This window comes from Poecilia mexicana, unplaced genomic scaffold (genome assembly GCF_051168715.1).
Source record: "Poecilia mexicana isolate PSO_F unplaced genomic scaffold, ASM5116871v1 scaffold_13, whole genome shotgun sequence".
NCBI lineage: Eukaryota > Metazoa > Chordata > Actinopteri > Cyprinodontiformes > Poeciliidae > Poecilia > Poecilia mexicana.
In genome coordinates this window covers 22,522,759-22,639,872 of record NW_028263382.1, presented here as the reverse complement: position 1 = coordinate 22,639,872, position 117,114 = coordinate 22,522,759, and the positions used below count along the sequence as shown (strand labels likewise).

The 117,114-nt window shown below is 38.8% G+C and overlaps 3 protein-coding genes across 5 annotated transcripts; 2 read left to right on the top strand and 1 right to left on the bottom strand.

Annotated features, from left to right (window-relative positions):
* The first annotated feature begins 1,355 nt into the window (after positions 1-1,355).
* cwf19l2 (CWF19 like cell cycle control factor 2) lies at positions 1,356-23,480 on the top strand. 2 transcript variants are annotated; one of them, XM_014992988.2, is made up of 19 exons: positions 1,356-1,687; positions 3,026-3,136; positions 3,675-3,797; positions 4,074-4,184; positions 4,340-4,459; positions 4,701-4,794; positions 5,933-6,048; positions 6,278-6,767; positions 6,986-7,196; positions 8,742-8,859; positions 10,806-10,907; positions 14,994-15,122; positions 15,862-15,999; positions 20,608-20,820; positions 21,679-21,795; positions 21,909-22,064; positions 22,152-22,232; positions 22,360-22,461; positions 23,247-23,480. In XM_014992988.2, exons 1-19 carry the CDS (start codon positions 1,595-1,597, stop codon positions 23,385-23,387), a joined length of 2,766 nt encoding a protein of 921 aa, XP_014848474.2. In that variant the 5' UTR covers positions 1,356-1,594; the 3' UTR covers positions 23,388-23,480. The 2 variants fall into 2 exon arrangements, with proteins under 2 accessions (XP_014848474.2, XP_014848472.2); XM_014992986.2 differs by having other exon boundaries at positions 1,358-1,687; positions 5,930-6,048.
* Positions 23,481-25,455: 1,975 nt separating this feature from the next.
* Positions 25,456-76,051, top strand: gucy1a2 (guanylate cyclase 1, soluble, alpha 2). Its single transcript, XM_014992984.2, has 9 exons — positions 25,456-28,613; positions 37,038-37,099; positions 38,193-38,317; positions 40,105-41,015; positions 54,279-54,491; positions 55,268-55,540; positions 59,906-60,049; positions 66,859-67,013; positions 69,994-76,051. The coding sequence occupies exons 1-9, from the start codon at positions 28,299-28,301 to the stop codon at positions 70,211-70,213; spliced, it is 2,418 nt and encodes an 805-aa protein (XP_014848470.1). The 5' UTR covers positions 25,456-28,298; the 3' UTR covers positions 70,214-76,051.
* Positions 76,052-87,625: 11,574 nt separating this feature from the next.
* aasdhppt (aminoadipate-semialdehyde dehydrogenase-phosphopantetheinyl transferase) lies at positions 87,626-95,771 on the bottom strand. Of its 2 annotated transcripts, none has more exons than XM_088011886.1 (7): positions 95,367-95,771; positions 94,818-94,931; positions 94,191-94,311; positions 93,665-93,786; positions 92,817-92,978; positions 91,803-91,918; positions 87,626-88,991 (listed from the first exon to the last, which is right to left on the bottom strand). In XM_088011886.1, the coding sequence occupies exons 1-7, from the start codon at positions 95,508-95,510 to the stop codon at positions 88,922-88,924; spliced, it is 849 nt and encodes a 282-aa protein (XP_087868012.1). In that variant the 5' UTR covers positions 95,511-95,771; the 3' UTR covers positions 87,626-88,921. The 2 variants fall into 2 exon arrangements, with proteins under 2 accessions (XP_087868012.1, XP_087868011.1); XM_088011885.1 differs by having other exon boundaries at positions 91,803-91,871; positions 95,367-95,767.
* Between the last annotated feature and the right edge of the window lie 21,343 nt (positions 95,772-117,114).

Here is a 117,114-nt window from a genome sequence, read left to right as displayed (position 1 = left end):
TTGGGTTGTTTGGTGCTGTAATTTAGTTATTTATTACTAATTGGTAATTTTCAGTAAAATGTTAGTTACTTTTGTTTTCAAGTTATTTCAGTTATCGTTGCGAGCTTTTTGGTCATTGACAAAGAGGTACTAACATATTTGTCCATGTATGTATTAAGTAATAATGTTTCTAAAGCTGAAATGAAATCAATCCTCTTGCAGTGTCAAGAGGGTAAACTGTTTTTCATTCTTATTTATCAACATACCAATGATTATTATAAAAGTCATATTTCAAATCATGATCTAAAGAAACAATGTCATGTAGGATTGCTTTCGTCTCATAAATTAATCATAATACATATAATTGTGAGTACAAAATGTAAAACATGCATTATTTATGTGGGTATTCACAAATATGATGCGATGTGTGTCTCAGCTTTGCCTTTTCAGGAGCAAGAGGGTATTTTGTCATCAGGCTCAGGTCAAATCACCCATGAAGCTCGTCGTTCCTCTGGGATCAACAGACACAAACTAATCCTGGGTCTGAATTATACATGGTCCAGTTGCTTATATTGATTGGGATGAAGGAGAGTATGTAAGAAAATGTTGACAAATACGAGACTGTTGTCAAATTTACCTTCCATTATCTAACCAGAAATCTAACTTTAGAGCTGTTTTTGGAAAATTGTCATCTTCCTACAAAAAATATCTTTTTGCTCTTGTTTCTTTGCCAGAAGATGATTAGGCAATAATCACTTTTGGCAAAAAATGACTTAGGCCATTATTTTAGGAAGGTGTTGAAATGTAGAGGATTGTATTACACAACAGCTTGCCATCAATTTTTTAAGAGATTGGCAAAGATTCAACAGTAATTTTCATTTTCTTTTATCATTATGAAGTGCAATATAAGCCAGGATTCAGGGCTGTGGGCGTAAGCACAGAGTGTAGCTTACTGATCCTTGTCTAGTTCAAGTTAATGTGTATTTTTTAAATGGGACAATACTATTGATAACAATTTACATATAAATATAGAAGGCTATCTCCAAGTGGCTAATTTACATCTCTAATCTCATTGGAAGGTTGATGTTAAAACACATTATAAAAGCAACAATGGAAACCACAAAACAACACTACTAAATAAGAAAATGCATGAAATGACCATAAAATTCATACATATTTACATATAAATAATGTTGAAATTTTAGGCTTGACAAGAGCTCATTTTTAAGATGTTTTCTAAATGAAATCGAAATTGAAAGATTTCTGATGTTACTTGGAATCGGATTCCAAGTATGAGATGCATGATATAGGACAAAGTAGCTTCACCCACAGCAGTTTTCCTAAGAATCTCTAGAACCCGCCCTTGTTTGCTCACTGATAATATTTTGAATAAATTATTGTAATAGAAGTGGAGCATATCATTTACAATATTTTACAAACAAAGACAGAATCGTGATATTTTACCAATCTCTTATCAAGCATACCTGTTTTTTTTTTTTGTTTTTTTTTTTTGAGGCTCTCAAACTGTCTTTCTCAACTACAACAACCACAGGTCAATAGTTAACGTAAACCGTGACGCGTCACGACGTTTGACAAAAGCATTTACGACAGTGTCATGGCGACGCACGGGGTCAGTTTTGAGAGTTCCAGCAACATCAACGAAAGGAAAGAAAAGAAGCGTCAGGCACGACAAGAGGCCATAGAGAAGGTACTAGCTATGAGAGCAGAGAAAAACAATATACGTTAAAGTAAAGTTATATCATGCACATGTGTACTGTTTAAACCATACCGGTATTGTCCGAATAAACGCTAACCAGCTAGCACGGTTAATAGCTACGGCTACGCCATAACGTTAATGTGCTGTGGTCTATTTTATGACATTTTTCGTTGTCCTGTAAAGCTAACAGTTTTTGTGTGACTTAACCATTTCTACGTGTCTGGATCTGTAGATAGCTCCAGACTAAAGGAAGGAACTTGCTAGCTAAACACTGAATGAGGCAGATAGCAGAGCTGTTCCTATATCTTAACGTTTGTTTTATGCCTCAGCCACATTCATCCATCGTGCCCGGTTTGATGTTGAGGCCAGTGTCGGTGCTGTAATCACATATGCACACAGCTTCACAGCTGAAGGCTATCTGTGTGCAGTGCAGCTTTGTTTACACTCCTCTCAGACCAGTGTCTGCTTCCTGTAGATGCACATTATAGGGCTGTAAACGCTTTAATCTGTTCAGCTCAGGTGTGCCTGATCTGACACAGGGATGGTATTATGTCAGCTAAGGCTAAAGTGTGATTAGCTCAAAACGTGTTAAGACTTTGTTGATGTTAACTGTTTGATTTCTAAACATTAAGCTTGGAACTGTAAAGCTCAGTTTTCATCTGGATGGGCTACAGATGAAAATTAGCCTCCGTGGCTAACTCTGGTAGATGATGTGATGCGCATTTTCCCGTTTGAAATAAATAAGCAACAACAATAACAACAACAACTCACAAATCACAATATAATGTCATTTAGACGTAGAGTGCGCCACTCAGCGTTTTTCTGACTAATACCTTTTTCTTCAAGGTTTGATTTGCTAATGGTGATTTTGGTGATTCCAATTATTTTCCATTGTTACATGAAAAGAAAAATATACTACAGGTTCTCTGATACAGGTAGTTTTAAATCTGCCATAATGTGAATTAATTATATCATCCTGATTTATGCACCAAAGCAGAAACCTTTATCTGATGTTCCTAAAAGTAAAAAAAAAAAGTGCATCAAACTACATGCTGAAGGTTGATGTTTACTATGAAATGTATGTATTATGAATTCGGTGAAAGTTATTGGTTTTAATACAGAAAAAATGTGATTTTTTTTTGCCATCTTAATGGTGCATCTCTATTTAATAGTGATTCTTCTATCCAGCTTCTCTTTGTACAATCTGGTCTATCAGACTTTCCACAAAGAATGTGTAGCTGAATTCTTGGTTGCAACTACTGTTTAGATATTGACATAAATATTTAGTGTGGGCTATAATCTCTCCTCTCACCCTCCAATTTAATTCAGGCAAAGCAGCAGTATGAGAGAGAAGAGAGAAGAAAGGAGCTGAAGCGGCAGAGAGGGGAGGACACTTGGATTCTTCCTGAGGTGGACCAGAGGCTGCAGCAGATGGAGGAAGTAAGGATAACCACTTGGTCAATTGTTCGATGAGTTTGTCTTGCCAGATATGTAGATGACTAGAAATGATTTGTGCTTGTATTCTCATTTTGTTCCAATAAACAGTCAGCCAGTGAAGACCTGCTGTGTTTTCATCTTTTGCAATGATATCCAGTGCTGAGAGAACGAGCTGAAGAGTTGGAAGTGTTTACCCTGAATCCAGTCTGACTTGGTCTGATAGGATCTCTGGGTAGAAAATAAAAGCCAGAAAATATCATGAAGCTACACTTCAATCCAGCTCCTGTTTTTTTTTTTTTTTTTTTTTTTGCCCACACCTTCATTTGTCAGAAATCGTTGTTGGGTAGCCAGTGTTATTAATGTGTCCTGCTTTGTGATGTTGCACTGCACAATGTATGAAAAAAATACATCTTTATTGCATTATTGGTGTGCAGTATTAGTATGAAAAGGACTGCTTGTTGCATTTGCTTTTGTGTCTCTATCTCTATAAATGTAAATTTACAAAAAATGGGAATTAAAACAAAATGTGAACATCCAACAGGAGGGTTCTGTCAAGAGCAAAAAGAAGAAAGAGAAAAAATCCAAGAAGAAGAAAGAGAAAAAGAAAAAAGTCAAGAAGGAGAAGAAAGCAGAAGAAGGAAATGGCTCCAGTGAAAGTTCACAGGTATTTTTATTTTTCATTTTTTTTTACTGCTGCATGAAAAATATGAACAACATTTGCTCCTGAAAGAGAGATGGGAATTCAGCTTTTCTGGACTGAAGTTATGCCGCAGTTGAAATATTTTAGGCTCTTCCAGACTTTGTTGTGATTGATGACAGTGGCAATTTATTTTATTTAGATTTAAAACCTGTGTTTTTAGCTGTTCTAAGACACTTGTTTATGTGGTTTCTTGGTTTGATCTTGCTTCATATTGTAAACCCCATCCTGCCGTCGTTTCAGGACTCAGAGGAGGAGTGGGTCGAGGCTCAGCCTCAGCCTGTGAAAGCATGGAAGCTTCCAGCGCAGCCCAAGGCTTCAGAGGGCAGCCTCAGCCCAGCAGAGGATGTCCAGGTGTGTTTACGACAAACTCCATAGCAGCTTACACACTGTCATGGAGTCATTTCTGCAATTATTACCTTTTCAATTTAGATTTTTTTTTGTCTCTTTCTGCTGATAGCAGTAATTCATTCTGCTTCTTTTTCTCTGATTGTGTCTCCATGTCAAAGAGAGACGAATGGATGACTTTTGATTTCCTGGCTATGAAGACGACGTCCACTGCGGAGAGAAAAGCAGAGAAAGACCGACAGAAAGAAGAAGAGAGAGCCAAGGCTCAGGCCATTGAACAGGTGCATTTTTCTTCTACTAATGGGTTGGCTTCACTTTCTGTGAGTAAAAAGTTAAGATGTACCAAAAGTATTTGAGACTGAGGAGTGTTGATTTGTGTTTGTTAAAGAGAATTAAGGAAAACACCATATTGTCATTTGTGTTGTTCATGCTGTTGTTTTTGCTTCCTTTTGAATAGATTATTTACATAAGCATGTTCCAGTTCTTGTAAATTTGGTATTTACATAGTATTGATTGTTCCAGGCCGGTTTACACAAACTGGAGCTAAACCCATACTGGAAAGATGGAGGAACTGGTTTGCCTCCAGAGGACATCGCTCATACTGCAGCAACGAAAGGTAGCAGAGTGCACTCATTTTGTTGTAGTGTTCTTTTACGCTCATTATTCTCAAAAATTATACATGAGAAAAAAATATAGTTTTATTTTTGCTTCGAGTCTTTGTTCTGGTTCTCAGTGCTTTGCATAAAAACGATGAGACACGTTTATTTAATCCCTGGATTAAATAAACCCCCTGGATCTTGTTTTCCTTTCCATCACTTTTTTCAGTTTTCCTGTAACCCTGCTGTTTTAGAATCATCTTCTCTGTTTTGAATTTGTTAAATTTTTATTCAAAAGTGATGTTTTTACTTTTCGAAATACTTGTACATTTTCAAATCAGATTTGTCCATAAAAATGCCATGTTGTGCAATTTTTATATTCTCCTCGCTTTTTCATTCTCAAGATAAATTTATCCTAATTTGATAAAATTTGCAAAAAAAAGTTTATTTAGAATCTATTGTCTTTTATTTATTGCATATGATTTTTATTTTTATATTTTTAACACTCACAATGTTTACTATGTTGTATTTTCATAAACCAGATAAAACCAGACAATTTCACATTGCTTGTTTAAAATACATATATATATATATATATATATATATATATATATATATATATATAGAGAGAGAGAGAGAGAGAGAGAGAGAGAGAGAGAGAGAGAGACCTGCAGTATACATTTCGCCAATCCCAGGGAATCCTAAAATTTGCCTGATTTTAGTTGCTTTTTACTTGAAATGTTTGTCAGCGCAAGTGAGTCAGAGCGGCCAAGATTTTTCTTACTTCACTCTTTACCATAACGCAGCAAACACTTCTGTTCTCTCCCCCTATTTATAAATACACAAATATGGGTATGCAACCTAAATTTTCGAAACTACAGAATATGAGGTAATGCAATTTTCAGGATTATTTTGGATCGCTCCATGCATAATCTCCTATAATCCATTTTAAGGTGCTACTTTGGTGGGATAGCTGATAAATCCTCTCCTGAAGTGGCATCTAATTAACCTCCTTCGAATCTATTTTACATAAAATCGAGTGGCCTTAGTGTGGTATGGTGGGAAATGGGGGGAAAAAAACAATATTACACAAATAGTAGCGGGTATGAAAAAGGTTTCCTGTGAATATTCATGTTTCTGCTCTGTTTACTCCAGCAGGCCCTGTAGTGAATGATGGTGGCCTGAGCTGGCTGAGGAAGAGCTACCAGAGGATGAAGGAGCAAGCAGAGCGGGAGCAGCGTAGCCTCAGCGAAATTGTAGCTCAGAGATATGGGGTGAGGATCGACTTCTGCGCGCTCTCACACATTCACAGGCGCAAATTAGTCGGCACTTTGGAAAGTATAAAGTTTTAAAGCGAGCTAAAAACCAGCCTACCAGGAGCAAATCTGCATTCAATCTGCAGACGGTTTTATAGCTGATGTGAAAGATTTGAAAGTCGTATGAAGAGCTTTTTGTTGTCCACCAAAAATATTTAAAGTCTTTATTGTGTTACTTCTTTATCAGTCAATGGAGGAATTTCAGAAGAGACTCGCCGACGCTGAGAAAGCTGTGCATGGTGAGAGTCGAGGCAACAGAGAGCGATCAGCGAGGGAAGGATGGAGGAGAGGAGAGGAGGATGACAGGGAGAGGTGGAGAGCAAGAGAGGATGACAGGCAAGATCGAGATCGGTGGAGAAGAAGTGAAAGAGACCTGTCACCCCGGGAAAAAGGGAGTAACAGGAGGGGAGATACGAAGGAGAGGGATCGAGGAAGAGAGGATGACAGAGGCCGAGACGGAGAGAGGGATAGAGGGAGTGCACGAGACAGAGATGGCGAAAAAGACAAAAATAGGGTCAGAGAGCGAGAAAGGGATAGGCATAGAGATAAAGAAAAAGACTTCAGCACACGAGCATCTTCATCATCATCTGGAGAGAGTTGGAATCAGCGCTCTTCCTCTCTTGGCTCACTAAAAGGTCGTTTCCTCAGACCATCAGAGGATGATGATAGTGTTGAAGGTGAGGGGTTTTTTTTGTTTGTTTTTTATTCAGATGTCTGATAGAATCCTGTTCAAAATCGATTCATTAAAGTTGAATAAAGTTATTGCATCGTAAATGTTTTAACGAGATGCAATGGTGACGCCAGAAATAAAGAGGAAAACGTAACATTTCATTCCAGTTTAATCATGCCAAGTGTCTTTGTCTGTGAGATCAACCTCTTTTATACTTTTCTGCAGCACATCAGCGTCCTCCTCCAACCCGGCCGCCCGCTGGCTTTTTGAAACCGAGCCCTGATGATGAAGACTCTCCCCAGAAGCAGAGCAGTATTCAAGCCTGGAAAAAACGCGGCGCATCTGGCCAGGAACCCGATAGGACCGAGACTCCTCAGGAAAACAAAACCCAGCCAGAGGCGACCGGAGACACTCCTCATGTTGCTTCATCAGCAAGGTCTGAGGTTTTCTGCTTGTTGAACTGAAATCTTTACTAATTTGTTTTTGCAGAATAACTAAAGTTCAGCCAGATTGGATGGAGAGCAGTTTAATATCGATTTCTAAGTCCTGCCACAGATATTTAAGTGGGTTTTGGTCAGGACTGCAGCTGGGTCATTCTAACACCTCAATAGGCAAATCAAGGCACATTTAGTTGTACGGCAGCATTCATACATATAATCCAATGTGCTCTAGAGGAAATCGAAGGAAATGTAGTGAAAATAACAAAAACTTTTAAACTTTGCTTCAAAAGAGAGCTCGATATTTAACACTTAGAAGATTTCCTTAATTTAAAATTTTACCTCAGGCTTCACTCTCTCATCAGCGATAAAGAAAGCAGCTCCTTAGCGAGAGTCTTGGATCGAAAGCTGCTGGAAACAATGCTTCCCTCATGATTTAAAGGAGGAAAATAATTTCTCTTTCAACTTATCTATTATTGCCTCTGTAGGCCAGATGTTTATGGCCTGTTCAACGTTGAACCCCCAGATTCAAGACTTATGTGGCTCTAATAAGTTTTCTTCCATCCATCTGTCTTCTCAATAACTCTGAACATCTTCTCTATTTCTGCTGAAGAAATACATTCCCACAGCATGACGCTGCCACTACCATGTTTCAGCATGGGCCTAGTGTTTCAGGTGGCATTTTGTATGCATCTAGCAAAGTCTGTTTTGCTCTGATCTGACCGAAGTGAGTTCTTCCACACATTTACTGTCTCTCTTTCAAGAACGGCTTTTTTTTTTTTGCTTCTTTTCCTTAAAAGGCTAGATTCATGGCATGAGCTGAGATAGTAATCACACACCTATTTATTCTTATGTACCAATTTAGTGACTTTTCGTGATAAACTCATCCATTTCATTGAGTTCTTTTGCAAAGGTAAATGGTCATATATTCCCCCAACGTAAAAATGCTCTGCTACTCACAGATTCCAGCTCTCTTAGATGACCACAGTGCTAGCTTACAGACCTTTTAAAGGTAACAATAAGAATGAAAATAACATTTCAAAGAAAAAAAAACCCCAAAAAAACACCCAACCTAAAAATAAAAAGTAATGATTCAGGTTTTCATGGTGTGCTGGTCTTACATGTGGGCCAGATGTCAGAGTATCGCTGCTTTGTGACACCTTCTATGTTTCGCCTCATTAGACTAAGTTGTTTTGGTAAACGGGCAGTCAGAACCCCCTGCAGCGTGAAATGAGCCTATATGGTGGGAGCAGACGGGAATGATCCTGTGAGGGGTGTAATAGCGTAGAACGACGCTTCCCAGGCAAGGCTCTTATTATCGCTGGAGGGGCCCCGACAACTCAAAATGGATCAGATCAGATAAACAGTGGGGGAAGAAGCAAACAACTAAATGGTTAAATTAAAAAGTTCAGAACAACAATTTTGAGAATGGAAGACTTTTGGGGGGGGGTAAATGTTTCTGAGTCAGCAAGGCAGATGTGTAATCCAATGTTATTTTTAATCTCTTTTTGCCCTTTGGCCTCCTTTTAAATCGGTTTCCATAGGACTGAGAACGATAGTGAGGAGGAGGAGGAGGCAAAAGAAGAGATTCCACTGCTGTCAGAGGAAGAGATGAACAAACTGGGGTCAAAGCTGATAAAGGCAGAGATCATGGGCAATACGGTGAGTTTTAAAATGTTTTATTGATGTTCTGTTGGTCACTGCAACATTAGAAGAGCTTTAATGGAGAACAAGCTGTGCCACAGTTGTTTCAAGTGTTCTGTTTTATCTGCATTCTCTACTTGTTTTCTCTCCTAGTTAAAAAGAATCAGACGAAGCTTTTTTGGCTGAGATTGCGAGTACAAACAAGGAATTTGACTTTGATTTTCAAGCTCTCAGACAGTGCAGACATAAAGCATAAAATATATAAACTACAAATGAATAAAATAAGAATAAGAATAGTACGTAAAGCTATTTGTTTTGTCGAAATAAAAAATGGGGAAAGAGGCAAGCCAAATGTGATATTGCAAATACCCCTTTTTTTGTTAACAGCTGACTATTCTGTCAGTAAGGTGTTCATCAGAGAGACGGTGTGGGGAAAGAAACTGTCTCTGTGGCAGCTGGTTTAAGCAAATTGTTCTCTGTAGCAGGTAAAAGTCTAAACAGGTTGTGTCCAGGATGTGGGTGGTCTGCAGAGATGTTAGCTGCCTTTTTCCTGACCCTAGATCTGTACAAGTCCTGGATGAAAGGAAGGTTAGCTGTTTAATTGTTTTTTAAAGTGCAGTAAAGTATATGGAAAAACTTGCAAAAACCTGGTCTGAGGATGCTCTATGGATAATTCTTACTGTTCTGTTGAGACATTTTGGACCCTACCTTCTATATTGATCTTTGGTGCCTACATCCGCTGATGGTAGTCGCCTCTTTTAGTCTGATAATTAGGGATGCACCGGTTGCAGTTCTCTGGCTGATCGCCGATTACCAACCTTTAAAAAGCCTGACATTCTGATTTTGAGCAATACTATTTTTTTTTTTTGTCTGAAATGTTGCTAAATAAAGCAAGAAAATCAATGACTAGCAACATTGGAGTGACCGTTGTTAACCGAGAACAGGGAGATATTGTCTGGTGGGCAGATCTATCAGTCAAACCTCTCTCACTTAACAGCAGAACAGGACAGTGTTTGAGTTTTAGACCTTTACTGAGGTTGATAAGATTAGTGGAAAAGGGAGTATTGACCAATCACTGACCTCCTGGCCAAATTAAGGATACCAGAGACAATTTGTCAGCTGGCTGATTTATCGGTGCACATCTAATTTCCCCCTCTTTATTTCTAGCATCACTGTTGCTTCTTGTTAGACAAACGATTCAAGGAGCACAACAGTGATCTTCAGGTGACCCAGTTCAGTCAGCCTTCACATTGAGGGAGGGACAACTGCACCATGTCCAGGATTCCCATGACTGCTTGAAGACATGTGTGTTTGGTATGACATGCCATATTCCAAACTATTATCACTGAGCCAGCTTGTCATGTGTTGGCTTCAAGGACTGGGTTGAGCAGCGACTATCAAAAAGTTATTTTATAAACCTTATCAGAGTTTCTTCCTCATCACTCTGTTTTGGACAGAGTAGCAAATGCAAGAACAACAGTCTTTGAAAAAAGCTTCCCTCGGTCTCCCAGCAACCAGCCTATATGTATTATTTGGAGATGTGTGCAGATGGGATCTGTTATGTTTGGAGATTGCAGCAGACCTTTGTGCTATGTCTGCCTCAGAGGCCCAAACGTTGTGTCTTTAGGATTCATTTTTCTCTTTTGCTTGAGTATGTGGATTGTTTCTTACAGAGGCCTGTTACACCCAATGCGCAAGCCGGAATGCAATTGTTGCAATGCCAAAAGCTTCAAGGATGTTTTATGGATGCTCAAAACAGTCGGGATTCTCACACGACTCATCACATGAGTTGTTCTGTGTTGCTTTCGATGTCAATATGTGGTTCTAGCCCAATATGAAGAGGGCTGAACCGGACTGATGCCACCGCAGCCCTCTAGTAGTTTACTTCTTGATACAGTGACCTGCTCACTATTTGGTATGCAGTCACATTGTTATGTTTGATGTGTGTGTGTGTGTGTTTTCAGGCAATGGTTGAGAAACTGAAGTCACAGCTGGAAGCAGCTCAAAAAGCAAAGGAGATTCATGCTGTCAGAAAGAAGGAACATGAAGCAGCTAAGTTGAAGCAGGTTGGTAAATCTCCCTTAGCGACTCCTTCTACTCACTTCGGCTGGAAGTCTTTATGGGTCTGCTGTGAACTGGAAAACACGATAAGCAAAACTTTCCACCAATAAAGACGATGACTGAATATGCAGAAAGGGTAAAATGAAAGACAGGACATATTTCTTTTGAACGTGTTCTATTCTTTCTTATTATTTCTGGATGCAAGCTGTTCCCGAGAGCTTTTGCTTCTTGTGCTGATAACGATACTCTGTTTCCAGCAGAGTGCGGTTATCAGCCAACACTCACGTACACGCAGACACTTCGAAAGACCGACTCCTATCCGACCACGTAGACAGACACGCAGGCAACAAATAAGCTTTCTCATCACTCACAGATTTATCTTTTACTACCGCTAAAAGTCTGAGTGCGAATCTGAAAGCCTTAAACCTATATTTGTTTTAAACCTCACAGATCCGAAGAGAGCTACAAAACTGCTGCATCAATCACACTCAGCATGCTGTTAAAATACGAGCCTGACACACAAGCTTTGCTTCAAACATAACTAAACTCTCCACTCTCATGTCTGTCTGCTTCTAAAAGGGAGTTCGTTTGAAGTGAGTTTGTTTTCCTGTCTGGGTTGAAACTGCTGTTGTTGAGCACGTCAGGAAACGCCTACTGATCGACAAATGCCCTTTATTTTTCACCAGGACCTTCCTAATGTTGAGTGTCCTCATTTTAATGTGTTTTTTTTTTAAGGAAGAATTGAGAAGCTGTAGCATGACATCTTTTTAGGCAGATATCAATTAGACCGTTTCTGACATAATTATTGAGACGTCATGTTTTAAAAATAAAATAAAATACTCTCATTGCCGTAGCATATTCCCAACCCAGAAAACAATAAAGATGATTAAATAAATCTATTGTTTCATATGAAGTACATCTAGATAGGTTTTGTAAATACTACTTTAAGAATTATAGTATTTTAAGAGTTTCTTTAGCTTGTGGATTGATACCCAAACAGTGTTTACCAAAGTCCTGTGCTTTGAAGGGCCGTTACTAATGAAATGTATGTAAACTTCTGACTTTGAAAAGTAAACAGAAAATAATCTCTTTACATTTTTCTTGGAATTTAGCAAATAAAAATAATTTTGGTAATCCTAACTGGCCTAAAAATGTTAATTGTCATTTAATGTCACAGAGGGAGGACCAAAAAAGCAGATTTCTTCAAATTTCTGGATTTGACTGAAAACTTTCCCAAATCCACCGTCTCAGCGAGAGCTAAACATAAATAAGTAGTAAGATACATTTTTAAAAAAGTTTAAAGCAACTGGAACTGTTACAAACAAGGCTGGATGAGGCCTTGTAGGGTCACTGGTTTCTATAACAACCATCAGACAATGGGTCATTCTCAATATTCAAGTACGCAAATATCTTCTTGTGTACATGGCTGCAGTTGAAGGTCCGATCTTACCGAGCCCAAGGACACAGGGCTGTAAGTTCTGCAGTTGGAGCGGAGCGTACTCGATGATGTCGCCGCTCAGCTAAGATCTGTGACAAAGTTTCATTAAATGATCCAGTTTTACTGTCTCATGGGATTATTTTCACATTTATAATAGAAAGTCAATTATGGTTATCTACTAAAAAATGAAAAGAAATATAAGACTATTTCCTTAGAAATAATTTTTTTCCTCAACAAATAATATTAGATGATGAGCACTCAGGACACCATTAATGACATTTCACAAGTACAGGGAAAGGGCTCATATTGAGAAACAGCCAGTATCTACATTGAGTTATTTTGGAGTTGAGAGGAAACATCAACTTCTTTATCACCATCATGAACATAAGCTTTTGATTGTTGCTACTATTGAGGCTTTTACTGGGAATGTATGCTTTGCTCAGATTAGTCCAAGTGTTTTCAGAAGCTTTCCAATGTTTAGGGTGAAAAAAGGATGAATATCTCTTAAACCACATGGCCTCTCTGAAGAACTTTGGGTGATCTGTGATGCTGTGTTTGTCTTCCAAAACCTCAGGGAACATTACAAGACTAAATGCTACCATAAGCACCATGGCAATTAAAAATGGAGATGTAGTGCCCTCTGATAGAAAACGTTAATTGGAACTCCTAAAAACCTTTGATAATGTTCTAAAAGATCCGGCCAAATCAACACAAGCCGATCACATGATACAATCTCTACCTTTTCCCTCCCAGCCTATTAAAAACCCTATTTAAAAACATGTACATGTGTGTGTGTGTGTGTGTGTGTGTGTGGGAGAGATCCCTCTCCGTCTTCTCCGGCTACGTGAAATGTTGCAGGGAAGGACTCAGTTCTGTTCTGTTGCCACAGTTGGTAGAAGGGTGATAAAAATTTCAGTGTGAGATCTTTGCTAATAAAATCTAAATTTGTTTCTAAGGCTTCTTGGACATGTCTTCACCAGGGGTGCCAATAAGTGTGGTGGGCTCTTTAAAAGAGCAGAGAAAATGGAGCACTTTTCCAGGAGGCTCGAGAAATGTTTCTAAACACACAGAAAAATCGTAATAATGTTGTTGGAGCTTTATATTTAAAGTAAGAATCTCATTTACAGCTGGAGGGCAATAGTTTTCCTCTCCCAGTCAAAAGGTCTAATGTAGAAATCTTTTTCACTTGACATGTCATAATTCTTTGGCTTTGGTTCCCCTATAAGCTGAGAGGTATTTGTTCAGTCCAGCCTGGAGGTCTATTGATTTGTGTTCATTTTAAAATTTAACACTTGCGTCTTATTTTGGAGGCCTGTTGGCTCATCTTCAGTCCTCCATGTCTAACTCTTTTTTTTCCTGCTCTCTTTTATATTTATTGTTTTTCCTGAAAACTTTTATCCTTGAAAGGTCTGACTGAAGTACAAAAAATGTTCTTTTGTTCCTTTTTTATGACACTACAGCTTTATTTTTATGAGACAACCTCCCATACTTTGCAACTCTCACCTCCCTTTTACGCATCTATCTGTTTGCTCCATGCACTTTTTACCCGACCAACTGCTGTTACATAAGGCCGTTTTTCTTCTGATTTGCAGCTTCCATCAAAGGGAAGAATGTTTGAGGGGCTGAGAAAGGCTGCAAATGTGTTTCTTTTGCAAATCAAGCATAAATCATTTCACGCTTTTGAACCAGATTTCCTTAAAGCTTGAAATTGTTTATTTTTGTTTCAGAGTTATGTTCATAGTGAAGCTTAAATTAGATCAGAATGTGAACATCTTGACTAAGGAGGGTAAGTTAGGCTCACGTTCCTTCACAAGTTGCATTTTGTTCCGAATTAAATAAACGGAAAACATTTATAGAAGATTAATTGCAGTTATGTTGTAACAATTTTAGACTACTTTGACCCTGGTTGAATGTGTTTTAAAAGTTTAGTAATGTGTGTTTTTCTGGGGGTGTGCATGTTCTTAAAGTCATTCAAACTTCACACATCCTGAAATCATGGCAGATATCCATTGTCCATGAGGGTGAAAATGAAAATGAAAATGCATGTGTTTTAAGACTTTGGTCTGACAAGTCGACAAAAAAGCATGTATTTTCAAATTTTTACTTAACCATTTTCTAAGGCTGTAAAAGTTCAGAAAGGACTGAAAAATGTTTGATTTTCCCTTTTTCTTGTCTTTAACATTAATGGCTAGCACTGTACAAATATTTAGCAGTAATCAATATTTACGTAGTTATTTACCTTCAATTTGCCACATCACACCTTAACTTTAACATTTTGCTCACCGATTCCTCAGCTCTTGACCTGCCTTTTTTTTTTTTTTTTCTCTTGTGTCCTGCTTCATCATTCTAGACATACCGTTTTGAAGAAGCTGGTTGCCAGGGCATTATTTGTCAGGAAGCATGTTTGTTTTTCTTTTAATTGTTCTACTTTTGTGGGGAAAATTCTTGTGTGGGTTTAACAGTGTCTGTATGTGGGGTGTTGCCAATAAAAACCTGCCAAATCCTTCTCAAACTTTGATGAAGCTGCCTTTTCAAAAATAACATTTGAAGTTCTGATCTCTGTCTCCTTTTTGTTCTTTTGAAATGCTTAAAGACAAGTTAATAAACAGACACGTTGTTGTAACCTGGTGCGTTTTGATTTTTCTTTCTTTAGGTTGGCAGTCAGTCAAGGGAAGACCAGGAAGTTTTGCTGTTCAGAACGGATGAGTCCGGTCGGGCCTGGCCCGTGAAGGGTCCGTCTGGACCCCAGGAGCCACATGGTGGACGCCGGAAGAAGAAACCGGTAAAGATGACCGATTGGTATTTTTAGTCAGACTTGTGAAGACACTGCTGCAGTAATTGATAGATTTGTCTAGATCTTACTGGGATATTAGTCTTTTAACCTTAGAAATGTTCTTCAGGACATAGAAGGCCGACATTATAATTGTCTTTACGTCACTGAAGGTTCAGGTCTGAGTCCATCATCACTATGACTACACTTCGAACCCGATCACTTGTGTCTAGCAGTAAGAACTAAAGCTGTGTAGTGACTCTCGATCATTCCTCTTTAGGTTTAAAGATATTAACTTCAGTTTTCTTTCTGTTCAGCTGGACCAAGTTCTTGCACATCCAGACATTTATATGTTCTGAGCATCTGTTCAGAACTTGGATGGGTTCTGAGTCACCTGGTGACATCGTAATGTAGAGCTGTGTATCATCTGTGTAGTTATCATCGTTAATTTTATGTCTTCTCATAACCTGAGCTAATGAGAGCATGTAGATATTAAGTAGGAGGGGTCCCAGGGTCGAACCTTGGGGTACCTCAAATGGGACTTCTGTCCATTATGATGAGAAGTTGCCTATTGATACAAAGAAGTCCCTGTTATTTAGGTAAGATTCAGACCAGTCAGTTCCGACCCATCTGACATACTTTAATCAAAAACCTTATTTACATAAGAAAAATTGGTCTCTTGTTTTATTTCCAGTGTTTTACCCCCTCATCACCGTTTTCTTCTTTGTCTCTATTCCAATCTCTCGCTCAGATTGAGACCCACGTTGATGGGGAGCGTGTTCGCTACTTCCAGGATGACGACAACGTCGGACTGCAGGAGATGGTGAGGAGGGAGAAGATGAGCTCTGCACAAGATCAGCATGCCCTTTATTCACGCATGGCAGCAAAGGTAAGAAAACCTTTGAATGAATCCCGCTTTGATTGAGACGACTCACATTAGACTAACTGGAATTTGGTTTTAGACTTAAAGATACAAACTAATTTTTGCACAATTCATTTATGTAGCTGTAAACAAAAAGTGCTGTGATTGATCTGATTAATTCAGATTAATTTGGTGTTTAGTCTTTCAGGTATGAAAATGTAAATCTTATTGGGAAATTTGAATCATTAAAAAGTTATTCTAATGCAAAAAGAAGCAGTAGAATATATACAGCTATGTTTATTTTATTGTAGATAAGTGAAAATATCATAGAGAGTGTTTATCAGCCTGGAGCTATCAGTGTGTATTCTTGTCATTTTCTTGCCTCTAACCAAGCTGCTTTAAAGATGGGTTTTCCTGAGGGGTCCTTGTAGTTTCTTTTACATGTCTGAAGACTTGAGGATTGACGTGTACTGAGCCTAATATGTACAGTCAAAAGAAATACACCCTGCTTTCCCAAACCGTAAGGGGAAAATAATAATCAGGTTGCTGTTTACCAAATTATCTCCATTATTGAAGAACAAGTGTGACTTGGTATTTTGACAGTTTGCTGCTCTGAAGCATACTAACAGACTCGTGCTCAGACAAAAAGACCAACTTTAGAGAAGCAATTATTGTAGCCCCTCAATGTTGGAAGGTTTGTAAGGACATTTCTTAGCATTAGAAATCCGCCAATCTTAAAAACGTCAAAGAATAACATATAGTTGCCTTTTTCCCTACAAATTTACTCCAATGTCAGACTGTTTTAAGAGAAAATGCAAAGAAAAAACAGCAAAATGTAAAAAAAGACTTAACATTTATTGCTTGTTTGGAAAGCTACAGTACAACTCTTATATATAGTGATGGAGAGGTGATGATTAAATTTTTTCCTGTTGCCTCAGAAACAGATTCTTTCAGTCATTAGTGAATGATGAACTAATATATTGACTGGATTTACTCAAACAGTAAATCTACAAAAGAACGACTGAGAAGAACAAAAATCACAGAAGGGTTTGAAATAAAAGCCAGTTTTTGAAAATGTTTTGTCATTTCTAATTTCTTATTAATAAAACAAAGCCAGAAAAAAACAAAACAAACAAACAAACAAAAAAAAAACTATTAAAATCGGAAATTGAATTTGGTGTGAAAAAATGAAAGATTTGATTTTTAAGCCATATAACCCAGGGATACTACAAACTATTGAATTTTGAGGTGCACTTATAATTACTCTTTACTTACTTAATGCAGTTGCTTGTGTTACTTAGTACTGTTCAGCTCAGGTACTATTTGGCTGTCTGTTCATATAAAGCTTTCTACTCTGTCATACCACCCAGGAAATCATCCATAACACACATTCAGCTTTTCTTGCGCCACATATCAGATTTTATGGGTTTTTTATTTCTCTCTATTGCTGCCTGTGATGCTGTTTGACTCTCCCTCTCATCCACTAAGTCTTAAAACAGGCATCCAGCAGCAGATCCATACTGGCTGTTTGTGGCGTGCCTGGGAGTCTGTCAGCAGTTTGACAGATTAAACCTCTTTATAATCCAAGTCACATCCTTCCTGTTTGAAACATGCTTACTTTCTCCCACCGCTCAGCTTGAAAACGGCTACAAATTGTATGACAAAGTGAAATTTTCAGTAAAGAGTTGGATGGGCAAGTTGTTGTAGTATTAAAAACCGCACTTAATCTCTGTCCTAGTTTTTTTTTTCCCCTCTCACTCATATGTAGCACATTAACACACACTCCTTTTTCTATTCAGCCACACATTCATGCGTGTCAGCGAACAGGCATTCTGAACCTATAAAGGTTGACTAAAAATACATCTACAGTTACCATGGCAGGGCTGCTATAAATACTGTTACTAATCATAACTATAGATTGATGAGTTCAGAGAGAGAAAACTGGATTTCTAGCATCGCCGGACGCTCTCATTTCTCCAGGCTTCTTTTCTACTATTGATCATCTCATCCTTTATTCCTTTGTTCAGATGGTTTTGTTTTATCAATCAGTATTTGTTCTAACATTCTTTAGTCATTTATCAATGTTACAAAAGAAAGTTCTTTGTTTTGATTTGACCAATGTAAATTAATGTCATCTTTAAATGTATTTGTGTGTCTGCTGAGCCAACTATATATCTTCAAACCAACTCACCTCAGTGTTGTTAACATTTCTTTGGGAAAGAAAAAGCAGATTTCCCGAAATTCAATTTACATTTATTTGACTTTTTTTTCTTTTAAAGTAGGTGAGCTTAATATTAAATTCATTGTGAATTTTTAACTTGAACTTACTCACATTTAGTTTTTTATGCATTACGAGAAACATTATTTAGCACTTTTTCATTCATCTTCCTTATTTTAAATGGAGCGACATCTGTGGTTAGATACATTATGTCCTTTGCTAGTTTTCTGTCACTTATCTTTTTTTTTACCTCAAGTTATGAATGATGTTTCCAACAAATTTCTTCTGTTTATTTTTTTGACCTTGATGAGAAAAAAAAAGTTAACCGGTTGTGGTATGGTGTGTCTACTCACCAGAAAAGAGTCAGATTTTTGAGTTTCAGTACAGCTGGTCACTAGTCGGGGCTGGCCAAGCTGAAATTTCACTGATCACCAGACAGTTTTTCTGTATATCTGTAATTTTGTTCAGCACATCAAATTGCAAAGCTCGTCATCATGTCAATATGTGTAGAATAACATTTGCTAAGGAATGCTTGGATGCAATTTTGGGGAGGCTATGAGATTTAAAAAATTCAGACAAACAAGATTATCAGTCTTATGAATGGTACCGTCCCCTATTGTCATGCTGCAGCTGGTGGCTGCAAATTCATTCCTCCACTCTACCTACATTTTCTTGAGGTTTTCTCTTAATTGCTGCCTCCATTTTCCCTCTGTTTTCCTTGCTTATGATATTATTGTGCCCTGTGTTATTTGTTGCTTCTCCATTCCCTTTTAATTTGTTTTTCTACCGACTGCTCCTTCCCTTATGATTGTTTTCCTGCGCTTGTCCATCTTTCAGCACAATTGTAGCCAGATTGCTTGTAATGGTGCGTCCCATGTGCTCTGTGTTGGAAGGCTGGAGTTGTACTGAGAGCTACGCAAGACCAAACAAAGCAGCCACTGAATGGAGAAAAAATAAAAATAAAAAATCGGCAGCAGATGAAAGGTTGCCTGTTTTGGTCTCAGATTAAAAGGAATAAAACACATTGACAATTATTTTCCTTTACTTTATTGATCCCCTTATTTTCTGCTATGGCATTGGCATTGTTCAATAATGAATGTACATGGATCCATTTTTGTTCGTCTGATGTTCCATTATTAGGGAATTATTACTTATTTTGCATTTTTCTATCCATTTATGATTAACAGTGAATCAGTTTTTTGATGCATGCTTTTCGTCTTTTAATTTTCACAGGACTAAAATATTATAATGTGAATATATACTTGTTGTAGTGGATTCAGTGTTCCTGTGTACATAGAGAATTAACCTTTTCTCATATATACAGTCTGGAAATGGTTGTAGGTTGTATTTAAATATTTTAATTACTGGAAAAATATAGAAAAAGAAAAAAGACTTACTATAAATCTCATTCCTTGCTTTCTTGCTATCTTTCATTCTTTCTGTCTTGCTTGTCCCTTTATGTCTGATCTACTGAAAAATGAACCAAACTTGGGACTTTTATGCAGTCTGGAAAAGTGTGAAATTTGATTTGGCTTTCTTACAAATTTCAAAGTGTGGAAAATGATACAGCTGTGGAAGAAGTTTTATTACCAGAATTCATTTCCTTTGTTAAAAATTTAGTTTATTACCTTCATGTTTTTCTTTCCTTTCCTTCTGTCTTTTTTTCTTTTTGGAAGTTCTTTTAAAATCTTATTCATACCAGATAAACAAATGTAATTTTCCTTACACCTAGCTGTTAAATTCACATGTTTTTCAATTGGACAGGAAATGTGTGTGTTGTTTGCTGACTATTGTAAATGAAACATTTAAGGAAAGGCTCGTGGGCTTTCTATTGTAGAACGGTATCTACTTCTTATACCATTCGGCAAGCATGGAAGTTTGTATAAAGGCATTTCTATAGAAGATGTAGTAATATGGTATGTTATTAAACAATGCCGTATGGGTGTATTCATAGTTATGTTCAATATGTCTTACACACACACGCAGACATACATTCCCACCTACACTGTCATTAAACTAATCCAGTTTTTAACTCTCACACACTCTCACTCCTACACAGAGAGTCACACACACTCTTCGCTATAGCTATTCACTCACACATTCGCATGCACACACATTCCAACCTGTTGCCTGGTTACCATAGTGACAAGACTCAAGTGATACACTGCATCCCGCTTTGCAACATTGGCTCTGTGAGACTCATTTTAAAACAATGCTCTTTTAGTGCTATTTTTTACTGTACCCTTGCTTGGTAATACAAAGGCTTTCTTTTCAGTTCAAATATGTTACAGGCAGTAAATTAACTAAAAAAAATTCTTAATAGAAAAATAATACAACAATTCAGCTGATAAATCATCACTCTATTTTGTTTTTTGAAATATGAACTTTAGTTTTTTCCTCTGTTCTTCTCCGTCCAGATGATGGGAAAGACAGACGGCGACAACTACACACTGGACGACATGTTTGTGTCGAGCGCTGCACAGCGGGAGGGCGAGGGACGGGACGAGGACAGGATGAGGAACAGAGCTGTTGGAGAGAGCAGAAGGCTGGCTGTGTCCATGGAGAAATGTCCTCACTGTTTCAGCAGCCAAGAGCTGCCGAAGCATCTTATTGTGGCCATAGGGAGCAAGGTAAGATATGGTCGTCTGGGTCTATACGGGACTGAGCAAAGTATTGCTTTGACTTTTTAATCGAGTTGTAATGCAAACACATTTGTGGCTTCGTGAAGTTTCCACTCACCACCTTGAATTTCTTCCAATGCTATGTTGCAGGTCAAACTTCAGTGGGGTTTATTTGTATTTTTTCCACTGACCAAATCAAAGTAGCTCATATTTTTTGAGATAAAAGAGAAAAAAATATTCTTTGTTTTCAAATTTTTTTCTGTTAGAAATTCAAATGTGAAAAGACTTGCATGCTTCTCTGTTCACCCCAATTTATCCTGTTGCCTCTAAATTAAATCCAGTCCAATGAATTGCAGAAGTAACCTTATTAGTAAGTAGAGTCCGTGTGGAAGATATTTAATTTATATCTGCGAACGCAATCCCTTAGCATGAGACATGGCAGTGGCAGCATCATGCTGTGGGGCTGCTTGCCTTCGGCATGGACAAGCATGCCGGTTAGAGCTGATGTCAAGATGAATGGAGCTAAATACAGGGCAACACTTGAAAAAACATCTGAGATGGCCCTATCAAAGCCCACACCTAAATATGGGTTCAAAAGTAACTATTTTAAGTAAAGAAGATTGAGAATTTTGCAATACGGCTACATTATATCAGCACAATGATGATACTGTTTCTAAAAATTGCAAATGGGTCAAAATTTAAATACAGTATTTACACCCTTAAGAATAATACAACTTGTCAAGCTTTCTCAGTTGTTACCAAAATATTTTTTTTCTCAAATTATTATCCGGTTAGTTTCAAATATGTTTTCGATTTGTCATCCAGCACACTCACTCACTCATCACTCGCCCGTCGTCTTTAATGCAGGTGTACCTGAGCCTGCCTGCAGGAGTGTCAATGACAGAAGGCCACTGTCTCATCTGTCCTCTTCAGCATCACACCTGTGCCACGGGATTGGATGAGGATGTCTGGTCAGAAATGCAGGTTTGGCATTTAAAGGTCCAATCCGACCTCCTCAAGTCAGAGTAGCAGCTTTTATTTGGCGTTACAGTCAATGTGGCGCTTTGTCCTGAAAATCTAAGTTTATCTGTCCGCAGCTGTTCCGGCGTGCTTTGGTGCGAATGTTTGAGTCCCAAGAGCTTGACTGTGTGTTTATGGAAACACACATGAACCTTCGCAGAAAACAACACATGGTCCTAGAGTGCATCCCACTGCCCAGGGAGCTGGGTGACATGGCGCCCATATACTTTAAGGTTTGTGTGAGATAATATATCTTAAGTTTTCTAAGCCTCTCTAATGTGTTTTTCAGGTGTGATGTTGTTGTTTTTGGTGCTTTTCAGAAAGCTATCATGGAGTGTGATGAGGAGTGGGCTATGAACAAGAAGCTCGTTGACCTCTCTTCAAAAGATATCCGGAGAGCTGTATGTCATTTCCCTTTTGATTTCTTGTCCTCTTTTATCTTTATTCCCCTCCCTTTCTGTTCAGATCTGACCAAGTTTTTCTCATCTGTATTTTTTCCACTTTTTTTTTTTTTTTTGGTCTTTCTAGGTCCCTCGGGGTCTGCCATACTTTGCTGTAGATTTTGGATTGCAGGGAGGATTTGCTCATGTCATTGAAAATGAACAGAAGTTTCCTCATTACTTTGGCAAGGTTGGTTGTATAAACATCTTTTATATTGTTACATAATCTTTAGTTCATTTTTGTTTATCCCAGTTGTAGTCAAGTCTGTTTGAGTTTGTCACTTTAGTTTGTCACTTTAGTATGGATACAAGATAAAACAACCAAGGAGTGTGTTAGTCAAGCAAGTGTTCTTGTGAAGTAGTAACAGTTAATTTCTGTTTGTCTATACAGCACCGAAAAAAGGTATTCAGCCTTTTTCGATGTTTTATTCTTTTATTGCTTTGCAAATCAGTCATAATCAGCAAAATTTTGCTTTTTTTTTTTGTCAAAAAATATTCTTTAATGTCAAAATAAAGTCGATTTTTTACGAAATAATGACAGTTAAAAAAATATAACATAGAATAAGAGATTGCATAAATAGTCATGGGAGGTAATAATAAATACTGAGGAGGTCCGTCTCTGGCCGGAACCGGTCCAGTCCCGGCGCCACGCAGCAGGTCAGGAAGCAGTCTGGAACCCAGCTGCCCGCCTGTGGCCCGGTTCTGTTCAGGTTCATGGGGCGGCGGGGGGAGGGGCTTATTGCTGTGGTTCTGGAAGCTTCTCCAGTTATATTGAAATTATAACAAGTGAATTTAACTGTGTTGTTTTTTTTTGAAAGGCTCCGTATATTTCTGGAAAGGAGTCGGAACTGTTTATCTCAGAAAGTGCCTTGATGTTACATTTGTTTCATCAATTTGCCACTGTATAGATGATTTACATCGAATCAAACTAAACTGAGCAAAATCTAAAAGCACTGACCTCTCTTTCCGTCACAGGAAGTTGTTGGAGGCATGATGGACTTGGAGCCACGGCGCTGGAGAAAGCTTATCAGAGAAAATTTTGATGATCAGAGAAAAAAAGTCCTGCAGTTTGCACAGTGGTGGAAATCATATGACTGCACCAAGACTGTGGTCTAGCTGCAGCACACAGCGTTACCTGGATGTTAGGAATTTAATTGTGTGATGTAATACTTTTTTTACATAAATAAAAGAAAACCAAATGACTTTAAATGTCGTGTTTTTGTGATTTTGATAAGATCTGATGAACTAACAATGGCTTCTCCGTGTCATAAACCTTATTTACAGTCTGCTGCTCCCCAGTCTCCACCCGATAAGTTTAATGTCTTACTTTCTGGTCTTTTGCCCTCCACGTCTGTCACTTAATAATTTGACGTGTAAGTGTCATCCCTGAAACTTGTGCAGGGATATAGACAAGCGTTTGTCTCCACCTCGCACCTTTTCTCCCGAACAATCTGAAACAATGACCTTACATACAACCTCATCATCTTTTTTTTATTTTTCAATTTGAACAAAGCTATTGGCTCTTTGATTAGTTCACAACTTCAGAGGTTGATCTCATTTCTAGGTTTAATCTTGGACTCCCATTTGATGCATGGATGCAGCTGACTGTTGGTGAATTGGTGTGAGTAATGGAAGAGGATTACTATGATGTTTTTTTTTTTTTTATTGCAGCATTTGTACACGCAGACCTGTGTAGTTATTCTGTATCGTCTACATTGTTAAACTATTGCAAATGTCCCTCTAAAATATGTTGAAAGTTTAAGTTTTTGAAATAATAAAAAATTAAATTGTCTGATATTCTAGTTGGACATACACATTTGTTTTGTGCTAATCTCAATGTTATTTGCAGTCCTATAAACTTTGTAGGAATAATTTTTTGGATTTTCCTGTTTTGTTTTCCTCTTGTCAACTTGTGTTTTCAAAGGTCAGAACCCTTCCAGCAAATGTCTTTGCAGTAAGGTTGCCATTTTGCAGGATTTCTGCCTCTTCAACCCTGCGTGTGCTTCAGACAAGCACCGTAGGTTATTTATATGGCACAAGTACCGTAGAGGATGCAGGTTCATGGTTAATAACAGAATGGTGTGAAGTGATGTATAGTGTTGACCAATTAGATTGGCTGGGGGTGGATTTATGACCGAGTCAGCCATTCGTCTTTTCCTGTCTGCATCTCCGTCTCTCTCGCTCACACGTCCTTTTTCTGTTGACCCTGGCATTAAGCTGTAAGGCCGAGTACTTTGTGCTTTCACTCTTAATATCTGCAGTTTGATGTCTTTCTGCCTTGTTTGTGTGCTTTCACGCCAGGCGTCAACAGGTATGTCGATTTCTCTTTTGTTGTACAGTTGATGAGGACTTGTAACTTCACTCTTAACATATATTTTTTTTATTATTGAGCCTTTAATTTGATTAATAACCTCATGGAAAAACATGACGGAAGCAGGCAGATGTACCCACACGCACACACACACACACACACAATTTCCTTCTCTTAATTTTTACGAGACTGATTACAGTCCTACTGTAATGCACTTCACCTGATAGGTAAACATCTCATTAATGAATGTTTACCTATGTATACCTATATTATTGGTTTCATTGGTTGGAACATCCAATCAAATTTTTATTTCTTTATTGAGAAATCTGCACATCTTCATGTATATTGTCTATCTAAAAAATATTTTTTGATTTAATTGCATTTAACAGAATTTCACAATCAAAAGACCTCAACAAAACAGTATTTTCTAGCTCTAGAAATGGTTCGGACACCCTTCCTTCTTAATGACTGTTTTGATCGACATGCTACTTGTAGGGATCTACCAGTCTCTGGCATCAGTCTGTGAAATGTTTGAGGGGTTTCTGGTGTGTACTACCAGTTTCAAGTCACAACATATCAAACAGATTAAGATCTGGGCTTCGAGTCACCCCAGGGCTTCCCACTTCTTAATTTTCAGCTGGTGGATTTTCCAGCATTAGATCACTATCATGTTCCAGGATCCAGTTCTGTTCTGGGCAAATCTTTTGCAGATGGTCTCAGATATTCCTCAAGCACCTTCTGATACATTGTACCATTCAGTTTATGATGGTGAGCTGGCCTGGTCCCTCTGCGGCAAAGCATCCCCCGGTAATACTTCCTTTTCTGTGCTTCATAATTCAGGTTCTTTTCCTGGTATATTGTTTTCAGGCCCTCTGTTCTGGTGTCAGAATAATTACTTTTTTTAGCTCGTCTGAGCAAAGACCATTATTCCAATTGTCCTGAAAGCTTGTCTTTGTTTTCCCTGGTAGACTTTAGTTTGGCCTCCATGCTTTTCTTATGAAACATTTTCCCAATTAACACTTCTCATGAAAATTCTAACTTTTAGAGTTGATATCTTTGAGTTGCCTTGTTGCTGAAAATGTGCTATATAAATTATTACCTTACCCTATTTAGAGTTTTCTGGGATTTTGCAGACATGCACTTTCACATCAACAGTGACAGCAAACTGCTGTCGGTGTTATGCTGACATTCTGGGGTGTTTTGAGTTTGGGTTGTTTTGGAGTTGCTTGGTGGTCTGTGGTCTGTCACAGGGGAAATTGCTTGTTTATATTATATGAAATTTTCTGTCTTGCTGAGCTTAAGATTGAATATCTCAATGACCAGATATGTCAAGGACACACTGGCTATATTTAACATTCTGTGTAGGTTAACAAGTTTGACTGGTGGTTGGTTTGTGTTACATAAATTCTCATCTTAACTATCTGACTTGCAACAAATGTTTTTTTTGTTGTTTTGTTTATTTTTTTGTATTATGGTATTTAAATTCATATGTGGATCCAGTTTTTCTTCAACTCTGACACAGTTCTTTTTAATTTACGCCAGTGAGACTCAAGGTTCAATTGCTTTATTGTGCATTTCTGTAAGTTATTAAAATCTGATGTCGTCTATGATATATGTGTCCACTGAATGAAAATTGCCACAATACACAGAGAACTGCCCTTTATATCCTGTTGCCCTGTCAGCACTCAGCTGTACATGGCTGGCAGCCAGCTTGAGACAGCCCCTTGTGCCTGTGGTCTTATCTTCCCTGGAACATTATTTATTCTATTCTAGTGTTGGCTTTATTAAATGCCCACATTATTACCGGTGGACCGCAGACTGATTGCTGAGAGCAAGCAACTAGATAAGGGAAGAGAGGCAGGGTTAGTGCAGAGTGTGTGTGTGAGAGAAAGAGTGTGTGGGCGTTTGTTAGATAGAGTGAATGTCTGCGCAGTGGATTGGGGTCATGTTGCTCCAGAGAGTCAAATTTATTAGTGGGAACCTTCAGAAAATTACACAGGGATGTATGTGTGACTACATGCATGCACTTGCATGATGCATCATGTCTATTTCTGTATCTCTCTGTTGGTCCCTCAGGGCCACTTAATTAACAGACATGCTGTGCCATGTGCCAATCGAGGTCAAGGTCGTGGCGGTTATTAGTGCCAGACAAGAGAATCTTTCTGTCTTCTGATAGGGGCCAACAAGCCACTGCCATCTCTATTAGCTGCCCCTGGAGGGACATTTTCTATGCATTTAACCCTAGGAGCATGTTCCCCATCTTATCCTGACTGTAGTTTCATAACTGTCACACTTAAATCGATGCTTTTTATTTAGTGGATGGGTAACTGTAGTCTCTTCGTTGCTGTTTAAGATATTAATGCATCAATAGTGGACAAAAAGAAGATGTCCCAGAGTAGGTGCAAGTAAATGTTGGACAATGTTGAATAATGTATGGAATACCAAGAACAAAGATGTTCAGCTTTAATAACGTTTAAAAAGCCTCTCAGACCCCATTTCCACTGGAAGAGACATGATATTTTTATGGACTTAAACAAACAAAAAGACAGACGGATAAATATGAGGTAGAGAGGTAGGAAACTTCAGGCTACTTCTTGTTGCCAGAAAGGTTTCGTTTAATTAATTTCTCCAGTTCAATTAATTTCAACATTTGCTTAACATTTGTGAGCTGAAAACAAAAATAAACGCTTCGCAAAAAAAAAAAAAGAAAAAAAAAAGACAAACACAAAACATATCTCTGATGGGAAAATAAATTTTCACGAACTATCAACATTGATCAAACCGTCGCTGCGTACTTCAGACCGCGAGCTCAGTGCACGCGGCACTTGGCGATACTTGACAGACTGCGCGCGCTTTCTCGCTGCTCTCTTCTTCGCGCAGCTCCAACTCCAGCTGTTTGTCTCTACCTACCTTTCAGTCCGACTGCGAGCGATGTTCCCACCCCGAAAAAAAACACGGGGCGATAAACGAGGAGGGACGCTGAAGGACGGGGAGAGGAGGACGGACAGGGGATGAGAAGACCAGCCCAAGAGGAGAGCCGCTGTCGCAGAGGAACAGGAGGAGGAGAGAGGGAAGCAGACACATCTGCGGTGACTTGGGGGATTCGGCTTGGTGAGAGGGGGGATACGCAACATTCTTATGATGCCAGCATTTTTAACCCGGGTAAGCGGAATAAATAATGTGCCGTGGGACTGCCATATTGTCAATTTCTTTGCAGCTTAGTTCTTTTTTTTTTTTTTTTTTTTTTTTTTTTTTTAAAGCGCCTGCTTTATAAATAGACGCTTTAAAAACGGATGCTAGGAAGATTTTTGTAATTCTCTGTAGATATCCACCATAGAGAGCTTTTATCACCTTTGGGAGCAAAGTGGATTGACTGAAGGGGGAGAGAAGGACTGTTTTTAAAAGGAGATACCGCCACCTTCTCCTCCTTACATAAATGTTTGCGTGCCATTAGAGCGCTCCTTCTTTTCTCCACAACAGACGCGCATTACACGCACACTGCCAGACGTGGACATTATCAGTCACACATGCGGTCCTAATAACACGGACGGACCTCACCCCCTCTCACCTACCCAGCCCCTCTCCTCACCCCACTGTCTGATGACTCCCCCGCGCACAGGTGGACGTGGTACGGAGCCTACTGTAGCATCATCTTCTTCATCACCACCACCATCCTCCTCCTCCTCCTCCTCCTCCTCCTCCTCCTCAACACCACCATGTCCTCGTCGTCGCGCAAGATTTCATCCGAGTCATTTAGCAGCTCAGTGGGCTCGGACTGCGGGCTTGAAAGCCCCGGAGGAGACGGAGGGGATGGCGCTTTGGAGCCGGCCGACGAGAGCCGGGGTTGCCCGTTTTCCTCCTTCCCATCGTCCCACAGAGCGCTGCTCTGGAACGGCCGCAGCCCCGCTGAGAGGTGCCCGGCGGGCGAGGAGCAGCAGGGACCCTGTGTACCCCACAAGAGGGCTACCAGGCGGCGGAGGGTGAACCTGGACTCGCTGGGGGAGAGCCTTAAGCGACTCACTTCACCGACGGTAAGCTTACTGCCCTTAGCCTACATGTGTCACAGCTCATGATGAACGCTGGCTATATATTATTATTATTATTATTATTATTATTATTATTTATTTCTAAAGCACTATGTAAAATACTCAAGAAAAATAGGAATTTTAATTTTTTCTTAAGACACCTAAAGATTTTAATTTTTTTTTGGATAAGTATGAAAAAAAGAAGTTAGGGGAAAAACATTTCAACTTAGTTACTATATCTTGTCTAGTCCATCCATCCATCCATACGTGAACGTATTTATCTATCCATGAATCCATCTATCCATCCATGCCTTTGTGCACCCATCCATCCAGCGAGCCATCCAGAGGTTTTTTTGCAGGTTCCATAGTATTTGTAGGTCCAGGACTGTAGAGATATTCGGCCCGTTTGGAACCCTGTTTTCATCAATGATATGATGTGCACTGTGATGTCTATGAAAAAAACCCTCTTTTCTCCCTTCTACTCTGCTAGCCTGAATCATCTGGCAGATTATATAATACTAAATATGTTGTTGTGAGGCAGAGTCAGAGATGCCCCGGCCTCTGTCTGTATATATTTAACTATGTGTGGATTGTGACAGATAAACCTGTGTTTGTTGGTGCGTCTTCTGTCTGTGCCTCAGTTGTATTATAGGCAGTAATGTAATAAAGCTGCTGTTGCAACTGAGTGTTGTTGTGATAGATGATGTGTGATAAGGAAGTTTGCAGTTAGGTTATCCTTGGTGGTTAAATTAAGGTTTTTAAAAAACTATTAAGATGCGGGGAACGTGACTTTCCAAGGTTTTGCTAGAACTGCATAATCTCTGAAACATTCACTTCTTAAATGATACATTCATAATGAGTATTTTATTATACTGTACTATAACTGTTTTAACCTAGGACTGTATTGAGGCCTTTCAAAAGTTTTAGATATTCTGCTTGGAGTTCTGGAGATATTTTATTGCATGTTTATTTTTTGAATATTTAGCCATTATAAAGTAATGTTATCAAAAATATGATTTAAATTTATTTAGAAATTACATTGCACAGACTTATTGTGATAAGTTGGCAGTGGAGTAAAATTAGCAGACAAGGGTTAGTTTTTACAACCTCAATTATTTGCTTCAGAGATTTTTCTTGTTTTGACCACACTCGTATATGCTTCTGATCATCAAATCAATTTCAGTATTAGATGAAAAATAGAAAAGCAAAGAAGCTGTTTTCAAATGATTATAATTTATTAACACAAAAGGGAAAGAAGGCTATCTAAACCAAACGGGTCCAAATGTTGCCAACCTGTTTGGCAACAGCTGTTGTTAAGCATTTACTGTAACTCCTCTTTTACATGCAGAATTATTTCAATTCTGTCAGTTTGGAGGGTTTTCAAGCAGATGTAACTAGTTTATAGATCTGCTGCACAAATGCAATCAAAATTTGGTCGGGGCTTTGATTAGGCCATTTGAGACAACAACTGTAGTTCATCTTTAACAGATAAGAGTCATTTATGTTGTTCCTGAAAGAGGCAGCTGGACAGATATTATATCAGCTCATTCATAAATAAACCATTTGAACTTTCTATGGTTTCTGTGCAGTTTTATTATTAAATCGATTTCAGATCTGTTAAGATTTAGACTTCAATAGCAGTAACAAGTTTTTATTTTACTGTGTGATGAGGGATGTTTTTCTCAAATTTACCAATGGTCACTCCTAGAGAAAAACAAGCTGTTGGTGCTGGTTTGTATTGCTCAGTACCCTTGCTTCTGCATACAATCGTAGCAAATCCCACTGCTTCTCCAGTTGCGCACGAGTCCCAGAACAGAGTACCGACTCTGGAGATAAATAAAATTAAGAATTAAAGTCAGATTAGTCTTTGACTTGTTTATGGTGTCCATCACATGTGGGTGACATTGTATTTCTGTGGAAGTGCTCGTTTCTCCGTATATAAACAGGATGGCGGCTGTGTGTCACACAGGAGGCTTCTCTGAAAGTTTTTTGTTTCTGACTGGCATGCGATTTCTTGCATGACTCTTTGCAAAGATGTCACTAGGAACTCCGCTCCTGGGGAGTCAGAGTTTTATTGCTGCAGCTTACAGTCTGGACATTTGCTTTCAGAAGTCACTTCTTAGCGCTGCCTTTCTGTGGACCCACCTCTGCTTCCTCTCCTGTCTTCTCGTACTTAAAAAACTTTCCGCTCCTGTTTTCTTCTTCTAGCACAGTTTTAATAGAGTGCTGTCCACCTGTCTACCAGAGGAGAAATTACATAACTAACCTAACTTTAATGTTATAATAATTCATTTTAATTAAATATTAGTAAATTATATTAGAAAATTTATCTTGGTTCTACTTCATGCAAAGGCAGCAACTGCTTTGATTAATTATGTATGAAATAATAATTATTGATAGATAAACAAATAGAGGTGTGATTCTCAACCTTCGTCCTCAGGGCCAGCTGTCCTTCATGTGCTAGACGTCTCTCTGCTCCAGCACACCTGATTAAAAGGATTGCATCACCTCCTCAGCACGCCATCAAGTGCTGCATAAGCCTGTTAATCACCCATTCATTAAAGTCAGGTGTGTGACAGCAGGAAAACACCTAATACATGCTGGACAGTGAGGGTCCTGAGGTCCAGGGTTGAAAACCGCTGGTTTAATAAGTAACATTTAGCGGAGCTGGGATCCCCCAAAGACAGACCTAACAATGTCCATGTCTTGTAGCTTCTAGCTCCATGAATACGATCTCCGTCTTACCAAGCAACACTCAGTCTTTTCTTGACCTCTCTCTCTCTCTCACATGCACAGATGCCACTCATGCAGACAAAATGCATATAGGAGTGCAAACAGGGGGCATGTTTACTGCAGCTCACTGTGACTGACAGGAAGGAGCAGGGCTTCTGTTTGTGTGAACTCTGACCACACTGGCCCAGCAGGAGCAGCACACACATGCACACGCACTTACGCTCATTAGCAGTTACCCAAACAATCATTTCAGCTTTCTTTTCTCAGTTTCATGTTTGATTATAGTCATGTATGTTTTTACTCATTAGGCTGATCGCCGTTTGTGTTTTCATTTTAGAGCAGACCACTGTAGCTTTTAGGGAAGAATGCATTTTGACCACAGTGTTTGAGCAGAGCATGATGATGCAGTACTGATGGTTTTTATGGAAATTGCACTTTGTACGATTTTTCTGCATACGGTTTCACTGTATTCTCTCTTAAATAACAGTTATTTACTTACACTGTGTAAGAAAAAAAATCTCTCTCAGAATAACCTTTTCCTGTTTCAGTTCCATTTGGAAACCATGTCTATTTGCTAAATGCCAGAATAATCAGAAAGAGAGGAATTTCATCTGAGGATTTTTATAGCTTCATAGCTTCTTGAAATTCAGACGTCACAAAGCCTAACCAAATTAAAACAGATTTGATATCCAAATGTGGAAAAAAAAAGAAAAAAGGAAATGCTTTCTATGCAGCGCACATAAATATCTGGTTTCATCTATGTGTCATTGTGCATTTTTTCTAGAGCAGATTTATGTCACTTTTGTGAAGGACACATTTTGATTTTATTTCACAGTAGCTATGCTTTAACAGAACTCCAATTTTTTTAAGTAAACAAAATTGCTTAAAAAAATTCATGTACTGCTTTCGTGTAGTGAAAGCAGTTCATGAAAGCAATTGTAACTACTTTCATGTACAACTGAAAGGCACGACTAAACAAACATATTGATAAGTACTGTCATGATAATACGATTTATTTTTTTATTTTGGTGCACAGATTCAGTCAAAATATGCCATAAACAGCATAAAAATGTATTTGCAGTTTTTAAATGGTAGAGTTTTACGACGCATTATGTTAAACCGGTTTACTGTTTATCTCTTTTTAGAGTAACACTGGTGGTCTAATAAGCGGACATTAGCTGGTTAATTATTCAAACTGTCTGCTGAAGAAGCCAGCCTGCAGTTGGGTTGCCAACAGAAGTTGCAAAACAGTGTAATCTTAATATGAGAGATGAATGTGGCTCAATTAGTTTCTACTACATGACTATCCATATTTTTTTTTTTTGCATATTTCTGAGTAGCAAAGACAGTGCTTTACACAAATAAATAAAGGAAGACTCTGTTATGATGTTTGCCTGACACGTGGCTCATGTTTGACCTACTTGTCAAGAATATTGTTTATTGAAATCAGTGATACCGTAAAAGCTCCAAAGCTGTGTGCTTGCTGACCTTGTAAGCTTCTTACCAGTTTAAATCATTAATCTATTGTTTATTTGTTTCAACATGGATTTGATATGTCTGCGATTACAATGTTTCAGTGAAAATAGCCTCAAAGTCAAGAATATAGTAAAGCAACCCATTCATTTTGTAGTTAGCTGGATCTGCTGGCGCTTTGATGATGATATTGTAACTTTCACATTTGCACATGCTGTATTTTTCCATCCCTCTTCCTTTGGTAACCAAAAATAGGCTGTGGTTTGATTTGCAAGGTGTTCTTTAGTCAACTATATTTGTGAATATTATTTTGCTTTCATTTATAAATGCTAGTAGATTGGCATTAGCCAGAATCATGGCTAATGCCTCAACATTAGTGATTCTTAGCCCTTAAGAATCACTGCCTTCCATATTTTCCTCAGTGATGTATGAGGATGAAAAAAGGCTTTAGTTTTGCAATTAGCTATTTTTTTGTCTCAGGTCAGATTGAAATGAAAAAAAGGAAATGTTAAATAAAAACAAAAAAGTAAAAAAGAAATAAAAATGGCCGGCTTTCAAACAACTCCTGCATCTGGACTGTGTAAAATATAGTTTAAACTTTTTGATTATAGTAAGAAAGTTAGTTTCACTCACAGAGCTCTTTTATTGTATCAGTACAACCTGAACCTTGCTTATAGATGGGTTAAAAATGCTGGTGAAACTGGACATGCTTTGTAATCGACATTAATGTTACATTGTTATTACTGGTGAACTCTATTGGTCCCTTTCCTGGATCAGGTTCTACTTTATATGGAAAGTAGAGAAAGTTTCCAACTTTCCTGAGGCAACAGTTGACAATAACTTAATATAATGAATACAAATTTTAAGAAATGATGTATTGTAGTTCAGTTTCCTAATAAATCTAAACTGAGCAATTTAATCCATGGCCTTAAAAGAGCCTTTAACAGGTCTTCTGTTTTATACAATCAGTTATTTTAAAACCAGACAAAGAAAACTTGAGACAATTGTTTATCACTGTTTCAGTTATTAAGGTAAATAATTATCCAAACCATACTGCCAATGAGTTATGAACGTCAGACCCATTGTTCTTTGCAGAATTAAAGTTTGTTTGCCAAAGTGTGAGAAAAGAAGTACAAACTTAAGAAATTCATAAAAAACTACTGAAAAAAAGCATTTTTTTTCCAGCACTGTATTTAATCAATCAACGTTCCCACAACCTACTTATGAAATACAATAAGACTATTGTAATAAAAGCAGGAAGGGAGTAACACATTTAGTTAGATGTGCGTCGATGCATTTGTTTCAATGAAAATCAGGGACACTGACAGGCAGAAAAGGCAGATTCTCCTTCTGCAGAGGAGAACATGACTAACCAGCATTTCATATAAATAAAAGACACAGCGACATGTCTTACATTTTTCTTATTGTTGCTATGGGCATTGGAATTATCCTTAAAATTTAAGATTGTCTTGTATTCAGTTTGTAGCTTTGCACATTAATTTAAGGAGCTGCAAATCTACAAACCAATCCTGTCATCCAAGGTGAAATCTCTCCATATACAGTTGTATATTCAATGAGCAAAGATGCTATGTTGCAGGCTAATTGTGATGTAAGAGAACAGTATGTTTGTGCAGCAGTTTTATTCTCACATGCACAGATCTTAGAATGCAACTTCATCAAACATGCTGTCCACTTGGACTATACGTATGCAATAAAAAGTGTATTTTTCTGAAACAAATGATCAATGTTTCCTTCTTTCTGTTTTTACTTTGTCAGGAAGTGGTGAATGTAAAGCAAATCAACATTGAGGAAAAAAAAAAATTCCTCTGCAGACAAGCTGTATCTTGTTTGTTAATGTTTCTTGGGGTTATTTTTGGCCCCAAATCTCCCAAATCTTCTCTATTTTCATTCTGTCTCTCTCACACAAACACACTAATGCAAACAAATGGACACAGACTCAAAAAATCTCTCCTGTATCTGACCAGAGTGGTTGGTGACCCCAGAATGACCTCTCCAGCTGGCACACTGTGTTCCAGTATTGTCACAACAGCCGTGCATTTCAGCCGTATCGCAGATAATCATGTTGGACCCGCCCTCTAGAGCTTAGACTGCCAGCAGCGCTAAACATGCCAGCTGTGCGCACAAGCATTCAAGTGGTTTGTGTCTTATGGTCATTTGGAAATTTTCTGTACAAATATAAGGCAAAATGTAAAAAAAAAAAAAAAAAAAAAAACACCTCATAAAAGCATTTCCTATTGTGGAAATTAATTTGATTTTCCTTTGAAACTGGCATTCAGGAGTGAAAATTGAATATGGATCTGGTTTTTTTTTTATGTTGCTCAGAGCTTCACAGATATTAACAAAGGCTTGCTCATTAAAAAAAAAAGCTTCCGAACAGAACTGCTAAATGGACTTTCGTCATGATTAATTTTGTTCGCACCTTTACTTCAATGTGACTTGTTAAAGTGTCCCTTGAGAAATGTACCCATTAAAAATGACTGTATTAGGTGATGAGGGTTTTTCTGGGTGGCTTATGTGCGTCATTTTTACCAAGCCGAGAAGCCAAAAGAAGCACCAAGGTGATAAATTAAGTAGTGATGGTACTCCATTAAAATTTTGAGATTAAGATTGACCCAAAATTACTCAGCTACACCAGACTAGCAGCGACAGCAAAAGTCAAATGACATGCTCAAGGGAGAGTCTCAGAAAGACCAGGAGCTTCTTAAAGAGACAGAGGCCAATATTAAGGTGTCAAATTCCTTTTAAATAGGCAATAATATTGGAACCCCTATAATCACACAATAGCTTTGGCCTGTAGGAGCATTGATTTATTTTCAATGAATGAATTAAGTCTTCATTTTGAAACTGTAAACAAAATAATAGGAAAAATAATGAAACATGAAATAATTAGACTCATCTAGCTCATACATTCTGCAATTCAGTTTAGGATATGGAAATGCTTTCCATTATAAATATTTCCACCTATAACTTGACCTCAGTCACTGTCCACAAATGTACTCAACATTAATTCAATATCCTATAGTCTACAGCATTGACACCTATAACTATTCATTGTCTGGGGCATAATCGATCGATCAATCAAATTTTATTTGTATAGCACCTTTCATCAACAAGGCATTTCAAAGTGTTTTATATCAGGAAAATACAAAAATAAGATATCCATTCAACTACATTGATCATTAACCAGACACTGTCCAACTAGATCAACCAACAGTATGCGACCCAAATCCTCGCTCTGGATTTAACACGATTTTATATCCATGTACTTTTGCAATAGAATCTGTTTTTGATAATTCTTCAATTTTTAATTGATTTATATTTGTGCAGCATTTTAAGTCCTCATTCAAACCTCATTCAAATTCACTCCACAGAATGCAAATCGATCTGTTTGTGCTTTGTTTTCTAAAATGTAGCTCTCTCTTAACTTAACCTTCTTTTTTAAAGTTTATTTTCTCAGTAAAGTGTTTTCCCTCCCCCTCAAATATCCACAGTAATTTAAGTTTGATAAAACTATTTAACAATAAAGAATCTTTAATGATTCCTGGTTTGGCACATGCTTTGTTTTTGACACCTATGTTGTTTGTGCATGCCTGCTGCAAGGCTTTTAGACAACTTTATGCTCCAAAATAACACCATATATTTTTCATTTCTTAAACCACCTAATCTTGCATTATGTCTTGTGTTGTATGGACTTAGCTCGAGTTTTAGGAAATGTGAAAGCCTGTGGAGGGTATTCAGGAGCAAAGTGATTGATGTGATGTGCTATAGCTTTGCTGGTATGCATTTGGTTTAGAGAAATTCCAGAAATGGTGAAGGTGGTGGTTGAAAACTTTCAAAATCCCAGTAGAACATGTACTGCACTTAAAGACATAAGTTGGCATTCCAGATGTTTTACAAATGATTACTTTTAGGGCTAGGGAGATAATGATGCACTTTCTAGTTCTCTTTTAGTCAAAGTAATGGGTATACTCTGCTGTTAGAAACAGTTTGTGCTTTTAATGTACTGACTGTGTAGCAGCAGTCTTGTAAATGCCACGTCTTAAAAATCAGCTGCAATCCTTAATGTCTTTGAAAAGAGAGAAATGCACAAAATGGACGGACTGGTTTTACAATGACATATAAAAGAAATGACAGAAAATCATTAAAGCTTTCCTCATCAAACATAAATAAAAACACGTTTAATCATGTCATCTTTCTTTGCAGACACAGACTGTTCAGGAGGCTCTTCAGCGAACTCTGCAGTTCTACAGGCAACAAGAAATCAGGTATAAACATTTAACTGCTTGCGGCTTTTCTCTCCTCTCCACAGCTTGTCTGTCTCGGGTATCCCTGTCGTTCACTTTCCATCCGGTTCTTTGTACTTTTCGCACTTGTCTGTCACACGTCACACACCTGCTCACTCACTTTTTTCACCGTCTCTACCACTTCTTGTTTGCTTTGCAGACGCCACTTTTCCCTTTCTTGTTTTGCCCTCACTCGCACTTCCAAAGAAATAGACAAACACCTCGTCTCACTCCTTCACCTCTTGTTTGTGCCCTGTCAAAACAGCAAAACTCAGAGGAGGGTTTTCAGCCAAGCACAACACTTACAGAGAAGCTTCATATGACACGTACTGCATAAAGATGCAGAAATGCTGCAGCTGGTCTTCCGTATCTCACACTCTGGCCTCGGTCGGTGTAACTTCTGTGCTTCGGAGCATCTTAATGTGGAAAAACAAATACAGCTCCTTGAAAAAAGCGTTTACCCCTTTACAAATTTCTTTTGCTCTGGCTTTTTTTGTCATTGAGATAATCGGACAAATGTTAACATCAGACAAATATAAATGTGAGTAAAAACAAGAAGCAGTTGTCAAACAGAGGTTTCAATAATTAAGGGGAAAATCAACCCAAACCCACCTGACTCTATATGAATTTATCCAGGTTGTCTTTGTCTAATGCTAACATTTGCTTGATGATCCAAAACATGTAAGTGTGACAGGAAAGCAAAACCGGATAAAAATCCATAAAGGAGTAAGTACTTTTTCACAACACTGTTTCTGCAACATTATATCTTTTAACTCTTTTACTAGTCAGGGTTTTTTAAAATTATGAGTGCATCCAAATATACTCTTAATCCCAGCTCACAACCACCAGCAGAGGAACTCTACCATCACATTTACACCACATGTGGATTTTGCATGATGTTTTCTTTTCCCCTCTCTGCTCTACCCAGATGTCACTCCAAATGTATTCATCTTAGATGAGAAAAACTTCACTTTTCATCAGTTTCAGCACCATGTTGGGTTTTTCTTTTCTTTTTTTCTTTACTGATTCCAGGATTTGATTATACATTTGCTTGTTTGCTTTGTGTGACTCACAGGTGCCAGGATGTTGGAGGTGGTGAAAGGCAGCGTGAAAACAAAGAGGAGAAGTGCCCATTTCTTGAAAACTCCGGCTCAGAGGAAGATGTCCTACAGATTCTACAGTACATGGCCACAATATTGGGTAGGCATGTAATGTGAGACAAAAAACACTGTTTTGAGCTAGATAATTAGAAATAAAGGATATAAAAAGGAAGGTTTTATACAAATAATCTAGCCTCATTTCTATTTTGTGTGTTGCTTTCACACTTTTGTTCTGCGTCTCGGTTGCTTCAAATTTAATATCTGTATCGTAAATTGATGGGTGAGCACAACATGTACAATGTCCCCTCTCCCTATACTTAAATTTATTATTTCCATTTGTTTGGTCACACACCAAAGCCCTTATCAGAAACCTTGCTGTTTTTATGCATTGTAGCACATTTCATGAAAATAGGAAATACTAGGTATTTTGATCTAAGTGGAGTAACTATTATGTTGCTGTTTATGCATAGACGCACACATGTGCATGTACTCAGACTATCTTTTACTCTCTGGGGAAGGTTGTTCTGTCTCTAAGGCCCAACATGAAAATAACTCGAATTTATTCCTAGGGGAAAGCTTGGCTTTTTTAGGGGCATCTAATTTACTTTCACCCCTGAATGAAAACAGACATCTGGGTACCGTAATTGAATCTTTTTAAATTCATAAAAAAAAAACTAAAAAAAAAAAACTTAGTCAATTTAAAATCCAGTGATTTGAAATGGAAGCAATTTATCAGCCACGTGCTTTAATACGGTCATTTGTCTGGGATCAATAACTTGCTTGAATTTCCAATAATTATCAAGATTCACTTTGCAAATGGAGGCCATCATATTCTTGGGCCCGGCTGTACTATTACTTTTTAAACTGGTATTTTGCTGAAACAAATAGGCCGAAGCTTCTTCAATAACAACTTTAAAAAATGTCCTTCTTATCGTGGATTTCTGCTTCTTATATTTGAAGTTTACCAGAGACATAATGTTGGGTATGCATCATGTAGTCCTCATTGTTTCTCGAAATCTTGTTTTTCAGGATCTTTTTGCAGCACTTGGCAAAAAGACAAAAGCACCTTCAGCGGATTTGTTTGTGTTTCTTTTAAAGCTGTTTCCAAAAATAGATCAATAGACATAATTTCACATGTAAACCATTACACCATCGCTACCGAAATATATTTGACTTCAGTAGTCAGTTATTTAAAATGCTGTTTCTTGTTCCTCTAACATGATCCTTCTCTGCGTCGGTGAAGTACGACTGACTCCCTTGCAGCGATTTAGCTGTCATTTTTTCTTTTGATGCTATTTATTTTAGTCTACTTTGCAGCGTTTTAGAGGTCTTCAGCGTCTTACGTTAGAAGCACCCCAGCCTCTGTAAAACTGCGTTAATGTTGAAATTTCTATATTTGATGTCAGTGTGCTATGATTCTGCATGATTATATCATTTTATATTAAAATTCATGTTTATTTTTCCTGTAATCCTTTAATCCTGTTTATTTCTGATATTATTTAGTCAGTAGGCACATGATCTTTCTATCCTATCAATATTCATTATTTTACCAAAGCTTTGATGCTTGATTAGGCTTGCGACTTATGGTCGATTTTCTTAAAATAATTTTAATTTCATTCATTTTTGTGTAAACAAACGATTGAAGAGCTGAAACACCAAGGTTCACGGCAGATGCATAAGAGAAAACAAACATGTAACAATTTAGCATATTTTCTTATTTAAAAAATAATAATATATATGTCATGTCACCATTGATTTTGTTTCGTGCTTTCACTTGATTCTCTGCATGTGGGCACTAAAGGTCGTCTACGGCATTAATTTGTGTGCAAAGTTCATTCTGCAGAGCCGCCTTGCTGACGCTGACGTTTTGCATCCATTTTCTCACAGGAGTTCCGTTCTGCGAACTGCGAGAGCATTTTGGCGAGGAGTTCTTTGGCCTTTGCTTCGAAGAGAATGAGCGCGTACTGCGGGCTGTAGGCGGCAACCTTCAGGATTTCTTCAATGGTTTTGACGCCATTTTAGAACACATTCGCACCTCCACGGGGCGCCGAGCCTCCTCCGAGAGCCCTTCCTTTCAGTGCAAGGACCCCCGCGAAGAGGAGAAAGGTAGAGGGAAATTGGAGAAGCTTGGAAACCGTGGCAGCAGAGACGGAAGAGGGAAAGTGTTGTTTCTTCATTGCTTTAACCCTGCACCCGTCGTGGGATTAGTTATGCCAGGTTTGATTAGAGCTGTTGCCAGGCGGATCTTTCATTCAGAGGTTGAAGTGGAAGAGGTGCCACCTCTAACTCCTCTGTTGCCAAACGAAGACACAGAACATACAGATTGTGATTCTACAACACCCACTCCCACTGCGTCCCCCACTGCCTCGCCCTCCTCATCTCCGTCCCCTCCATCTCTTTTTCCAACCTCTGCCCCCACAGTTTGTCTATCCTTCTTACTCCAAGAGACTTGCCCTTCTCCTCTCTCTTCCATCCCAATTTCGGCATCTGTGAGCACCAGCCGTCCCCCACTCCAGCTATCAACTAACCCCAGTGATCTTCGCATCTCCCTGGCTACGTTTTGCCGTGCCTTCCCGTTTCACCTGGTCCTGGGGCATCGGATGGAGCTCCTGCAGCTTGGAGAAGGACTTAGGAAACAGGCTCGGATTGAGCCTCACCGGATCCTTTCATTTAGGGACTGTTTTGAGATTGTCTCACCCAAGATGGATCCCTCTTTCCAGGGCATACTGCTGAGACTCGCATCCCCATTTACTATCCGCACCAAGCCCGACCCCATGCAGGCTGGCACCAAGGAAAAGGTAAAGTCATAATGATAACCACCACAATGATAATCACCACTGTTTTCAGTAGTTGGGAATGATCCATACGCCTGCAATGTTTAAATTGTGTAAACCTTAAGAGTTTCTTTCACTTGAGCTAAGAAGTAGGGTCAAACTTCTGAAAAAGAGGCGCACACCATAATCCCCTTTGGACTAAACCTTATGCTTTACACAGCGCAGTCTGCCTTCTTGACTGACAGCAGGTCTTCCATATTACCTGTATGAAATCTACTTAAGTTCAGATTTGTAAATGTTTCTGCCATATCAGTAAGACTTTTTCTATGTGTGCATCCACTGCTGATCTTAAATCCATGGTAACCTATGTAGAGGGGACTTTGTAGAAAACACATATTGTAGAAAATGCAGACTTGTTTAATAATAAAATAGGTAACACTGAGTTATCTTTACTCAGAAAGACCTATGTAATGTAGATATTCTCTTACCAGTGCAGCTTGTTCACTGACTGCTTTGCTTTTTTAGTGTAGTGTCAGACCAGCTGGTGACCGGTCAAGTTAAAAACCAGATCCGCTCACCAGTCAATTGATTGGTCCATGCCAAGCAAGGACTTTTATCTGACATTCTTCCTGTGCTTCAAGGGAAACACAGCTCTGCCTACACACCGCACTTTCAGGTCCATGTTCTGCACCCTTGGCAGAGGTTTCTCTTCACACCCTCTCTCATATTTCATGCTCTAAGAGCAAATCTTCACCTGAAACACCTTCTTTGTAAAGGAAATGTGTGAGCAGTAGCTGCGCCAAAAGTACAGACCGTCTCTGGTGTTCAAGTATTCAAAGCAGCTACGCTGTCTGGAACCTAAGATTTATGATTTCTGCTAGATGAAAGCCCAGTCCACTTTTGATGACCAAAGCGGTGGATAAGATGTTGTCACAAACTTTCTGCACCTCAAAGCCAAAAAATATGCCATCTCTGCTCTGTTTTATCTCTCAGGTGAAACATTATCCTCAACTAAATATGTGCGAGAAGGCCACACTTTGTTACAAATTTCTTCACTGAGTACACTTTGTCCTATGTCTAGCCAGATTTCAGCATCCGAAGAATGACTATGAGTGTTATTTGAAGTAAACAAAATGTTAGCACTGAGCTTACAGAAATTAAGAAAAGTCTAACACCACTTTTGGGGGAGGTAGCGCCCGAATGAAATGTCATCACGACACTCTCGAAACCTGCAGATCTTTTTTCACAAGAGGAGTGAAGATTGAATTGCTTCCAATTTGCCTGAAAAACAAATCAATTGGAGCTTTGTGCTATATCCTGCTCTTTATCGATTGGTTGGTCTCCGCAGGATGTCTGTGACACAACCAAACACCTCGACACAGAACAGCACTGACAGAGAGGAGACGGGTCGGTCTAGGTCTAGGTTTTTATTTTTTTCCTAAGTTAGATGGTAAGCCTCACAATGCAATGTCTGAATACTGCTATGTACTGGTAGTCTTTCCGTAATTTATATGATATTTGTACGCCTCAGGTTTCATTTTTTAAAATCTGTTTTGACTCCCAGTTGACGCATAAAAGTCAAATTTGCTTAATGTTAAAAATCCTTTCGTTTGTACAAACACTTACATAAGTATTCACACCCTTTAGGCCTTATCACATTTTATGTTACAACACACCTATTTCCTTTTTATGAAGATTTTTGCTACAGACCAACACAGTGATGCATGATTTGGATTCATTCCCCATTGGTCAAAACTTTGTAGCAACACTTTTCACTATACTTTTGCCAACCCCTCTATCCCTGTTGAAGAATAAATCCCTACAGCATGATGCACCCACCACCATATTTCACTGTGGGGTGGTGATTTCCAACCAATATAGCGTTTTGCTGTATGGTTAGAACATCTTTTGCATGTTTGCTGAACTCCCTTCATGCCTTGCAGCAAATAAAAAAAGTTACTTCTAAAGGCAAATAGTTACGTGAGATTTTATTTAGTGTTTTAAAGTAAAGCGAACTCAATAACTTCAAGTCACACTTTTCAAATTTTTACTTTGTAAAAATATTTTAAAAACATGTAGCATTTTCTTTCCATTGCACAGTTTATGTGGAACTTGGTGTTGGTCACATAAAATCACATTGAAATACATTAAAACTTTATTATGGCTAAAAGTGTATATAATCATCTTAAGTGAATATTGCGACCTGTACGTTCTCTTTGCCTTTATTTCACACAGTCTGGGCTCTCTTTGAAACTGGACTGCGCTTAAACTGCCGTGTGTTTGTGGAGCAGGAGGGGAGGCATAGCTTTCCGTATTCCTTTCACTGTGAGTCCTGTGTCACCTGGAATGGGAAGCAGAAGAAAAAAAGAGATAGAGAGCCAGGGTAGAATTGGTTGACATTTTTAAGAGAAAGGGCAGAGAGAGAAAGCCACAGGCCAGAGGAAGGAGGCCACACTCCTCTTGCGCAGCACTGGAGGTGTGTGTTTGAGTGACCTGCGGTGGCTTTTCAGTTTGACTTCTTTCCTCTCTTCACCTGAAGATATTTGCTGTGCAGGAGACATTTAGAGCCCCTCAGAAATGGGCAAATTGCATCTCTGGCTGTCTCTTTGCTCTCTGTGTGAACAGGGTGGCCACCACATAAGGGAGGGTTCAGAGGTTGTACAGTCAAAAGCTCTCCTCCAAGCTCTGCATGATATCGTATGTCGTGTTATTTTTTTTTTCCACATCACATCTCAATAGTTTGTCAGGCATAAAAAAAACAAGATGTAACTTTTAGTATTTTAACATTTCTCTTTCACTTCCAGTCAACATTATTATTATTTTTTTTTTTGTAATTTCACCAAGACAGAATCAGTGAATCATGGAACACCTACATGGTGAGGATTTTCCTGCAAATACCTCGGCGTTCCCAGGCTCTGTAGTGTCAGAGAGTCAATTGTCTGTCTAAGATGAGTCAGTTCAACTACAAGTGAATAATGTGTGCGCGGTGTTTGATGCCAGTTGGAGCCTGCACTAACTTTTAGCTGCAGAGTACTAACTCTGCTCTTTTCCATAACATTAGCCCTATACTGTTCATGAACTACATGAAATTTTTGGTTTATAAAGTGCTGTGTTGTAAAAATAATTGATCTGCAATAGATTTCTTACGTTTCAGTTATCATTTAAAGATTCAATCTTTAGGTGTTGATTTAGGCCAAAGGACAAACGGTACAGGTTTGGAAACCCAACCTACAGTGGTGTAGGTAGGGACTACATAATGTGGTGTGTAATGCTGCATTATGTAATAACACCGAGATAAATAATACTGTAATAAAAATGGGTTGTAAAATGTAGTAAGACATCATTAAAACTGCATTATGTAACAATAGAAGTAAAATGCAATAAAATCCTTGAATGCATTTTGAATCATTTTGCCTTGAATGACATGTAGGTTAATACCAGGGGTTCTAGCTTTGAGTCTGAAAAGGCAACTAAATGATTATAAAGTTGGTACTTATTGACCAAACTATCAATTTAAATAGAGCATAGGCTCTACAACATGGTTATTATTAGAAGAATTATAATTAGGATGAACACAAACAGTTTGGGATTGTTTATTACACAATGCATCATGCATAAAAAACGAGCTAATGCCACATTTTGTAGTAATCAGTGCAAAATGTAATGATGTAATTACATATGTGTCAGACAGCATTGCAAATGTGTTCAATGATTTCATTGCATTTTGTGTTGATTATTACATAATCCGGTTTTTATTATGTTTTATTACATTTTGAAGCCAGATTTTATTACATTATCACATATTGTGGCATTATTACATAATGCAAGGTGCACTAGATTTGATGAGAAAGACTTTCAACTAGAGTCTGACGTGGTGCAAAAAATAGGACAAGAGTTGGACTTGCCCCCCAAAGACTTGACTTAGAAATATATTTCAAGAACCAGTTGAATAAAACCTGTCTGGCAACATGAAGTGAGCTAAAAACAATCCCAAAAAGCAATGTGTATATGACCAAGATCTAAAGAAATTCTCCAATAGATGAAAAACAAAGCCATTACCCTCTGTCAGTCTTATATAAAGCTAACACAGCATTTCAGAGAGTGAACATCATATCGACACCAAACATGGTGGTTTTAACGTAAAGGTTTGATGCTCCTTTGTTGTTTCAGGATCTAGACGACTTGCAGTTACCTTTGCCTGGTGGTAAAAGTTGTGAACAGAAGCAAACAGAAGGACATGGGCAAAGATATTTCAATATAATAGACTGAGAAGTAGAAAATAGAGAAAAATTACTGAGTCTGCACTGTAACTGCCTTTATCTAACAAATGCAATTGTAGCCCTGAAAGAGGTTTGCTTGTTTGCGTCATCTCTGCACCTGCATGTCTCGGACAAAGAAAATGTTGATGTCAGCAGTGTCCATCTTTGATCTGAGATAGATAAATTGCTGCTGTTTGTTCAGAGCAGCATGCTTTGAAAATCATTTCTCTCTTTCTGTTGTATTTAGTCGAAAATACAAGGAAGCATGAGAAAAGTCAGAAGGACTACAAGAAGATGTTATATTTGTTACGCACATTAGTAATATTAATTGCTTCCAGCTGTATTGCTTTGTTTCTCCTGGACCATGCACAGAAAATGTTAAGCTTAAAGAAAGAATATATTTTCTTCTGCGTTCCCTGTGGCACATCCAAGGAAGATCAACAAAAAATGCAATAAATAAAAAGAAATTTAAAATTCAAGGAGAGATTATAAAGCATATGAAATGTCAGAAAATGAACAAACACATAATAATACAATAATCCAAAGCTGCAAAAGGAGTTTGAGGATGTGATGCATGTTTTTTATCAGGTGATGATAATGATCAGTTTCCATTAAACCTACATTAAAACAACATATAATGCCATTTGTGAATATATTTCTTTGCATATTAATTGAATAAAATCGCAGTCAAAATTAGGGCTGTTGTAAACGAATATTTTAGTAATCGAGTAATCTATCGATTATTCTTACGATTAATCGAGTAATCGGATAAAAAAATTCTAAAATGAAATATTGGTAAATCTGGCATAATACCGGTGTTACTATCAGATATCAATATCAGTCCAATTTTTCATATTTGAGCATCCCTAACAGTTGCTTTTTTTGTAGTTTAGAAAACTAACCTGTAACAATAATAGCTCACTTTCTAAGTTAACCAGAAGAAAAGTTATAGAAAAATCTGAAATTATATTGAATTTAATAACAAAGAGGCAGGCTCACAAATATGCTTATAAAAAATGTCTACAATCCAGCTTTTAGTTTATGTATTCATCTTCAGTGAGTAGATTAATTAAACTCACCTTGCTACCTAACCTGTCACGCTTTGGGTTTGAAAATACGGGAAATGCCGCCTGGAGTGGGAGGAGAGGGCGAATGAACGAACATGGGGTGGAGGGGAGGAAATGGACCAGCGGACTGACGAACCGTTAGACCGGGGGACGAACACGGGGGGAAGCAATACGGGATATTTACGACACCTTCACTGGTCACACTCAGAAACTCATCTACCAGCCATGTACGATGCGCTCCGCCACCCGTTTCTTCAGACCGGGATATGAAATTTATTGTGCGGTTCGTCGGTAAAGCTACATTTACACGGTAAGCATCAGCTACTCAGCCGCCCGCCCTGTTCAGTCTATCCGCTCACCTCAGCGCTCTTCCCGCCGTTCGCTTTCAACCAGCAGCCCCGGAGGAGAAATGCTGCCGTACTCCAGGCATTCCCCAGTCATTTTAAGGATGCTTATTGGTTCCCCAAAAACGATAAAAAGTCGGGCATTATCATCAATCAATAAAATCCCCACGGGCCAATCTTGAAGATTGGACTTTATGCCGCTGAGACTTAGCTTTTGTCAACAACTCAGAGGCGGAAGTGAGAGCTCCGCGCAACGCAAATGAAGTCCCGGCCGGAACACGGTGCGCTAACTAATAAAACATAAATTAACGAAGCTTCGAGGCAGGTAAATTTTCCTCGAGGAATTTTAGTAATCGAGGTACTCGAATCATTCGAGGAATCGTTTCAGCCCTAGTCAAAATTATTTTTCATGTAGAAACAGGATCATTTTGAGGGGAACTCTTTCAGATTTAAATCAACACTTTGCAATTTGGCAAAGACAAAGTAAAAAATATTTTGTAGTTTTTAACATTTTTTTTACATGTATTTTTTGTGTTAGTATATCAAAGGCAGGTAGGGCAAATAATGCTAATGTTAAGAATACTTTAGCTGATGTCATGATAACCACTGTCCTGATGGGATCCCTTTCATGTGTGTTTTTTTTTCTGCATAAACAAAGTGTACATGGGCTTGTGTGTTTTCCGTGTACAGCAGGATTTAAAGCAGAGAGTGGTATGTAAGGGAATTGCACACTGAAGTCTGACAAGACCAAAACAGCTTTGCGTGTATGCGTGTGTGTTTGTGTGTGTAAAAGGCTGACTCATTGACTGTTTGCTGCTCAGTGCCTGTTCATGCGAATGAGTCTGTTGACATCTCCCAGAATCTTCTTAGAAAAAGGAATGCATTAGGTCTATGTTCCACCTCCAGCTTTCCTTCTCTCCTCCCCTCCCCTGCTGTCCCTTATTTCTGTTTATCAAGTACAGTGTGTTTCGTTCTCCTCATCCCTGTCTGTTCTCTCTGTGTCCTTGCATCTCATTCTCCTTCTCTGACTATTTCCATCTCTCGCCTTCCCAGATTTTTTTTCATGCTCTCCCATTTTCTTTTGTCTTACCGCATTGCCAAGCGAAAAAGCAATCCGAATCGGAGCGTTTTAAACATTCATGCATGCAGAATGTGAACCCATCAAGATTGAGAGATGTGTTATCTGAGTATTGGCCCCACTGGCTGCGCTTTACTGATCGCAGTTTTGTCTTGTGTCAGTAGAGCTGAATTAGTTGTTTTAACTACCGAAAATTTTAGACATACTGGTGCAGAACAACCTGGGAAAAAATGTTTTGATGACTCAGCAGAGCCCTTGAGATGAGACACAGCTAATTTGTTGCAATCTGTTTCAAAGATAACATGACTTGAAGGCTACATCCTGACCTTTCATCTTATTGCATATTTATATGTTTTCATGTAGATGAAACCCAACAACCATTTTTTTTCATAATAAGTTGCTGAACACACTTTTTTCTGTAAATCTACACCAGATGTTGGTGAGCATCCAAGTAATCTCCACATAAAAAGATAGCCAAATGAATGTTTCTATATTTAATTTATTGTAGTAATAGATTGTAGCTAGATTAAATAGAGACACTAGCCACATGCATCGTTCAGGTGGGATTTTATATAAGTTTTTACAGAAATTTTGAAAGTACGGTGGTTCTCTGTTTTGTTTTGTTTTTTGCACTTCTCTACGCTTTCACCATATTAATCTTCTACATTTCTCCCTGTATTCTTCCATGATTTATATGGAAAAATAAGCCTGCCAGGTCTGAGTGCTGAAAAACTGCCCCCCACACATTGTGATGTTTCCACCTCTACACCTAAACATTGGTGTGGTATTTTTGGGTTGATTTAAAGTGACATTCCTCTTATTTTGTATCATCTGAGCAGACTATACGCACAGTATTTCAAAGACTCAAATGTTCTGCATTAAAGGTTAAGTTAGTTTCAGTAAACCTTTTCTTCAGCAGTGGAGTCTTGCAGAGTAAAAGGAGGTCATTGCTCAAAATTAAGATCAAATCCTGTACTTTTAATTTCCTGATTAAGACCCTAGGAAACTCACTGGAACATTTACAGTTTTTATAAATATTTCTGTATAATCTGTCAGTATGTTTTGCGACGATAAGGCTGTATATATCTAGGTACATCTTGCTTTACCCATCATGACATTCCATCATGACGGGCCATGGTAATAAGAAAGCTCTTTTTAGACAATTGGTTAGGACTACCAGCTGCTACTACTGTGTAATGATAGGAGGAAGTATAGCTTTCTAAATGCTGACAGGTTCCAGCTATATTCTTGGTTTCTGTGCCTTTTTGCTATTTATTTTCTTAACTTGCATCTACGTTTTGTCATTCCACTTTAGTAGAGTAACTTTTAGACTTGCTTTGCTGTATTTCTTTGCATATATGCATCACCTGGGTTGTTATTGAATTTCGAATAATAGCCCATCAGATCTATACTTACTGATAAAAATGTCGACACCTTATGTGTCACTTTGCTTTTATTACTTCCGTCTTTCTTTTTATATTTATCAACCCCATTTTCCGTCTTTTCCACCTCCTTGTGTAGTTTTTTTGCACTGCTGTGTCTTTTCCCTCCCATCTCACAGTTGACTTACTTCCTCTTTCTCTGTGCTGTCATGACAGACGCAGGCAGAAGTAGAAAAGAGTGTCGAGTTAAACAGAGACGCACAACTAGGCCAACACAACTGCCTCCAGGGATGCGCGTATATATCTGTGTGTGTGTGTGTGTGTGGGTGTGTGTGTGTGTGTGTGTGTGTGTGTGTGTGTGCGTGTGTGTGTGTGTGTGTGTGTGTTTGTGTGTGTGCGTCTGTGAATGTGCAAAGTTTGCAACACAGTAAGCTATGAAATGGGAACCAGAGAGAAATAGACACCTGTTGCTTAGAGGAAGGTCGGGAGACACTGGCATAATTAGGCCTACTGTAAATAAATAAAACAGCGATCAAAAAAGGGAAAATAGATCCTGTGCTCTGTAAGAGAATCAGACAAAGAAATTAGCACATCAGTAAAAAGCAAGCAATTAAACAGTGACAAATCACAACAATCCTGTAGTGGTTCATTGGGGAGGCTACGACTTTCCGGCAGGATCTTGCTGCGAAGCAGGATGCCATCCTTACATTATTAATTATTAAAATTAATAATTGATTATATTGCGTGACAAAAACACTTTCTTGACTTGAAGATTAGTCTTACAAATGTTGCTAGATATGTTTTTAACATCAAAAAAGGAAAGACAATTGGGATTAAAAGTTTTATTGAGGATGGCAACTTGCAAGTCTTTAGTGTGCAAATGTCACGTCAGTGTGGAAACTGACATGACATTTCTGAATTATCATTTATAAACACATGTGGGTATTTAAACGAGTATTTTGGATACCGTAGAAACATTTTTTTATTAAGTTTCTGGAACTGAACAACACTAGGCATATTTAAAATCCTGTAGCAATTAATATTTTAGAAGGGAATATTTGAATCACAAAACTACAAATAAAAAATACCCACATCCTAGACAAGTAATCAGCAAGTGCAAATTGAAAGACCACGCAGTCCACTGTTAGAATAACTTCTAAGTACAGAAAACCATTTGAACTTGTTTATTACACAAAATTTCCCCCTCGAGCTAAGAACATCAAACTCACTTCAGTAGTTAGAAGCGCACCACATGAGGCTTAACCAAGGAAAACCACCTTCAAAATGTTGAGTAATGATGTTCTGCTTTTAAACAGGGTGGTGCCTGTTTCCAGTGGTGGTTGGGTGAGAGGTAGGTTACCTCCTGCACAGATTGCCAGTCCAGCAGCTGAGAGATGATGCACACACTCACACCTAAGGACTATGTGGAGAGACCAATTAACAGTCATGTTTTTGTTTGACATGAGCACATCTCAACCAAACATGTCCTCCCTTCATTGGCCTCCTGTAGAATCTTCAGGATTAATTTCATGTTGTCTTGTAAATGCCTTGCATATTTAGCCTCATCTTCCTTTGCAGGTCGTTAGATCAGCCAGCTGCTCTTAGTTATCCCAGAATGTGACAGAAACTCAGAGGAAATCAAGCCTCTCTGTTGTGGCTCCTAAACTTTGAAACACGTTGCCTTTAAATATGAGACAGACATCTTTGCTTTCTGTTTTTATGTCTCTTTTAAAAACACATCTTGCAATAGGAGTCAGAAATCCCTGATCAAATGCAATGAATTTAATTTAAATCTAATTAATTTCTAAACACACTATAAGCTGATGCCTGAGGTATTTGAATTTCCTTACACAGAAATGAAGCAGGTCTGCTGTGATTTAGCTTGCTCTTCTGAACATTTTTGTTTACATAACTTCATTTATCTAAATCTTGAATTTTCCTATGAATAACCACAGCAGCGTTTAATCCCCTTATCTTGTTTTTTTTTTTGTTCTTGTACATATGTCATAGTCCAACAGAGGAAAGCATTTTAAAACAGAGAGAGCTAATTTATTTGACCAAGCAGCATTAGAGCATGTTTTTCAATTTGTATTTAGCTCCCCTGATTTCACCATCTCCATGGAGATGGCTTTCAGCATGTCAGGCGTGTGGCCCTCCCACTCGGCCAGACGCAGCCTCCTGAAACAGCTGCTCACGCTGCCATTTGTTCATATCGGCAATATGTGTTTTTTTTTTTACGTGTTTACGTTTCGGATCCTGTATTGCTCATGGGAATATTTCCTAAAACTCCAGTAGTGCATGTAAAATAAAGTCACATCGCCGAAGCTGGTAAAATGATCTCTCAATTCTCGTTTCTGTAAAGGTATTAGTGCATGTTGGGTTATTGGGTTTGGTCAGCTCAGACCCGGTGGGTTGGAGGCTGCACATCTAATTATGCTTATATTACGTTTCTATAAAAAGAAACACAGTAAGAGACAACATGTAGTAATGTTTGGATGTTTGTAGAGAAGTACTGTGCACATTAAGCTGTAGACTGTATGTTTTATGCAGACATAGGAGAGACTTGTGCTATAAATAAAACAGGGCTGCAGCGTGCTCACTTGCGGAATAATCTATCTGACACTATGGAGGAAGCTGGAGAGAGGGGATGGAGGAGATGGAGAAAAGAGCAAAGACACAGAGACTCATAAAGGACTTTAAACATAGGGACTGAGAAGGCAAAGAGAGAAAGTAAAAGAAAAGAAAGTGTTATGTACGTGAACTATATTGTTAGTACAGTAAAATTAGGCTCTTCCACTAAAACAAAAGTTGTTTTTGAGCTCCTCGCTCCTGTAATGTTTTATGATAAATGTCTCTACCCTACAAAACTGCTAGGGGGGATGCTTCTATATGACATTTTTCTCAGGGGAAACTATTTGCTGACTGAGCACGAAGGGAAAACCCCTCTGTAAGAAACACACTCTGCAGCGAGAATGCACTATTTCCAGGGTGGTGACCGGAATCAACGGATTTTCAGCTTGACCTGACATGATCTTTTTTTTATGCTTACAGTGCTTTGAAAACTTGTTTCTTCCATACAAATTTTCTCTGTTTTTACTTTTTTTTTTTTGATACACTTATGCTTCATATCGTCAAACAAACATTGAGATCAGACTCTGCATAAATAGAAAATGCAGTTTTGAAATTATGATTTTATTCATTACAAGAAAAAAATGCTCCAAACCAATGTGGTTCCATGTGAAAAAGTAATTACCCAGAATTATGATTGACCAAATTTTGCAGTGGCCCAGTTAAAGTCCAGACTTAAATCAAATACGGATGATTTAATAGGCCATTCAAGCCACATGGCTAATTAAAATAAATCCTTCAGGACAAGTGGATGATGTTTTCTTTTTTTTTTTTTTTTTTTAAACAAAGATGATCCATGATGCCAACAATTAGACAACCGGTTATTAATTATTGGCATTTTCAGTTTAATATAACTTATACAAAATATTTGTAGTCATAGTGTTTAGCTTACAGCTGCTAGCTTGTGATTAATATTGAATTACATGTATTACAATTAAATTAAAAATACACTTGCAAATAAGAATGTAGCAAAAATAATAATTATTTTCTGTCCATTTGCTTGTGTGATCATATGCAGTTCAATTTTAAATTGAAAGACCAATTTGATGAGTGACACAGTCTTATTTTAATAGTTTCACAAAATATGAAAATTGGAATTGGATAAAATATAAAAATAAAACTGCACATTGTTTGCCTTTACTCAGAAGCAAGTCAATGCTGGTCGGTATACAGCAGGGGTCCCCAAATTATGGCCCGCAGGCCGGATCCGGCCCGCCTCCTCATTTGGTCCGGCCCCCTGAACACTACCAGAGAGCATTCAGTGTTTTTTTTCACATATATGTGGATTTTTCTTCAACCACCAGGGGGGCTCTTGAGCAGATATGAAACTTAGTTTCCCTCAATGGAATATATACTAGTCAGTACCAGTCACTGTTTCGCTCACGGTTTTTTCCCATTTGCATTCTGGGTAAAAATCTATCTACAAATGCGAATATGTCGTCGGCAGTAATCCAGCCCCCCCCCTGTGAACAAAACTTTTCTAAGGTATCTTTCTCGAAATACTAAGACCGGCCCCCGACCAGAAAAGGGAACAGTCGCAGGAAAAAGTTTGGGGACCCCTGGTTTACAGCAACATGCAGAGTCCAGGAGTCGATTTTTCTTTGATTTCCACTGATGTGTTATCTCTTCTCAAATTCTATTGGATCCCCCCCAAAAAGAAAGCATTAGAATGACATCACTATTTAAAAAGTCTTTCTTTTATCGTTTAATTTATAGCTCTGAGAACAGCTCGCAAAACAGACAAGCCTTTTGAAAATAAGACATGCTTGTTTCAGTAATTTTTTTTCTTATGTAACATGCAAACAGCCAGATCAACAATCCCCTCAGAGGGAACATCTGAAAACAATGATTATGCTCTCATGTATGATGCATATGCTCAAATATTAACGCTTTGCTGCTTGTGATCACCATGTTTATCTGCTGTGAGATTTACTGATAATTCATTATTCCAACTTAAGCTATCAATACCTTGAGCCCCGCTTCTCCAATTGCAAATAAATACTAAGATATCACAATCCAACATAAAACAGAGCAAGAATGCGGTGAATTTGCTGAAGTACTTCAGCATATTTGAGTGCAAGTTTCTATTGGTATCGCCTTATCTTGTTATAAAAGTAGCTAATGTCAGAAAACTAACTTTGGGAAGACAGCCTCCAAGATTTTTCTGTGTTGAGAATATTTTTAGCATAGAATATTCTTTACAAAAATAAGGCTCACGCTTGTTTGTCAAAAAAAGTAATATTTAAGTCATTTTGCTTGTGTTATAAATATCTGAGTTTTAACACAGTTAAGATGGTTTCAATTTTAGATTTTAAAATTCATGATATGAATTTATTGTCTGGTTAAAAAAAGATCACCATTCTCTGTCTTCACACTTCAGTAGGAAGCAAGCAGTCAAAGCACAGCTATTCATGACCTCATTGTTTATTTTATAATGAGAGGTCAACATGAAACACAAACCACGATCCAATACGTGAATGTAACTTGGAGAATGCCTTGATTTTACTCCTTGTTTTGTTTTTCTGCCAGGTTATGGAGTTGAAAGGTCAGATGATCCATGTCCCCGAGTCCTGCTCCTTGATGTTTCTGGGCTCACCGCGTGTTGATAAGCTAGAGGAGCTGATGGGCAGAGGTCTCCATCTGTCAGACATCCCCATCCACGATGCCACACGAGACGTCATCCTGGTGGGGGAGCAAGCCAAGGCCCAGGATGGCCTAAAGAAGAGAATGGACAAACTAAAGGTAAACAGAAGCATAGAAAGAAATATTAGCAGTGAGCTTCTCATGATATAAATATTTTTTAATAATACAGACTGCTGTATTTTCAAGATCTGGTGTATTATCATAACTTATAAATGTTATTACTTATAATAAAATTATTGGCTTCAAAACAAAGAGTGATTTAGGATGATTGGATCCTTCTTTGTAACACTGGTTCTGTTTAAGCAGGGCCATTTGTCATCCAATATTCATTGAATTCTCAGCATTAGGAGTTAAAATTATTCAAATCACACAACAGCTTTTTGGAGTCTGCACATTAATCACCTCTTTAAGACGAGATCTGGTCTCTTGACTTTAATTCTAAGAAATAAGCAGCAGATTGCAACTTGTAACTGGGATGACAGTGTGATGCTTCATTCTTCACTAATGGTTACAGAGTAAATTCACTTCATAAACTAAACTGATATTCATCGGCCATGTTAACTGTAACAAATGTGGCTTCAAAGCTTCTTGTAACAACTCAGTGGATGCTCACTGCATCAGTCTCAGCCTCTGCAGCAACCCCGCCTCCCTTCCCCAGGCTGTAGCTATAAATAACTATTGTATTTTGCCTGCTTGAACAGTACTATAGCATTAGATCTTCAGAAAAGTTAGAAACAAGCAGATAAACTCAGCTAAAAATAAACCCCGCACAAACATATGAGCGCACTGCAGCAGATTTCATTTGGCTTGAAATCTTGTCATCTGCTGCTTCATCGGCGCAACAAGTCTCCTGACCTCACTCTCTCGTTTCTCAGGCCACTTTAGAGAGGACACACCAGGCTCTGGAGGAAGAAAAACGAAGGACCGTGGATCTCCTGTATTCCATATTTCCGGGCGATGTGGCGCAGAAGCTGTGGCAGGGCCAGCCTGTGCCAGCGCGTAAATTCGATGATGTCACCATGCTGTTCTCGGACATCGTGGGTTTCACGGCCGTGTGTGCCCACTGCACACCCATGCAGGTTATCTCAATGTTGAACGAGCTTTACACACGCTTCGACTACCAGTGTGGCATTCTGGATGTTTACAAGGTCAGTGAATGGGACACACATGCATCTTTTTCATGTTCTTGGTTGCTTCACTTTAATAATGCTCTCCTTGGTCGACCTGTCAGTTTAGTTCGGCGTCCAGGTCTTGGTATGTTTCCAGTTACCCATTTCTGAATGATGAACTGAGATATTTAAAGCTTGGTATGTTGTTTTACGCCAGACAGAGCTCTGAAATTGTTTGTTCATTGATGTTCTCCAACTAACTCTTAAAGCCTTCACAGAACAGCTTTGTTTGTATAGAGATTAAAATTACAAACAAGTCTACTTTAAAATCATTCGAGTTCTGCAGGGAAATTGTTAAATTTATTTAGGAGTATCAGAGTAGGGTGGACAAAATACTTTTTTAAGCACTGTGTGAGTGTGTGTGTGTTGGAAACGTGAATAATAGCTGTCGTGAGGTGGTGTGGTTGCGGTGAGGAGAGACGCTGAGACCCAGGTTATAGTGAAGATGATGAATATATTTAATAATGATGTTGCTCAAAAACAGTCCAAGGCAGGCAGCACGGCAGGAACAAGCACGCAGCTAATAGCCGGTAGCAACTGACTAACAGGAACATACGGGAGCTAGCACTAACCAGGACTTATCAGTTCTACTGGCGAGTGCCGACAACGTACAATAGACAAACTTAGACAAGGACCCGACGAGGAACACAGACAACAGGTGGGTTTAAATACACACGGGGTAATTAAGGGAATGAGACACACCTGGGGAGCAATCAACGGGGAGGACAGGACAGAGACTCACAGGAACACAGGACTGAACACAGAGAAACTCAAAAATAAACACACAGAAACACGGAACCTAACAGTACCCCCCCCTCAAGGGCGGATACCAGACGCCCAACAAAAAACAGAAAAGTCCAAAAACACAACAACCCAACAGGGTGGGCGGAGGGGCGACGGAAGGAGGGCAAGAGTCCAACAAAAAACAACCCAACGGGGTGGGCGGAGGGGCGACGGAAGGGGCCAGAGTCCAGAAACAAAAAACTACCCATCAGAGTGGGGGGAGAACCAGGAGGCTAATCCGGCGGACGTTGCCGGCGCAGAAAGCGAGGAGACGGGTCCGGCGGTCTCTTCCGCCGGCGCAGGAAGCGAGGAGACGGGTCCGGCGGTCTCCTCCGCCGGCGCAGGAAGCGAGGAGACGGGTCCGGCGGTCTCCTCCGCCGGCGCAGGAAGCGAGGAGACGGGTCCGGCGGTCTCCTCCGCCGGCGCAGGAAGCGAGGAGACGGGTCCGGCGGTCTCCTCCGCCGGCGCAGGAAGCGAGGAGACGGGTCCGGCGGTCTCCTCCGCCGGCGCAGGAAGCGAGGAGACGGGTCCGGCGGTCTCCTCCGCCGGCGCAGAAACCGGAGTCCCGGAGGCGGGTCCGGCGGGCGGCGTCTCCGGCGCAGAAAGCCGAGTCCCGGAGGCGGGTCCGGCGGGCGGCGTCTCCGGCGCAGAAAGCCGAGTCCCGGAGGCGGGTCCGGCGGGCGGCGTCTCCGACGCAGAAAGCCGAGTCCCGGAGGCGGGTCCGCCGGGCCGGCAGGAAGGCCGGCTGGAAACTCGGGCGGAGCAGACTCTGGAAACTCGGGCGGAGCAGACTCTGGAAACTCGGGCGGAGCAGACTCTGGAAACTCGGGCGGAGCAGACTCTGGAAACTCGGGCGGAGCAGACTCTGGAAACTCGGGCGGAGCAGACTCTGGAAACTCGGGCGGAGCAGACTCTGGAAACTCGGGCGGAGCAGACTCTGGAAACTCGGGCGGAGCAGACTCTGGAAACTCGGGCGGAGCAGACTCTGGAAGCTCGGGCGGAGCAGACTCTGGAAGCTCGGGGGGCTGCGCTCCGGCAGCAGACTCGGGAAGCTCGGGGGGCTGCGCTCCGGCAGCAGACTCGGGAAGCTCGGGGGGCTGCGCTCCGGCAGCAGACTCGGGAAGCTCGGGGGGCTGCGCTCCGGCAGCAGACTCGGGAAGCTCGGGGGGCTGCGCTCCGGCAGCAGACTCGGGGAGCTCGGGGGGCTGCGCTCCGGCAGCGGACTCGGGGAGCTCGGGCGGCTGCGCTCTGGCAGCGGGCTCGGGGAGCTCTGGCTGGGGGAAAAGCTGCGCTCCGGCAGCGGGCTCGGGGAGCTCTGGCTCGGGGGAAAGCTGCGCTCCGGCAGCGGGCTCGGGGAGCTCTGGCTCGGGGGAAAGCTGCGCTCCAGCAGCGGACTCGGGAGCGGGCCACGCCACTAACCGTGCCGCCTGACGTCCCGGGGACAACCTGGCTCCTTGAAACCCCATCACCATGGGGACTGTTGTGGATGGAGACGGGCAGACGGAGGTGGCGGCTGGAGACGGGCAGACGGAGGTGGCGGCTGGAGACGGGCAGACGGAGGTGGCGGCTGGAGACGGGCAGACGGAGGTGGCGGCTGGAGAGAAGACTGGAACTGGTTGAGGTGGCTTGAACGGTGTGGTGAATACTTTTTTCTGCAGAAATTCTTCATAGAGTTCTTGAACAATGTCCAGCATGAACGGGTCGGCGTGAAACATGTTGCGTAGATGATGGAAATCCTCCTCATGCTCTATGTTATGAATGTCCGGGGATTTGAGGAATGGGTATACGGGTGGAGCTGTGGTGGTGGTTGCTGGGTCCATGATGAAAGCGTTCCTCACCGGTTCTTGGTCGGGTCCTTCTGTCGTGAGGTGGTGTGGTTGCGGTGAGGAGAGACGCTGAGACCCAGGTTATAGTGAAGATGATGAATATATTTAATAATGATGTTGCTCAAAAACAGTCCAAGGCAGGCAGCACGGCAGGAACAAGCACGCAGCTAATAGCCGGTAGCAACTGACTAACAGGAACATACGGGAGCTAGCACTAACCAGGACTTATCAGTTCTACTGGCGAGTGCCGACAACGTACAATAGACAAACTTAGACAAGGACCCGACGAGGAACACAGACAACAGGTGGGTTTAAATACACACGGGGTAATTAAGGGAATGAGACACACCTGGGGAGCAATCAACGGGGAGGACAGGACAGAGACTCACAGGAACACAGGACTGAACACAGAGAAACTCAAAAATAAACACACAGAAACACGGAACCTAACAATAGCCGCCAGTCTATGACAGCTTACCAAAGATTCTGACACCTTCCTGACATCTTCTTATGGCTCTCCTACAAAAATGGGCTTCTCTTGTAATAGTTGTCAAATGTGTGACACAGCAGATAGCAGAGACGGGAAGAGAAAACGCTGAGATGGAGGGAGACAGTGGCTGTGATTAGGATGGGTTTTGAGAGTTGCGATGGAGGAGTTGGTTTGTGTGTCAAGCAGAAAGCAGGAACAGGAGGACACCAGAGGAGAGTGAATCACCCATATGTCGCCATTGTCATGGTTACTGTCGAAATGATTTAGCCTGTGGCAGGCTTTAATGAGAGCAGTTTGTATTTCCAGATTTTTTTTTTTTTTTTGGTGTCTGCTCTAAATCTATTTTTTTACAGTCTGTCATCGGTATTGAGTTCTAGCTGCATACAATAAATCCATGAAGCTCGATTTTATTTTTAGTTTTAAAATATTGTAATAGATGGTAGGAACATGTACAGGTGTCTGGAATCGGCCCTTCTCCACAATCTTCCTCAGGGTCCGGTCACCTCTTCTCGTTGTGCAGCGTTTTCTGCCACACTTTTTCCTTCCTACTGACTTCCCACTGAGGTGCCTTGATATAACACTCTGCAAACAGCCGATTCGTTCAGAAATTTCTTTCTGTTTCTCACCCTCTTGCTTGAGGATGTCAGTGATGGCCTTCTGGACAGCAGTCGGGTCAGCAGTCTGACCCATGATTGCGGTTTTGAGTAATGAACCAGGCTGGGAGTTTTTAAAGGCCTCAGGAATCTTTTTCAGGTGTTTAGAGTTACTTTGTTGATTCAGATGATTATTTTTATTGCTCGTTCAGAGAACCTTTTCATAATATTCTAATTTTTTGAGACAAGGATTTTGGGTTTTCATGAGCTGTTTGCCAAAATCATCAAAATTAAAACAATAAAAGACCTGAAATATTTCAGTTGGTGTGCAATGAATCTAAAATATATGACAATTTAATTTTTATCATGACATTATGGAAAATAATGAACTTTATCACAATATTCTAATTTTATGACCAGCACCTGTATCTTTTCCTGCTGCTATGTGAGGCTCATGTATGCTAGGAGTGTGACATACTTAGTGAATGAAATAAAAAAAAAATGTAATAAAATGTTTTTCTAATAGTTTACTTTAAAAAAAGTTTGCATCTCTGTTACAACTTTTTCAAGTCATTATGCTTTGATCAAAATCCACAAACGTGACAAAGAAGATGTAACGATTGCTCATGCTCCTCCTCCTCCTCCCATACAGATTGAGACAATAGGTGATGCCTACTGTGTGGCCGGTGGACTTCATAAGAAGGTCGAAAGCCATGCAAAACCAATTGCACTCATGGCTCTAAAAATGATAGAGCTTTCTGAGGAGGTACTAACGCCTGATGGGAAGCCTATCAAGGTGAGTTTAATTTTATTTTTCCTTTACCATGCAGGTGCATTGAGTTGTTAAATAGCTGAACTAGATGAGACATTGTTTCAACCTGCAGTTTAAATGATTGTCCATAATCATTTGAGCCATCTAGTACTTTGAGAATATGAAAGGTTTATGTATGATAATGTGTTTGCTTGGTTTGTTTAAGGATGACAACATTATTTAATTTTTGGGGGTTGATGTTCTGAGGAACAACATGAATCTTTAGTTCCTTTAGTAATTTTCCAGCTCAGGGTCAATACTACAGTATTCTGAATTATTGTACAATCAAGTGAAACTGATATTTACTTTGGGATGGCTCAAAATTACAATACAACACATTAAGCAGAATATTACGGAAACAACAACATAGGAAGGAATACCTGAAAAACAATCGATGGTGAGATATGGACAACTAAGAGATGAATGTAAATAAATGAATAAATAAACAGACAATGAAATATACTGCAATGAGAAAGACCCATTTGTCTTATCAATGAGCCAAGTGTAAAACACTCTTTCTGTCTCTCTTTAACTGAATTATATACACAATCACCAAAACCATTAAGATCGTCCACCCATTTTTAAATGGGATCCTTTCTGCTCTGACAAGACAAACGTGGTTTCCTGGGTCAGTCGGTGCTGGTATGTCCACAATAGGTCCTTTTATGGAGTTTCTTCTATATCAGATTACCATAAGGATGTTTAAGAACTTATGTGAGCACTTCAGAAAGAGTTTGCGTTTTTGAATCCTCCCTGAACATATTTGGGAAGCTCCCTGTCTTTCCTGTTGAGAGGAAGGCTGTTTTTCCAAAGTGGAACAAAGTCCAAATACAGGATGAGATTGGTCTCTAATTTTCATTTCACTTCACCAATTGGTAGGAAGAAGTTCTGACTGATTCATACTTGTTTGTATGTTTGCAGTTGTCTAATGTGTGATGCAGTTGGATAGAGTTTTAATTTAGTAGAGACTGTAAAATATTCTTTGTTTCTAGGCTCAATTTTTTTTTATAGTTTGTTTTTGGTCAGATCTATGCTGATCTGGGGACACTCAGGTTTTTTGTTTTCGTCAGGCAAAAGGAAAAACATATTTTATTCTCCTTAAAAGAGAGCATCATATTACTTTAGCTGTCAATCATGATGAATAATCTATGATAGTTTTGTTTTGGGGTTGCCTTGTTACTAGACTAGATTGCATGAAGCTTCCTCAATGTAATAATTTAGAACAAAACATTTTTTTTAGCTTCTGCCCAGCAAACAACCATAAAAGATCCTCTGAAAGACTTTCTATTAGAAATTTAGTGTCAACTCGATTCGAAGCTAAAGCACCACGTTATAGTTCTGAAGCACTGATCACATAATCAGAGTGCGCCTTCATTTATTCTCAAGTTATTGTTGATATAACTGCATATTTTTCCATTTGTGTGGCGCGACAAAAGGAGAACTGCTCTGCAGAAAACGACACCTGTTTTATTTACTGAGGAAATGAAACAGCACAGTGAGAGGAATTTATCATGTTAGCTTAGGTGAACATAAAAGAAACACAAAATGATTTATTAATGCTTCTCCTCAGTTCGGTTCCCCTGAAGGTCATATGAAACTTGAAAGGAGCCTGAGAAGCTCAGCAGGCTCCCATGCAGCCTTATATAACCAAGATATATAAGTAATTAGTCCTGTGATCATTGGGATATCAGCTTATTTGTCAACGTCTCTATTGTTATGGAGTTTGTTTTGTTGTTTTTGGTCATCATGTAAGACACTGACTTTTATTAACAGTCAGCTGATAAAAAACTTAAATGCAAGAAAAACAAAGTTAATCTCTCACTTTGTAAAAGTTGCTCAAGTGATGCTTCAGGACTACATGAAGATAGTTAAAAATCAGAAAATTGTGGCTTATATACGTATCCAAGCCACCTTACCGTATTAGATTCTTGGGTCCACCTATGCATAACTTAATCTTAGCTGCACTATAAAGGCCTCAGAAATTTCTTAGAGGAAATTAGTGAGCAAACAGCAGCAGGAAGACCAAAAAACAACCAGTGGTAGAGTTGAGAAGAAGCCAAAAGCATACAACTCAGTAGAAGAAGGTACTCTGGTCAAATGAGACAAAATCTGAATTTTATGTGGTCTTGGTGCAGAGTGAAACATGGTGGTGGCATCAAACTTTGGGGATACCCTTCTGCTGCAGTAATAGGAAACCTCTTCAGAGCTTGTGTGAAGATGTATGGAGCTAAATTCTGGGTACTCATTCTGTCCAGTTATGCAAATGACTTGAGAAAGAGACTAATTTACAGCCAAATTTACAATGGAATGGCCTATTTTCTGGTGAAAAATTAAAATAAGAAGCGATACTTGAGAAATTCTGTTTGCAGGTACTCTTCATCCAGTCAAACAAAACCTGAGGTATTGTGAAAAGATATTGGTCTTGATTTGCCCATTATGCTTTGTTAGTGAAGCCCAATAAAGTACTTTGAAGGTTGTGTATGTAACATGATAAAATGTGATTCAGTTTTGACTTTCTGAACATGTTTACAAGGTACATAAAGTATAAAAAAGAGTTCAGATGTTCACCTTTGTCCAATCTTTGTTCAGTTGATTAATTTTGCCACTTGTTCAAGAAAATGCAGATATTTGGCTCCTAAAACCATTTATTTATGTCTTTTTTCCCACAGAAACTATATAGCATAGTTAGGGACCAAACAACTGAGTGTGAAAGAAGGTGAGACAAGGGAGCTGCTGAAAAAACAGACAGGACACTTTTATGTGTACCGCTGTGGTCCTAACATGGTCCATTTGTCTCAAAATAGAAAGCCCTTGCCAAGCGTTTCTGGCCTGCTCTTTTTCTCTTACATTTGCTCTCTCTCTCTCTCGCTCTCTCTCTCTCTGGTTCTACCTCTCCATCTTCTTCTCCTCCTAAAAGGTGCTCCTTTATCTTCTGTATCTCACTCCCTCAATTTCCTTCACACATTTTCCCTGGGTTTTGTCCTTGTTCTGCCTTCCTAGGATTTTTGTTTTGCCATTTTTTTCCCCATCCTACTCATTTTGTGCTGGCATAGAGCGGAGATATACAGATACTCAACACTTCAGGATGATAAATGCTGTTCAGCGAGTACTCTCAGCCCAGCCAATGTTTCACTGTTATGCAAACTAGCATGAGAGATGTGAGAGAGAATGGAGAGAAAATGCTTTGTGAGACACAAATGGACACAGAGTGATTCAAGGACACTGAAATATATTGAGGTGTGAAATGTCAAGGGGAAAACATGGGTAGTAATCAGACACTGTATGTTGCTTCCACTATGTTATTATTATAATAAAGTATGAGACGTTATTTATTTATTGTTTGTCTGGATGAGTGCATGGATGAGTGGCTTTAAGAGAGCAAAAACAGAGTCAAACATTTTTCTTTTCCTCTAGATGTGGGGAGGAAATTTAATGCCTACAAGAGTTCATGAGCAAACTCTTGTAAAAGTATCTACCAGACATCTGCAGTATCTGCTGCAGTTTGCATTCAGAAAGGATCAAAGGCTGATCATGCTGACCGAAAGTAGCTGTTTTTTTTTTTTTTGTTTTTTTTTCTGTCATAGTGCAGTTCCAACAACTGCAGCCTTTCTGTATGCAGCAAAAGGTTTTGATTGTGCAGTGCAAAGTCTAATTTCTTCACCCCATTAACGAAGCACCATTCGACATGCTCGTGTAACAACGTGAAGAACACCGTAAGGGACCAGCACATAAAACACATTTACAATTGCTAATACATAACGCTTTACAAGAACGTCCCGAACATCCAGACAAAGATACATTTTGTAGATGCTGTCATTTGAGTTGGTCCAACAGAGAGTTTCCAGTGTTTACAAAGCTGTCAGGGTTGCATGCCGTCCATGCTGCAGAGAGGACACATCTGCACCTCCTCCATGAAAACATGTCATAACAAGTGGATATCGGTGCAGTGAAGCACTGCGTCTTGCAAGAAACTTTTTTAAAGGACATGGTTGCAGAGTTAAGGCCATATTTTTTTTATTTTTTTATTTTTTTTTTATTTAAAGATACATTTTTATGTGACAAAGCGATTAACAGATTGTTTATGCCATAACAACACGTTTTATGTTTGCACCACAGTTATCCCCTCCAGGAGCTAAATATAGATTTTACTGTGTGCACTTTACATTTACCACTATATCCAGTCTGTTATATCAGTAAGACATTGAATCACCTGTATCTGTTATATAATAAACAGTGTCATGATTTTATCCAAAGGTTTAAAGGTAATATAATATAATTTTATTGATTACTTTTTTATTCTTTATAACCTTATAGAGAATCAATTAATATTTACAAACCACAGAGAATAATTAATCTTCAACCGCTTCTTTTGTCTGAATGAAGAAAAAGTCAAACATCTGATTAGTTAACCTGCACAAAATCTCTGCTGCAGACCAATAACCATTTCCATGGCAGTGTTTGCCCTACTGAGTGACTGAGTCACCAGTCATGTGGATAGTTAAAATATTATTATAAAGGATTAAATAATATACAGAATTTATTATTTAATTTAATACATGCAACTCCAGTTTTAACAAAATATTAATATTCATAAATATGAATGTTTGGATTTTTTTTAAATGATTGAATTATGGCACTTGTGGCTTTCCATACCTGGTGCGGTGTAAATTGTTAATATCTTAGGCTTCTGCTTGATTGACATGTATAGATTTGGGCTCCAAATGCCATGGACCAAACCTTCCCTTGACAGCAGACATACAGCAGAATCTTCATCTGATTGGTGGTTTGCTTTGTTTCATTTTTTAAAAATTGAAAATGAATTTACACACTTGACATTTTTTTCAATCTGCTGTCTGCACTTCAGTTTGTTCTTGCTGATTTGTCACTCTATATCTCTTTGTTCTTCTGTGGACTAGGTGTTTCAAAAGTCAGAAACAAATCTTTTTCCAATTTTTTGTTTGTTACCCTTCTGTGTTAAGCTAACTATGTTTACTGCAGCGTATGTTTGATTAATGTTAGTTTCACCTAAGCATAAACCCATGGTGTTCATGTTCTTTTTTTTTCAACTTTTTCCCCTATTTTCTTTCCTGCTTTTCAAACATAATGCAAACATGTTGATCATTCAAGTTGTTTGATGAATCACTGTTCTGTGTTTGGTTCTGTGATGTAAATGTTATCTTTGCTGCATATATACTTTTGTAGCATGTATACTTTTGTACCATGCAAGGCTTACTGGTTAAGCAATGATCAGAGGCACAAACAAAAGCATCATTGAATATAATGCTATAACTTATTTCTGAGCCACCTTAAGGACTTAAATCACACTCATTTTTTCCCCAAGTTCTTTTAATTTATTATGTATTTTTCTTCTGTTGGCTTTTAAATAGCCAGTTAACACTGCTGCAGAACATTACCACCTCAAAGTTGGAGTGAAAGCTGTAGACACCAGACTCGAAATTTGAGGTGCAGCTTTCCAGTCTGAATATAAGCATGTGAGCTGGCACATGTGGATGCAGAGAAGCATGCCTTTCAGTCTATCTCTGTATCTATTATCTGTTTGTCAGCATGGCCAGAGGCTATGGTGTGATTGGCTATCTGTGCCGCTGCGGCATTTGCTCTTCGACTTCAATGAGGGCCATGTGCAATGGATGCTGACTCATGGCAAAACAGAGGGGAAGAGTGTACGGCTATTACTGTTTGTATTTTAAGGCTCAGAAATGAAGAGAACAGTGGGCGCAGATGCAGATTTGTTTGTGTGCGTGTATGTACATGTGTCTGTCTGAGTGGTTGTCTGTTGTAAAGACAGGCGAGTATACAGCCTGTCTGTATGCGGTTTAGCCACAAAAATAGGTCACGTTGGAGCACCTGCCATCCTCGTTCTCCCTCGCTGTCTGTTTCATTTTCTTTATCTCTCCCCCTGAACCGTCAAGGTTCAACCATCTAATTATAGGTTCATTTTGCCTTTCTCTCCATGGCCTTTGCGTTTGCCTGCGCTATCTCACTACAACCCTCAGCTGTTGTTGCCATGACTCCATCGCAGTGTGCTGGAATGCATGTTGAGATTAATTGTTAACAATCTACTGGGTTCCTCTGGGTTTGGTGTGTGATGTGCAGTATGCAATCTTTACCTAATTGTTCCAAATCAATAATTGATCAAGTGGCCCTGATTTGGAAGGATGGCCTTCACACTGCCTGCAGTTATGTATAGATCCACACTAGATTACAAAATGAGCACCGTAAACCTGTTACCAGGGGGAGAGGGAATTGATATTTTTCCCTCTCACTCTCATGCTATTTTAAATCCCGTTGCTGCAGGGTGTGCATGAGATTAGATAACATCCAAGCTATTATGGAGTTATGATCTCTTTGCTACAATGTCCATTACTCGTTCCAAAGCATACACAGTACTTCTAGCCCCAAAACAAGAAAGCTTTTGTACTGTATAGTAATTAATTCCATCAGTTCAGCTCAGCTTGGAAAACTAATTTGCGAGCGTGCTCTGCAGTGCCTGATGTCATGTCACTCCAGAGGCCAGGTTGGGTTGAATTCAGGCACAAATTAAATGAGTTTGCCCATATTCTCTGCTGCAGACATGACACACTGAGGCTCAGTTTCTATTTTCGATATCTGTCTAATTTCATTTCTCCGAGCTGAACATGAGATCTCCTGTAAGATTGGCCTTCTTATCTCAACCCAAGGACAATATTCTGCTAGAAGGAACTTCAACAGAAGTGTCATGACCTGTCATGGGTCTAATCGCTCTTCCCTACTGTCTTTCTCCTTTCCTCTCTTAGTTAAGAATAGGCATCCACACAGGTTCGGTCCTGGCAGGCGTGGTTGGGGTTAAAATGCCGCGATATTGCCTGTTTGGGAACAACGTCACTCTAGCCAGCAAGTTTGAATCAGGAAGCCATCCAAGGTGCATCAATGTTAGTCCGACGACCTACCAGTAAGTACCAGCTTATACAAATGCATGTTTTTAATAAAGCAAAGTAAGTCCTTTGTTTGTAGTTCATAGAGATTTAAAGGTAAATTATAAAGAAACATTTTTGATCACATCTGTTACAAGGTGCTTGCCATTTTTAAGCACTTGGTAGGGATGAGTGAAAAAAAAAATCCAGTGTTATAATCTCATTATTTGAAAAAAAAAACACAAAGCTGACTAACCTTTACTATGATTACATTTATTCAGTACGGAATCATTTCAAAAGTTAAGAAATAAATACCTTTTTTTTTTTAAATACACTGATGTCACACCTTATGACATCCTACTCTTAATACTTTGTACCACACACTTTTTTTTGTTTTTTTTTTACCAACTACTCTTCTACTATAACGCGTTCATACCAATGGGTCGTACAGAGTGGGACCTCTGACCGTTCCTCTGCACAATTTCTCTCTTTTGCAACCATTTTTCAGTTCATCCTAAAGGTTCTTGGTAGGACTTAATCAATTAAAATACCAGGATATTTCTTTAATTTCTCTTTGCTCCAATTTATTGTGCAATCAGTGATGATGCGGTGTTCATATTATAGGAAAATAGCCTTGAACTAATTATCACATCCATATGCAAATCTATTAGTAATCAAACTGATGTGTCTTTACATATATTTAGTTAAAATAAAAAGTAATAAACAAGAACAATAAGGACTAACAAATCATTTATTCACACCTCTCCCACCGGAAACACAAGTTGCTCACTGTCTGGTTCACAGAAAGCAGGCAGTGTAAAAAGGGATGCTCTTCATCTTTCTCTCTTCGTCAGGAGCCTGGGCTCACTGAGGACCAGCCTGGGTTACTCAGAGGGAGTAGGTAACACGTTCTGCCAAATACAGGCTTTGATCTCTGGCCGAAAGTCGGGACAGAATAACAGCAGGTAGTAGGAAGGGGCTATTTTCTGGGCTCAGCTGCAGAATTGGTGTGAAAATACAGTTTCTCTTGAGTTTGCAGAGACAAATATCCTCTCAGCAGTGTTTTGGGACAGACGACTAGTTAACGTTGACGGAAACAAAACATTTTCTTTGGCGAGTCTCAACGGCCTCAGATTATCACTTGGTACTTGTGGATGGCATATCTGGCTTAGCTGGTAGTAAAGCTTCAGACACATATCTGTGTCTAGTGATGGGTAGACGAGGCGTCATGTATCGTTTCGAATCATAGCAAAACTGTGTCGATTCTGTGTCGATACTGTGTCACTCAATACTGACACCTACTGGGCATTAAAAATTCCTATAGGCAACGTAGTGATTTGATGAATATTATATATTGTATTATGTCATATCTTCAGTTAAATTTAAAATATATTTGATATACAGTCAATAAATAATGAGAACATGTGCCATAAAGTGAAAATGTAAGTGGATGTGTTTGGAAGGAGGATGCATGGACTGTTTTTCTTCCACAAATTTTTATTTAAAAAAAAGTTTTTACAACATTTTGAAATTTAGTCTGTTACGCTTTTTTGACAAAACGTCTCCTGCTGTAGAAAAAAATTAAGTAAATACTACATTTACAGCGAACCCTTGTTTTTCTTAGGGGTTGCGTTCTGAAAATAACCCGTGATAGGCGAAATCCGTGAAGTAGTTACCTTTATTTTTTACAGTTATTACACAGCATAAATAAATACTCTACATTGAAACCAAAGAACAAAACCTGTTTTCAGATCAGCGGATGTGCGTGTGTATCAATCGGGCCTTAATGTGATCCGGAGTCATCTCATTAAAGCGTCTTCTCCAACCTGCCCCGCGAGATTCACAACTGTATCTACGGCAGAGCGATGGATCTCATCAACGAGCCTCTGGTCGGGTTTTGAGCTAAACACAGTTTGGCACGTTAATGTCATTTCGAAACAGTTCCTGTGTCGGTCACGTGACTTGCTGAAACCAATACACCGACGCGGGTTTTGGTCTATGGGCTTGACACATGCACCGACGCATCAGTGTTGCCGGACCCATCACTATCTGTGTCCAATGAGCTGCTCGATTCAGTGGGGGACATAGAAAGATGTGGATCAGTGATATGCCCGGATGGTGGGTACTCAAATTAACATGTTAGTGACAGCCCTGACGAGCCTTTAAAAAAAGTGAAGATGTTTTCCCCAAAGGCCTCAGAAAACCTTCTAATCTCCTTATCCCTTTAAATCAACACTCTACCTTAAAACATCCAAAGTAGCTTTGCAGTAATGGTAAAAAAAAAAAAAAAAAGAAAAAGTCAAAATGATTAATACATACAACATCCATTTAACAGTGTGCCACAGTCTCTATTAGCAATTAAAGCTATTGTGAATCACAACATGATTCAAATTGTATAGATTTCTTAGCAAATAAAAGTCTGTGTGCAGGACAGAGAAACTGACTACGAGTTTATCAAAACTTCAGCGTCTCAAGCCTTGTTCTGACTTCTGTTATTTTTTCTTTAATCTGAGTGGGTGAAGAACTGAAAGAGATATGCACCCAAACTTTAGATCCAGCTTTAATCCTGGTGCATTCAGCATCAGAACCACAACAATAAAACATGAGATAAATCTTCGCCTTGGTCAGAGAAGGGCAGCATTCGTCTCTGCTCACATCTCGATTACTTGAATGGCAAGTTCTGTTGATTTTTCGATTCTCAATTAAATTCAAAAATACTTTATTAATCTCAAAGGTAAATTAAGTAGTTAATACAATTGGAGGAGTGGCTTTGAGAAAAAGTTTAGTTATATGTATTTAAGAGGGATTGATTAGGCTTTCAAATAATTTTGGCACTGGCCATTAGAAAAGATAACTCTTAATTTGGGATTTATTTTTCTTAACTTAATAGATGCTCTGAAATTCAAGGTTAGAAATGATCATATTTACTGTAATTATCATGATTATAAACAGTTAATGAATGTTATTATAGTCTGTTTTACACTACTTACAGCTGCTGATTCTGCTCTTTTATAACAGGTTGTTGAAAGATGACCGCTCCTTTTCGTTCATCCCCCGTTCTCGGCTAGAGCTCCCAGAGAATTTTCCCAAAGAGATCCCAGGGACGTGTTACTTCCTGGAGGCAGGGACTTCGCACAGCCACGCCTCGCTTACCAGCTCTCGCTCAGCTCCTCCGGCCTCTATGAGGAAGGTCTCCTACAGCATCGGGACAATGTTTCTAAGAGAAACCAGTTTGTAGAATCACACACAGATGTTTAAGATGTAAGCGACTGGATCTGAATCCCAGAAACATACAGGAAACCAGTCCCGCAGATCTGTGGTTATGCAAATGCACTATTGTAAAAAGTGGAATTTACACCTGATTGGTGAAATATGCTTTCATCATAGATGAAAGAGAACAACTGTCCCCGTCTCTTCCCTGAGCAGTGGAGATATTCTTCAAATGACTTGAGGGACAGCAGCTGCACTAGTCCTTTATCTATCCTCCAAGAGGTGGACTGATATAATCAAATTGTGGAAAAACCTTTGGACAAAGACTCTGTTCTAGCTGGATGCCTTGGCTGCAGGCCTGGTGTCTGGCTCTCTGCAGCGGTTCGCATTCAGACAACACCCAGACTCTCGTCCGCATTAAACAGAACTGAGCTAAAACTCACAGTGATCACACTCATGACCACTGTTGCCCTCATTGGCCATTTGCAAACGGAACAAAACCCCTTTTCACGTACAAGGTGGGTGCTGAAGAATGGATTTTGTATGACTCGCTGTCCATCATGTGCGACAGAGACCTGGAAAACGACACAGCTCTCCGTTTCCTTCGTGTTCATCTGTCTGTAAGTCATGTTATGCTTTACCAAACGTAAGAGCTGCTCCTCCAAACTGTTGACATGCGGCCAGCTGGCTGGGATTTGTCAAGGAAACAACAAGAGGACTTGCTTTGAAAAGGTAAACGCTGGAAGACGAATGCGAACTAGAGTCATACTAATCCAAACTTTTAGCCTTGATTGTTTTGGATCCTCAGCAAACTATAGCAGACAATGTTGTAATAATGGAGATAAACAGAATGCTAATAACACAGAAATGTAGATGTCTCACAGCAGCTACTCTTTGAGTTTTTTTTAAAATCTGTGATTCTTTGTTTTAGTGTATTTCATGCTTTAGCCTCTTTTTAATAAGATCACTTGTCAGCATTTACCAGCTTGTGCTTACTTGCATTCAACTAATCAGCATTTTTACCTACATGTAGCATCGTCCGAAACGCTTTGCTTTTAGGAGGGACCTGTCCAGATCGGCCTGCATCTTGCTTAGGTGACATCAATGCAAACAGGTATTTGTGTGCAGGCATGTCCCTTTTCATGTCTGCAGGAATAACAGATTGTTGTGTGTTTTAGTTTGTAGAGCTGACAGGAGGAATCGGACACGGTTCACAGTTCCTCAGTCCAGATATGAAAGAACGTCGAATCAAAGGTTTTACTGAACATACAGCCAATTTACAGATGTACTTTTTTTTTCTAACTGCAGTGTGCAATGAAAAAAAATCCTGCATTTGTTTTGCCCTGTGAAAATTTAACCAAGATACAGAAACCCAAAATGATTCATGCCTCTCACAGATTTAGATTTTTAATTTTTATGACCTCCAAGTCTTTCAAGTTGAAAGGTCACCTTGCCATCTTTCTAGTTTTTAGCTCCCTCCAGTGATTTTTTCCCCCATCAGATTCAACTCTGATGGGGGGAAAAATTTTGGTTAACACTTCAGTGTTAACCAAAATGTTACCACTACAGTCAGGAAAAGAAGTTGTTGGTAAAATTCAAAGATTACTTTGCACTTAAATCTGCAGAGCTATGAATACATTTTGGGAATAACTGAAAATAAAATTCAAGTCGACTTGTTTGCTGGCAAACTGAGTTCAACTTGCTGAGTGAATAACTCAGGCTGTCCTACACAGACCCAAACGTAATTATAAAAAATTGGCCATCATAAAGTGGAAATATTGGTTTTTGGATAGTTTGGCTTTGGAGTATTTTACTGGTGACTTTACAGATTTGTGTTGTATTTTAAATTAACGTTTACGTAATTGCTATTTTTCACGACCTGTGAAATTCAGCCCAGACGTTACGAATTGAAAAGTTGGTTGAAGAGGAAGAATTTTTCATTTCAATAAGACGTACTCAAACATTCCCATCACAGCTGTGTTTAATACACCACTTATTCATAACAAGTTCAGAAATGACAGTGGTCACATAGGTTTAAATAAGGCATTCCTGTGTGCCTACTTACTTCATAGTTTAAAATAAACTTGAGGGTTTTTTTTTCTCTGAAAATCATTTCTATAACCATAATTCTTCATACATGCTTTGAAAGAAAACAATAAACTTGCAAAATTATGTAGCAGGACTTAAAATAACAAACTAAATGTGCCAGTTTGTTTCAAAGATGCCACCAGCACAGGTTAGACATGATTTCTAAGTAACAGTGTGGTTTCTGTGTGTCATTCTGAAAGATCGTTGGCTAATTGTAGGAGTCTGAAACACATGCCATATGAAAAATCACTTACTGTATGTTGGATGCAAAAAAAACAACAACAAAAAAAACAATGTTAATATGCTCCTTTTTCACAAGTAATGTAAAGAAAAGTGACACCAGCTTAAAAAATGCAATATTTTTTATTGGAAGAGAAGAAATAATGAATAACAAAACCGTCTGCTTTTAAGATACCCGAGCGGTGAATTATGTCATTGTCAGTGATACATACATAACTTAATACATAGAGATGGTTAAAAAAAAACATACTATTAATAAAACTAAACAGAAAATAGAGCAAGTGAAAGTAGATTTAAAAAAATATAGACTTGTTCACGTTTTCTAGTGTGAGATTTACTTTTCAGTTTTGGGTCATAGCATCTCATCAGTGGTTTATCCGCAGCGGTCGGCTTATTGTATTCTAATTCTTTTTCATCAGATGAGTTTGAAAATACAGATGTTATCCAGGGATCAACACGTTAACGCAGCTTTGCATAAGGAGGATTTGGACTCTGAAGGGACATTGTTGTGAGTAAATGTGACCATGCAGCCATTTTTTGTAAAACATGGTGAAATGGGGGAATTGTTAGCTTTAAAACTAAAGACTTTCCATGGATTACATTTACAGCTGAAAACGTATATTTCCATATACTGTTTAAAAATATACAATATTTCTTTCTTCACTGTCTGGCATAAAATCAGACTAAACTTTTCCTTTATTGCATCAGTTACTGTTACTAAACTTACTACTATTTAATAAATACGAGAATAGTGAGAGAGAGAAGTAAATACAATTTTTATGAAAGTTAGCACAAACTAAAGTTGTTTCCAAATTAAACGACTTGGAAATCATTGATGATAACGGTACGGCTTTGTAAGATTCTGACAGATTATTTCATAAAATTTGAGTTAAATGAAGGCCACCTGTCGATGTATTTGTGGCTGCAACTCAAAAACACTGCTTCCTTGTGCAACATAATGCGCAAAATTGAAAGAAATTAGCCGAGATATGGGGAAGAGAACAACGGACCCTGGGCCGGTTCCTTCTCAAGTGGACTTTTCAGATTGCCACCATAAGGACGTCTAAACTCACAAGCCTAAAAAACATAGTCCACTCTGTGAAGTATATCGATGGCAGCATCATGCTGTTTCACAAAATAGATGACATCATGATGTGCAAATATGAAATCAATGGCTTTAGAGAAGTCATTGATTTCATATTCAGTGATCCATTTGCTTCGCAGCAAATGGATCTTCCGAGCAGACAATGACTCTACTCACACAGACAAATTAATTACTAAGTGGGCTGAGGAACATCACAAAGTCCTGATCTCAGTCCTATAAAACATCCGTGGTGCATTAGTGTCCAAGAAACTTGCCCTACAAATCTGTCTCTGTTACGCCGGTTCTGTCAGGAAAAATGGGTCAAATTAATCGGAGAAGTTTATGAAAGGAGACCCAAAACCTTTTGACCTTTTACTATGGAAAGATATGTTAACTTAAGTTTGAGGAATCTCTCTCTCTCTCCTATCATTCTAGTAATTTAATAAATAGAAATAACTTTAGTATTTTTAAAATATCTAAAAAATATATATTTTTTATTGATTTTTTTTTCCTATCCACAGTAACTCTAAGACATATCATCTATTATTCCTGTTCGTGCCAAATGATAAAGAACTAGTGGTTTAAGCTCATATTTGTCTACATGAGCAGTCTTTCAACTATATGAAGCAGAAAATACATCCTGCTTATAAAGAAATGCTACAGTATTTAAAAATGTTTTTCATACCAATTGTGTTATCCAAACTTTCTGTAAAAAAATATTCACATATCTATTTTTAAATTGCTTTGTATCATGAAATTACATTTAAGAAACTGACATACTGGAGGAAAAAGTGAGCACAGATCCAAAAATAAATAAATAAATAAAAATCTCGACATTAGATTTTGCAAGAAGAAAATTAGCTCAAACCTGTAGTGCCATTGTTCAGTGAGAAAATCTAATCTTAAGCAGCAAGTAATTGTGTCGTGTGCATTTCATTTTTCTTAGACAAGCTGCTGCTCAGCATCAGAGCTGGTAGATTGTTTTGTGTGAAGACGTTGGTCAAACTGAAAGAAAGTGAAACGTTATCAACATGCTTCTGTTTGATAGTGGCAAAGCATAAAGCTGCTGTGGAACAACAGTGCACGTTCAAGGTAACGACAGAGAAGCAGCACCCGCAGCATCCACGTGAAGCAATAATAATATGTATGCAGGGAGACAAATCAGTTTTCAGATAAATAAGGGTCAAGTCTTATAAGCAGTCCTATGTACATATGTTAACATACTATGAGTTGATATTACAGGTTAGTATTGCACACATGCAGTATTATATAACAGATACAACAACTCTTGTAGCTTGTATGTACTAAAGGTGTTGTTTTCACTGAGCTTCAGAGCTTAAACTCTTGTTCCCGGGCTAAATAAAGCGGATTACGCCAGCGTCACACCCACACAACTTGTGTCCAATTCTCCAGTTTCTTGTATAATATCAGACATCTAGGAAATCTTGTGACTCTAGCTGTTCTGACAAAGAGGTTTTGCAGGTGCTGTTTCTCTGCAGAGTCATGGATTATTACACTGCAGTAAATTTTCACACAAGCCATTACAGTCAAGTGTAGGAGGGCCTCAGAGTCCAGTAACAAAAAAAAGGCAAATCGATAAGGATTTTATTTTACACCATCATTTTAGAAAGTCAAATAACTTACAATTCTGTTTGAGCCTTATTAAAATTAGTTCACACACAAAAAAAAAAAAATCCTGAAACCTGTTTCAGTTGTTTTACTTGCTTAGGTAGATCATTTATGTCGGTGTTTGAGCCATCTACTATTAAACTGACTGTCCCAAATCACACATAAGCATTCTGCACCCTCAATGATGTCTTTTCCTATGATTATAATGAATAAAATATTCTCTGTATTTTCATTTTCACTCTGTTATATTTCAAGCTGGTTTCTTTACTGATGTACTGATAGAATGTTTTTTTTTCTTTTTTGTCTACTTGATATGCATCATTTTCATTTATAGTAAGTTAGCTTTTTATTTTTTTGTTTATGTCTGAATGTTATAAAATACATCTATTTGCCATGATTAACTCTGTTCCCAGTGACTCACTTTAAAACAAGTCTGAGCTGATTAGAAACCGATATCAGTTTGATCAATGGTTGCCTGGTTCTTACAGCAAAAAGAAACATGACTCACACCTTTCTGAAATGTCTGAAATGTTCACATTCATACAGAGAGGGGGAAAAAAATCCAGCCCTGCTCCCTCTGATAAGTTTTCATTTTCTGGAAACGGTACGCTTAATCACAAATCTTCATATTCAGTGGGGGTTTTTTTTGTCCCCCCCCCCCCCCCCAAGGCACATCTGGACGTAAACTGTGTTTGACCCTGCTACTGGGATCAGGGGTCTGCTGTGTTTTAGGGTGCTTGATGACAGCTGTTGGTTTCTGACTGATGTTTAGGGCACATCTTCTGTCTTACATACTGTAAATAAAAAAGAAAAAAAGAAAGAAAAGGCCGAGTATCTTTACAATTACAAAAAAAAAAGCCTTGGACTCTTATTTTGAATGCATTTGCCACCACATTTTTGAGACACTCAGCAGTTATTGAACATATTGAATTTGCATACAAAGGCTTAAAAGTCGAACAAAGTTCTGATAAAAGTCTTAATGCTTCTTCTTAATGCAGCTCGGTCTTTAATTTATTCAAACCCTTCTCTGTATTTCTTCATCCCCCCGGCACGTCCTCCTCTCGTCCTCCTGTTGTCTCTTTACCCTCTCACGTCCTCCTCTCGTCCTCCTGTTGTCTCTTTACCCTCTCACGTCCTCCTCTCGTCCTCCTGTTGTCTCTTTACCCTCTCACGTCCTCCTCTCGTCCTCCTGTTGTCTCTTTACCCTCTCACGTCCTCCTCTCGTCCTCCTGTTGTCTCTTTACCCTCTCACGTCCTCCTCTCGTCCTCCTGTTGTCTCTTTACCCTCTCACGTCCTCCTCTCGTCCTCCTGTTGTCTCTTTACCCTCTCACGTCCTCCTCTCGTCCTCCTGTTGTCTCTTTACCCTCTCACGTCCTCCGTGCAGCCAGACAAACAAGCCATTACACTAACAGTCGCATGTTTTTGCATATTTCACATGTATCATTGTCACTGGACAACACTTGGGATTAACATCAAACAAGCAAACCTGCTGATGGAAATCAGACACAAACACAAGCGACAGGAGCGTCGGAGGGGACTTTTCTTTAATTTTACATACTGGACTCGTCTTACTAGCCAAATGAAGCTCTCCTGAGTTATGGGATGCCAGTGGTGTTGGCATTTCAGCAGTGGGTTCATAGGGGATGGACTCTTTTGTTAACTCATGAGGATATGTGCAAGGAAGCTGCTGAATGAGATCTCCTTTTCATAACTGTGAAGTAATATTCTCATGTTTTGTAATGTTGTGCAAATTGTATAGTACCTTACTCTTATTTTTTTGTATTTATTTATTTTACCTTTGTGTGAATCTGCACGCTTTCATTTTGCCTGGCACTTCTGCTCTACTCGAGTCCTAGACTCTGCTCTCTGAGGTTCACTGTAAAAGACGGGGCCTCTGGTGCTGCTCCTGTTGTCACTCGTGCTCGTGAGATTTCTTCCTTCAGGCCAGCCTCTGGTGTTCAGGGAGGGATTCTCTCTCCCACGATGTGCATCTTTACCTTTTGAGACTTAGACCTGCTTCCTGATTAGCTGTTAAGTCCACACAGGGTCATTACCTGTAGTTAGGTAACAAGAAATTAAGAACATAGAATTGTGTAAAAAAAAAAGAAAAAAGAAAACCATCCAAAAATGCAAAAAGAAGAAGAAAAAAAAACCATTAAATTCTTCAGGTCTTGAAAATTTAAAATCTTAATTTAATGATACAGAACACTTAGATGTGGTAAATAAATATGTTACTATTATTGGGGTTACAGAGTTAACAAAAAGTCTTAATTTTTCAGTTTTTTGTGAAGTTAACAAAATTTTACATAATTTTTTTTATCTCAGTTCCCAAACACTGATTAGAACTGATCTATTGGAAATTGTCTGATTTTAATCAGTGGTTAATTGATTCTAGTTTTTCTGAAGTTAGGATCTATTAATGGATCACTAATGGAAGCACCGATTTAACAAACAATGATTATTTCAGTCACAGAGAATATATGGATGCGTTAATAACAGAACAAGTAAAGCTCCCAAATGAAAAAAATATAGTTGAACAAGTGCTTGTCTTTGTCACACGTTGAAGCCATAGTTATTCTTGGTGAAGCTTTTGAACAGAACGGGCTTCTGCAAATCTGTTGTTACTGATATGAGGAGAAAAGTCTATGTGCGGCTCATTAGCAAAGAGCTAATCCAATAAAAAAGATACTTAGCTTCCCTTAACTGCTTAAGAGAACTGAGAGTCCCGTAAATTACTTCTGATTGATATTTATCCATAGATGATAAATGGAAGGAAGATGAATGATACAATTATTGAGCTTTGTCTTTTCTCCAACATGCATGTAAAAATTAAAGCGACACTCCAAGTATGTTTTTTTTTTATATGAGGGAATAACATTATAACATTATGCAAAAGTTATAAAATTCAATTTTACGAAATGTCCCACCTTTCCCCCCTTTAACTCTTGGACATTTTGGGGTATGTCCGCACTAAACCAGTCCACCAAACATAAATCTGTGTCTTGGTGTGTATTTCATTTCTGCGGTTCTCCCAAGTCTCTTCCTCTACTCCTCTCCAACCATCACTTACCGTGTCCTTTTAACTTTCCTGTATTTGTGTCAGTCCGCCCCCCCCCTCCCCCATTAAGAGCGCACAGTTTAAAATGATGATATAATGAATACATTTTCATTGGAAACTTTTGTGGAATTTGATCAATATGGAAAAGCAGGAAGGCACCAAGAGTTTGCTAGGAGATTCAGTGGCATAAAGAAAAATTCCCAGATTATTAAAAAAAAAAAAAAAACATGAAGAAAAACCTCACTCTATATCTTCCTGGCTGAAACATTTTCCACCAGGGTCAGTGGAGTGGAAAACAGATGAGCAGGATCAGGGATTAGTGTTGATCCATGCAAATTAAAAGATCACAGAGGCAGCCTCTCAAGGCCATGTGAACGCCATGCCCTTTGTGTCCATCTGGACGCTTCTGTATGGATGCATGCGTCTATCTGGGAGTTCTTCTGACCACCATTGAAACATTGCTGCCCATTATGTCTCAGGTCATGCTGCCATTTCCATGCATGTGCAATCAAAGAGATTTAATCTTCAGACATAGTGCGACGTTTATTTAACCTGTGAGGTAGCAGCATGCTTTAGCTCACAGGATATCTGTTATTAGTATATGTCATAGTTCAATAAAAGAGACGACGCTTTAACAAAGAATGACGGAGACGTTGCGGCAAACGCTACTGACCATAGTGTAACACGTATTTTAACCTCAGAGTAGTTATAGACTTTGTGTTGGTCATAGACTGCTAATTATAAGTTTCTTGACTACTCATATTAACCTTGAAATAGAAAATATAGTTAAACTGTTTCACTTAAATTATGTAGTAAGAATCATTTAAAGGAACACATAATAGTGTCACTGTTTGTTATAAAAACCACAACTATTTCTTATTGTGGATTTTTTTTCTACCTATTAAATAAATGTGCTGCAGTTAGAGGTTCAATTATCCCCAAAGTGGCTAAACACAAATGCCTGCCACACTTTTAGGATTTTTTTATTTGCAAATATTCTTGAATACTCTTTGTATTTTTGCTTCTATTTTACAATGATGTGCCACTTTGTGTTGGTCTGTTACATACAATCGTAAAATACAACGAAGCTTGTGGTTGCAAGATGACAATACGTGAAAAAGCTCAGGAGGGAGGAATACTTTTGCAAAGCAGTCTACGTTTGCAGCTCTCTCAAACACTTTTCATCTACCAAGTTGCAAAAACAAAAAGTACTTCTGCACATGTTCTCATATGTTAAACAAATCATCTTATATGAATGCCACATAAATCTCCACAGCTCACTTCGGATACTTGATGTCTACAAATGGGTGCTTTGATACAACTGATGAAGCACATAAAAGACTATGTCCTCTTTTAACACTCCAAAGACTGACTGCATCTAATTGTGTGTGTGTGTGTGTGCGTGTGTGTGTGTGATTTATCCCTTTGAAGTCTGTATAGGGATGTTCAAAGAAACTATCCAGACAGACACACAGCTGATGAAACAAACTGGTGAATACAGTGTATGTGATTGCGTGTGTGTGTGTGTCCTCTGCTGATGATTTAAGGACATGCTCTCTGCACTACTTCCTGGAACATCTTGTAACCTCATTACCATGACATCATTAGGTTCTCATTTAGACCAATCTGATTTATCTAATCTAATTATTTCACATGGATTATGAAAGAAGTCCATTATTACAGCCACCAGCTGGCTAATTACAACTAGGGTATACAACTTACTGTGTACTTATATACTTTGAATATTGCCTGGGATTCATTGCTTCATTTGCAGCTGGCTCATCATGATGTTGCAGGTGAATAAGATTGTCGATGTCTTTTCCCTGAGACTCTGTGATCCCGATTTGAAGTCACATGTTCTATAGTTGTAATTAATATCACACATTGCACACTTGCATCTGCTGCACATGACCGCTTTGTGTGTGTTTCCAAAGACCTGACTTCAAAAGTGTATTTGGTAAACTGTGCAGAGCCATTTAATTTTGGTTTTCCAGCCAGTCCTGGACAAGATCACCACAACACTCTATTTCTCCGTTTGTGGACGACGACTCTCTCCTTTGTCCACTGAAGTCCAATAGTCTTAGAAATGGCTTTGTAAACTCCTTCAAACTGATAGATGTTAATGAATTTATTTAGCCAAGGGCTTGGTGTGTCGCTTTTTAAAAATCTTTAAGCCTGCCTCACGTTTCCACACCGATTGCATTTATGTAATTTCATGAATGTGCAGATCTGGCAGAAGTTAGAAACTGGGCTTAGCAACTGAAAGTGAACTCGGCTTTTTAAAAACGTAGTTTGAATCCGACCTGCGGAAAAGTGGAGCAAACCAGACTGGCTTGGATAGAGTCTTCACTTATTACATTAAATCATCATTTTAAAACTGCTTTTACTCAGGCTCTCTGTTTTTTGATGAGCTCAAACATTTCAGAGTGGACAAAAATATTAGCCTAACACTTATGAAATGTATTGGTGCCACAGTATGGTAAAAATAAATGTAAATTCTAAGGAAGTAAAGATAAAGTGTTATGCAGGAACGTTTCCGTTCTTCAGCTCCGTCTGTCCAAAAATCAGAAGGTATACGCTGTAAACCCCTGTAACTAATCCAGATGTTTCCCAATAATAACTGGATGTGTGACCTCCAAACATGCGTAGCGTTTAAATACAGTCGAACAGAAAACATTCCTCCCGCTTGATTGACATCTGAACCTCTGCGAACTTGTCTTATTCATCCTCTCATCCTCAGCTGAATCAACAACTCACAGCGTCTGGGTGTGAGAGCGAGCGTACGTGCATTTATCCACATGCTGTCAAAGAAAGGGATGGGAACTGATTTATGTTTTGGTCATTTTTGTAACCTCTGGCGGTCAGAACGTGAAGGAACGAGATATGCTTGTTGAGAAACGGTCGGCTTTAAATAACAGCTAAATAAAGTCAGTCGTGCATGTTATGTTCTCAAGGCCATCTGCCTCCCAAAATTGAAGAGCAGCAAGCAGCAGTCCCCCAGTGGCAAATTGCCATTATCATTACTATTAACAGTAATAAGTACCTTTCTGAACACTCGCTTCTCAAACACCCGTGCCTTTTATGGTACCTTATATTGGAAACATTTAAACGGATGATAAATTAAATTGCTGAATCCAGCCTTGATTTTTACAGTGATGTGATTAATAGGCGTGGTTTCCATAACTCAAATCTTATGAAAACATCCAATCATCCACTTTTGGTGGTTGCTTAATCCTGCTCAGGGTCAGTGGACCCAATCTCAACAGAAGAGAGGAGTTACACTGTGGAAAGGTTCTCTGTCCATCACTGTGCCGACACACAGACACAAGATGAATAATAACCATGCATTTTTGGGGGTTATTGTGGGAAACTTGCAGTACTGCTCCATTGTGCAGCCCCTGGTTCAACTCGCAGCTCTGTTTCCTTTTACCGCCACTGTTCGTTAAACAACTTGATCCCAAACATAATGCAGGAGGAAAGCAATGAACGCAGCCTGCGCAAAAAAATAAAATAAAATGCTAATTAAAAATAAAAGAAAGGACTGAATTTTAGAAACGCCATGGATAATAAAAGCAATAAAAACAAGACAAACCTCGGTATGTTGCAAATGGTACCTACATGAGAGATAATTTTGGAGTTTAAGTCTTTCTTCTTAGGGCATGTGAAGGAAATTAAATGGAAAAATATATAAGATATAAAATTACAGCAAAGCTGAACTGAAAAAAAAACCCCAACTCAATGAAGTAATGAGGTTCTGAAACTGTAGCTCATCCTGAACCGTAGGAACACAAACACTTATTTACTAGGATTTGTCCATTTGGGATTATCCTCAAATATAAAAGAGATTCATTCATTCTTAGCAGTCAGCTAAAAATATTAATATTAGTTGCAGCTTTGTCTGGCTTGCTGAAAAATGCAAACACAATATCTGAAATTTACCTTACAGTCATTATACACATTAGTAGAGAGATACATTAAGCATGTTTAATCACTTCAATATGAGTCACTGTATAAGTAACTTACCGATTATCTGAAATTACCAGCTATGGTCTTTAGGATTATTTGTCAGGTTTAACTTCTTCATACAATGGTCTTGACAGTAGATTAACTCCCTTCCTTGCTCTTGGCAAAGGCTATAAATGGTTTTCCGTGCAATTTGCTTTATTTCATTGAGTTGAACAATTTCATCTTGGTGTGGATAATAGAAAACTCCAAAACAAATTCAAACCTGTGCATCAAATTCTTTTATATTTGCTTGTGTTTGCATTCCCTCCCACCCCTAACTCACAAAGAACGGTTACAAGGCATAATTTAAAGCCCAAAATTAATATAACATTCGCTCTGATACGTTTATTAACACCTGACTTGTGCCACAGGACTAAATGGTCACATCCTGGGGAAGGGATTTCCTAAATCGGTTATGAATTATTTACTGCCCACTATGGTCCATGGTGATGCTGTCTGGTCCTGTTTTTTAAAAAAGTGAATTAAAGAATAATATTTAAGAGTGTGCGTTTTATTACATCATTTGTTGTACTTGAACCAGTTTTCCGGCCAAAATGTTAAAAGTATGTAAGTTTACATTTACACATGGATGTGTTTCATATTCTCTTGTCTTTTTAGCGTGTTGGTGAGTGAGCCCCAGAGTGAGATGCTGTGCCCTTTGTCTCCTACCCTGGAGTGAGGTTTATTTTTGGGGTTAAGCATGACGGTTTACTCCCACAGCGCACTCACTCTGTCAAAACAAATCGCTCTACATGTGTTTTTCTTTTTTTTTTCTTTTTTTTATTACGAATGTCCAGGCGTGTGTGTGTGTGGCTGAAGTATTTGTATTTTTATGCAACTATGAGTATCAATGCTTACAATGCATGGATACAACAAATGATTGATGTTTATGTGTGTGTGTGTGTGTGTGTGTGTGTGTGTGTGTGTGTGTGTGTGTGTGTGTGCGCGCAGAAGTTATGGTGGAGCAAAGATGTTCAACATGTTGCTTTGTTAAGTCTGGAAATGGGGAAAAAAAAATCCTGCAACGTTTCCAGGTGGAAATGTATTTCCATCAAAATCAGGAGCAGCAACTGCAGAAAATCGGCATATTTACAATGTAAATGCATGCAGCATATGAGAAGGCATAGAGTGTGATCAGGTTTCCCCCACCCCTCATCAAAAAAAAAAAAAAAAAGCACAAAGACCAACAAGGGCGCAATCAAAGCGTAGCGGTCATGTGGCCAGATCCAAAGCAGATCCCACATTATGTGGTATTTCTGCAATCAAAGTTAAATCATGTCAACCTCCCTGAAGTGCTGAGAAAAAAAATCATCTTTTTCTCTGCAGTCAAAATCCAGTCTACAGATACGAACGCACATCGTTTTAGTCTGGAGCTCAGTAAGTTACAGTTCCATCATCTCACAATTACCACTTCTTTAAAAAGAGTAAGAAGAGTGTTTTTTTCTCCTCCCTTTTTAACAACCCAAACAAACCTTTTTCTCGCAAAACCAACATTTAAAATCCTACCACGAACAAATTGGAGAATCCTGCACTTTGTGTTCAGAAAATCTGACACAGGCTCATTTACAGGCCCATTAACGGAGTGATCACGCTCGTCCAGACTTCATAACTCAATTAAAGTGCCCGCCCAACCTCTCTGCTGCGTTTCGTCTATTGTTTTGACTTTTCCCGTTGACTCGCGGAGGTCGGCCGGATGCGCCAGCGCGGTCCCCTGCAGGGCAGCCAACCAACACCAGGAGGTTTCGATCGACCGTGTCAGCGGCTCTGACGCGGCTCTGACGCGAGTCCTGAGTTTGTGCAGAAAGGCTTCATTGATTTTATTTCGCCATGACCATTATCTGAGCAGCATCGCTGACTCGTCCCATGGTTACGTGTTGATGAGCCCCTCCCCCAAAGCTCAGCTACCAATCAACTAGTGATTGCTGCTGTGCCTGGGAACAGAAGGAAGACGATTCATTCATTTTATTTGAGCTTTTTTTTTGGTTTCCTTCACTTTTATCAGTCCAGTCTTTTTTGAACTTCTGCGATTGAATGAAATGAGACGAGAATTAATTTTGCAAATGTACCATTGAGACATTAAGATGTGAAAGTGAAATGCTACTGTGCATTTATTTTTATTAAATATCCTCTAAATGTTTTATCCAGGTTTCCTGATAAATCACTTATCTTGTTGCAAAAGAGGAAAACAGGAGCAGGCATTTTTACACCAATAGCTCGCCGTTTCAAGCTCGTCTTCCCTCACAAGTAATTCAGTCTTCTTTCATTCAGTGACGTCCCTGTAAGCATTTCAAAAATTCTTTCAGAACCGCTTTGAGTATTTGAGTGGTGAAATAAATTACAAATGCATTTGCATATAAACACACGTCACTTTGCACTGAGACTAATTAAAGGAAAATTAGTTGTATATAAAGAAACAAGTGGAGTCATCATTAGGCTGCGGTTTATTTTAAGAACACTTGTGCGTTGAGACAAATATTGCATACTTGGAAAAAGAGGGTTTGTGTGAACGCGTTGTTCTCACTAATTAAACAAATTGAACAAAGTGTGGCTTGTGGGACCAAAAACGGAAAACACGCCTCTGTTAGAAGCATTTCTTTCCGTCATGAACATCATTTTTGCTGCAGTTTTGATCCGTGTTGCGAGTGCGCGTACATAATTTTGAATTCTTTTCAACAGTATGATCTCTGTAAGCGTTCGTGGCACAAAATACTCCTCCATTAGAGGAAAACATCAATCACCTTCGCCAGCGGAGCGAGCCTCAGGCTACACCGATGCTGAAAGAGTTTCTGCCTCCAGCCCACACCTGGGGGAGAAGAAGAAGAGTAGTCTATTTCTGTGGTATTACACTAAACCTGACACGACAAAAAGGAGCCTCTTTGACTCGTGTCTGACCCTCCTGCCTCTGCTCATCCTCTCAGCTGCAGAGAAAGCGTTTCTCTTCTTTTTTTTTTTATAGACAAAAAGAGACAAACTCACCGCAGCTGCAGGCAAGGACCGCTGTTGCTGTTTTCGTCTTTTAAGTTCTGGTCCCGTCTTGATCACCCATCATGCTAAAAGTCTGACAGTTTTGTCGGGAAGCTACTGGACTGAACACAGATTTGAAATTTGTGATCAAAATCAGAAGGCTTTAGTACTGCAAGAAGTTTGAGGAAAAGTTTACTTTTTTTTTTTTTTTTACAAGAAATGCCTCATTCGCTTTAGGATTACGCAGTGGCGCAAAAAGTGCACTGTATGCAACGCAAAGGGGCGCTGCACTAGAGGAGGCGCAAAAACAATGAGGGGAATTTTTTTTTTCTCATTAGCATTTTATGTACTTAACAGCAGTTTGTGTATGAAATGATCAACAACAGAGGAACAGCACTGAGGCGCCGCTCCCCTCCTGCCAGCCGCTCTGCCCTCCCATACAGGTAGCTTGGTTCTCCCTTCGAGGCCGTTTTCTTTCTTTTAAATTTGAATTGTAGCGCACTCGACAACAGGGAGCTAAAAGATGAGGCGGCAGAAAAAACACCGGGGCATAAAACAGAAAACGGAAGAGGGGGAGAATAAAGATGTTGGAGAGACGAAGAAAAGGTTTTCAAAGTGGTTGAAAGGTATATTCGGCACTATTACAAGTTTTATAATAATTTAATATAGAAATCCTCGTTAGCTCATCAGAGCCACCTGCTTTCCTCCCGCTGCAAGGCGGAGATCAGCTCCTCCTCACCGCGATCGCAGCTTTCCTCCCACCGCGCATTTTCTTGAAGTCTCAGAAAAATCACAATCAGGCCATAAAAAAACAAACAAAAAAAAAAGCTCAAAAGAAGAAATAAGTCTGTAGTTGTATACGTCACCTCACGTGACTTGGCGTTCGAGCTTCAGCCTGTCATGTGATTCACCTTGCTGACGTCAGCTGGGCCTACGCAACATACGCAGTGGCGTGGCTAGATAAGTAAACTGTCCTATGACGTCACAGAGGGGTATGTAAGATCTCTGTTGTTTCTATTCAGCTTCCTTCACCAAGTGCGAGCCTCTGGTACGTTTCAGACATTTTTTGAGGAAAAATTAACACAATGAGTTTCATACAAAGAGTTACCACCTGGATCGGAGCTGGATTGGGACTCCATGATCTTAATAGACAAATCTTGAGAAAAAGCTATAAGGTAGAGACATTCAGAGAGAACAGAACTCTGCAAAAAACTGGAATACTGTCCTCCTTCTGCCCCAAACTGGATCTGGTGAAGAAAACGAGAAGATTCTGCACAGGAGTCCCATTGTCGGCCGCAGAGCTTATGAGATCATTACATCTCCCAACTGAAGTTGAGTCATCAGCAACACAAACACCCTATAATGATTTCAGATATGGCAACATGCCTTTGCTGCCACTGCCAGACTTTGGGGCAGGGAGGCCTATTAGTCCTTTTTAATGTCCTGGAAAGGACTGTTATTCCTTTTAAATAACAGTCCCTACACTTTTAAACAGGTGTTTTAAAGTGTAGGGACTTTACACTTTAAAGTCCCTACTTTAAAACGCCAGTTTTAAAGTCCCTACACTGGCTCCCTGTAGCTCAGAGAATAGACTTTAAAATACTGTTGTTAGTTTATAAATCACTAAACGGTTCAGCACCACAATACATTAAATATCTGTTATTGCTGTACCAACCATCTAGACCCCTCAGATCTTCTGGTTCTGGTCTGCTCTGCATCCCCAGAACCAGGACAAAACAAGGAGAAGCAGCATTCAGCTTCTATGCACCACAAATTTGGAAAAACTTCCAGAAAACTGTAAAACAGCTGAAACACTGGGTGCCTTTAAATCTCAACTTAAAACCCACCTGTTTAGAGTTGCTTATGGCTAAATTGCGGGTTTTGATGTCTTTGATGTTTTTAATGTTTTTGTCTTTACTTTTCATCTAGTTATGAACTTCTTTTTATTTCTCTTTCACACTGTCTATGTAAAGCCCCCCGGAAAATGTCCCAGTTCAACGAATTTATATCTAGGGGTGTGAGAATCCTTGTTAAACGACGTTTAACTAAAGTCCTACAGGGTTTAGAGTCCCAGTTGACGGCGTTTCAACTAAAAACCTAGAGGTTGGAGTCCTTGTCAAACGGTGTTTTTGACTAAAGTCCCAGAGGGTTAGAGCCCCAGTTAAACGACATTTAACTGAAATCCTAAAAGGGGTTTTAATGTTTTTTATCTTTTTTAATCTTTTTCAAAATGTCTCTTTCTCACTGTTTATTCTATGTCACATGCTGTTTTTATTTTAATTATGTAAAGCACTTTGAAATGCCTTGCTGCTGAAATGTGCTATACAAATAAAATTTTGTGACTGATTGATTGATTGATAAAATATTGGCCTTTTTGTTTCACTCATTTTTAATTGCTGCAATTTATCCATACATCAGGAAGGAATAGGAACATTAGGGAGACAACAAAAACCTAAAAACCATGATGGTTTGAATTGAATTTCTGTATTTTATAAGTGCATGATTAGGGGAGAGCTGTATGGACATATTCAACCTGGGGGGCAGGGGGGGGGGGCGCCGATGACATATTCGCATACACCTCAGAAAGCATGCAGTTGCACCCCTGGGATTACATGATCAGGTGCTGCAGCCATTCCTCCAGTAAGACAGAGAACTCTTGTGCTCACTTTTTGCATCTTTTCTCATTCGTTGTGAAACCCAGATGCTCTCGGCTCTCGTTTATGTCTTTGTTTGCAGTAAATGTTCGCCTTTGCAGTTTGGAACAAACCTGAACAACACACCCACTCCGCTCCTCTCCAGATTTTGCAAGGAACTGCCTGAAAAAGCCTAGAGAATGCCAATAAAGGACTCTGTAATAAATAAATGCACAAAAGTAAGAAGGCAGAAGAATTTCTACTGAAATTTTACATCAATATTATCCAGAGTCATTGTTAATATTAACATTGTTATTTTATAATTGAATGCAACATTATAGGCCAGATTTTGACAAACGAACATACTGTATCATGAGAGCCATGGAAAAAAAAAGATTAATAAAAAAATAATACTTGGACCACTTTGGAAAATAAATCCATAAATCCTGTAGAAATATACATTTCATCTGTGAGTTCAGATGTCAGAAATGTAAATATCTACACTTCTGTACCATAATTTATCTTGGTCGAAGAAGTTCATGCATTTACCTTCCACTTATCTTCGAAATATCAATAAGGCTCTTTTAGAAAGATCCTCACCATGCTGAAAAAAAAATAATGGAAGAAAAAAAACGCGGCGGCGCAAATCCGAACAGCATGAAAAGATGAACAGCTTCTGCGAGTTGAAAGACGTTCCCTGTTGGGCAGAGTTCCAAAGATAGATGGTGCCGATTCCTTGGAGGCAAACTTCAGATTTTTAGGTCTGCAAAGAAACTTGACAGCACTTGACTGGACTTGTGTGGAATAAGAAAGCAGCTTCAATGTCAGTGAACTTGTGTTTCCTCTTTGGCACTTCTGAAAGGTTTGTGTGTGCGTGTGTGTGTGTGTGTGCACGTGTGTGTGTGTGTGTGTGTGTTAGGCAGGTGAATGTCAGCGTGAGACAGGTTGTCAGCCAGATATCTGTGTATCCCTCTGTCTCTGCGGAGCCTCGGCCTTCATCCTGAAGCTATCCCAGTAGGCGGCGTCTTCCTCTGTCAGCGGCGAGGCCGAGGCGATGAGCTCGCCGAACGACAGCAGCGTGAACGCGGCGGGAGGAGGAAGAGGCTGCGGGGACGACACAAGAAGGACAAGAGGGGATTTTTTTTTTTTTTTTTTTAGCCTTTTTTGTCCCGACTTATGATTCATTAAGTTCAGGACTTATTATTTGTAAGAAGTCTAAAAATAGGACTCACACAGGCTCCTTGAGACACAAGTGTCTGAATAAGAGTTTTAAAATCACAAGTGACTCATTTCATGAGAGGATTGAATATAAATTAAATATTTGATATTCTTCTTTAATAAATAATTTCAAACTGGTAAAGATGTGGCTGCCAACAGTGAAGGGGGAGCCATGTGGTCCACCAGGACACGGTTTCCACGGCAACTGAATGTATCAGCAGCAAGCATCTAAGAGCTGTGGGGGAAAAATGTGTGTCAGCTTATTGCAGTGGCCCTCAACAGTCACTTTTCTTTCTTTCTTTTTAATACAAAATAAGGTGTGTTCAAATTTGATGTCGCTCCAGGTAGAGATGTGTCAAAAGCCTGGAAATATATATATCAGTGCGGTCAGGGGAGGCAGGCGAGGCAGAGCCTCACCTATCGTCATGGAAAAATAATGATAAAACCATTTATATTCCTATTTTCACTCTGTGGTTTGTACTATTAAGTACCTATTTTTTACTTAGCTTAACCAATTCTGATTATTTTTTCTTCAAAATCGCTGGATTTTCGCATTTTCCCATTCAAATGCTCAGAAGCGAAGCCGGTGAGGCAGCAGCGAGCTGAGCCTCACCTGGACTGATCAACCTCTCGCTAACTGCACTGCCTGCCATTCTGTGAGAGCAAGTTCGTCCTGTCTGTACGCCGGCAATAAAATTAGCTAAAAAAACATTTAATATATGGACTGATTTTCCATAATCTAGCTTATGTCTATAATGTACAATGTGTGTGCTTTTTTTTTTCACCAACTGTGTGTGTATCGTGTTTTGTGTGCGGAGGAGCGATCAGAAACGGCAGAAAACAGACTCCAGGGGAGGCAGGCAGTTCTCCTGCCTCATGGCAGGGGGCGCTCATGATCCCAGATATTGTGACTCCACAACTGCAGAGTAAGACACAGTGAGCTAGCCAAGGAGCTAGCCATACAGTAAAGAAATAAAGTACAGCGATATATTTGTTTTCTCATATCTTCCGACGTCAACATGAAAGACTACATTTCTACACTTAAACAGTTTTCTAAAGTGGATTTTCAATTGAAGAAGGAGATGATAACTAAAGGAAGACCAACACCGGAGCTGAAAGTTTTGCTTCGAGACAGTTTGACGATTCTTAAAACGGAGTAAAAAAGACATGCCGAGAATAGACTTGGCTTTGGATGGACGGACATTTTTGTACAGCGATGCATGGATTTCATTGATAAGTAATGAAATCCATGCATTTCATTACTTATGAAATGCATGGATTTCATAAGTAATGAAATCCATGCATTTAAAACAGCAATAAGATGTTTTTGTTTAGTTTTTTAATGAAATATGCGTTTTGTGGGCTACAGTTTGTATCTCTAAGTAATTCAGTAAAGTAGAAGCGGTAGTTCTTTTGGTGTTAAAGCCTAAAATATGATGATGAAGTGGCATTGTTGTCAGTTGCTATGGCAACGAGTCTGCGTGTAGCTCGGCGGACACAGAGCGAGAAAGTGCGAGAAAGTGCTTTCTCGCTCTCTCCCTTTGCTGTGGATCATAGCACGAAATTAATACCTACATTTCTAAGTTTCACTGAGTTAACGCGGCTATGGATGACATGTAAAAGATTAGTCTTTTTGCCCCCCAGCGTTGTATGCCTGCGCGAAATTTCCGTATGTCCAATAACATACATGGTGTCTATATAAGTCAGTGCCTCACCAGCAATGAACCGCACCGCACGTCACTGATATATATATATATATATATATATATATATATATATATATATATATATATATATATATATATATATATACATTGTAGTAGCAGACTTAACTTAAATTTAGAAAAATGCACCTATTTACTTGAGTACATTCATTCAGTGAGAAATATAAGTTGAGAAATGGTGGCACAATTATTGGCAGCTGTAGAAATGCCTTCAAAATAAATTCAGCTGGTTCTTCTTCATTAGAAACGAGGTCCAGGCCCAGGCAGGAAAAGACGATGCGTTTAAAAATCCAGACACGCTTTTATACAGAACAATGATGCGCCAACAAGAATTACAACAGTGCGTTGGTCCTGGTCCTGAAGAGACACGTTACTGATGCGACGCATACAATTCGCTTCATTATTAATTTAAATTGTCTGGACACTGTTCTGAACAATATGCACCGAGGGAACCATTGCCTCCGTTTACATGGCTGTGTGTGTGTGTGTGAGGAAAGTAAGAACAGACTAGCGGGCCGGTGGCTCATCAGCTGTCAGATCGTCCTGTCTGGTCTGACCCAGCTGGCTCTTATTTATCCAAACCATTGAGTCACATCTGATTTTGCACATATTTCTGTCTCCTAAAACTGGCCCCTCGAAAAACAGGTAGAAAAATGACAATTTCTCACTCCCAACAAAAGCCATGGCTTTTTTTGGCCAAACGAAAAACACCAAGAACAAATTCCCTGCTCCCTCCCATCCACAGGACACTGATGCGACCACTGTATTTAACTACCTTTTGTGTGTGGGGGGAGGGGGGCAAAAAGCATATTTTCACCTAAACACAGATGTTACTTTGTCTTTCACTCACACTTCTTTTCTCTTATTTTCTCAAAGCTGGCCTCACATGTATATTCAGTTGGAAATGCTGTTTTGTCTTTGTCACAAATAAAGCAGAGCAGCTACTCAAGTCGCCAAAGCTACGTTTCCTTACTGCGGAGCCGGCCTCGTCCGCTGGTCCGAGTGCAACGGCGACGTGATGGTCGGCGTCCAGCAGGCTCTCCTGTGGGAGCACACAGACAGACACGTCAGGACAGGGTTTGAAATTACCTGCAAGAGTGAGTGAAAATAGCCATCTGTCTCCATGTGTTAGCTCTGTGATTGACTGCGAAAGACCCAGCCTGCCTCTCCCGCATGACTTTTTAATGATAAACAGCAATTGCTGAGAAATGGCTGAATGCTCGTGTCTGTAAAGTGTCAAAAGCTAAACAAGCAGCAAATCCCTCCGGAGCCACGGGCGACATTCTGTCACAAACCAGGGCGTACCGTTTTAAAATTAAAAACAAATACGCATGGAAACTGAGCAGATTTCAGATTTATAACCGACAGGCGCCAGTTTTTCAAAGTGTGGCAAAGAAAAGAAACATATCAAAACAGTTAGTGGTAATTACAAGTCTACTTGGTTTAGCCTATTTACATTTTGTATTCTCATGTCAAGAAGATCAAATCGCAATGAGAAGAGATTTCCACGTTGTACTAAAAGTATCAAGACAGAACTGTGCAAATTATCATGTTGTATCAACGATTCGCCACAAAAAGACATTATAGAAACAGAAGAAAATCTCAGGTGTATGCAAAAAAACTAAAGCGGCAATCTTCTGCATTTGCAGCATGTTTAATAATATAAACTCATATATTGGATAGTTGGTTGTTTCAGCTTTGTCACTTGCTCATTTACAGCAATCTTTACCCAATCCCCCCCCACCCCATTTAGTTAGACATCTAAATGCATAAACAATATGAAAACTGTTTAATATCCTGAATTTATTTTGAAATGTGTCAAAGGCAGTGACGGGTGTTGTAAAGAGGTGGTCATCATAAAGCTTTTGGGACTTGTGTATATTTGATGGGTTAACATTAGAATCCCTTCCTGATGATCTATTTTCCGTAAGAAAACCAATGTTAAACATGGAAAAAGACATTCAGATGCTTTCTGAACCCAACTTACTTCAAATACCCACAAATCCTCTGGTTCCTCATCCAGATGCATCTTGGTCTGGCGCAGCACGGTGCCAAGTGTGAGCAGCTCAGGCGACAGGTGAAACTCCGCCCTCTGCAGGTTGAAGCCCAGACCTGTGCCGATGGCCTTGATGAAGCTCTCCTTCAGGGTCTTGGTGCAAAAAAAAAAAAACATCAAGAGGAAACTTGATTAGCTAACGTGCACAGATAAAGAAAATGTTTTTGCTTGTGTGAGTAAAGCTGAAAGTGACAGTCTGAGCATGGACAGCGAGCGTGTCTCTGTGGTTCGAACTCCAGCAGATGAATCCACGCACACGTGTTAAAAGGCATGCATACAAAAGAGGGGCTTTATGTCTCTGCGTGCGCCCAGCCAAAACAAGCCATGCTCCATGGCCAATAAGCCACAATAACACCATTACATGACTAATCACTATGGCAACCGTTGAGATCTGCCATTAGTCAACAGTGTGGTGGTGATATCAGAGCTTTGACGTCTCTGTGCCGCCCTCTCATTCTCACAGCATCTTTACTTAGCTCAGCACTTGCTTACAGTGGCCATCTGTGTGTGTGTATGTGTGTGTGCGTTCATGTCTTTGAAGAAGAAATGGAAGACGGGAAACAAAGCTGAGTACTGTGACAAGGACATAACGGGACCAACGGGAGATTAGAGGAAGGGAGAAAAGTGGAGGTGAAATTTGAATCAAAAGGAGGTCAAGCAAAATGTACAAATTTCTATCTCTCTCTTCCACACGCGCGCACGCAAACACACACACCACCGCCTGTGGCGCCCGGCAGCAATGCAGTGTGATGACAGGGTAGTATGGTTGCCATGGTTACCCAATGGCGGTAGAACGCGGCAAGCTGCTGGCGCTCCGAGGCGGCTGATTGGATGGTGCTCCATTCGTGCGCTGTAAACTGACGAGTCATGATGCGGAAAAACTCCGGGACGGAGTTGCTACCTGCAGGAGACGGAGACACGAGGACGCAGACATGAGGGGAGGGGAAAAAAGTGAGCAGACGGAAAATAATGTGCAAAAGCAAGTCACAACCTTAATTATCACAATGCATATTTGATTGTGGTGACTGAACACACAAGCTCTGGACCTACATTTTAAAATCGCATATCTTATGAATACTTTTTTTAGACAACAGCGACACCTTGTGGATAACTTGTGAAACTACAAATCTAAAATAGGGCCACAGAATAAAAACGTTTACAACCAGCTGCAGAAATGAATTCATTATTGTGAATCTATTTTGACACTGCATTTATAGTTGCATTGAAACATTTCATAAAAACTCTAAAACTCTCACATTTGCTTTTATGTAGCAATAAAACTCATGCGTAAGTCTCAGCCTTCACCTGGCAGTGTGGTCTTCATCACATCTACTCCAACCTGCACCCCCTGCTGTGCAGCAAGCACAGCATAGTCGCCTTGGTGGGAGATGTTGAAACTCCAGGGTGGATCAGAACCAGTAGTGACCTGCATCGTTTTCAAATGCATTAAAAAAAAAAAAAGGTTTCTAGTTGATTTAGTGTGTCTTGACAGTCAGGTGAGGCTCCACGTGAAAATGAAGACAAAGGAGGGCTTAATATACAGATAATGTTCCAACAGGCAGAACATTGTGATACTTGTGTATGCAGCACTGGGGATGTCAAGATGGGCTAAATGTGACCCACAGTGCCAGCAATGGCCCGTGAACAATCACAATCCAAGACATAAAATAAATTGCAAGTCCAAAATAAACTGGAATTTATTTAGGGGACTGACACAAGTATGAGTGGTTATAAAACGGACGGGGGGAAAAAACATAATTTAATAGTTATTTATTTATTATGACTTGGTAGTGCAACCCAAAAATCAAGTTCTGACTTGGGCAGATATTCATTTCACATTGTCGGGGGGTTTCAAACAGTAACAGAGTAAAAAAAAAAATAGAAGAAGTAGCATAAGGAAACACTTAACCTTAAATGAAACAAAGTTTTTACCTGGAGAGGGGCAGCCAGATATGGTTTCCCTCGAGGCGATCGGTTTAATCTGATCTGTGACCAGGGGATTCCCATCATCTCACAAACAAATTTCCTGAGCAACAGCCGGCCAGCCTGTTGGCACATATATGTTTAACATTATAACCTAATAGGTTATTCAAGTCGCCAGCTGTTTCTCAATAGCATAAAAACATGGTGAGCTTCGGGAATAAGAAGAAACGATTTTTTTTGTTTTATGACACTGTTTTTATGTCATCCTGGAAATTGAAGACCCTTCAGATTTTTGTTAATCATTAAATCAATCGAAAGTTGTTAGGATACCTGTTTGAAAGGAAGTTTTGATCACATTACTGAACATCCTTGGATGGTCTCAAACGTTTATCGCAGCAACTGTACATCCATCCTTGAAGTTCTTGGTGTCTATTCAGCTAGGGTGCATTTTACTAACTCAGTGACAGTGTATAAGTTGATCAGTCTACAAATTAATTTCCGTTCATGCATACGAATGACAGCTGCAGAAGGTGGGTAAACATTGTAGATCAGACTCACCATCGCTGACTTAGCATCCTTAGCGAAGATAAACTGTCCGATCCTGTCCTTCTCTTCTTGCTGGACACACCGAGCAGCAAACAACCATTCGGACCTGCTCGGTGTCCACGACCCGCAGCGGAAACCCCAGCGGACAGAGCCCATACCTGCTCACCATCGTCATCTTAACTCCTGCAAAACTTCCCGCTGATCACAATAAGCTACCTTTAGCATGGCGTCCCAGCATAAACAAACTTAATTGTGTTGTATTTAAGATTTTGGGGTCTCGGAGAGATGCAGATGAAGAAATGTTGGAACTGGTAAACCAAAGCAGATAAAAATTAAACCGACCTTTCTGTTTACGTTTCTACTTTGACACCGCTACATTCACCCGGAAGAGCACTAATGTCGTCAGAAGGGGAAGCGGTTCAGGATTGGCCAATACGAGCGTCTGAAACAGTGAGCTAATAAAGTTGCCTTCATGTACTTTCAAGAATGTTGTAAATAAGAAATAGAATTGTTAGGCGTAAGATTATTTCATTACTTTCTTAGTAAAATCCGATAAATATGACATGAAGTTTACAAAATTAATATGCTCTCAGCGAGTCTAAATTTCTTAATTTATATGTTTTAGTGTATTTTACAGAAAATTAAGTTTTTATTCTAAACTGTGACACACTGATTAAATATGTTATCTGTATGGTACTAATAAAAAAACAAACAAACCCGGAAGTGACATTAAATAAAGTTAAGTTTAATAATAAAAAAAATATAATTTAAACAAAAAATAACGGTCTGGTGTATTCTCCGTGGTTGGTGCCCAACTTGAGCCTCGGAAATGCTGGTGTCCGACTGACCTGAAAAGCAACTGGAATTATGTCTAAGCAGTGTGGTTGTCTCTCTGCATAGCAAGGGACATATTTTTCTCACATATTATAAATAAATAATTACAAATAAACCGGGTCTTATTGTCTAAGACTGTTCAAGATTATGATTGTTGTTCTCCTCTAGGAGTATGGCTCCATTATTATTTATTTAGCCATTTAATTAATTGATTGTCTTCTCAATATAGAAAGACAGCCAACGAATCCTACAGAATATTAATATTTTATATGATGTAAATCTCACAGAAGCCAGCTGCACTCGTGGTAGCTGTAACATTTAATAATAATGTTGATTATTTTTGGTTTTTATTTTGTTTTTTATTATTCTGAAAGTGTGGCATGTAAATATATTTAGTCGATCAAACTAAAAATTAGAAAAACAACACCTAGCATCGGGCCAAAACACCTTATTCCACAGATTTGATGTGACCCCTACCTGACTTCATGATGCTATTTATTCTTCAATCTTCCATAAGAAAATCAAAGTTTGATTTTGAAAGAAATTCAAACAACAATTTAACACATTGAAATGTGAAAAGTTCAAGAAGCTTTTACAAGTAGTATAGTTACTTAAGAGTAGTTTATGCAAAAAAGTCTAGATAAAAGTTGTTTTTCTACATTTTAGGTTTTTCCACTCAAAATAATCAGTTATATTGTCCATATTCAACACTTTGTTACCACCAGTCTGGTCAGTCATTATTGAATTTCACTTTTCAGACTGAATTTCTTCAGTTAAATAACTTTGGCATATTGTCTATTTAAAAGCTATCCAACCCCTTTACTACCACAGTATCAAACCTCAGTTTACTCTTCCTGTCTGACTCCCAGGTGGACTGCTGGATCCTGTCGGTTTGCCATAACTCTCAGCTCACCTGGCAACAGCACAGATCAGGATATAAAGGCGCAGCACCCTGCCAGCCCAGCCATAATATACTCTACGTGTCTGTTTCCACATCAAATCGGAACCTTATGAAAGCAGTAGAAGGAACCTTTCTGAGCGAAGCGTGAAGAAAGAAATACCTATAGACGGTGCACTCTCCTGGCCCACCTGCTGTGATTTCCTCACTTAGCTTGCTTCTTTCCAGCTGGTGTTTCCTTAACTCCAATTCTCACACACACTCACACAGAGACAGCATCTAGTGAAACAGCTGGCATCCATCTCCCGGGAGGTGGAAAACTTCACATAAGACGGCTTGAGTCACAGAGGAAGTCTTCTCGGATGAAAACTGCAATACTTTTGAAACTGAAGCTCCTCTGCTAGACACTCGCTAACATTTATTGCTAACATCCACGCACCTTGAGGTCTAAAGATTCATTCTCCCCCTCACTTTTATATGTCATCTCTCGATTTCTCTTTCTTTCCTCCCTGTTTTGTAATCTCTCCATCTATTCCTCCTATTTGTTTGTCTGCTTTTATCTTATTGCATAACCTCCTCTCAGTTTCTTCTTGTGTATTTGTGAGGTTTAGCCCCCCGTCCTTTGCTTCTAACTGGATTTCCTGCAGTTAAAGCTTCTGAAAAGTAAAAGAAAAGCAACTCCAGTGTCAGAGAAACAGAGGTTTTTATCAGGGAAGTCCACAAGAGGAGAGATGTGTTGTTCTCCAAACAGCAGGTGGGGGTTTCCTTGTCTCTTCCAAAGTGATGTATCCAGTGGTGTGGTGCAGAAGCACAAGCTGTTCTGTGGATACTGACTAAAGCATGTACAGTTCTGTTCATTATTAACAAATGTGCAGATGATTACATTGGCTCAATTTAAAATCTTTAAAAATATTTTTACATTTTATTTCTAAAAGACAGTTTTATTCAACTGTTCAGGTCTGAGCACATTTTGTGGCTTCCCTGGTAAAAGTGTGTAAAAAAAAGCTCTAAATAAGTTAAAGTTCATTGCATTAAGATAATTGGAGAGCATGAGGAGCTTTTTCACTTATTCATTCTGTGTTTCCCACTAAACCTGTCTGAAGGGCTTGTTGGAAAGAAATTCAATAATTGTCTCATCTGACCCATAATGTCCCAAAGTGATACCCAGGAGAGATACTGAAGCTCGACAGGATTACATTCGTTATTGTATGACATAAAATATATTTTTTCTAGGCATCAATCTCAGATAATCAGTCGGCATATTGAGGTACACTGAATTTTTTTCCTTCCTTTCATTTATACCCTTTTTTTTTACCTCAGTCATGCACACTGTTCTTTATAGGAACACCAAATAAACAATAAAATGTTTACAAACAGATAAAAGTTTAATTGAAAATGAATCAGTTGGAAGAAAACGCAATTCCTCCATGCTTGATTGTTAATGCTCACCTGACCTAAACTACTCAACGAATGATGAGTTCATTGATTCTCTGACTTAACATTGTTGAAGGGGGGGGATTGTTAAAATACTGTATATAATATGAACAAAGACTTATAGGTAGACATTTTTGAACAAAAATAAAACATAAAACTAGGATTCTTTGAGGAATAAATTCAGAAGGCAAAGAAGAGAATTCTTTTTAAATCACATTTTCTATTCCGTCACTGATTAAATGGGTTTTGTGTGCTTTGTTCAGTAATTTTGTTAGCTTCAGACAAGAACAACAATGGTTCATTTGAATACCGCTCTGAACACATTTGGAAATCCGTGCTGTTCAGTGCCAGTAAATGCTTCCTGACAGGACAAACAGAGCATCACTGGTTGGACTTGGGACTACACAGACATGGATTGTTTTAGCAAATTAGGTATTTTATTTAATTTGACAGCAGCCTGAATTACTCCTACACATCTGCAGCACAGCAAGAGCTCCCTGTTTCCTTGCAACGCCAAAGCTGAGATAATAATCCATGTTAGTGTTGTTAGACCAGAACAGTCTAATTGCTGGTTCTTGTTGTTTTCTTCTCTGTGGGTCTGAGCAAAAACGCTGCAGCTAATGAGCTGAAGAGGCAGAGATGGGAAGAAGTGGCACAAGGTGTGAGTGCGCTTTGGGGAGGGGGGGCGATGCGTTCTGCAGGAGAAGTGCATTTAATCTTCAAAGCGTAGTTTGATGCACTTAAGCTTAATTTCTAATCAATGCACGTTTCTGTTGTTTTTCCGTATTAATTTCCATCTCGGATCTGCCTCGGAGGTGAAGCGATGTTATGACAGCTTGAAGGCTGAGCTTCCTTTCTCCTCCCCAATCTCGTTCCTGGCAGTGAAGCCCGAACACTATCACTCCTCTCCTGAGCACAAAGCCGCCTCTCCTGGGTTGGGATGTGAACAGCTGCCTGACCTCTCTTGGCTTCCCAAAGGATGGCCAGCGTGAGTGGCCAGAGCCGATAGAGCTCAGTGAGCCGAGCGCTGCGGTCTGCGGTGGCACATGTGGGTGGGAAGATGGAGAGCGACATCTGTGAATACGACGTGAGAAACATAAACTAACAGGCAAAGAAATGTTGGCAGAATAACTGCGTGTTAATTTTTACTGTGCAAGTATTGATATCTGTTAAACCATTTCACATGGCATCCACAAATTGATTTTTTTTTTATTTTTATATGAGACATGAAACATGAAGTGCCACATATTTGTGAAGCATGACTGGAAAGGACATGTGTTTTTCACTACATGTGGTGTATGTGTCATCTAGAGACGCATTACTGTGCGTTTATCTTTGCAAAACAGCTCAAGCTTAGTCTGAGTGGATGGAGCCTGTCTGAGAGTGTAGGCTTTAAAGGTCTTGCAGCAGATTCTGAATTGGACTTAATAACAGACTTTGACCCATTCTAAGGCATTATGTAAACCATTAAATTGTAGCCTGATGTGTATTTGAAAGAACTCTGTAAACCATGTTTTATTTATTAGTTTTTCTTCTACTTTACATGCTATTCTACACTACCTTGTGCTAGTATGTGAAATCCCAATATAAGGAAATATATTTAAAAAAAAAAAATCCATGGATATTAATACCTTTCTGAAAAATATTTAAACAAACAAATAAAAAAATCCAGTATGTCTTTGCCTTGCACCTCGTATTACCACTACCCACGTTAATTCTTGCAGCTGGTGTTGACATTCAAGAACAACGTTTATGATGAGTAGCAGAATTAATGTCCCCCATCAGCAAATGTTTAAAACGTCAGAATGATTATGTGTTTCATAGCTCAAGTGGCTCTTGAGCCCGTCTGGTGATTGGGGCCCTGTGGCTTCACAAGGTGGAAATTATCATCAGAATGTGCTAAACAAGAATTAAATAGAGTTTGACTTTGACATGTTGCTGTTTTGTAGATATAGATGCTTCTAAATCAATTCCAAATCACGACTCGTGTTGATTTGAAAGTGTTATAATTGAATTAGCTATATACCAATACCTTTTGTTGTTAAAAAAAATAAAATCCCAATTTTCTTGTGCTTTTTGCTGAGTTATTACTGTTACACATTACCTTTGACATAACAGAAAACAACAAGCAAAACAGTTACAATTGCAGGCGTTTTTCCCTGGAAGTATTTCAGAAAAACCAGTTGCCAAAACATAAAACCGGAACCACTTTATCCAGTGCATCACTGCTTGCCTTTATAGCAACAATGGACTGCTGCAGCATGACAATGGTCAAAGGATTCATACGGCTTATATTTTGTGGTAACACGCCTGAAATCAAGCATGGTTAATAATCCTCAGGCGTTCAACTTAAATTTCCCAAACTGATCCTAAACCTGTCCATAACTCCAGGACACTATAGTGAGAAGATTTTAGAGGGACCATATAATTTAAAAGAGTTCAAAAGGCTATGTTGTCATATTAAATATATGTAGACTCAAGTAAAAAGTAAAAATAATCTCTTATTTATCTGGTATTTAGTAAACAGAACTCATTTTTCGAATCCTCACTGAGCAAAAACAGGAAATGAATGGTCTCATTAAATTTTTATAATGTTGTAAAACATTGAATTAGAACAGTAATTGTGTATTACATACTTTATGTTTTGACTGACAATATATATTTTTCGTAAGATTTTTTTTTGTAAAGCAATTACAATTAAAGATACACTACCTCACACTTGTTATGAAATTATTTTCGCCATGTCCTCTGTTGCATTTCCTCTCTCCCCTTCATCAAACCATTTTGAAGATATGAGATGCAACTTTATTCTGGGAACTAAAAGTCATAAATTTCTTAGTTTGTGCTATTTTAATTGAGATTGTGAACAGCCTCTCGACTTCGCAGGAGAAGAAATTGCTGAAAAATAACACGACTTACTCTTCGCTAACAGAAGCAAAAGAGAAGAGACACACACATCTTGACAGTCAGGTAGTCAGACAGTCAGATCAAATCATAAAAGAGGAGTTTAGTTTTTGATCCAGGAGTTATTCTCGTTTCTGTAATATAAAAGTTTCATATTCAAAAGATTCTTGTTCAGCTCTCGGTGGACATAAAATGTGCTGAAAATCCTCTGTGCTGATACAGAAACGGTCCCAAAGAGTCAGAGGCGTGCAACAACTCAACCGACTTTTAGTTCCTTTTTTAGAAAGGGAAGCTGATTCTGGGTGAAACTGCTACATGCTGGCTATAAAAGAACGTTACAATATATCTATGTTTTTTTCCGGGTCATTATTACCTTAACTTTTGTAACATTTTATACCATATTAGGCAGATGTACAGAAGAGACAGAGGGAAATCAAATCAGTATTCATAGAGTCACAGTTTAGATCTCTACCATCAAAATGAAACAAAAACATGAGTTTCTTAGAGAGCTACTGAGAATATTCCTTACAGACTGAGATGCCCCAAGGTCCTTCTGCAATATGCTGCTGCTGATGATAACTGCTGAAAGGTTGTATGGATCAGAATTGGTATTGCAAGGTACACTTTGACTTTCTGGTAACACTTTATTTGAAGGGGGTTGAATAAGACTGACATGACAGTGTCATAAACACCTGTCATGAACATGAATAAGCCTTCATGAATATTTATGACTGTTGTCATAAAGCATCATCCGGTAAATTATGACACTTTTAATACAAAGTTGACATTATTCAAAATGTATTTGTTATGACAACTTGACATTAACCAAGAAATCATTACGGACATAAATTTGTTATAAAAGTATTACTGATTGCACTTTAAAAATCAGGTAACTTTATGTTATTAAAGGTAAAGTTTAAACAGTAATGATTTCTTGGTTAATGTCAAGTTGTCATAACAAAGACATTTTGAATAATGTCAACTTTGTATTAAAAGTGTCATAATTTACCGAATGACGCTTTATGACAACAGTCATAAATATTCATGAAGGCTTATTCATGTTCATGACAGGTGTTATGTCATGTTTATGAAAGTGTCATGACAGTCTTATTCACCCCCTTCAAATAAAGTGTTACCGAGTTTCCTAAATCCTTTTGGGGCATTTCAGAAATCTCTTACATTTTAAAAGAACCCAGTACTTTGCCTGCTAATAACTGGATCTAGTTTCTTTTTATGAATATCTTATGCAGACTTCTGTTTTCTTATTAAAATCACCCAGTATTGTCTTTCATAAAAGAATAGGAGAAAAGTGCAATAAAACTGCTAAACGTGTTCTTTAAAGCAACTTTTGAGTTAATAAATTCTTAGAATGAGGGAGACATTTTTCACTGACTGTAAACCAACTACAAATCTAAATATTTTTCTCTTCACGGTGAAAGTATTTCTATTTTGTTCCTTTGAGCTCATATGGAAAATCATCCGTAAAAGACAGTCAAAGAAATTAGGGTCTCAGATGAAAGTAATGATGGACATTTATAAGTTATTTTCAAGACCAAGTCAATTCTCTGTTTTTACTGAAATAAATGTTGTCACATTTATGTCTGTCTCGTTATTGTGGATTGTTGTATATTATGATTTCAAATCATAGTCTTGAAGCCTAATTAAACATTTTAACATTCAATTGAGCTAAAAATAATAATAATTTCCCCCCCAAAATAATGATGTGAATTATTTGATAAAATGCTGAAGTACAAATAGTCAAAGTAGATCAATGTATGAATGAATCAAAGCAGGAAATAGTTTTACTTAGAGAAACCAGAATGTCTGAAATGATGTAAGCTGAATAGCAATAGAATAGCATGTTTATGGCAAATTAAGTCTATTTTTATTTTCATTTAAAAATGAATCTTCAAAAACCATAAACATATGTAGTCTATGTTCAGCGAACATCCTTGGGTAATAAATCAATCCAACCTGTTACAGAGGAAATACAGAGCTGCCACAGCCAGACTCTGTAGCTGTAAATTATTGTTCCAAGGATCAATGACGAAAATCAGACAAATTCATGTATTGCATTTTAGTCTTACAGTAACAGAGAGGCCATATGTATTGTGTGTAACGTTACCATTTGTGTACTCATGGGTAAATCGGAGGGAACAATATCAATAATTTACTAAAATAATCTAATCTTCCTCATCTTGGAACACAACATCAGACGATTGCTTATGAGACTCAAGCCACCAGCCTCGAGTCGAAGTCAAGTTTTGAGTTTAAGTCACAGATACGTCACTGTTCAGCTCTGCTTTGTCTTCCGTTGTTCTGAGGATTTACTCAACTTTCAAAGAGCAACACAATGACTTCACACAACCTCACTCACTGGAAAACATTTAACTATCTCCGTAAAGAAGCACAAACAATTCATGTTTCAATTACTGGTGCAGAAAAGATGCCTCAATAAGTCCTTCTCTCGTGAGGGCAACGTTTTGTTTTCACACGCTGCCTCTACATTATGGTTCAGATTTCATTATGAATAACGTGGCACCGTGAAACCCGTCAGGGGATCAAACCAGCGAAACAGCTAGTCAAGGCTGATTTGTGGCAGGATACAATTAGCAGCCTCCACGCAAGCAAGTAAACAGGGCAAGATGGCTGTTCCGTTGAGAGAATAATGACAGGGTAGACGACTATCTCAATTTTATCTAGCATTTGCATTAAAGCACTGGGAAGTTGTTTTTTTTTTTGCAGCTTAAGATGGCACAAAAGAACTCTAGGACGTTGCTCCTCGGAACAGTGCTTAGTTTCCCCTCCAACAAACTGGTTAATGGGCTGATACTAGAGAATAATGCAAGATATCTGCCTGAACGTGAGTAAAATGTAAATGAATCTAGCACACTATTAGCACACTGTGGCACACCTGCTGTGTACAGAGTGAGTGCAATGTGCAAACTCTTTATTTGGCGCCTCAGAGAGCCCACACTCTAGATGTTTCCCTTAGTTTTCAGGGTTCATGTCCTGCATGGATACTCCTGTTTATCATTATAGCCTAAAAGGTCAGGAAACTAAAGTTTTTTGTTTTTTTTAGATGTGTATTATTTGTACTTGTCAAAGAAAAAAAAATGTTGTGATGGTGCAACTAATACTTAATCAGGAGTAATTATCCAGAAACAAATATGTGTTTTTTTTTTATTGTTAATTAATTTCTAATTAGTTATACTTGAATTAACACTGATTTCAAACAAACATTTTAGTCACAGTTTTTGGATGTAATTAAATGAAAAACAATTTGCTTATTTGATTAACTCCTCGCTCAGTCAGAAAACAACACTGCGCTAATTCGACCTCGTAGCGTTCATCAGTCGTCGTCTAATGTCGTGTCTAATTGACTGTAGGTATGTAAGCGCCACGCTTCTCAGTGGTCTGAGAAGCGTGGATCAAGAACACAGCAGATGCTGGCGTGTGCATCTGCAACGACAATTTTACACACCTGCAAATATATGCATGTGTGCATGCGCGTGTGTGTGTGTGGAGAGAGCGTTGGAATTTAATTTTCCCTTCTGTCATGAGAGATGGCTGGGAAGAAAAGAGCAGGCGGGGTGGATATGACAGGTGTGGGTCTGTGGATGAGAAATCGGGGTTTGAGATCTGCTCCCCAGAGACAGGGATGCAAAAATGAAGAAATTAGATATGACAGGAGGAGGGGGAGTAAAGAGAATGATTAGAGGAATTGAGGGTGAAAACAGAGGAGAAATGAGGGGGGACAAAGGGGAGGGGGGTCTCAGCAGAAATGGGAGATGAAATGCAAAGATGAGAAAGAGATGAGATAAACCAGGCTAATAAAACATAAAAGGTGAAAAGGGCATTTTAACACTGCAGGGGCGGTAAAAAGGTTGATCCGAGGTGTTTGTGAGTGTGTGCTGTGTGCATTTGCACATGAAGGTGTAAGGTTAAAAGGGTGGAGGGACGTCCTCAAAATGGTTATTTTCCTTCATCCTCAAGTAAATGGGAAATTCTTGTCAGTAATAACCCTGCACTGGGACTGTAATGTGTGTGTGTGTGTGCGTGAGAGAGAGTGTGTATTCGTGTTAGTGTAATATAGATGGGAAATGTTTGTCGGTGATGGTTTTGCATTAGGTGTGTTTGGTACGCAGAGGTTGAAAAAGGAGCCTAAATGACAAAATCGGAGCAGGGATTTTTCAGTAGTGCAGAAGGGATGACATCAGAGACTTTGTTGCGTCAGACTTTACATGCACTATATTGCCAAAAGTATTGAATCACCCGTACAAATCACTGAATCACCGGAGAGATGGATAAATTACACACTTCTAGACAGTCTAGAGACTTTGCCTTCTCAAATGAGTCGAAGGTGTTGTAGCGGTGGAGGGTAAGGCATCACTATTTCTATTATGTTTTGTTTCATTAGATCAGTTTATTATTATTTGTTTTCCTATATCTGGCCCCTCCAGTGTATTTACTGTGCTCGTTCAGCGGTTCTCATTGTTTGTGTTTTGGATTTGTTTAATTTGATCAGTTCAGTTTTCCATTCAGGTTTCCTTTCCCCTTTCGTTGTCTTTGTTTCTGTTCTGTTCTCTACACCGCAGCCTTCCTTTCTGCTCCCCTTTCCAGCTGTTTATCAAATCCTCATTTGTCCCCAGCTGCATTTAGCTGCTCCTTTATTCTCCACTGGTTCCTTCCATTGTACTCCGATTTTCCTCCATGTCGTCCTGTTAACCTGCAGCTTCTATTTTTCGTCGTCGTCATTAAAAGTCATGAGATCTGTGACAATTCTGTTTTTGTGACTGCAGTTTGGTCGAGACATAGACTCGGCACGCATAACAGCGTCTGCTTTTTCCATCAACAAAATTGGACACAGTGTTTTGTTTTTGCTCTTTTGTTCTTTTAGAAAAATACACTGGTTTACCTTCATTAAAGATGAAGAGGTGGAAGCACAGCAGCAGCTAAGGATTTGTCATTCCTTCCCTTATAAATGGCAACAAGTGCCAAAACTAATATTTATTTAAATATTAGTTTAATTTATATAAAAAAATTATATTTCCAAATACTTTTAACATAATTCCTGCTATTTCCCCTTCTGAATTTTTTTCATAGCTTGTTAAATGTTGCACGTGTGTAGAGTGTAAAACTATGAATTTGCAAAAGAATTGTAGGAATTTGTACAACTGAAGAACATCAAGTACATCAAGAGTGGCAAAAATAGCTTGAAGAAAAACATACAAAGCCGCAGCAACCATGTTAATATAATCTTAAAGCCCGTCCTTCCTTTATTTTGAATTATTTTATGTCTAGTATTGCAGTATTATGTCTCATCTTCAGCTACATCTTACACTGAATATCCCATTTGGAAGCATCTATAAATGGCCTTCTAATGTCTTGACACCACAATATGCTTGGTAACATGAAAAACCTTTTAACCGACATCTGCCCTGAAAGAGTGTGTGATCACAACAGAACATGAGTTTCTTTCAGACAGGTTTTAGTTTACGTGCCTATTTTGAGTAAAACTGAAGCGTTTGAGTTTGCGTGAAACTATTTGGAAAAGTTTTAAAAATGTCCCAATGAGACCTCCTCTTTTAGCTGGCCATGCTGTGCGAGAAGCAGTCGGGTATTTTGCAAGTAAAAATCTGAAAAGTGCGGTGCACATTTGGATTTTGTGCCCCTGGAACATTTATTTGTCAAACCATCATTCGATGCAGCTACATCTGCAAATCCTTTAGCGTGGGTATTTTCCAAGTTTGCTCTTTCAGACACAAAAGTTTCAACTCAGTCTTTGCTTCAAGCTGCAATTCATTTCAAGCTGAAGTCAAATTGGACTGAGATCATCTCGACACAAATTCTCAGTTGATTTTAGGTGTAGACTTTGACTGGACCACTTTATAACTTTAACAAGTCTTGACCCAAACACTCCAACAGAGTTCTAGCTTTAGGGTTGCTGTGCTACTCAGAGGTAAATCCCCACCCTTCCTGCTCTGCATTTAGCTCTATCTAGTGTCTGTATCATTGCTGAAAAAAAACAACAACAACAACAACAATAAATAAAAACATTTTAGTAATAATCAAACTTACACAGAACAATTGTGGAGTCCTCTGATGAAGCACCTCTCCACGTTATGCTGTACAAGAGCTGATGATCTGCTGCAGTGATAACCAAGCTAACAATGCTTTTTTTTGTAGAGAATTCAAATCTCTTATAAAAGATAATAATTAACATATTAGACACTTTAATAAGATGCATGAAATTTAGTTTTAGTTTTTTGATGTGCATTGTAGCTTACAAAAAAAAAATGCATTTTACTGTCATTACTTCTTAAATTTAGCGTGAAAGATTTTCTTTATGGCATCTGGGGCACTGTGGGTCTTTTCTGTCCACTGTTCAAAACTGGTCATGTAGTTTTACTTGATGGTATTACAGTTTAAACAATACAGGTTTTCAAAATCAAAATTGTAAACGTAAAAAAAGAAAAAAAAAGGTTTAGGATCACAGGGAGTGTTTTCTACAAGACTACAGGAGGATATGAAAGTTTGACAAGCAAACCTTTGAATGATGTACTTTCAGTCTCTGGTGTGGAATATAGAGAGTAAACGGCCTATGCATGCACATCCCCCGAAATATTTCAAGATTTCAAATATTACTCTGTCATCTTAAATTCTGCCTTTTTAATTATCGAATTTATTATGAAATCTTAAGCTTCCTTCAGCTTTATTATCTCAAATCGTTTCTCAACAAGCAGTCAAATCAGTAAAGCTTTAAATGGTCACACAAACTTTACCTTTTTTGTTGCTTTTTGTGGTTGTAAAAAGTCTGTAAGGACACTGGAGGTGAGATTTGCAGCCTTTATGGACTATTAGCTGATTTCCAGTCTAACAAACCATCCATCCGTTTTCTTTACACCCTTGTCCCTTAGTGGGGTCAGGAGGGTTGTCGGTGCCCATCTCCAGCTAACGTTTGGGGCGAGAGGCGGGGTTCACCCTGGACAGGTTGCCAGTCTGTCACAGGGCAACACAGAGACAGACAGGACACACAACCATGCACACTCACACCTAGGGACAATTTAGAGATACCAATTAACCTGACAGTCATGTTTTTGGACTGTGGGAGGAAACCGGAGAACCCGGAGAAAACCCACGCATGCACAGGGAGAACATGCAAACTCCATGCAGCTTCTTGCTGCAAGGCAACAGCTCTACTCTAACAAACCAAATACTAGAACCAACAAATATCAGCTGCAGTGCACTTTATAATTCAAAAAACCAAAACAATTTGTTTCCAAGGGATGAGTTGAAAAGTTATCGAAAAAGTACCGATGTTCCATGAAAGGAAGCTAATCGAGAATTAGTCATTTAGAAATGTTGACTATTTGCAAGTTTTGTTTTCAAATGAACAAACCTGACAAAACTTTGTCATGTTTTGTTGCTTTGAGCTCTGCAAAGGTTTTGCTCCCTCCTGTTTATGTAGGTTATTAGAACACTGTGAATATTGTCTAACTAAATCAAAGTAAAGATATGAGATCAATGACAAAAATTACAGAAAGTCCTCAGATTCGGAATTGATGTTTTACTATAAAAGGAAACAAAACATGTAGAAAAACATTGAGAAACAAAAGAAAATGTTAAAGCCAGAATTTGACAGCGCAGCTTATTGCCGTCTACTTGCCACCCCCACAACAATGTCATAAAATAACTGCTTTGCCTGGTGACAATTTTGCATAAGTTTGAAACCATGGAAACGGACAGATTTTCCAGTTTTCATGCAAAGTTTGCTCATCCTGTGGTTGAACTCAGGAATAATTTTAATAATTTTATTTAGCACTTTGAAGCTTCAGATTTGTTTGTCTTACTGAGAAAGGTCGCAGGAATAATGTCTTAACACTGTCAGGTAAAGCAAATACCAGTTTGATTTGTTTGAAATGTGTGATTGCAATTCCTCCCACCTTAACATTCCCATGGTCAAAAAAAAGTCACATTCTCCTGGCAACTTCCAGCCCCCCTAATGGACAACGTGTGCACTGTACATCATGGTTGGTCAAAAACAAAATAAAAATATCAGATGGTTAATTTCAGAGCTGACTGATGCGTGTGAAGGTTAGAGATGATTTGCATGTCGCCATCCACCAACACTGGTATCCTGGTAAAGATATGCACTGAAGGTTTGAAACCAAGTTGCTGATATGAAGACTTTGCAACCTCAAGATGTCACCCTTTGCTGCAATTCTCCTATATATATGGATATATATCTTTACCATTCTTCATGCTGTGTTTGATGCTACAACATACAGAATGTAGGTCTTTGTCCAGCTTTGTTTTGAAGTTATTTTCTCGTTGGCATTTCTTTTTTTTTTTTTTTTAATGATCTTTTGTCTTTCCCATTTTATACTGTATTTATAACTAACCTATGGAAATATTCTATTTGTGACTCAAGGAAAAGAAAAAAAAAGTCATAGATTAGTAATTAAAGTTAGTAGATCAACTTAAAAAGGTCAATTATAAACTTTTTTAGTAGTGCAACTTTATTTTTTCTAGAAAGTGTTAGGCTTGTCATTAATTATGGTAGCTCCAACTTAATGCACTTCTAAATCGATCAATTTAAAGATTGGATTTTTACTCATTTTTATTTGTGTGAAAACTGGACCAAACAGCTTCACAAACCTCATATCAGTTGGTTTATCAGTTAACTTTGTCTCATTATTAGGCAGTGAATTTATTACTCATAATAAACCACTTTTCATTTGCAAAAGGGAATACAAAAGGTTTTTTTTGTAGAATGAGTAGAAAAATTAGAGGGGAAAGATAGAAAAATGCTCAAAGGGGAAGCACAGTATAAAAAAAAAATTCTCCCAATTACACCATCAGACTGTAAAATGAACACAATCTCCGTAATACAATCTCCGCCGTGCTGTATTACAGCGGCAATGCAAATCCATTCCTAGGACACATTGTTTGTTTGCCAAAAGCTCATTAGATATCACTGTAATATGTAATTTGTTTTGTCTCCAGGGCCAGGAGTTAAAGTACGAAAGCCAAAACAAAGTCCCATACATTATGCAGTAGTAAAAACAAAAACAAAAAAAAAAACAAAACTGGACTGGTTGATGTAAAAAACCCTGTTTAATTTGAAATAACATTGGAGTTCGATCTGCAGCGGGACTCACACCTGGTGAGAAGAGACAACAAAATGGACCAAAGTTGATTTGAAATGCCCCGAAAATATTACACTCTTAAAACGTCACACTGCGTCGTCCTCCTAACAGTCCAAACCCGTGGTCTCTGGAAACCCACTTCTTACACTCTCCCAAAAAATTATAATGACTCAAATCATTTCTGCTCACGAACAGAAAGACTTTAAATTAGAGGTTTTAAAAGCGTTTTTTTTTTTTCATATAGAAAAAAAAGATTATAATGACATTTCTTTTCGACCGATCACTTTAAGCTGACCCTGTGAATGCGATAATGTAAATGTGCACATTGTGTGTGTGCGTGTGTGTGTGTGTGTGTGCGTGTCCATGTGAGTGCCAGATGGACATTCAGCGTGGATCAGGACACACGATGACTATAGCGTCATAATGTTCTCAAGTTATCAAAAGAAACAGCCATGTAACAGAACGTGTGTCATGGCCTCTGACAATCAGTGATCAATGTTTACTATAGCTCTCTATTGTCATATAGATATATTTATATGTATCATATATATATTTATATATAAGTAAGTAGATTTATTAAAAAAAAGAGTTTTTTACTTAATTACAAGTTGTGGCATTTTTCTTTTTATGTTCATTATTGCACTGATTTGTTATCTAAGATGCTTTTAAAAAAAAAAAAAAAGACAGGTGAGCTCTGATTTGCTACGCAGTTATTTACAACTGTTTTTTTTTTAAAAAGCAAGCTTTCTGGTACCTCTGCCGCAGCCGCTGAAAAATCAGAGGGCGTAGAACGACAACTGAAGTGCCCAGCAGAGCTTCAGCTCAATTGTGAAATGTACCTGCAAGCCTTTAAATTCAATCAGGTGCACTCAGTCAGCGCAGACCGGTGGTTTTCAACTCGATTATGGTCAGCAGAAACAATTGGTGGTGACTGCGTTGTGGGCAGATTTAAGAAGAAATATTTCAATTTGCCTAAAGCAGTGCCTTGAAAATGAATCATACTCCTTGAAATTTTTCACCTTGTGGCACTTTTTAACCGCCCCACCCCCTAAAAAAAATTTTTTAATGCATTTTATTTGGGCTTTTACGCAACAGACCAACACAAAGTAACACATAATCATGAAGCTGAAGTTAAAAGATAGATTTTCCACAAATAAAACACTGAAAAGTATAAGGTGCATTTGTAAGGTAAGGTAGGGTGATTTTCTTTATATAGCACATTTCCATTTCACTCTGCTACCCCTAATTACAATCCAATGGAAGAAATTACCTTTAAAAGGGAAGTAGCCAAAAAAAAAAGAGCCTTGTTAACTCTGGAGGAGCTGTAGAGTTTCATAGCTCAGGTGAGAGACACTCCACAATTCTGACCTTTGTGGAAGAGGGGCAAGAAAAAATATATTTTTGAAAGGACGTAAGATCAGAAGACAAAAGTAGTCCTGTTTAAAGTTTGCCACAAGCTATATAGAGAGCAGAGAAAATGTGAAAGAAAGTGATTTAAAAACTAGACTTTTTAACCTAAATACGGAACACCGTGTACTAAATGCTGCACACTACCCTGAAAACGCCGCATGTGAAACAAGATGGAGGCTGCATTATAATGTCGGGACGCTTTTCCAGTAGGAGGTGACAGCTGGTCAAAGTTGATAGGAAGACAAATGAAGGTGAATGCAGAACAATTCAGAAAGAAAGACTTGAGATCGGTTTGGGAGTGCCGCACTTTTCCCATTTATATTTGACCAAAAGGAGACATAAGATGAAGTTGCATTTTCCTCTCGCCTCATAATTTTGCTTTACTGTGTGTTAGTCCATTATCTGTAAAGCTATTACAAATTACATTGAACTTTTGAGATTGCACTATAATAAAATATGGAAAAGTTCAAAGAGAATGAATATTTTTGAAAGGCACTGTAGCTCACCTCTTTAGTAGCATCTGAGTTCTACGTTGCACTTCTTTTTAAACCAACGCTCCACGTGGCCTTCATCGATTTCGCTTTGCAAACTTCTCTGACTTCCCAGTGGTTAAGGTTGAGAAGCATTTTGAGCCATTAAAGATCTGCCCATGTGTTTATTTTCATCTCTTGAGCTCAAACTTTACCATTGCTGCTTAACAAAAATTTATATTCATCCGTCTGCTTAGTGGTTTTATTAATATGTTACTGCTGATGGAAAAAAAAAACATTACTAATTAATATATTTTTCCTTTTACAAAGCTCTGTGTATTCCTTAGCAAAGAGTAGCCACACGTTTTGAGGTTATTTCAGTACTGCAATGGTTGATCACCCAGTTGACTTAGAGCAAAAAGATTATTCTGTATGTATGTTAAAAAAGGCTTTTTTTGTTGTTTTTCATTTAGTATGAAGAGTCTGTGGCAAAGGAGCAGGTTTGCACAGTCTGACCGTTCAAGCTTACAGTTTTCTGGTCTCCTAATAGTTATAATATCTGGCACGCAGTCTTTGCAGGCAAGTAAAGATGATGACCATGATGATGATCATGAAGATACTGTTTGCAGGGAATAACTAAGGCCTTTTTTCCAGAGGGCGTGGCTTAAGAGCCATTAATATCCAAAGAGAGCAGGAACGGGCGTGTTTTAGGTGTCTTCGAAAGATTCAATCATCTTTATTGCCACCATCATCATGGTCTGATTGGATTTGTTTTCTTTTTTTTTTCTCCCCAGATCATTTTATTTATTAATTTTTTTCAATAATGAAAATCTGTGCTGGATTTCACATTGGCTTGAAATGATCACAATATCGTCCTTTCCAAAAACTGAAAACAAAAACAACAACAAGAAAAAAAAAAAATCTTAATGCTGTATGTAACTGTGAAGTCTCTGTTGTTCATCTTTCTTTTTCTGGACCTCTCACTTCACAGTTTTAGTTCATTTGTCTTTTGTAAATTGAGCCAGTGGCAGCAGGAAGGTGAGATGATTTCGCAGAGTTCGTTCTTGTGTATTCAAGTGTTTAAAAATGTCTCTGTTTCTGAGTATTTTTGTTCAGTTTTCTGTCGCTATAATGAGTGTGTGTGTGTGTGGGTGTGTGCGTGTGTGTGTGTGTGTGTGTGTGAATATGATATGCTGCAAGCATCTGTGTGCGTGTGTGTGTGTGTGTGTGTGTGTGTGTGTGTTTTGATTTCAAAGTCTACATGTTTGTGTATGGTTAAGGCACGGCAGGTGTTTTTGGTTTTCAGGGCAGTCCGGAGGAGACCACTGCAAGGCCGGGGTGTCGGAGGGAGGCGTGACCAGCATGCACGGCTTTGGGGCAGTCTGGAGTCAGGACGCGGCCATTCTCCCCCACGCTTCCCGTGATGGACAGTCGGGCCTTATTCCGCATGGCTTCAGAGAAAGAGAGCTGCGTGAGAAAAGACGGAGAAGGACAGAGGAAGGAGGTGGAGACAGCAGAGATGATTTGTTTTTTTGTTTTTTTTTGTTTTTTTTTTAAAAACTCAGCACAGAAACATGGGAATCATCTGATAAATGCAACCCATTCACTGAACACATGGATATTTCTGCTGACCAACATGCCCAGACCACTTACACATGCATGTGCCTGTGCACCCAACATATAAATGTACACTCACTTTACCACCATCACACAAATAGAGCAACATATACAGCGTCCTCCACATTTACTGGCACATCTGGAAAAAAATCTGTTGGAAGTCTTTATGTAATATTTATAAAAAAATATATTAAAATTTGCACATACATGTTTTGACCTCCACCTATACGGAGTTACGATAAACATAAATCGTTTTTCAGTCACATTTTAAACTTTGTCACAGGCATTTCCTGATGATGTCTGCCATAGCTGACCAGCACATCATTCTTTCTTTCCAATTTTTAACAATGACAAAATTATTTTACTTAAAACTAATCATTTTTCTTGTTTCTTTTTCTTATTTTCTTTTGTATTTTTTTTTCCAGCCGCTTTGGTAAATATCTCGAATCATCCTCTGCAAAACAGTAAGTGCACTTCTCAAAAGAATTTGTAACAAAAAGCAAAACTACCGTGGATTATCAGCAAAAGCCAGTCTACTTCTCAAAATCCTTAGCTTACCTCTCAAAAATAAATATCTGTGTCAATGTGAACAGACAAGACAGTCAAATTGCTTAGTCATATTGTCGACTCAGGATTCACCTGGGAGCAATTTATCAATTCAGGACAGATTTGGGAAAAGAAAAGGTAATGTATAGAAATGTGAAAGGCATATATGCTGAACTTGTGCTTAGATGTTGTGGAGGCTGAGACAGTTCAACAGAGATTTATTTTAACCAATTGAAAATGTAGGAAAAAGTGAAGAAGCATATGCAATCACTTGAATAGATATACCAAACTTGTTCAAAGAAATGAGAAGCAGCTTTTTTCGATGTGAACAGGATGATTTGAAGAATTTCACTTCCGTTCTGAGAAATGTACCAAAGCAACTGAGAAAAAAAAAAAAAAAAAAAAAAAATATATATATATATATATATATATATATATATATATATATATATATATATATATATATATATATATATATATATATATATATATATATATATATAACGTGCATAAAAAAGAATAATGCATTTTTGGGCTTTTACACATCTTTTTCTGGAGTGCCAGTAAATCTGGAGAATAATGTACTGTAATAGATAAAAAAACAAAACAAACAAAAAAAACAACATGATTACTATTATGTTTCTACATCAGTTTTTAAGCAAATTGATATGTAAAAATAACTGTTCATTTTTTTTATGTTATTATTGAGTGATATTGCCTGAATTTGATTTAGTTTTTTAAATTAATTTATTGTTTTCATCAAATTGTAAAATTGGCATCAGAACAATGCAACTATGAGCTTCGGGAAACAATTTTGAATAGTTTTTTTTATTACTAAAGCAAATCATTATTTGTTCTCAACAAACGTTCCGAGTAAAAGTTTACTGGCTCAAACTCCGTACTTACGGTAGGAGAGGACACCTATTCAAGTATGCATCAAAGGAAATGCACACTTGGCTGTTCAGCTAGATTTTTTTTTTAATTAATATTGCAAAATTGCAGTATGGAGATGCTTGTAGAGACTCTATTCATACTGCTCAAAAGCTCCACCAGTAAATTTTGTTAAACTATTAAAAAAATTATTTTGCTACTCCAAAGGGAACAAAATGCATTTGCATGCAAAACAATTCAACTTTGCTCTATGGTTGAATGTCGCACATGGCCTATGTGTAATTTTAAAAACCTAACCTCAAAATGGGGTAAATGCAATCTGAACAACACATTCACGTCTCCATCTCCATATGCCGTGTAATCATAATGTACAGTTTTCTTTTACAAATGCCAAAGCAGGCAACAATCAACAAACAATAGGTAGACAAGATTCGGGAAGTAGACATCTGCATTTGGGGGTGACATGCATTTCTGGGTCGAGGCTCCTGTAGTCTGTGAGATTCAGGTGTGGATTTTAAAGGATAGAATTGGGAAGGTGAGGACCTTGGAAAGGCAAAAGGAAAATGTGAAGGAGTGGTTTTTCTTTTCTTCCTTTTATATGTTAAGATTTATAGAAAGGGAGTGACTGACTATACTGGTCAGATGTGGTTAACGCTTCACGCAAACAGCCAACCAAGTGATGCAAGTGCTGCCTGAAAATAAAACCTCATGTTTCTGAGAGCTATGAGTCTTTGTTTACAGATCTACCCTCTTACTGGATGATTTATTTGCACTTATAGAAAATAAAATGTTATGTGTGTCATAGCTTTTTTAAAAAAAAAAAACATTTCAATAACAGCTTTTGATTATTGTCTCCTAGTTTATTTTTAGCAGATAAAATGCCAATCTCACAATTACCATACCTCATGTCCTTTGTTTAACCAGCAATACTTCATTTTGGGCACAGACTGAGCCAGCTTAGTTGGAGGTGAAATACACCTTGTTTTACGTCTGAATGGTTTGTTATGCAGGCCAATAAAGCTGGGCTCAGCATATTCTTTCTCCTACCCCCACAGTAATTGCTCGGTGCTATCAGTAAACATGAGTCATGGTTTTGCAACATCACTGAGTGGCTGTTCTATATGAAGTGTTTGCTCATCAATTATCCCTCTCTATTAATGCAAAGCAAGTAGGTGGGCTGTTTTAAAGTTGCCAGGACTGGAATAAGTCAAGCATGGCAGTTTGGATCATCGGAAGCAGGGCTGCACAACTCCAGTTTGCGGATGAGACGGTGAATACGCAATGCATGAGCGAAAACGCTGTTAGGCGATAGCAATCAGAGTTCTCACAGAACTTACGATGCACTCATTTATCTTTGGTTTATTGAGTTTAAAGTGTAATATACTTCTAGCTCTGCCTTTCGCATCCTGAAGGAACATTTGTTTGGAAAATGTATGATCATAACACCCGATTCAATCATACATGCCACTATTTTGATCAGATTGATGAATGAGAACAAAGTGAAAATAGCAATGTGCTGCAAATAAATTACCAAATATGTAGGTTGTCAAATAATAGCAAGCAAAGATGAATTAAAAGCAAACAGTCTTACAGTCCTATTTCAT

Excerpts from the sequence above, each read along its gene's own strand:
- cwf19l2 (XM_014992986.2), top strand. The coding sequence starts at position 1,595 with ATGGCGACGCACGGGGTCAGTTTTGAGAGTTCCAGCAACATCAACGAA. Across the intron at positions 6,049-6,277 it reads TTGTAGCTCAGAGATATGGG|TCAATGGAGGAATTTCAGAA; the intron begins GTGAGGATCGAC and ends CTTCTTTATCAG. Across the intron at positions 10,908-14,993 it reads AAGCAGCTAAGTTGAAGCAG|GTTGGCAGTCAGTCAAGGGA; the intron begins GTTGGTAAATCT and ends TTCTTTCTTTAG.
- gucy1a2 (XM_014992984.2), top strand. The coding sequence starts at position 28,299 with ATGTCCTCGTCGTCGCGCAAGATTTCATCCGAGTCATTTAGCAGCTCA. Across the intron at positions 38,318-40,104 it reads GTACATGGCCACAATATTGG|GAGTTCCGTTCTGCGAACTG; the intron begins GTAGGCATGTAA and ends ATTTTCTCACAG. Across the intron at positions 60,050-66,858 it reads CTGATGGGAAGCCTATCAAG|TTAAGAATAGGCATCCACAC; the intron begins GTGAGTTTAATT and ends TTCCTCTCTTAG.
- aasdhppt (XM_088011885.1), bottom strand. The coding sequence starts at position 95,510 with ATGGGCTCTGTCCGCTGGGGTTTCCGCTGCGGGTCGTGGACACCGAGC. Across the intron at positions 94,932-95,366 it reads AGGATGCTAAGTCAGCGATG|GCTGGCCGGCTGTTGCTCAG; the intron begins GTGAGTCTGATC and ends ATGTGCCAACAG. Across the intron at positions 88,992-91,802 it reads CGGACGAGGCCGGCTCCGCA|CCTCTTCCTCCTCCCGCCGC; the intron begins GTAAGGAAACGT and ends TCGTCCCCGCAG.